The 121,896-nt window shown below is 35.0% G+C and overlaps 1 protein-coding gene and 1 pseudogene across 1 annotated transcript; one reads left to right on the forward strand and one right to left on the reverse strand.

Annotated features, from left to right (window-relative positions):
• The first annotated feature begins 7,902 nt into the window (after positions 1-7,902).
• CSNKA2IP (casein kinase 2 subunit alpha' interacting protein) lies at positions 7,903-121,595 on the forward strand. The gene is made up of 2 exons (XM_053903237.1): positions 7,903-8,247; positions 118,410-121,595. Exon 2 carries the CDS (start codon positions 118,702-118,704, stop codon positions 120,883-120,885), a length of 2,184 nt encoding a protein of 727 aa, XP_053759212.1. The 5' UTR covers positions 7,903-8,247; positions 118,410-118,701; the 3' UTR covers positions 120,886-121,595.
• LOC109255354 (60S ribosomal protein L6-like) lies at positions 75,706-76,704 on the reverse strand (annotated as a pseudogene).
• Positions 121,596-121,896: the final 301 nt, after the last annotated feature.

The following is a 121,896-nucleotide window of genomic DNA, read 5'->3' on the forward strand; positions in this document are numbered from 1 at the left end:
TGTCTTATTTATCCTAGTGTCCTTAGCACTTAGCACAGTTCATAGGACTTGGCCTATTTATTTAGTCTATTGAATATAGATGAATGGTAAGTTTTTCTTTATGAAATATCTTTAGAATATCTATATCTTTAATATATTGTTTTTATTGTTCCAATGAAGCATATCTTTTGAGTTTCCTAATACAACTCCACTCATTTCAAATTGCATTAACAGATAACAAATAAATCAACAAGTTGTTTATTGCCTACCCATATGAAAATGAAATACAAGTTACAGTATCTAAGAATTTTGTCTATTTGGGGAGATACTGAATAATGGCATTGCTTAGTAAAGATAAATTTGCTTGAAGATAACGAAGCCCTTGAAATTGAGAAGTATGAAATTTAAGCTTAAATCATTGAGGTAGGCAGTTGAATACATTTTAGGTCTTAATCAAGGGTTTAAGTGTGATAAACTCAGGATTTAGAATAAATGAGCCTCATTGCACTATAAGAAACCCTAAAAGGACGATAAGGTTGAAGACAGGGATGTCAGTTGAGAGAATATAATTCTTGTGTGAGTTGTGTGGTGGAAATGTGAATTGAGAGAGATGTGCTAGAATATATCTAGCAGGAAATATTGATAAGGATATAGGCCAAGGAGAAGTTGAATTAGAAATTTCAGGCTGGTATGACAAAAATACATTGAACACCTAAGGCATGAGGGGGAAGGGACTGGAAAATTTGATGACTGGTTTTAGGCTCATTAAATTTGAAGTGACTGTAGGGAACCAAAACATCCACATGGAAATCTCTCTCTCTCTCTCTCTCCCTCTCTCTCTCCCTCTCTCTCTCCCTCTCTCTCTCTCTCTCTCTCTCTCTCTATATATATATATATATGCATTTATACACATATACACATATATATATTTAATATATAGGTATACACATACATAATTGTATGTATACACATATACACATATATATATATTTAATACCTATCATATATCATATATAATTCTATATAATAATATATCTATATTCTATATCATATAGAATTATATATATAATTTAATATCTATATTAAATCTAAATATATTTAATACTTAGCAGTCTATTTAGAAATGTGAATGACAATGCAGAACAAAAAAATATACTTTTGAGCATAGTCAGCAGTGGAGTAGTTGAAGTTATGGTAAGATAGCATGCTGAGATGGAGGAACAGAGTCATATTGAACCCTATAAATTAGAAATGAGAGTAGGAGAAGGAGCTACCTGAGAATAGAGAGAGTCGAAGAAGAAAACAAGAACCAGCTTAAAGTAGGAGATGTAGAGAGTAAAGAGAATTTCAAGGAAGGAGATAGAGGTGTGGTGTGCAAAAGCCTATTCCTATCAGTGCGGGAGAATAGATTGTGAAATTTGGAGGGGAATTTTATGGGATAACTTTTAAACACAGACATTAAAAAAATTAAATTACATAAGCTCAATTTAAACAAAATATGTTAAGAGCAAAGTTAAGAAATGCAATTTATCACTTTCTCCTTCTTAGGTTATCTCTCTTTATAATATGTAGTTGCATGGTGGAAATACTGTGTAATTGTGTTATATTCTATTGTTCAACTGTTCCCAACTCAGCGTGCATTGATACCACATTAGTAGCTTGAAATCAGCAATGAGGGAGTATGTTAACCATGAAAATGGCAAGTGCTAAAATTTAGGCCCAGTTTATAGTCTGTTGATTCTGTAGGCAAAGGATTGGCAACTTAAGTGCCTCAAGCCATATTCAGCCCTTTGCTGGTTTTTATACATAGCTAGACTATTTGTATATAGTTGGACTAGTATACATAGTCTAAGTTTTATTGGAATACAGGCATACCCTTTTGTTTACATAGTGTCTATGACTGCGTTCCAATAGCAAATAGGAGTAATTATCATAGAGAATATAAAGCCCAAATAGTCTAAAATAGTTAGTATCTGACCCTTACAGAGAATGTTTTCTATTCCTGGTCTACTCATGAGAAAGTGATGGAGAATATCTGTATAATGCAGATTACGTTTAAAATTGTGTTGTGTGTACAGGTGTTACATTATGAAGACCACAAGAATTTGAGAAGATATCCTTCTAGTATTTGAAAATGGTTGTCTGAGTCAGCAGTGGTGCTTACACCATTGACAAATGTGTGAAGCTTGGACATGTCTCTGTTTTTTCATTTTTGTTGTGCTCAATAACATTAACCAAAATGTCAACCAACATCCACATTGGGATTGCACTCATTTGTCCATCTCAAATATAGATTGGCTGTGGATACTAGAGTTTGGCAAATATCAACAAAATCCTTCCATGAGAATCAATTGGCTAAATGGAATTTTCAATGAAGAATATTATATGTTTTATTATTATTTGTAAATTGTATCCTATGTATCTTTTATGTTAGTAAAGTTTAAAATACAGTTATGTGTATAAACATATGCCTTACTTTTCATGCAGAGAGCAGGTTGTTAAGGATTTCCCAGAACAGCACTGTATAACAGTTTGGGAAGCAATGGAGTTTTGGGGGAAGATAAAAACAGAAAGATCGTTACCTTTAATAAGTACTGAATGACATAGAGCATATTTGTCATCCAGAAAATTATGAATCACTTAAAAAAATCCTTAGTTAACTGCAAACTTTATTGCTTTTTTTTCTTTTATGCATTTAGCAAATATTTAATTGATTACCTGCTTTGTACTAAGTGTATGCTAAGTGATATACTTTCAGGAATTAAGACACAGATTGTTTTGTGGCATTTATAATCTGACGTAGAATGCAGGTGATAAAGGAGTAAATACATAAACAAGCATATAATTACAAAATTATATGAACAGACTGTAGAATTAGTGAATAATAGAGATGAGAGGAATTGACCTTGTTAAATGGGACATTCAGGAAGGTCTCTGTAGAAGTGCTATTTTGGCTGAGGCAAAGCCTGGGCTTGGAAGATTGTGCCTGGCAAGGGGAAAAGACTGTACAAATATCCTGAGGACTTAACTTAAAAAAAATTTTTATTCCCTTTCAAGAAAAAGGTAATCACTTTCAATTGCTTCATTAATTATAAAAGAAACTAAATTTTAAATAATGTTACTTGGGATATAGGCAGTTACTTTCCTCTAAAAACCTCAAAGTTAATCAGGTGTGGAAGTTAATTTCCCAAGTTTCCTTTTAAAGCTAGTGTGGAATTCTCTGTATGTTTACATATGACCTTCATTAAGGCTAAGAATTTCTTCATTTAGATTTGGCTTTATTTGATGCTAATATGTTTTGTCGGGTTGTTTCTCAATACTTCATGTCAAAGGAGGATCATTCTTTTTCTTTCTTTACTTATGAGTCCTGAATCTCTAAACGTATTTAGGCTCAGGCAGACAAGCATTCACACTCTTATCCAATTTGAATTTTTTCTAAATTCATCAAACCTCAGAGCTAATATATGATCCTTAGTTTCATGAAAACACTGGGTAAGTTCAGCATTACTGTGGAAATCTACCTTGTGAGAAAGATTAATTGCATTTTTCTCATCTTCCCTTGTTTCGCTACATGATTATTTTTTTAACAATAGGCTAAGTCAGGTATAATAAGTTCTCCAAGTGATAAAGATTAGAGCTAATATTTGTGAATATTTTAAAGTGTTGCTTGAAATATCCTCCTTACCATTACTTACTTCCTTCTCTGCCTGGCCTCATTCTCTTACATTTAAACTTCTTTGATTTTCTTTTCTTGGGCCTTGAGACTCTTCATTCCAGTGCAGGCACCCAGAAATTAGTCATTGAATGTTATCATTGGAGGATTGGAAGAAAAAAGAAAGGCAGAAAATACTTGGCTTTTAAACTCAAAGTTGACTTCCTATGCAAGAAGGAAGTATGTAGGAAGAATATTTGTTATCCAGTTCAGAAGTCCCTTCACTCCTGCCAGGAGCTCCTCTGAACTGTAGAAGAGAATAGAACAGACAAGAAAGCAAGATAGCTTAGTGCTGGGTCCAGGCTCTGCTTCTGTTCTCTATTCAGGGTTATTTTAAAACAGGGGGAGGGGGTATTGATAAGTGTGGATATCCAAAAGTAGAGGGGGGTAGTTCTGGAGTATCAGCAGGCATCACTCTTTTAATACTTCCTATATGGACAAGGGGAGTCCTGATGGCTTTTTGTGTTATCTAAGACAATAAAATCTTGATAAAGATTTAGGGAGTTTGGAACTTCAGAGGAGCATGGGAAAAGAGCTCATTTTTTTCCCCACTACCTTCAAAGAGGGTACAAGATTTGCTGACAGAAAGAACCAGCAGTCCAAAATGACTTCTGAGTTTTGGTTGTTTGATGCTACCTCGGACCATGGAGCAGTGACAGAACCTTAGAGAATGGCAGTGATAATAGGTGCAGGAACAGATGCCAGGTGAGGCAGAGGTCATCTTGGCATAAAACAATGTAGTACAGTCAACAGCTACAGGCCAGACATCCCCTTCTGGCCTCCTTCCCTTCTGTGTAAGCTGTTTAAAATTAGATGCCGGGTTGAGAAGAAAGAAGAGGGAGGGAAATTTTGAATGAACTACATTTAACCTGAAATGACCAAAAAGAGCTGGAAATGACTAAGATTTTCTATTTCCTACCATTTAGGCAGGATGGGGCTTGACATTCATTTATTCAACATACGTTTATAGAACAGTTATTATGTGCCAGCCACTGTTCTATGTACTTGAGACACTGGGGGAAGGAATTGATGCCCTCATGGAGCTTACATTCTAGCACGCGATAAGAGTGATTAGGAGACTCGTTTGGGGGTGAGTACGTTGCAGTGTTAAGGTGAAATTTGAGCGGACATGTGATAGACATTAGGAGGTTAGCAAACCTGGTATTCTGGGCCAGAGTATTCCTGAGAGAGGCAGCAACCAGGACAAAAGTCCTAGAAAAAATAAAAAGAGTTGGAGCAGTAAGAGATGGAGGTCAGAGAGGTAGTTAAGTGCAGATCACTAGGGCTTACAACTCATTTTTATAGAATTTATCTTTTACTTTGAGTAAAACAAGACTATATTAAAGTGCTGAGGAGTAAAGTGATCCTTCGCTGTTTCAAAGGATCATTCTGCCAACTGTGGTAAATATAGATGGAGGGGGCAAGGATAGTCACAATGAAGCTATTACTGTAATCCAGGCAGGGAACGATAGTGGCCATTGTGAAGATGAGCACAAGTGATTAGATTCTGAATATATTTTAAAGGTGGAGCCAACAGGATTTCCTACTGGACTGGATGAAGGATATGAGAGAAAGGGAGGAATCAAGGGAACTACAAAGTTGTCTGTCTTGAGATACTGGAAGGATGTAGTTGCAGCCTCCTCAGACGGGGTTGGATGAAAGATCAGGAGATTGATCTTTGACACATGATATATTAAGTTTGAGGTGTTTTATCAGAGCGCCAATTGGAATTTGAGTGGGCAGTTAGCTACATGAGTCTGGAAGGACCTTTTTTTTTAATTTTATTTTTTATTTTTTCAAATTTACATCCAAATTAGTTAGCCTGTAGTGCAACAATGATTTCAGGAGTAGATTCCTTAGTGCCTCTTACCCATTTAGCCCATACCCCCCTCCCACAACCCCTCCAGTAACCCTCAGTTTGTACTCCATATTTATGAGTCTGGGAAGGACCTTTGTAGAGATACTAATTAAGGAGATTTCAGCATATAATATTTAAAGTCATGAGGTTGAATTGAAGGCTTGCTCCCAGTAATATGTTGGAGTAGTCGTCTAACAGATCTACATCTTACAAATAAGAACTATGAATTCTAAACAGAACACCAAAATCAGCTACTACAAAGGCTCTGAGCAGTTAACAAACCAGATGGGTTATAAAGGAAAATTGAAACTTGTTAGAAGTAACTGGTATGGGGTGAGTTTCCTCATCTTTACAAAGGCTTTTAGCTTGAGTACCATCTTCAGTGGTTTCTGCAAGGACCGTTTTCAGTTGCAATAAGGTTAAGTTTTTCTGGCCTGAAGAATCATAAGACAAGAGTTTGGGGCAACCACAGAAGAATAAGAAGTGAATGAGGAAACAGAGCCGGAAGAGGGGATCCCTACTCCTTATGTATGAACTCTAAGATATCTCTGGCTGACACTTGAGCCATACTTGATTGAAAAAAATTTCAGCTAAAGACAAAAGAAATGAACTGATATTTGAGCTACCTCTGCTGAGACAGTTTGTAGTTTGAGTCAAATTAAATTAACTCTCTGATGAAAACATTTTTCTACTTTTTGGAGGAAAAAAATAAACAGCTTCCACGACTTGGCATTTATAATGTCCTGAATGCAATCTGAAATTATTCAACTTAAGAAAAATCAGGAAAATGTGACTATTCTAAAGAGAAATAACAACCAGTGGAAGCCAACCCTGAGATAATGCAGATGCTAGAATTAGCAGGCAAGGATTTTAAAGCAGCAATTTTAACTGCTCAGAGAGGTAAAGTAAAGATGCTTGTACTGGATGAAAGGAAAATCTTAGCAGAAAAACAAAAAAAATAAAAATAAAAAAAGAATGCACTGAAAATTCTAGAACTGAAAAATAGTGCATCTGAATTAAAGAATTCCCTGGATGGGCTTAACAGAAGAATGGAGATGACAAAAGAAAGAAAGAGTCCATGAACTTGAAGAAAGATCAGTAGAAATTATTCAATCTGAAAAAGTAGAAAATAAAGATCATAAATTTGAAGAGGGACTTAAATATCTGTGAGCAGTATCAAAAAGTCTAACACAATTGTAACTGGAGCCCAGAAGAGAGGAAAGAGAAAGGGCCAGAAAAAGTATTTGAAAAAAAAAATGGCTGAAAGTTTCTCCAATTTGGTGAAATACACAATACTTCAGATTCAAGAAGCTAAGCAATCCAGGTCAAGGTAAATATAAATCAAACTGTGATCATCATTGTCAAACTTTTGAAAACCTATCTTGAAAACAGCAGTAGAAAAATGACTCATTACCTACAGGCTAGTAATGATTTGTAAAATCACAAACTTCTAATCAGAAACCATAGACACCATAAGATGATGGAACAATGTCTTTTAAGTACTAACATAAAGTCCTGGAACTACATAGGATCACTAAGGAAGTAGACAGAGAAGAGGAACCCAGAAATTAGATGAAGTGATAAGAAAGAAGGAAAACTGAACAGTAAGTATCCTGGAAAATGTTTTGAGAAATACGCTATGGTCAACTGTGTCAAATGCTACTATTATGTCAAGGGCAGAGACCAACCATTGAATTGAACAACAAGGATGTCAGTAATAATCTTTGCAGGCGTAGTTTTGGTAGAATAGTGGGCTTTAGGCCTGATTGGAGTGGGTTGAAGAGAATGAGAGGAAAGAAATTGAAAATTACAAATAAAGGCAACTTTCAAAGAGTTTTGCTGAGTAAAAAAGAAATGGAGTAGTCGTTAATGTGGAAACTGGGGTCGAGAGAAGGTTTTGCTTTATTTCATTACATGCTAGTTAGCATAAACAAAAAAAAAGTGATAATTTGGATAAGAAGGGAAAGAATTGTGCAGTGTTATCAGGTCTGTAGAAGAAAAAAACAATACAGCCAATTGAGTTAGAATAAAAATCATGCACATGAATATATGGCTTTATTCTCTTATCTCCTCTATCTTGGACAAAGCTGGTTATTCCCAAGGCTTTACTGTTTGCAATTTAATCATTTGTCAGTGCAAATATTTGAAAAATATGTCCACTAAAATTCTATGATTTTATAGAATAGTAACTTTGATTTCTTTGTGTTTTTAATTATGGACAGTCCCAAATTATGAACAATACATGTTTTAAAAATTGCTTTTTAAGTGATGTCAACAGTCCAAAAGCATTTTTCTAATAACATTGATATTGTATGAGGTAGTTTATCCTGACCAGTCCACAAAATCCTGTAAAGTAACTGAATTGTAACACTCATTATCTGAGAAGTCTCAGCTATTCAGACTTTTATTTCTATGGAAAAATTTATTCTAATTTCTAACCCAAGATTCTGGAACACATCTTCCATTGTGAAGTGGGCTTACAGGTGGGAGTGGAAACACAGCCTCCTGGTCATACTCCCCACCCTCATCTTCCAGCAATGAGGGTAGGCCATCAAAGTTCTCATGGCACCAAGGATTGAAGCAATGGGGTAATGGAGATCCTGGACATTTATTTTCCCACCAGTGAAAATTAATGAAGACTCAGGAGTTACTACAACATTAGTGATGAGAAGGAAGTTTCAGCAGCTAGAGTGTGTTGGTGAGTTCTTGGTTACATGGCTGTTTATATGATATACATATAAGGGTGTGTTAAAGTCTTTGTGTGTGTGTGTGTGTGTATGCACACATGCATGTGTTGTTATTTCTGTGTATACTGAAGTCCTGTTGACCTGAAAACCCAACATGTAAAACGTGCCAATGAATAAACTTTTGTACCAATCTTTGATTTTATGATTAAGAGATAAATGTTCAGTAAGTAAATTAAAAGCAGATTTATTCCCATATATGTACAGAAAAGTATGTATGTATGTATGTATGTACGGGAAAACTGCATTTCCTATATATTCTGCACCTACAAGATTGTGCAATGATTATGATGTATGTGTTCAATGATGATGCTAAAGGCAGAGAAAAAATCCTGAAGGAATTCTGAATCACCCACAGTTAAATTATTTTCAGCATAGATTCAGTACTCTTTGTAAATCTTTGAACATTGACAAACCATATAATTCTTGGGTAAAAGAACTGTTATTCAGAACAGTTCCCAATTATGGGGGTGAAAACTTAAGGTTGTGTCCTTAAGTGGAGAGACACTTTATTTGAGAACTATTGAAGGTTTTTTGTTTTGTTTTTGTTTTTGTTTTTTCACTTTTCTTATTGATCTTCTCTGGGTCATCATTATAACTGTCTCCATTAGCTGTTTTATGCCTGTCTTGAAATGTAAAGCTGATAATTTTAGATATACTTTGGACTTTAAGAATTGGAGGTGCATTTGCCTATTTGTGAGGACACCAAATAACTTGAAATTTGCTGGATGGAGTGTATATACATATATATATATATATATATATATATATATATCTCAAATGCACTAGAGCACTTGAGCTCAAAAGGTTTCAAGTCATGGTAATTACGACTCACTGAGAGTAAGAATTATAGCTAAGTAATTTTCTTTTCTTGGTTCAAAAGAAATGGGTACACAGATGTATATTCTGAATACTTACAGAGTCTTAATTGCCTGTCAGGAGGTAGTATTTAGGAGCATGATTAAATGGGTTAAGACACATCTAGAAAGGAAACTTCTAAGAGAGGAGGTACTGGTTAATGCTGCTTCTGAGATTGAATTTGAGATTTATAGCATACCCCCGTTTAAAAAAGAAAAGTTACATATGGTTTATGCACACATTGTTAGAAACTGAATTGTTTACAAATGATATATTTTATGCTGATTCATTGGCATTGTTTCTAGCATAATGATTGCCGTTTCAAATCTTCCTTTTGAAAAACAGCACAGACATTTTTAAATGCCAGGATGTCTTCCTATAATCTTGTTCTTCTAAGATATCACTAGTGCGGTGATCAGGAGCTATTTGTTCAATCATGACCTGTAAGGCTTTCATAACCTCTTATAAACTTAAGTGCCAAATCACCAGGCTGGATATAATTACGTTTTAGTGATTTCTTTGAGCTTTGAAGGCTAATGGATAGCCTCAAGTATTTAAATAACTGCTTGAACTTTCTTAATTGATACAAACTGTCTGTAATAATTCCACTTTGTCTAGTATGCCACATGAGCAGCTTTATCCTAGGTTTATATACTTAATTGATAGTGTTCAATGGTACATGATATTTATATGAGCCCTTGTCTTATTGAATTGTACGTGAGATAATCATTCTAAGTTATATTTTAAAGCTATGCACCAACTTCACAAATTAATACACTGGAATCAAAGTTTGTATGCTAGATCAGCAAATTTAGTAGTTCATATCAAATTTTGTCAGTCTTTTGTAAATATACTAAGACTTATACACCCAAATGATTTTTCCTATTTTTTTTCACATTGCAAATTTTTCTGGTCGCATATTTACATTTCAGTTAAGATAAAAAATAACCATGTTAAATTTACGAAAACCACACCAAATGATCTAATATCTAATTATAATGAACAATAATTTGAAGACTTTTAATTTTCATTGAAGGGTTTTATTGATTTTCTACATTAAAAATCATCAAGATGTATATCAAGGAATAACTGGGTTCATATCTTGTCTTCCTTTAAGAAAATCATATCATAAAGTGTACAGTATATATTGACCAGAATCGGGATATAATGTAAATTGTTATAACATAAATGTGGAATGAAAAAAGGAATTATAAAAAAAAAAAACAAACATTTTTTGGAATTTCTCATTAAGAATTAACCTTAGCTGTGACTGACATGTGACACTTGGCAAACTTTGACATTTTATGAACAGCTGTTTGTTCATCTGTAAGATGGGGAAAAAAAATTATGCAGACTACCAATACTCAACACCTCTTGATATTTATGGACAGTCAATAAATGCTACCTTATCATTATCCTTCTTACTGTTATTGTCATTATCATAAGAAATGCCTTATTACTTTTTAATTTCACCTTGATTATAACAAGAAGTTATGATCCAGATTTGGCTTAAGATGACCTTAAATTATTTTCAAAAACAAAGTAAGTCCCCAAAGTATTAAGATATGATACCATTTATGTTATTTATAAGAATGTTTCAGAAAATCTAAAGGCAATTCATTTTTCTGAAAAGTAACTACTTGAGGCGAATACTACTTATTTGAAGGTATACATTTTTGTATGTTTGAAAACAATGGTGGTGTTCTATAATTAGTTATATATTGCATATTTTTATTCACTCTATTCTGCCCCTTAATAAATAGGTTATATAAAATCATATAAGTCATTAAATAGGTACTATTAAATCTAAATCACCAAACTTAGATTACTCTCAGATACTTTGCTTATGTATTATCATAGATGTGTTATTTTTGGTGTTGGTTTTGTTTGATAGTTTTTATTTAAAAAGATGTGGGGTGTGTGTGTGTTTATGTGTGTGTCTTTTTGTGGGATCATCAGCAACTAATATACCATAGTAAAAAATCTTTGGGATAAATCTTTGCTTCAGTGTTCTATAGATATATGATTTGAGGGTTTTGCATGATTACTAAGAAATCCTTTAGTATGGAGAAACTATATTATATTCAGAATTTATTTTATTAAAAAGGAAATTGAGTCATTTGCATACATCTTTCCCCATTGTTAGAAAAAAAGAGTAAGTCATGATTAAAACAAAACAAAACAAAACTGTATATAAATGACTCTGTTACATCCATTAATTCTTGGATACAGGTTGGTAATTTTGCAGGTTGATAATTTTGGTGTGTATTATTCCCAGTTTCAGGAATTGATGGATATGGGATAGCCATTTATGTGAAATTTTCTTTTCTACTGGTAGCCGTTAGCCACATGGGACTATGAACATTTGAAGTTTGGCTTGTGTGACTGAGAAATAGAATTATAAATTTTATTTAGTATTAGTTTATTTATATGTACATTTAAACAGCCACGTGTGGCTAGGGGATGCCTTATCAGACAGCACAATTCCAGATTCATGAGGAATTTTCATATATGGTTATGTTTATGCCATGGCTTGCTGCTGACAATGCCCAGAGTACAAGTGCCTTGGGGTGGCTTACCCTTAAACCAATCTTGTCATCTTAAAGACATGGCCCATGCAGAAGATTACAAAGCAAATAATGGCAGAGATGAGACTCAGATCTCCAGATATTGTGTCCCAGTCTCAGAATCCCCAACAGAACTTAATTTCTGACTTCCTTATGACAATTGATAAACTTGGTAGATGATGATAATGATTTTCAACAACCACAATAATTAAACTCTATTTCCCTTCCTGTGGTGCACTGATAAGAAATGAGAAAAAAGAGACAGAATAAAGGGGACATTTGTATAACTAGACTCTGCTTCTTATCTTTCCAGTGAGTCCGTTGACAGAAATGGCCATATTCCTAATAAGCATTATCCCTGGACTTGGTTAGAAATCATTAGTTGAATTCATTATGTGAAAGTCATTAATTTGAGTATAACATAATGCTATTTGATAAAGAATGACATCGATATATAAATCAAAGAGGGCAACTTTTCAGAATTTTCTGATAATAAAATATAGACTATTTTAATAATAGCAAATTCATGTTACAATGAAGTACACAGGGTCAGTAATTTGGGGGTCAAAAGGCCATTGCACATAAATTACTAAATAAATGTCCAAAGCCATCTAGAGACAGAGACAAGAATCTTTTTCTTCTTTTCAGTTATATACTAGCTGTTTGGTATGTTGTTCGTTTGCTAGAATAGAATATCAAACAGCTACCATCTAAGAAGCAAATAACTATAGTGTGAACTTTAAAGTTACCTTAACTGTGATGGAACACAGAAGAAATTGTCACATAGTTGTTTTCATTTTCCCAGTCTAGATTTCACAATGGATCTCTCAGGTCAATCATTCTTCTCTATTATTTTTAAGATTTATTTATAGGAGGACGCATAATACGAAATTCCAATCTCTGACATTTTAATAAGAATAATTTTGGCAGTGTTTCGCAGGATTACATTTTTAAGATTTCATGACTTGTAGGCCCAAATGCTAGAGACTTTTTGGTAGAATTTTAGTAGATATTAATAATATTTCTGCTAGAAACTCGAACTAGGCTCAAGTTCTAGTGAAAAGATATTCTTGAAATTAACAGTAGTAAACTGTTGACTGTCTGTAGGGGTCCATCTTGTGTTCAAAACTGTTTATAATATTCTGGAGGTCCATATGAAATAATTTACTCTCACCAATAAAATTTTGTTTGTGGAAAGGGCAAAGGCTCTGAGCTTAAAATGTTTATATATATTTAACTTGCCATGAAGGCATGTGCTTTTTATTTCCTTGAGACATTGTTTGAAAATTCTCTGTTTAAAGATGTTCTCCAAACTTTAGTAATAATCATAGGTTCATATTGAGCAGCTTGTCAAATCTTGGGCAGAAAACAACAGAAATACTTGCAAGAGAGATTCTGAGTTTGGAAGAACTGAGCCCCAAACTGAGTTTAAAGTTAGATAAATGTCAAATTTGTGTATCTACATGGATTTGATATACTAATTCCTTTCTTGATATGCAACTTCTTTTTATCTTTGTAGGTTACCTATGAATATCAAACTGACACCCATTTAAATTTGCTCTCTTGTATTCCACTGGAAAGATCCCTGTTTAGAACTACAGGATATAAGGGCAAGCATACACATTACTCCTAATAAATTAATAATGAAGAGAGAGCTATCATTACTACATTGTAAATTATACAGTAAGTCTTAGGTGATTTATTTAGTAGCTTAAACACCTAGGAAATTTCCCTAGTTGGCAGCAATTGGAAATGCATATTAATTGCATTCTCCATCCCACATCTGAAATAAAAGGAGAATGTCAGGAATAGATTAATTCTGGTTTCCTTTTGAATATCATATTTTAATTTCTTCTATGTTTCTTTAATCTTTTTAGCAGTGCTTAAGGATTGGAAGATGTTGATTAAAGCACTTCCTCTGATTAATTATATTTTGGCTTTCAACTGTTTTATTTTATTTTAAAATGAAGTGCACACACATTGTCTGGATTATGTGAGCATCTGCTCGTCTCTGCAAATATTTATATAAATCTTACTGCCACCCTGTTCCCTCCAAGTTCTCACTGCTTAGCTAATCCTGATTGCATCTCCTCATTAAGCCATCTTCAGGATATAGAAACATAAATAAAACAGACTAACAGCCCACATTTCAGGGATATTTGTGTGCATGGCTTACCATTTAACTCATGTTATTAAATTCTCAGAATTCATTCTGAAATTACAGGGTTTCCTTTACCTCTGCTTTCTTTATTTATACATCTGATTATTATTAACCTAAGAACTATTTTGGATATAATGACTAGGACTTTATCAAAAGGATGTACTATTTTTTAAGAAAGGTCTATGAGACTAATATGACTAAAAATTTAGAATTTAGTAGGCGGCTTAAAGATGACACATAAATGTTCAATATCTCCTGTTTTCCCCCCTTTAACTATCCTTCATATTTGTTTCTTCCTTTGTTATGTATCTGTGGGCTCAGAAAATAAAAGATAGTACCCCTCCACGGGGATGGAATGCTAGGACTTACTATAAAGATTGTCCTTCACCTGGGTTTCCTTAACTAATTATGGCTTTCATATGGGGACAGTACTTTAATCTGGGGTCTTAGCTTTATTTCATGCTTTGATACAGAGTGAGAGACATCTATTTGACTTCATTTTACAAATTGTCCTTTGACCATGTAGTTTCTGTAGAAGGAATGATTTTTTTTTGATAGTAGATTTCTAAGACTGAGAATTTCTCTTCTTGCAGCTTTATGTAATTATGTTCAAAGGGGTTTGAATTAAAATGGAACAGATGTGTCCATCTTTAATTATGGTGTAACAAATTGTGTTACTCTAAGGCTTTATTAAGCGAAACGCTCATCTTTATGTAATAATGGGTCAGACAGTTTCAAAATGATATCGGTGAACACAGTGTATTGCCTATTTCAGTTAGACTTCAAAAGGACTGTTAAAATTCAGAGGCTCTGCATGTAGAACCAGAAGAAACTATAGAAAATGTGCATTAATTTTTTTTTATTTCAAGTTAAGTGAAAACAATTGTTAGGAACATATGAATTTTAGTGTCATGTAAGTAAGACAAACAAGGTAACATTTGGCATGACAGGTATATCTAAAAGATAATGGGAATATTCAACTCTGTATTGAAAAATGCAATTTTTAGGCTTTCTGAAAACTCTTTTGTATTCTTTTGTGCAGATACTCTCTTATAAATGTGTGTCCAGGACTTTTTTTTTTGGAGGGGGGATCACTTCTAAGTCAGTACCATGAAGTCCTTTTTAGAACTAGCTGGCAGCTACTTAACCAAAAATTAGCAAGAAGAATATGGATAGCACAATTCCTGTGACATGAGTCCCATTCCAAGGTTTCCATTTCTGTCTTTAGTACCATAATCCTTTAATGCTTCAGGACATCTCCAACCCCTTATACTTTTTCCATTCCCATAACCCAATCTGTCACCAATTATTAATTTTATTTTTTATTTTCTTTCTTTACATACTCCCTCTGCTTCATTATCAACCACCACTGGAATCCAGGTTCCATTACCTCATATGCCAATTATTCCAAAAGTTTTCTAACACATTTTCTTGACCCTTCTCTCCCCTTTTCATTCTCTTCTTCAATTCATTGCCAATCTAGTATAAAATAATAATTTTATTATGATGCATTGTTTTCTAAAATATTGTGGTAGATATAAATTGTCTATTGTACAAGGCCATACTTTTAAGTCTAGTCTTCCGGATCATACATAATCTCTAATCACCTTCTTCTCACTACTCCTCAATAAAGCTGGTGATACAATCTTCCTTTCATCACATCTTTCAGTAACAAAACCCAGCCTATTCCAGGCACGGTTGTTCACTGCATACCAAAATATACACCTTTATCTTCACCTCTGCGCTCTTTCTCCAACCTACGATGCCCTGCTGGCTTCCTCATTAAACTTTCCCTTTCTTGAAAGGTCAGATTCATCATGATGTGTTTTTTTCTTTTTTGCACTTTTCCCTGTCCCTGAGTTGTCAGTTCAGTTTTGATTCATACTTTAGTTATTTTCTGAACTAGCTTTGAGTTTTCATAAATATCTTAGTCTTGTGAACCAAGGTCTAATTCACAGAGTGACTCAGTGAAAAGTATACATTGGTTGATCAATTGACATGCCTTCTTTGAGGGATTCATTGCTAAGACTGTCTTTGTGTTTACTGGGGTGGGCAGAGGGCAAAAACAGGAGATGGGTAAGAGAAAAAATTGGGAACACTAATATTTTATTTTTTACAATGTCTGTAAAATTGTTGGACTTAAGGAAACACATAGACTAAATGCAATGATGAGGGAAAAAAAGTAAACTTCACAGAGCTGTAGTAAACACCAGATGTTGAAAGAGGATCTTACCAGACTAGCCATCTTCATCTTTCATCTCTAGGAGACAAATTACAACAGAGAACCAGAGTAAACATTAAGAAACCATAGAGGACATTAAGTGAGAATGCAGAGCTATAGATTTCAAAACAGAAGACCCACCCAGAGAGCCACTCAGTTTGTCCCTTCATTATCCAAGGCTGCTGCTCTATGTCCTTCTGCCTCCATAGGGATCTGCTGGTCTCTGTCCTTCGCTTTCCCCTCCCTTCCTGCAATAGATGTGCACACTCACATTTTCAAGATCCAAGGAAGGGAACAAAGCTTGATTCTCTGATTCACCCAGAACATTGACCCAGAACCTCTTTAACTCTGTTGAATTAAAAATAAGACAAGAACTAAAACTGAGTTAATGATCTAATATTAGAAATCAAAGAAATGTTGATCCTTGGCTTCTTCTGGTTCACTCAGAGTATTTTTATGACTTGAACATATGCAGTATAGGATTTTTCTTATCCTTCAATTACCAATTTAAAGCAACATAGGTATCAGTTATATTAAAAAGTATGGAGTAAATTAAAAGTAATATACCAAAGTGAGATGCTACAAATGAATAACATCTTATGGCATGAAATAAATGGGGCAAAGCGGACAGGGCTTCAAAGATGTGGATGTCTTGTCTTTCATTTTTCTAATATCAAAATGATTACAATGCTTATAGAAAATTTGTACAGAGAGAAAAACAGAAGATAAAAAGCTTACCTTTACTCATCTACCACCAAGTGATAACATCTTACCAAGAGGTAGTTTTGTATAGATAGACATTTTTTTATTACAAAATGATACCTCATTTATGCTGTTTAAAAAAACTTTATACTTAACAATATACAGTCTTTTTTCATGTCAGAATAATATTATACTAGAGCTTTTATGCCTAATTTAAAGCAACATTGAATGTAAGGTAGCTCCCATTTGCCTTATTAGAAGGTCAATTTATTGAGTTACAAAGACATTTAAAATCATATATTTTAGCAAACACTGAGTTAATTTTAAACTGCTAATTTTTAAAAATTTCATATTTCATGAAATGCCATTAATTTTTCATCATTGGAGACTTTCTTTTGAGTCACCAGCTTTTTAGAACCCATCATCTATACTTGGTATCTGTTTATGATGCTTACTGGAAATTTTATCTCATGATATAAGTATTCATTTACATAACATTAAGATTTATAGTATTTTTGTTAATCTCCACAATATAATCATTTATCATTTCGCTTTTAAAAGTGATCTTCTTTACTACAATACCAACACTTGGAATTGTGTGGTCAGAATCCGGTAATGTGTTAATTTTCTACAATTCCATTATTTTAAATTTCAGTCTTATTAACTACCTGTCTATATCTATCTCTCTATTTATATCTATCTATCTATCTATGCATCTGTCCATCTATCATCACATATCTAAATATATACACATATAAAACTAACACTGATGAAGGCAATTTTGGGCTCATATCTTCTCCTGGGCCCTGAAATGCCATTCAAGACAAAGAAATTAAGAAAGCACCATTTGGAAATATTGATTTTAAGCTAACTCATTTTTTTTTGAGGGATCATTTTGAGGAAAAGAAATTTACCTTATATTTGAGCATGTAGGTTATGGGAAAGGGGATGGTAGGGGAAAATATAGAAAATATGTGTTTGAGGGTTTTTGTGTTTAACACTTGATAAAAACTTATGCTCTACAAGTAGACAATCAAAACTTTTTTTTTTTAAAGACATTGACTGAAGGTGATTTTATAGATTATCTGACTTAATACTTCTATTTAGTAAATAAAGAAATAGGACTAAGAGGATACATGACCTTTCGAGTTCCATAGTCATTTACAGGGAGCCTTTAAATTAGGCAGGTCTTGGGGGCTCCTGGATGGCTCAGTCAGTTCAGTGTCTGACTTTGGCTCAGGTCATGATCTCAGGGTTTGTGGGTTTGAGCCCTGCTTTGGGCTCTGTGTTAACAACTCAGAGACTGGAACCCACTTCAGATTGTGTCTCCCTCTCTCTCTGCCCCTCCCCCGCTTGCACTCTATCTCTCTCTCAAAAAGAAATAAACATTTAAAAATTTTTTTTTAAAAATTAGGCAGGTCTTCAGACAGTGTATTGCTTTTTAGTCAATACCGTATTGAAATGTAGACTTTTGTATAAAACTCAGTAAAAGGTAGCTCCTATAATCATTAATTAATATTATCATCATTTTCTAAGTCTGTATTTGGTATAGAATGGGTGATACTGATCCAACAGTGCTGGGTGATGGTGGTATAAAAGTAGAGTGGGTGAGTGTAGACCATAATTCAAGAGGTTTGGCTGTAAATAATGAGGAAGGGAGTGCCTGGGTGGCTCAGTCGGTTGAGCATCCAACTCTCTTGATTTTGGCTCAGGTCATGCATGATTTCTCAGTTTGTGAATTTGAGCCCCATGTCCTAGTCTGTGGTATGTCTTTTCACCTTCCTAACAGTCATTTGAAGAGCAGAAGGGTTTTGTTTTTGTTTTTGTTTTTTTAATTTCAGTAAAGTTCAACCTAGTTTTTTCTTTTAGAAATGGTGATTTTGATGTCCTTGTCTAAGAAATGTTGACCTAACCCAAAGTCATACATTTTATAGAAATTTTTAGAAATTTTATAGTTTATGTTTCACATTTAGGTTTATGACCCATTTTCAGGTTTTGTTTATATATAAACATGAATATAAATATGTATACAGTATAAGGAATGGATCAAATTTTTGGTCTCTGGTTGAAAAGACAGCCCTTTTCCATTGAATTGCGATTATACTTTTCTCAAAGAAGATCAGGTGTTTTTGTTTGTTTGTTTGCTTGTTTGCTTTTATTTTTTGGTAGAGATCTATTCTATTTCATTGTTCTGTGAGGCTATCTTAAAGCCAGCACTACCTTATCTTGAACACTGTATCTTTGTAAGTCTTGAGATCATGTGGTGTTAGCTCTCCAAATTAATTTTTACATTTCAAAATTGTTTTGGATGTTCTAGGTCCTTTGTATTTGTATATAGATTTTAGAATTGGCCTTTTAATTTCTATTAAAATGCCTGATGGAATTTTGATTGTGATTGCGTTGAATCTATAAATCAATTTGGGGAGAATTAGTATCTTAACAATATTCAATCTTCTGATCCATGAACAACTTTTATCTTTCCATTTCTTTAGATCTTTTAATAATTTACTCAGCAACATTTTTTGTTTTCTTTTTTTTATTTAAAAATTTTTTCTTTAACGTTTATTCATTTTTGACAGAGAGAGAGAGACATAGCGTGAGCGAGGGAGGGGCAGAGAGAGAGAGGGAGACGCAGAATCTGAAGCAGGCTCCAGGCTCTGAGCTGTCAGCACAAAGCCTGACGCTGGGCTTGAACCACAAACCGCCAAAGTCAGAGGCTTAACTGACTGAGCCCCCCAGGCGCCCCATCATTTTGCTTTTTCATTGTACATTTCACATCTTTTGTCAAATTTATACCTAAGAATTTCATTTGATAATATTGTAAATAGTTTTTTTAAATTAGTTTTCTATTATTCATTACTACTAATTAGGAGTACAATTGATTTTTATAGATTGATCTTGTATCTGGCAATTTTGAGAAGTAATTTATCATGACTAGCAGCTCTTGGTAAATTCCATCAGAATCTCTTCCAGACAACAATATCAACTGCAAATAGACAGGTTTATTTCTTTATTTACATAAAAATGCCTTTCTCAGGTGAATAATTACAGTAGCTAGAAATGTCAGTACAATGTTGAATAGATGTGGCAAGAGTGAATATGCTTGTTTTGTTACTGAACTTAAAAAGAAAGTATTTAGTTTTTGTGCAGGATTTATATTAGCTGTATTTTTTAAAAATCGGGAATAAGATGAATATTGGATTTTGTCAAAAGTTTTTACTACTACTGACATTATAATTTTTTTTAATTCTGTTAATATGGCGAATTACATTGATTTTCAAATGTTATAACAATCTGCCTTTTTAGGATTAATCCCTATTTGGTCAGATACATGAATCTTTACATATATCTATATATCTGTATCCATATGTAAGATTCTATTTTCTAAAACTTTGTTTACAATTTTTGTACCTATAATGAGGAATATTGGTCTTTATTATTCCTTCCACTTGCTTTGGGCTTTATTTGCTTTTCTTTTTCTAGTTTCTAAAGGTGGAAACTGAGGTCATTGATATGACTTTTAATATAAGCATTTAGTGCTATAAATTTCCCCATTAGTATTGCTTTCTGGTATTTTTTCAAAAAATTAATTTAAAATACTTTCTAATTTTTCTTCAAGTTTCTTCTTTGATGCATGGGTTATTTGGAAGTGTATTTTTATTTTTTAAATATGTGATGATTTCTAGAGATTGTTCTATTATTGATTACTTTACAAATTTATTTTAATGTTTATTTATTTTTGAGAGATAGAGACAGAGCATGAGTGGGGGAGGGGCAGACAGAGAGAGGGAGACACAGGATCTGAAGCAGGCTCCAGGCTCTGAGTTGTCAGCAATGAGCCCAACACAGGGCTGGAACTCACAGACCATGAGATCATGACCTGAGCCAAAGTCAGACACTTAACCAACTGAGCCACCCAGGCACTCCAGATTTTAATTCCACTGTGGTCAGAGAAGATTTTTATGGATTGAATGCTTTTGAATTTATTGAGACTTGTTTTATGACTTAAACTATGGTCTTTATTGGCAAATGGTCTGTTTGATCTTGAAAAGAATTTGGATTTTGATGTTAAATGGAGTGTTTGTATCTTTTAAGTTTGTATATTAGGTTGCTTGAACTTGTTCCACAGTTAATTGATTCTCTTTATTTTTTTAATGTTATTTTTTCCTCTGTTTTGTTTTTAATAGTTCTATTATGTCCTCTAGTTTACTAGTCTGTTTTTTTTATTGCCTATTCTACTTAATTCTATCCTGTATATTTTTCATCTCAGCAAACTACTTTTGCTGTAGTTTTTATCTCTAGAAAGTAGATATGGATCTTTTTAGATCTTTCATGTTTCTATTTAATTTTTACATATTGAACATAGTTATTAAAGCCATTTTATCATCCTTCTCTACTAATTCTAACACCTGGATTAGTTCTGGGTCAATTCATTTTATTGATTCTACTTCTCATTATGGGTTCTGCCTTCCTGCTTGTTTGCAAGCTTGGTAATCTTTGACTGAAGGCCATACATTGTGAATGTTACTTTCTGAGTGCTGGATATCTTTTGTATTTCTGTAAATATTCTTGAATTTCATTCCAGGATACAGTTAAGTTACTTTGGAACAGTTTGATGCTTTCTGGTTTTCCTTTTTATATTTGTTTGCTAGAGCTAATTTAGGGTTATTATTTTTCCTTATCATTGAGGCAAGACCTTCCTGAGTGGTCCACCTCATTATCTCTAAATGATGAGGTTTCTTAGTCTCAGTGATGTGAAAAGGACTCTTTCTGACCCTGTGTTAGTTCCAAGCATTGTTCTTGATATTTTTTTCTCCCTAGTTTTGAGTAATTTCCTCATGTGCATGCATTGATAATTTCTCTGCTGAATAGTTGAGGGGATCCTCTATAGCCATCCAGGGTTCTGTCTCAGTGAAAATTCTGTCCTCTCTGGTACTCTGTCCAGTGAACTATAAGAGCATTATTATTTCTGTACTCACCTGTCTGTCTCCTCAATTCAAGGGGTCCATTTGGGTCCTGCTGGCTTCTCCCTCCCCATATTGTGGCTTGAGAACTCTCTCAAGACAGTAAACTAAAAAAAAAAAAAATTGTAGGGCTCACCTGATTTGTTCCCTGTCTCTTCATGATCACTATAATTTTTTGACTGGTGTCCAAAGTCTTAAAAAACTGTTTTGTAGATTAAAAAATCATTTTATATGTTTTGTCTGGTTTTTTTGGTTGTTGTAGGGGAGATTGTTTTAGGTGGGGTAGTAAATCTGGTTGCTGTTACTTCATCTTGGGTAGAAGTAGAAGGTTCTTTTAGCTTGACTCATAATTTTGAAATATTTAAAAATATTGTATGTGGGCCTCCAATTGTACTGTTGCCCTGGCCTCAGCAAATATAATGGTGGATCTGGGAAAAAGAAAGGAATTAAAATAGGAAAAAAAAATGGAAAAAAGAGGAATTAAAATATTAAAACAGAAAAAAAGAGAGATAATTGATGTAATAACAAGGTCTGAAAAGGAAAGGAATTATTCCTAAAATATTTTTTTAATGTTTATTTATTTTGAGAAGGGGGAGGGGCATATAGTGATGGAGAGAGAATCCCAAGCCAGCTCCATGCTGTTAGTGCAGAGCCTGACATAGGGCTCGATTCCATGAACTGTGAGATCATGACCTGAGCAGAGATCCAGCGTCAGGCACTTAACCAACTGAGACACCCAGGCACTCCTATTCCTAAAATTTTTTTGTTTAATTAAAAAAATTTTTTTTAATGTTTATTTATTTTTGAGAGAGAGAGAGACAGAGTGTGAACAGCGGAGGGGCAGAGAGAGGGAGACACAGAATCTGAAGCAGGCTCCAGGCTCTGAGCTGTCAGCACAGAGCCCAGCGTGGGGGTCAGACTCATGAACTGCAGAATCATGACCTGTGCCGAAGTCCGCCACTCAACCGACTGATCCACACAGGCTCCCATATTCCTAAAATTTTTGTAGAAAATAAATAATCTAGGATATTTGAAGACTGTGTTTTTTAAAACATGCTGTCAGTATTTAGAAATATTGTTGTTTGTTGACATGTAAAAGGCTTACTGAACCATAGCAATAGCCTGATTCCTTTTGGAGGTCTTACAGTTTTGATGGTTCAATCCAAGTTATGTATCTTCCCATCAAGTTTTAGCAGTCTTGGTGTGGAGTAGAACATCTGGTAGACTAAATTTTCCTGTTCCTTATTTGGGGAAAAGAAAATGATGAAGCACAGATTTTGGGCTGTATATGAAAAAATTAGATGAAAATTAACGATCTTAGGAGTAAATGGGTTAAAAAGAAACTAGTATTTATTTATCATCTACTATGTTCCTTACCTACATTATGCTAATGTTCCAGATTTTCTCATTTTATCTTCATAAAAACTATATTAGATGGGCATGAGTATCTGCTAGATTAAACATAATTCCATTTTCTTTAGATGAGGAAATTGAAGCCTGTCTAAGTGTGCATAGCTAGGAAGCAACTGATCCAGGATGTGGATCCAAGTAGACTGATTTAAGAGCCCACACACTTAACCACTGACTATATTGCCAATGAGGTTAAAATGGAAATGGATTAAAATACACAGGAGAGCTGGAAGGATTGAGAGTTGTGGTAAGAAAGCAGGATATTAACATTAAAGATGTCAAACACAGAGTTACTTTGGATGGTGTTGGATCTAAGGTGGGTGGCTGGAGTAGAGTTGAAGTTAATGTAATTAGAGTTAAGGTAATTTAAGAATGTTTAGGCAGGGCTTTGGGAATTCATGTTCATGGATATTAAAATCACCCTTGATACTGGCTGAATTTAGGTAGAAAGTAAGACTAATGAAATTTTATTTTCCTATTTTGTCATACTGACTGGCTTTCTCTAGGCCTTTAGGAAAAATTCAGGAAGTTGAGAAACCCTAGCATCAGACCTTATTTAATCAATCAGGAAAGGTTCCCAGGTCCTCAACCTGCCAGCAGACAATCTAATAAATAGGAATATTTGGTTTTTTTGGTGTCCACTACTTATCATGACTTCTGAAGTTATCTGGGTCTCAGTCATGTGGCCCTTTGCCAAGGAAGGGCCTTAATGTCATTGTTTGGGACTTAATCTCTATGCTGTGGTCCTTTTGGGCTCCTTGGTCAGGTACTTCATCACTGCCAAAGAGGAATTCTAACACATACTAGGAGTAAGGTCATCTGAAGTTTCCAGCTGTAATAGGGGAATTCACCAGAATAAGTATATATTAAAGGGCCAGAACTTAAAGAATCTCTAACTTTCACGGCTGCTTATTTAATATTTGTCAGGTAATCTCATGGAATATCAGCTCTCCAATGTCATCTTAACTCATGGTATTATTTTAAGATAACATTATTTTTGCTGTTATTTTTACAACAGACTGTTTTATGAGACTTATTGTTTCTATAAATTCTCTGTGGGGATTGAAGGAAAAGGTGGTGCCAATTTCAGCCTATGAAAGGAGACCATCATGGATTCTATACTGTACTTAACAGGACTATAATGTGAAAATTAGTCCAAAAGTAACTGCGTTTTGGCAATACTTTCCTTCTTCTGATTTTGTTTAGTGTGGGTTTCCTGCTATGCAGCATTTGGTCCTCAGTGGAGGATTTTAAACTCTAGCACTTTGAGGTCCCACGGACCCACAGACCTGTTCTGGGTCATGGGTTTCCATTTGTGGCCAGTTTGATGATGAAAATGCTTCAAAGCATCTCAGCGACAAGGCAGTTTTGGCATTTTAGTGCAGGCAGTTTGTGTAATGGTTAAACCACAGATGTATGTGGGTATCACATTGTCATCATGTTCTAGAGTGAGTTGACCAAAAACCAAATGAGGCGGGGAAGACATAAAATGAAACTATAAGGCAAATTAGGAAAGAGAAATGTGTTTTGCTAAAAGAGATTTGAAGTTTTCATGTCAGCGAGTCTTAAAGTTTGGTTTATAAATGAGTCTGGAAGTTGAAAACAAAATACTTGATTTCCTCAAGCGATAATTCTATGTCCCGCAACACGTTTATATTTTAATAGAGAATGGGCACATACAGGATAATTTTAATTAGAGTGTTAAAGTGATCATTATTTTCTAGGATTAAAAAAGAGAAATAGGTAGTAGCTATATTGAAGAGGGAACATGAGGGGCTAAGTCAGAGTGAAATGTGTAATTGGAGCCAATGCAAGGAACAAGGGAATGTTTCTTAAACAGGCACAATTAATACTGTAAGTTAAAGTGTTCTTTAACAAACAAAACAAAACAAAAAACAGTTTGTGTCTCAGCCTGACCTCTTGCTATCCTCAAGAGGAGCTTTCTAATTCACGGGAGGGAATAAAAAAGGAAACCAAAGTGAAAAAATAAGAACCAAACAGTTGCTGAGTACACTGAGGCTTCATTTATGAAAGTGGTGCTCATAGTTTAGTCTTAATCGGTGATGGGACACTAGATATTTAAGACTGAGGCAGAGAAAATGCCAGGTAGGGACAGAGACAGGTAGTAAGGAAAGGATACATTAAAGGTAGTGTTTGAGCACAATGGCTTAGGACATGCTAAGCTTTATTTTTCATGTATTGTTACCCCGTAGTATTTTTAATAAAGATAAAAAAAATTCCAAAGAGAACTCCACATTTAATACTTACATTTCCTTATCAGTTATATTCTGTGTTTTTAAAACCTTAACTTTGTTGCATATAAGTGCTTTGGAGAACAGATCCCTAAGTCTGGAAAGGTCAATGCAAACCCTTCACACCAACAAAATGCACACTTTCCTTTCTAACACCCATGCATAGTTCTTTTGATGCTGTTGAATATTAAAGTAATGAATTTCAGTGTTAGCTACATTATTTGTTTTGATCTCTGGGCATGTGAACTAATGCTAATTTGCAAAGGCTGGTTGAAAAAAAACTCATTTGGATAACATTTAATAAAAACAATGCAAGTCTTTTGACTAATGGTAAGATTATAGTATTTGATTCTTCTCCCAAGTAAACAGATTTGTTTCCAGGAATTTGAATAATGGAAAAATGACCTTTAAGCCTATTTTTCAAGTGGAAGAGACTGTTCCATTGTGAAAATTAGTATACAAATATTTTGGAGAATACAAATCTCTAAGGAATTATGGGAAGCAAAAAATTATGAGATAAACCATATGGACTTAAGCTGATATTACTGACATTTTTCTCTAATGAGTAAACCAATTTTACAATATACATTTGAAAGATTTCTATTCTAATGAATGAGTTTCATTGTTAAAACTATTTCCAACTAAATTCACTCATTTCTGCTATTTTTTTTTTTTTTTTTTTTTTGGTTAATAACCATTTGTTGAGGGTCCAATAGCTGCCAAATCCTCTTCTAGGCACCAAACAGGCAGTAGTGAACAAGAAAATGTTTGCTTTTGTAGACTGATATACTTACTGAGAAAAATAGGTAATGAAAAGAAAAGTATGAATGGTATGATATCAAATCATGATAAGTTTAAAGGAGAAATTAAATAGGGACATTGGCAAAGTTGAGAGGCTACTTTAGCTAGACTGGTTGGGGAAAGACTATCTGAAAAGTTTGAACTTGAATTGGAATCTGAATGATGAAAAGGATACAGGTAAATTAAGATCTAGGGGAAGGTCTTAAAAAGAAATAATAATAATTAAAGTAACGTGAAGCGAGGAACATGCTTGGCATTTTTGTGGAGTGGAAAAAAGGCCAGTATGCTTTAACAAGAAAGAGAAAAAAAATCCAATGGTTAAAAATGATTAGGACACTTTTTGTCTCAAATAACCAGAAGTGCAAAGGTCAGGTGGTTTTCAAGATTGTTTGATCCTGTCAACCATATAGCATCTGTTGCCTATTTTATCAAGAATGGAAGTTCAAACATTTCCGTGCACCGTATCTTGGTATTGGAGTCATCAGGGAAAATCATGCAGTCAAGTACTGGACTAACTATTAGAGAAGAGACAGTGCAAGACAGTTTCTCTAGTGACATTGGTCCTCATTGGTCCCTTTTGGCAGCTGACAGAGAGTGCATACACCCTCTCGTGCTGCAGTCTGCAAGAGGCAGATACAACACTGGGTTTGTTCAGGTGCTCTATGATGCATATGATGCATATGATGCAGGTGCTTTATGATAAGCAGGACAGGGAAAGATACTCCCACACAAGGTAATAAATAAGCCCAGCAGAGACTCGATCTGAGGACTCGATCTCTTGGTGGAGAAGTATTTCAGGCCCAAGGCCCATCCTTAAGCAGCTGATGGGGTGGAAAGACTGCAAGCATGAGACTGCTTTTCCCAATAGTTCCCATCATCAAGAACCTAGTTTTTTCCTTAATTTGTTTTCCTCCCCAATATGTTTGCATTAACCTTCGATCTGTACCCCTTGAAGGCCAGTTCACTTTGTGACTAGAGGATGGATGTCAGTAGCTATCAGAGCTTCCTCATTCAAGTTCAGGGAACAAGAAAATTTCTTAGAAGAGAGGAGAGAAACTTTCTCAGAATCTCTGTCAACCTCTTCTCAAATGCTACCCAAATCTTCCAAATGATCAATCCTGAATTAATCATTGGCGAGGGGAATAGAATTGCCCTTAGGTAAATCAGACCCAGCTCTGCATATGTCTGGGAATCTGGGAAACACTGTACCCTTTACATTTCCGAGATAGGTAGCTTACATAGAAGAAAGAAGAATATGAAAAAAAAATCCAGGAGGATGGATGGGCCAAACTGTTGGTTAGGTAAACTGTAGATTATCTGATACAGGTATTATGGCTATAGTGAGCAAGGAGGATGGAAAAGAATGAGGCCAGGAATTTAAGCAGAGGGTAGATGCTGCAGAGACTTACAGGATATTGAGTTTGTATTCTATTCCAGTTAATGGGAAGGACAATTCCTAGATTTTTAAACGTGTGTGTGTGTGTGTGTGTGTGTGTGTGTGTGTGTGATATATATGATCTGATTTGTATGTTAAAATGATCATTGATAATAGGGAGTGTGACAAGTTCAGGCAATTCTTCCCACAGAAAACAATTACAGTAACTGGAAAATAATAAAAAAAAAAACAACAATAATTTGAAGATACTGGAAAATGACCAGAGGCAAGTAGAAACTTGAGAAGAGTTTACTACTGAAAGACTGCTACTGCGTCTTATAGAAAGTACAGTGTTGTGGCTTTTTAAGAAAACCTCAGCCTAAATGACTCAGTTGCAAGACAGCCAAATCACTGGATATTTAAGGGAAAATTCTAGAAGCAGAAGCACCAGAAAAGGTCTGAAATCCAAAACTCTGAGTAGAATATTTTGAAAATTCCTGGATGATCAATAAAATATGACCCCAGACAGGCTGGTGAAAAACCAGGGAGAAAAGAGATATGGGTTTGCTCTTGAATGACAAATTTGCCTCTGGTGAAATATTGTAGTTTGTTAGGCCTTTTTTTGAGTATATTTCCTAGTCCACGGAGAGCTTGGGTGGCAGAGAAAAGAAATCGTATGATTGATATGTCAGAAGACAGAATTCTGGGATGGAAAAGCAACTGGAAATTTACTAGAGGGGCCTGGAGGCAAGAAACCACCAAAAGAGTGAACCCCCAAAATCTAAGAATTGACTCAGCTAAATTTCTTGGCAGACATCTAAACTAAATAGGAACAGAGGAGAGCAACATGGAGGCTAGGCTAAAAAGCAGCAGCTGGAAGCCAAGAAAACTTGGCCAGCAGTATCATCTTCTCCACACCATGGGGAAGACAAATTTTAGTTTGGATCCAGGCAAGCTAGTGGTTTACTGGAACCAAAAGCCAATAATCCTAAGAAGAAAAGAGATTTCAGAGTCTCTACAAAATATTATCTGTTATGGACTGAATGTTCTTTCCCAAATTCATATGTTAACACCTCATCTGCCAGTGTAGCTGTATTTGGAGATAGGGTCTCTGAGGATGTAATTAAGGTTAAATGTGGTCTTAAGGGTGGGGAACTGATCCAAAAGGCTTGGTGCTCTTATAAGAGAGACTAGAGAACCAGCACACACTCTCTCTTTTTCTGTCTGCCTGTTTCTCTCTCTCTCTCGACATACACACTGAGGAAAGACCATATGATGACATCGTGAGAAGATGGCTGTCTGCAAGCCAGGAAGAGAAACCTCATCAGCTGAACCTTGATCTTGGACTTCTAGCCTCCAGACCTATGAGAACTGGAAAATAATTTTCTGTTGTTTAAGGCACCCAGTTATAGTATTTTGTTATGGCAGTTTGTTATGGCATTATCTATCATTACAAGTTTGCAAAAAAAGAAAAAAATGCTAGCCATGGAAATAAATTAGAACGTATAACTCAAATGCAGGAAAAAAAATCCATCAATACAAACTGATTGTCAGTGGGTCAGGATGTTAAATTAGCACAAACTTCAAAGTAATTGTTCTATTCTTGAATTAGAGAAAAATATGTTGTAAGATAAGAAAAGGTGTTATTACACATTGAATTATTGTTTTTTAACAGACAAATGGAAACTATAAAAGAAGCCAATGGAAAATCTGAAGCTGAAAATTACAATAACTAAAAATAAAAATTCCCTAGGTGAGCTCAAAAGCAGACCAAAATACATAAGAAAGACTCAGTTAACTTGAATATAGTTCACTAGAAACTATACGTTACAAAGGGCAGAAATAAAAATAGATCAGAGAGAAATGAACAAAGCTTCTGCAGAGAACAGTGGAGAGTGTCATGTGGTCCAACATATGTGTAATTGGAATCAACAGTCAAAAAGAAAGAGAAAGGGACAAATATTTTTAGAAATGAGTAGAATGCATCTGAAATTTGAGTACCCTAAACTGGAAAAGAAAACCTGTACCTACACACCTCATGTTTAAGATGTTGAAAATCAAAGATAAAAGAGAAAATCTTGAAGGCATCAAGAGAGAAATGGCTCATTATCCACAGTTATCTTACAATTACCAGCTGGCTTCTTATTAGAAATAATGTAAATATATATTTATAGTTTTATATCCTAATTTCTCTAAGATACCTATGACTATGTAAAGGAAATTTTTAACACTGTATTATTTGGCTTGTAACCTAGATGATGTATTTTGCATAACAATGATAGCACAAAGGATTGAGGGGTGTTAAATGAAAACTGCACTGTTGCAAATTTCCCATATATCATCAAAGAACATCAATATTTAAGTAGTTTGAAATAATTTAAAGTTTAATGTTTTAACTCCTATAGCATCCATTTAAAAATATAAAGAATTATAGCTAAAGAGATAAAAGTAAATTTAAATTAAGGAAAAAACATTAAAATGAAGAAAAGAAAGTGGGAGGGAGGAACTGAGGAAATGAGATAAACAAAAGAAGAATAGCAAAATGTCAGAAATAGATACAACCATATTGATAATTACATTCAATGTAAGTGGATTTTGATCAATAAATATTATCACACCAAATAAAGAAGGAATCCTCATAAGAGACTTAAAAACTGAGCACAAACTGAGGGTTGATGGGGGGTGGGAGGGAGGGGAGAGTGGGTGATGGGTATTGAGGAGGGCACCTTTTGGGATGAGCACTGGGTGTTGTATGGAAACCAATTTGACAATAAATTTCATATATTGAAAAAAAATAAAGAAGGAACCCTCATATTTTTATATAAGTGTGTTTGAAAATAAAATAATAGAAAAAATGTAACATGCAAAGAGTAAACATATGAAAGCTGAAGTGGCTATGTTAATAGAAGATGAAATAAACTTAACACAAAAATTATTATTAAAGACAGAGGTAGCGATTTCATAATGATAAAAGGGTCAGTAAAATCGGAAGATATAAGAATTATAAACGTGAATACATTTAATAACAGAATTCCAAAACAAAAAAAAAACTTTATAGAACTGCAAAGAATAATAGGCAAATTAACAATTACAGTTGAAGATTATACTACCACTCAGTAATTGATAGAATAAGTTGACAGGAATTCAGAACGGGTGTGAAAGAATTAAAAATACCCTCATTTAATTTGACCTGATTGATATTTATAAAATAGTCTACCCAACAACAGAAGAATATTTCTTTTCGAAATTAAATGGAACATTTAGCATGTAGACCATATTCTGGGCAATAAAATACAGTATCAATACATTTCAAAGGACATTTAAAAGTCACAGAAAGTACATTCTTTGACCATAATATAACTAAATTAGAAATCAATATTAAAGGTGTCTGGAAAATCCTCGTATATTTGGAAATTAAATAATATATCTCTAAAGAACCCATGAGTTAAAAAAGAAATAAAAGGAAATGAGAAAATATCTTGAACTGCATAAAATTTAAAATACAACATATCAGAATTTGTGGGATGCAGCTAAAGTGGTGCTTGAAGGGAAATGTTATAGTAAATGTTTTTCTTACAAAAGAAGACAGGATGAGAGTTAATTGAGTTTCCACCTTAAGAGGCTCAAAAACAGAAGAGGAAATTACATCTAATGTAAGTAAAACAAAGGAAGTAGTAAATGTAAGAGTGGAAATTACACTTAGAAATCAAAATAAAAAGTAAAATGGAAATAGAAAATAGAAATAAAATGAGTGAAATAGAGATAAAATGAATGAAATAGAGAAATGTGATGAATCCAAAAGTTAAATTTTTGAAACGAGAGAAAATTTGATATCTAGTTCAGCTAATCAAGCAAAAATTAGAAAACACAGATTGCTGATATCAAGAATAAAAAATGAGGGTGCCTGGGTGTCTCAGTCAGTTTGGCATTTGACTCTTGATCTCAGCTTAGGTCTTGATCTCAGAGTCATGAGTTCAAGCTCTGTGTTGGGCTCTGCACTGGGTGTGAAACATACTTAAAAAAAAAAAAAGATGAGACTATTATAAACAACTTAATGCAAATGAATTTCACAAATGTAATGAAATGGACAAATTCTTGAAAGACAAAAATTCCAAAAATTCCAAAAAAGATTCAAGATAAAATAGGAAACCTGAATAGCCTCATATCAATAAATATAGATCACTGAAATTTGTGATTTAAAATCTTTCCATTAAGGAATTTTAGGCCCTTATGGCTTCTCTGGCAAATTCTATCAAGTATTTAGAGACATACATAATACCAGTCTTATACAGATTCTTTTAGAAAATGACTACCTTATACGTTGCTTGCTGGAGAATGAGGAGCAAGAGTTAAAACAGGGAGACTGGTGAGAGTTTGTTTAAATAGTGCACAATTGATGATGAATTAAATTTGACTTGTAGCAGTAGCCTTGGTGAGAGTGGTTTATATTTTGTAACAGAGAGGTACAAGGTAGAACTTACTGAGTTTTGACAGATGTGGGATATGAAAGAACAATCAATGTGCCCTCTTAGTCTTTGTCCCAAGCAATTAAGTGGACGAGAGAGCTATTAACTATAATAGGGGATAGGCGAAAGAAGTGTATTTGAGGGTGAGGGTATAACAAAGAATTCTTGTTTGTATGTGTTGCATTAGAGATGCTTCTGAGTTCTCAAGTGAACAATTGATAGAACCATCTTGTGTTCAGTGGAGAGATCCTGGATGAAGGCATAGATTTGGGAATCATCAGCCTTTAGAAAATTTCGTTAAGGAACTGGATGAGATCATCTAGACAATGAGTGTAGATGGAAGTGTAGAGATTCCTATGAACAGATTGCTAAGGTTCACTAGTCTTTTAGAAGCAGATGTGAGCAAAAGAAGACAGCAAATAGTGTGACTCTATCCAGTGTTCTTCATTTATTTATATTTCTTCCCAAATTCTATTTCACACTCAAAAATTACTCTTGACAGCCATATTCACTCAAGACACCATGCCTTTTTCTTCACTTTGACTATGCAATGGCCACCCTTTGCTCTTCCTGTCTCTCTAGGCTAAAATCATTCCCATTGTGGGTCTTTATATTAGCTATTTCCTCTTCCTGGAGTATTCCTTCTACTGGTCTCCTCATGTAGTAGGTTTGATCGCATTCAGAATTTAGCCATGTTATCCTCAGAGAGGCCTCCCTGTCTTCCCTTGCTGACCAAAAAGCTACTCTATTACTCTATATCCCATTGTCTCATTTAATTTTCTTCACAACTATTTCACTATTTAAAATTTTTTATTATTGATTGGCATTTTATTTCCTTTTTTTTCTTATTTTCCTCCATTTCTAAATATTTGTGTTCTCCAGGATGTGACTTCAGCCTTCTTTTATTTTACATTGTATTTCTTCTCACTCTAGAATATATTAATTCAATAAGTTTAGGTTACTACCTGTGTTGTTGATTTCTGTATCACCAGTTTCAAGAACAGCATCTATCTGGCACATGATAGGTGCTCAGTACACATGTTTTTGAATACCTGAGTGAATATTGAGGACTTTTGATCTTAGTTACATAAAATGACTAATTTCAGTTTGACTTTGCATAGATTCTTACCTATCTTCATCTATTTTGTTTTTCCCAATGAGAAGTTTCTTCACCTTCTCCAAGACTGAGCTTTTTTGATGTTTTCTTGATCCACTATCTCACTATCTCCAGGTGCTAGCTCTTTGAATTGCATTCTCTGTTTTCATTTTCAGTCACCCTTTATGTTCATGACTTTTTTCAGCATACTGATATACTCAAAACAAAAGCAAGGACTTTACCTTGTTCTTACATTTTCTCAAGCTAACATACTTTCCCTTATTGCTTTTGTGGCTAAACTTATTGAAAGACTATCAAATATTTGACCCTAACATCAAGGTCAAGTACTGATTCTGACCTATACCAAGGTTTTTATTCTAAGTTTATCAATAATTCCTAGTCAATAAGCTCTCTCAATTCCCCATCCTCAACCAGTATACAGCACTTAATACTTTTATTTCTCCTTTCCTTTATGTAACTCTTTGTACTTTGGTTTTCATCCACATCTCTGAATTCTCTATCTCCATCTCAGTCATTGTCTTAGTTTCCTCATTTAACCTGAAAAGAAAAGATGTTCTTTAGAGATCCTTTCCTCCACCCTCTTTCCACTGGCAACCTCATTTTGTGTCATGGTTTTAATAATTAACAGTGTGCTGATGGTTATAAACCTGCAGTTTGAGTTTTTGTGGAGATCCAGATCCTTATTTGCACTGATTTTTTGGATACTTCAACCTGAAGTTCTTGCCATAACCTCAAAGTCAATATTTCTGAAATGAAACCTATCATCATTCTTCCCAAACATCTGCTTCTCACTATATACTGGTGCCCCTTTACCTAGACTTTGGAATTTTGGCATTTCCTTTGACCTCTCTCTTTCCTTCATCTTCCTATTAAATTACTTATCAAGTCCTGTTTATTCTAGCTCTGTTATATCTATAAATTTCTCTCCTGTACCTTTTCATTGCTGCTACTCTGTTCAGGCACAGCACTTCCTTTGACCTTTGAATGATCGAATCTGTATTTTGTTATCTCCAGATTGTCTCCTCTCATCCATGTTGTAGTTTGCTGATGGATTAACTTTCTTAAAACACAGATCTAATAATGTTGAAATTTCACTATTAATAGTAATATTAGCAAACACTTATTAAGTGCTTACTACTTTCTAGGCACTCCTTTAAATGCTTTTCAGTTAGCCCTTACACAAATATTGTAACACAGATACTCTTAATATCTCCACTCTTAATAATATCTTTCTTCAGAAGAGGAGACTTCATGAAGCACAGGAAAAAGTAATATGCCCATGGTCACAGAGTGTTAAAGCAGAATCCAATGGTTTTAGCTAGCACAGTATGCAATAAAACTTGAAGATTCTTCATTATCTACACAGTGACCATCTGTGAATTTGATTCAATTTAGTATTTTAATTGAAAAGAATTCACTCTTGTCTTAATATTATGAGTGATATAACATATTTAATGTGCTAATAAATTTTTTCACATACTCATAAAATACATATAAAGTTGTTAAAATAAAAAATGCCATCAATGGTACCACTTAAAATCATATTGCATGCCATACTTTAGAACATATCTATCTGTAAAGCAAAGTTGAAATCATTATGCTATTATGCAAATTTTTTGCCACTCAGATTAAAAAAATATTTTTTTATGTTTTTATTTTATTTTTGAGAGATAGAGACAGAGTGTGAGTGGGGAAGGGCAGAGAGAGAGAGAGAGACACAGAATCTGAAGCAGGCAGGGCCTGACATGGGGCTTGAACACGTGAACTGTGAGATCTTGATCTGAGCTGAAGTCAGACGCTCACCTGGACTGAGCCATCCAGGCACCCCTGCCACTCAGATTACTTAATGATGACAATTCTACTTTAAGCATATAATTTTCCCATTTCTACCCTTTATTCTTCCACAGGTAAAAATAAGTACATGAATAAATGCAATTCTTCCTCCCTATATATATCCACTACTTCTGGTTTCTTGACTTGTGTTCATGCTATTTCCTTATCTTTAATTCTCTATTAAGCGAAATTTTGAATGTTTTTTAAAGCTTATTAATATTTTTTTAGTAATCTCTACATCTAATATGGGACTCAAACTCAAGACCTCAAGATCAAGAGTTGCATGTTCTTCTGTCAAGCAGGCTCCCCTGAATGTCAAAATTTTGTCCATTCTTTCCACTTGTGAAGACTCAAATGGTTTAAATAGATTCCTGAAGCTGGATAGGATATTTCTGTATTCTAAACCAGTGATCTCCAATCAGCCTCTTCACAATGATGGAAATATACTTTCAATACAGTAACCATAACCACATATGGTTATTGAGCACTTGAAATATGGCTAGTGAGACTGAGGAATTAAGTTTTTAGTTTTATTTAATTTTAAGTAATTTAAATTTAAATTTAAAAAGCCACAGATGGCTAATGGCTTCTGTAGTAGATAGTACAGCTCTAAATTGCCAATTCAATACATTGGTATTGCTGAATGACCAACATATTTAAAAAATTTATGTTACTGTAGCATGTAACTGTATTATCTTATTGTTTATAGTTTCCTGGAAGGAAGAATCTGCATTTTATTTTTGTGTGTGTATTCTAATGCATCTAGCACATTTCTTTGTATGTAAAAGAACACAATAAATAGCTGTTATGTCACTAAATGAATGGATGACCATCTGTTAACTTTGTTTAATTGTGTTAGTATTAGTGATTATCAAAAGCTGTTTCATAATTTAAGTTTTTCAAGATAACAGAGGTAAAATAAATGCTTATAATAAACAACTGGCCTTCATCTTTGCAACTGCTTATTTGATTCTTTAATGTAAAGTGCTTTCATTTAATCAGTTCATCCTTATTTTTGCCTGACATTGCTAGAAATGAAAACATCTATTTTGTTAACAAGCTCAATTTCAAGGTCAACTAGACTGCAAAGCCCCAGATTTACTATAGCTCAGTCAACAAACCCTGGAACATGTCCGCCTAGATTCACCATGGTTCTAATCAGCCTTTTGCACATGGAAAGCTCCCCATGTGGCTCAGACCCCTGTGACACTCATCTCTTTCTAATGCAAGTGCCTGCTTCTCCCTCTGCTGGTTTCAGAATAAACGCCTTGTCAAAAAAAGAATTAGATTTTGACAGCTCTTTTCTGATGGTTAATTGAGGTGGTAGATATACTTGACATTTATCTAAGTGTAGAATAGAAGATTAAGACATATTTTCTACATACATTCTCTGCTTTAGAGGAGGTCACTTGCTGGGGTCCTTTTAATATGCCTGTGCAATTAATAGTAGTGATAATTCGACTTCATATCACAATGTCTTTAAAGTTCTTTCAAATTGACAGATAAACTTTTCTTTGTAGTGTTTGCATTATTTGGATCATCTTCAAGTTCACCGTCAGGTCTTCCCCCACCCCTTCAGTCCTGTAAATTAATAGTGATTGAAACATACAAATGATAGTGTGTAAACTCAGTTCAAAGAGAATAGGGAAAAAGGGTTAGATTTGAGATTACCTTCATTATTGTCCCTAAATTTATAAGGGCAGTCCCTGGCATTGTTAGGCTGACAGTAATAACATTTGAAAGTGTGTGTGTGTGTGTGTGTGTGTACATATTAAAAAGTTCCTCAGCATCTAGTTGTATTTGTTGTTATTGATAGAAATGTAGACTATGATTTTTTATTTTCTAGGGAGGCTTATTAATTTTTATTTTTTATTTTAGCATGCCAAGGCTATCTCATGTAGGTATCTAATATTCAGTAGTGATTCTTATTATCCAACCTAATGTTAGGTACTCAGCTATTATAGCTACTATTTAGACATTAAATTTGTAGTATTTCCTTTTAGTCTGTAAAGCATTTAAATGAAACTAAAATGTATTAGTATATTTTTAGGATATAAATTTGTGAAAGGGATTTTAAAAACATATGCTTTTGAAACTGCTACTGAAATTATTAAAAATGTTATAGGTGATGTTAATATTTATTGGGAGAAAACAGTACAAATAAATGGGAGATTAGAAAAATGTATTTAAAAAGGAAAGCAAAAATAATTTTCAACTTAAAAAATGTAAACAATTGTATTTAGATTAAACAGTAGGTTAAGGCAACTAAATTAGTAATGCTAAAAAGAAAATGTTTGCAATGTTGTAAGAGACAAAAGAACTAGCCAAAAAGAATATTCTATTATGTCAGTGATACTAGTAGCTTACAAACAGAGTCTGATAGCAAGGGCATCAAACTACATGTTAAGTCTTTCTTAAGTATTGCATTTGATTTGTATATCACTTATTAAGATCATTAGGGACAATAGCACTATTTAGAAAACTAAATAGCACTAGTAAAAATTCTAAACCCACTTTAGAAGAATATTGACTATTTCTTAATAGCATTGCTTAAAAAATAAGGCTATCAAGTTATATTTTTGTTGACGCAATGCTCATGTAAAAGGGAGCGAAGAGGTTAATACTTCTAAAATAGATTCAGAATTAAGGCAAGAAAGGAGCATAATAACTATAAGAAATAGAAGAAAAATAAATAAGAGCTATGCTACGAAAAGAAAATGAATGGTATAGACTCACTATCTAAAGTTTTTAGAAGGCAAAGAATTCACGGATTTATTTTTATTCCTCTCACATGTTGGGCTATTAAGAATTAATGTCTTCCTGGTAGTGTTTAATTTATTCCTGCCAAGGAGCTTAGATATTAGAAAGTTTGGGCTTAAAGTATCTCCTTTATAGATGTGTAAACAGGGTGTCAGTCAAAGTAGAGATTAAATAGGTTCCCCATGGAAGAAGATACTTAAAATGACAGGCTCTTGCTTGTTCAGGTGGAGACAAAAAGCCTTAAAAACAGAAAGACACCTCAGTGGTGCTGCAAGTGTGCCAAGGTAAGGCTAGGATCCAGCCACTACCAAGTTAGGGTGTGGCAGAAATGTTGTTTATCAAGGCTACCGCTCTCAAATTTCCTTGGTCAGGAAGGATGTTCCTTGAAGGAAAGGCATACCTGTTTGTAAATGAAGACGTGAGGCCTTCTGGTAAGGAAGAAGTTGACTAATATTCTAAATAATCTTATTTGGAACTCCTAGTATAGGACACCACATTGAATGGATCAGAATGGCCCTGGCCAAGATCTAGTGGTGGGGGGAAGGGGGAGGGACAAGGGGATCCCTGAAATAAAATTTTCTATAGGAAAAGAGTAGTATGAGCTGGTTCTTCAGATGGTATACGATGAACTAACATTTTTGTTGTTTTCGGAGAGGTGAGGTTTCCCTGGTTAGGATACAACATGGAGCTGGGGCAGGAAGTGTCTCACAAGCTCAGCCTAGGCTGTGTGGAACAATTGCTAGAATATGTGAGTTGTTCTTAAGAGAGGTGTATCTTCAGAGTCTGGCAGACTCTGGCAGACTCTGGCACAGAGACCCTCTGTGGCTGTATTGGCAGAGAATAAGCATCCATAAGATGAAAAAGAAAACTTGAGCAGTAGCACAATTTAAAAAATGAGTGGCCATGGCAGTAATGGAAGGATCAAATGTGATCTCCCTATAAACCTGACTGCAGTGGAGGGCTGACTTTCATTCTTTGGGTTTAGCCCTTAGCGTTCCTGGGTAAGAGTGGGTCATAGTTGGAAGAAATCAGACTTCCTTCTGATAAGGTATATAGGGACTCAAACGAGTTATAAAAGTAAAAGGAGATTCAATTATACATGGTACTCTATAACAGCTCAGATATAATGATAGAAGTAATATTATTCAATTAATTAGAAATAAAAAGATAACATGTACTAGCCAAGGATGAACTGTGAATGCCTGTTCCACCCATTCTGAGAAAAGTGGTCACAGGTCCTTTATTCTTGTCCTCTTTGTTTTTCCTTCCATCTGCTTCTTCCCCCAGTTTTCCTACCAAATGGGGACTCGGTTTGTATCCCTTTCATTCAAACATTCAGGAGAGACGATCTAAATTGTTTAGTCAGTCACTATTCAGTATTACACATTTCTACTGAATATAGTTCTTGTGCTAAGCAATATCAGAGTTAGCTTCTTACATGAAAGATGGTTGCCTTTGAGATTGGAACCGATCCTTGGTACAATCCTTTGTAGTCAGGGAAAATTGAAGGGTAACTTGATTCCCATGAATTCGCAATAGAGAAATACAGAAGGATGGTACTATTATAGCCCTACCAGATTGGGGATGGCTAGTCAGAAGCTGCCAATATATTGGGCTTCAATAAGTCTCCTAGAGACCCTGAGCACTGAGAATATTATGGCACTTCTGAATGTGTAATCAAAACATATCACTCTGGGGCGCCTGGGTGGCTCAGTCAGTTAAGCGTCCGACTTCAGCTCAGGTCATGTTCTCACGGTTTGTGAGTTTGAGCCCCGCGTTGGCCTCTGTGGTGACAGCTCAGAGCCTGGAGCCGGCTTCGGATTCTGGGTCTCCCTCTCTCTGCTCCTCCCATGCTTGTGTTCTCTCGCTCTCTTTCAAAACTAAATAAACATTTAAAAACAGTAAAAAAATATGTTACTCTGAAAAATACATTTACAAAAATATATGTCTAAAACAGTTCTCATATTTCCTATCAAGATTCTTTTTAAAAATTTATTTATTTATTTTTACTGCCCTTTCTGCCGTTGTGACTTCTATCTTGCAGAAACCTTTAGAAACTTCTTAGGCTGTTCATGGATAAAATACTCCTGAATGAGTCTGAATGCATAGTTGGTTAGGAGAGGTATTGGGCTCAGCTGTGAAGACCCAGAGATGGAAGACTCGGGAGAAACAGATCATGGATTCATCAATGTTCTGAGCATCTTCGTCCCCAAGATTAAAGCAATTCTGGCTTTTGAAGGCTCATAGCCAAGAGGTCTGATATCAGTTATTTATTTATTTTTTCACTAATAGATTCTATGGCTGATTTGGTTCATTTGTGCCCAATAAAACCTAATCTTGCATTTTTACATTATTCTTTAGCTATGTATTTCTAGTTTATATTACTGAGTTATTTGCCTGAGAGCACCGGATTAGGTCTAGAAACCAGTTTCGACTCTGACACTTCCCATTAAATAACTTAGTGCCACTGCAAGACAGCTTACCTTTGTGGACCAAAAATTAGTCTCAAGTGTTTCTTTACCCCCCTTTGCTCCTCTCAGGAGATTAAAAAGAGGGTTCCTATAAGTCTCTTTTGGGCCTATACCTTTATTCTTAGATTCAGAGGACACTTGTTTGTTTATTTATTTATTTATTTATTTGTTTATTTATTTGAGAGAAAGCGCGGGTGAAAGGGTGACAGCACATGCATAGACAGGTGGGGGAGGGGCAGAGGGAAAGAGAAAATCTTAAGCAGACTCTATGCCCAGCATGGAGACTGACATGGGGCTTGATCTCAAGACTGTTAGATCATGACCGGAGCTGAAATCAAGAGTTGGATGCCTAACTGACTGAGCCACTCCAGTGCCCCCAGAGGATACTAACTTCTAAATTTATCAAAATAGAGAGCAAAAGAGGTTATGTGTTATTGTAGAAGGAATATAGGCTTTGGAACTGGGCAGACATCATCTCTAATCTGAGATCCATCATTCCATCATTCACTATTTATGAAATGTTAGATAAATTCTTATCTTTCTGAGGTCAGAATTTTTATCTGTAAAGTGGTGATGACAATGTATACTTCAGAGTGTTGTACTAAAGGGGGTGATATAGAAAAGCTACTCAGCACAATGTTTGGTACACAGTTAATTCTCCATTATTGTTTGCTCCCTTTCCAGATGGACATTCAGGGAGCCACTTTACTGTTTACTCACCAGCATATGGCCTAACTGGTATTTCTTGTGCTTTCTTAGTCATAGGCTTTATCCTGGGAGTTATTCATCATTTTGAACAGACCATGGAAACATGTTTCTTTTCATGCTACAACTTTGTTTTTTACACTGTAGGTATTGGTGCAGAAATAGAAAAAAAAGTTCCCAAATTAGCCTTTATGTAATAGCTCATATTCATTCATTACTTGATTTTGTTCAGAAATACTTACCAAAGAGGTATTTTGTGCTCTTTTCCAGACTGGGAATACTACAATGGGTAAGATAGTTAAAATCCCATCCTTACAAAAATTACATTCTAGTAACCTGAGATGGACAACAAAACAGGAAACAAATACATAGAATAAGTAATTACAGATTGTGAAAAAAATAGTAAGATGGAAATAGTATATTTAATTAAAGTCACTGGAAATAGGGTCCATTTTTGATTGGGTGTTGAGGGAATTTTTTTCTTTTTCATTCCCTTCCTCCTCCCTCCCTCCCTTTCTTTCTTTCTTTCTTTCTTTCTTTCTTTCTTTCTTTCTTTCTTTCTTTCTTTCTGTCTTTCTTTCTTTCTGTCTTTCTTTCTTTCTTTATTTCTTTCTTCTTTCTGCCTCTCTCTCTCTCTTTCTCTCTCCATCTTTCACTGAGACCTGAAGTTTAAAAAAAAAGAATAGCTAGGTCAAGAGCCAGGGGAAGAGAATTGCAAGCCATGGGATTAGTAAGTAAAACACTCAGAGGCTGGAAATAACTTGGCAAGAATGAGGAAAGCAGAGAAAGCCTGTGTGGCTATTGCATACTGAGATGTCATAGAGGGATAGGGTGATATATTATGAGATAAAGCTAATATGACAAGAGTCATTTTTCCCCCTCAAAGAGCAATAGGAACTCCTGGAACCATTTCATACAAGGAAATGAGATGATCCAATTTACATTTTAAAAGTAAATCATTTTGTAGCCTATAGTGGGATAAGAATGGAAGCAGGGAGATCATAGTGAGACAGTAATTGTTCAGGTGGAGGAGATACTGATGACTTAACTAGGATGGAGACAATAGAAGTGGAGAGAAACGGACAGATTGAGATATATTTATTAGGTAGAATCAAAGTGACATGGTGGTAGATTGGATGAAGGCAGTGGGGAAAATGAAAGAATGGAGCCAGGCTTCTAAGGAAATAAGATGCTATGTTGATTTCTGAGATGCGAAAGATTGGGGAAGAGTTTTTGAGAAAAAGTAAAACTTCTTTTTTTTTGAGATGAGATAAATTGGAGAAGCCTAGCATAAGCCATCTGAGTTGGAGATACAAAATGGACAGTTACGTATAAGAATTTAGAATTTAGGCAGTTAGCAACAGGGGTTTGGAACTGGAGAGAGTGTTAGATGGAAATGCATATTTGGAAATAGCATAAGGTTATTTCATGCTATAACATTATCTTGGGAGAAAGTAAGCGAGAAAGAGAAAAGGTGATTCGAGGTGGTATCCCAAGGCAATCCAATAATTTCATGCTGGACACAGGAGGAATAGTTATCAAAGGAAAAAAGCAGCATTGGTGAGGCTGAAGGAAAACCCAGAATGTGTAGTGATACAGAAGCCAAGACGAGAGGGGTGTTTAAGAAAGAGTCAGTGAGAAACTATCTTCAGTGTTGTGAGCCATAATTAGAATATAATAGAGAGATTGCACTGATTTTGGGTATGTACAGGTCTTCCGTGACTTAAGAGGAAGACTATGTATCATGTTGGACAGTTAGAAATAGTATTGAAGGAGGTTGAGGGGTAATTAGAATACAAGAAACTGGAGATAGCAGTAGTGAACAACGCATTAAATAAGCTGTTAAAATTTCATTATTTTCTTATTTAAATGGTTGAAAATGGTATGGTACCTGGAAGGGAATGTGGGATCAAGAAAGTTGGTTTTTAAAATATGTATGCTACTAGAACATATTGGTGGGTTGGCTGAGAATAGTTAAAAAGGGAGAGTAATTTGTACGGCAGACAAGGGAATACAACTAATAGAGTAAAATCCTTGAGAAAATAAGAGTAGTTGGAATCTGTAGCTCAAGCTGGCTTGAGCATAGTCAGTTATTGGATGTTGCAGTGCGGGTACAATTGTAAATGGAATGGAGTCAGCGAACAAGATGTTTAATGTGGTGTAGTTTTTGGTGATGATGAAGTCCAGGGTTTGGCTGTGTGACTATGTGGCTGATATGGGGGGAAAGAAAAGGGTCAAACATGAGGAATAGACATCAGTTCTTAGGTTGGTCATCCACATGGATAATGACATCACCAATAATAAAGCCAAGCACTGAGATGGATGGAACATCTGGGATGGAAATACAGTGAAACAGAGGCTAAAATTGTCTACCAATAAATAGAGGTGAGAAGTCACTTGGAGATGAAAATGAGCAAGAAAATTGGAAACTCTATTCTTAATCTAGTAATTTCATAATTTTTTTTAAAAAAAGTCAGCATTGTAACAACTATTGTCCTTTAAATATAATTGGCTGAATACACATGCTTTTTACTAAACTTCTATTTATAGGCTAACCTGTTTGCATCCCACTGTAGGTACTGGCGGTAGCCCCCTTGACTCCCATTATCTCTTAAACCATTTTTATTTTTCATGAGAGTTCATTGAAGTTTTGTGTGTAACTCATTGTTGCTACACTTCATCTATAGGATGATATTGCTATGTAAATTTTATTTCTTTTCATTTTCTCCCACCTATAGCACAGCCTTGAGATAATCTAGAAGCCTTATTAAAATCCTCCTTTCAAGATTGGGTTAATTAACTCTTTCCTATTTATTTCAGCACAGTACTTATCCTTTTTTCTCCCCTGAAGGCAGTTGTATTATTAGACTTCCTCTTTTGCCATTCCTATTTTAGGCTCCAACAATTCCCATTATTTCTCTGCTGATTACTTTTTTTCCCCATATAAATTCCTGATTAAATCACACACACACACAAACTCACACATACTATTAGTATCTTACATGAAAGAGTGGTCTGTTTAATATCTGTTTTTAAAAATGTAACTCTTCTAGTCATTTTGGTGCTAGGCCAATTATGTTAATTAGAGTATATTGAGCAAAGTACATATTTCCAGTCTCTGCACATATATTATTCAATTTGATCAAGCTTCAATATATAAAAGCTTTTTGCAAAATGTAGTGTCAAAATGTTACAGGCTTTGGTCAGAATCTTGGCAGATTAAGTCAATTAAAAAGGTCAAAATAATGGTCCTTTATTTTACAGGAAGTGTAAATGTACAGAATTTATTATCTAATAAATGCAAGTCTGTAATTCAGTACTACGATAGAGAATATAAATGCATCCAAATCAGGAAGCGGAAAAAGTTGGTTTATTAATAGTAACCAGATATAAGATTTGCTGTTCAGTTTGTTGCTATCTTATTCATTGCCCTTTATTGTTCTGTAAAACCTTTATGTCCTCATAGAGACAAAACACATTTTCTATTTGGTCAAGTTGTCTTCATTATTAATTTTTGGTTAGCTGAATATCTGACAAATTAAGGTTGTTTTGTTTAGTGATAGAAGGAGTCTTCCATGCAGGGTATATATAAGATTATTTTCCCTTCTGCCCAATTCAATACCAAATAATAGTATTGAAGGATTCATTCATTTAACAGATATTTATTAATTATCTCTAGTGTCCCTTACGGTGTTTTAGGAGCTGAGCATACATCAGTGAAACAAATAAACAAAAAACAAACTGAAACACTCTGCCCTCATCATCTTACATTCTAGTGGGGAGTTATATAATAAAAACATCGTATAAGTGTATTAGATGGTAACTTGTGTTCCACAGAGGCGGGAAAAAAAAAGAAGGAAAGGAACAAGTGGCAATTGGCAGTACCAGGGTAAAGACACCGTTTCAAACACGGTGCTCAGGAAAGGCCTCTGGTACTAAAAAGGGAACATTTGATTAAAAACTGCATGTACATGAGAAAATGAGGGCAGTGCTTATTGGGAGGAAGGTGTGGGAACAGCAGTGTAAAGGCCTTAAGACTGGAACTTGTCAGGCTGTCTAGAGGAGCAGCTTGAAAGCTGGCATGGGTGGAGCAGAGAAGGGAAAGATGAGGGTGGAGGGAGGGACATGCCAGATCACGGGGGACTAGATCATGAGCTGGTTAGGTTATGATCTCACAGTTTGTGGGATCAAGCCAAGCATTGGGCTCTGGGCTGACAGTGTGGAGCCTGCTTGGGATTCTCTCTTTCCCTCTCTGTGATCCTCCCTGCTCAATAAATGAACATTAAATAAATAAAATGATAATAATAAATAACATAAATAATAAAATAAAATAGATAAACATTAAAAAGTAAAGGTTTATATAGCAGGTCAAATGTAAGCTAGAATAGTTTTGTTGTTGTTGTTATTAAAATTATATTTGACAAGACCATATGGTTATGTGGGAGATATCCAGGTGAAGAATGGGGAAGAAGAGTATCCTAGGCACAGGGAATAGCAGGGGCCAAGAGTCAGAGGCAAGATGTTTTTCAAGAAACTAATAAATCCGTCATCATTGGAGCATAAACAGTAAGGGGAGACTTCCATAGATCAGGTTGTAGAAGTAGAAAAGATGAAATTGTGTATAGTTCTGTAAGCCATGCTAGAGACCTACAGTTGTACCATAAGAGCCAGGAGAAGACACTGTGATGATTTACAACAAGAGTAACATGATCATATATACATTTAAAAAAAGGTTACTCTAGAATCACGTAGTGAGGGTGAGGAAGGGAACTGAGGGTGGGATCAACAAGGAGACCATTGTAGCAGTTCATTCAAGAGATGATGGTGGCTTCATGATAGTTTAAATGGAGAAAAATGAATAAAACCGAAAAATCTTTTAATATGTGTGATCAAAGGAATTTGTAGTTATTTGGATATGGGAAGAAGTGACAGAGAAAGAATAGCCAAGAACAAGTTCCAGATTGCTGGGTGGATTGCCTGAGAAGATTGGGGTGCCATTTAAAACACTAGGAAAGGAGAAGGTGGTGCAGGGCAGCCTGGAACAGTAGAAGATGTTGCTTCCCATCGTGAATTGTGAATGTGTTAATGTCAAGTAGGCAGATGGATATGTGGTTCAGAATTCAGGAGAGAATTTTGGACTGAAGATAGCTGTTGCTATACCCCAAAAATAGTAATTAAAGCCCAATGGAAGGAATAAGATAGCCCCAGGGCTAGAGTACTGAGTGAGAAGGCTTAGGATAAATCTTGAGGAATTTAATGGCAGAAAAGGAACAATAAACAATGGAAAATGAGGAATAGTCAGATAAATAGTAGAAAAAGAATAGGAGACTTACAGGGACAGAAAAATTCAGGAGAGAGAGTTCAAAAAAGAAGAATCAACCAACAGTTCAAATTCTTCCAAAAAGTTAAGCAAGGTTAGAACAAACACTATAGATTTTATTTTGGAGCAAAGAAGACATCAGTGACTTTTATGAAAGCAGTTTCAGTGGATTTGTGGATGTTGAAACCAGATTAGAATGGACCAGAAGCTAAAAATGGAATGTGGCAATGGAGAAAAGTGCAGGCAATACCTATCAGTTTGGATGGAATGCAGATAGAATATTAGCTGGATTAGTGGGTCAAAGGAAAGATGCTTTTGTTTTATCTTATACATTTTTCAAGATGGGGCAATATGAGCATTCTTAAAAGCAGATGAGATGGAGGTTAAAAACAAATGAGAGTGGAGAGACAGATTAACCATACAAGGTTCAGAGAAAGAAGAACAAACTGAAATCTAGAGAATAAATAAGAGGATTGGCCTTGAAAAGGATGAAGGGCCTTTTTTCCTTTGAATTAGGAGAAGGGGAGTATGTGTCTGTTGTACATTGGATTACATCTTTGGTGGTAAAAGTTGGAAGAAATCTCTCACATATCTGTAGAGGATATGAGAAAAGATAAAGGGTTTTATCTTCAAGCATACTGGAGAAGGTTTAAAGTCCTTAAGGGACATGGGGAAGAAAGAAATTTAAGTAAACACTATTACTAACAGTCATGGGAAATTTTGAAAGCCCAACTGAGGAATATTAAATTTTTTTCTATCAACCTGTGTAATGGATGTTTTTCCACCTAGATTATAGCATGGAGAACGTGCATAGTGGATTCATCTGGAGTTAGGTATTTGGCATTTATGTATGGATAAAGACATTTTAGGTAAGAGTATAGTGGGTAACAAGGATAAAATCAAAATAGATGAGAGGAGTATAAATATTTTGATAGACATAGATAGACAGGATAGGTAGATACAATAATAGAAAAGACAGTGGTTTGAGACTCAGCAATATTTTTTTTTTAAGTGTAATTATAGTAGCACAGTGACATATACAGAATTTTAGCAGATTGTGGTCAGACAGATTTCTGAAGTAGTTTAATGTGATTGTTTGGTTTATTCCGTGGTAATAGAAATGTGTGGTTGACATGAAATGGAGGAAAATGCTATTTCAGAAGTAATATTCAGATGTAATTTCAGATGTAATAGAATTTCAGATGTAATATTGAAAATGTGGAATTCAAAAATAGTAGTACAGTTTGGCCAGAGAGTAACAATGTTGAGCCGGGTGCCAAAGTTATTAAAACAGAAGTAAAAATGACCAAGAAATTGCTAGCTACTACAGAGGGTTGAGGATTGAAGAACTGAAATGATGTAAGCCACAAACGAGCAAGGGTAATAGTCTGAAAGTAGTATGAGGGAACGGGGAGGGAAGACACTGACACATTGACACAACTCTGTCTAATTGCATATGGTGTGTGGGACAATGTATGGTCTTTACTTGACAAAATTATGAGGGATATGGTGTTCTCAGAGAATAACAAAGTTACTGTTATTGTCCTGACATGTCAGGTCAGGAGATGTAGAGGACACTCAGTGAAAAATTTAACAATATATAGGAGATTGGTAATCAAGGAATGTGTGAGCTGAACTACTCTTGAAGTTTTTGCATGGAATAATGGTCCAATATTTTTAGGTGGGGAAGAAGTACAGAATATCATCAAGGAAAAAAATATGAGAGAGAATAAAACACTGTGGGGGGCTTCTTTTTTGGTGTTTACCAAAGAAAATAGGGACATAAGATGATTACTGCTAATCCTCTCATTTCCTTGAGGAAGGTGGGACTCTCACTCACTTTGAAATAAGACGTGGTATCAGTTGTGTTGGCTAAGGCATTATTTTTTCTTTGTAATCTTTTACTTATTTTTTAGCCCATAGTACTTAGTTTTTCAACTAATTTTGTTGAAGTATAATTTACATATCCATGAAATTCACCCTCGTTAAGTATAATTTGATGAGTTTGAAAAACGTACCCATCCATGTTACCACCACTACACTCAAGTTATTGAATATGTCCTTCACCCAGACAAGTTCTGTGTCCCTTTGCTATCAATGTACCCACTCACTCCCCTAGTTAACAACTAATCTAGATTTGTCACTATACATGACTTTTGCCTTTTTTAGAACTTCCTAAAAAAGAAATCCTGGAATATGTGCTCTGTTTGTATTCGAATTCTTTTATTCAATATAACATTTGAGATTTATCCATGTCCTTTAATGTATTGGTAGTTCATTCCTTTTTATAGATTAGTAGTACTCTTTTGTATGGATATACCAAAATCTGTTTACCTATTCACTCATGATGTAAGTTTCGGTTTTGTTCAATTTGGAGCTACCATGAATAAAGGTGCTGTAGCACATTTGAGTGTAAGTACTTGTGCGGGCATTTATTTATCTTGGGTATTGTATGTTTATCTTTATATGTATGTTTACTTTATAAGAAACACTGCCAAACTATGTTCCAAAGTGGACGTACCATTTTACATTACTACCAAAAATTTATAAAAGTTTAATTTTATCCATATCCTCAATAATATTTAGTATTTTGAAACTTTTAGCCATACTAGTAGCTGGTGGTGTTGGCTAATGATATTGAGTATCTTCTTACGTATTTACTGGCTATTCATATACCTTCTTTTATGAAAGCTCTGTTTAAGTCTTTTGCCCAGTTTTTTATTGTTTAGTTTTTATTTTTTAAATTTTTTAAAATTAAAAAAAGGTTTTTAAAACTTTTTATTTTAATTCCAGTTAGTTAACAATACAGTGTTATGTTAGTTTCACATGTATAATATAGTGATTAAAATTTAAAAATAATTTTTTTTAATGTTTATTTTTGAGAGAGAGAGACAGAACATGAGTGAGTAAGGGCAAAGAGAGGGAGACACAGAATCTGAAGCAGGCTCCAGGCTCTGAGCTTTCAACACAAAGCCTGACACGGGGCTCAAACACATGAACTGGGAGATCATGACCTGAGTGAAGTTGGGCACTTAACCGATTGAGCCATCCAGGTGCCCCCCATTTTTTTTTTATTATTGAGTTGTAATGGTTCTTTATGTGTTATGGATACAAGAGTCCTTTGCCATACATGCTTATGCTCACACACGCACATACTAAAACACACACACACACACACACACAATTTTCTCTTAGTTGTCTTTTCATTTTCTTAATGGTATCTTCTGCAGAGTAGGTTTTAAATTTTTGTAAATTCTAATTTATCAGCTTTTTATGGTTTGCCTTTTGTTTCATATCTAAGACATCTTTGCTTATCCTAATATAATGAAAAATTTCTTCTATTTTTCTTTTAAAAGTTTATAATATTAACATTTATATTTAAGTCTATTATCTATTTTAAGTTGATTTTTGAGAAGTATGTGAAATGTCAAAGTCCACCCTCCTTCCCTTTCCACCATGGATTTCTAGTTGTTTAACAACATTTGTTGAAAAATACTATCTTTCCTCATTTAATACTTTGGCATCTTTGTAAAAATTTATCTCTTCTTTTCCGTTAGTCTAGATACACTTATAGGTAATGTAAGTCTTCCAACTTTTTCTTTTTTTCTTATTTTTTTATTGTTTATTTTTGAGAGAGAGCACAAGCCAGGGAGTAGCAGAGAGAGGAGACAGAGGATATGAAGTAGGCTCTGCATTGACAGTAGAGAGTCCAATGCGGGGCTTGAACTAATGAGCCCCAAGATCATGACCTAAGCTGAAGTTGGCCGCTTAACTGACTGAGCCACCCAGCCACCCCCCAACTTTTTCTCTTTCAAAATTGTTTTAGCTATTCTAAATCTTTTACATTTCTATACTGTTAAAATCAGCTCGCCAATTTCTTTAAAAAAAAGTATATTGGAATTTTGATTGGGATTGAGTTGAATCTACAAATAAATTTGAGAATTAACACCTCAACAATACTGAATCTTCCAATCCATTAAAATGGCATGTCTCCATTTCTTTTTTTCATTTTTACTTTGCCTCATAATTTTTTTTTTTTTTTTTTTTTTTTTTTTTTTTTTTAGTTTTTAGTGTATAGGTTCTTCACTTACTTTGCTAAATTTACCCCTAAGTGTTTCATGTTTTTGTTTAGGTAGTGTTATCTTTAAAATTTCCTTTGTAATTGTTTATTGCAGTTAATTACTTTTAATTGGTGGTCATATTAAACTAATATTTTTTGAACATCTACTATATGCATTCACTCGCTTTACCTTGGGATTATCATGATGAGTAAAATCATAGGCCCTCTTGTTCTTTTCAAGTTCACAGCCTACTGAAGGAGACAGACATTGGTAAAACAGTGACACAATAAGTGTAATAAAAGAGACATGCCTAGATCTTTAGGACATATGATCAGACAATTTGACCTTGCCAAGAGGGTAATTTGACCTATAAAAGTGCAGAGGGTTGAGTTCTGAAGGATGAACAAGAACTGATGAGGTTAAGAAGGGAGTGAAGAACAGTCTAACTAGAAGAAAGAGCATGAACAAAGAGATTCTGTGGTGGGAGGAAGTATAAGTGAGGATGTGTACTGAGAGATGATTATGATAGGAGAGAGCAAGGAGAAGCATGATGTTAGATTTGGTTTGAGAGCTATCTTAGTGGCTTGATCATGATCTGGAAATCATGTTTGTCTTTTTCCTGAAAGATTTTAGGCAGGAACATAACATTATTATTATTATTATTATTATTATTATTATTATTATTACACTTTAAAAGGTCAGTGTGGCTGCCATGTGGATAATGGGTTAGAGGAGAGAAGTAGTAGAATTAGAAAAGTTAGGTGGATATTGTCAGAGATGGTGGCTTGGAATAGGGTGGTGAATTGTAAATGGAGAGAAATGAATAAATTTAGGAAATAATTCAGAGAAAACAAGTAATAAGTTAGTGATGGATTTGGATGTGGCAGGTAAAGGAGAGGGAAGGGTTAGGGATGTTATCAATGTATCAAATGCATGGCAGTGACATTTTTTTTTTTTTCAACGTTTTTTTTTTTTTTTTTTTTTTATTTTTGGGACAGAGAGAGACAGAGCATGAACGGGGGAGGGTCAGAGAGAGAGGGAGGCACAGAATCAGAAGCAGGCTCCAGGCTCTGAGCCATCAGCCCAGAGCCCGACACGGGGCTCGAACTCACGGACTGCGAGATCGCGACCTGGCTGAAGTCGGACGCTTAACCGACTGCGCCACCCAGGCGCCCCCGGCAGTGACATTTTTAAGACAAGCAAGAGGAGGCATGAAATAGATCATTGATAAGTGTGTTTGGAACTAGAAAAGAGGTCTTTGTAGTAGAGAAATATTCATTGCCTAAAGGAGTATAGTTTTGAATTGAAGTCTCACGTGAAGATAAAATTATTTAGCTAAGGATTATGGGATGAAAAGAGAGGAGGGCTACACTCAGTTCCTATTCTTCTTTCTAATGCAATATGTTTTAGCTATAAGTGTGTCAAGATAATCCTGTTCATTTTGTTCCTTTTTTTCAATCAAAATCTCTAATTTTGTCAGTTTTTCTCCTTTGATTTCTTATGTTTTGTCTTGCATTTGTAACAGTCTACTTATGACGTTATATTTGTACCATTATTAATCTTTTGTTAATTTTATCCAGTTCTACAGAATAATAAGAATAAGGATAGAAAATACTTGGCCAAAATGCTAATTCCTCATGCAATGCTACAAAATTCACATATGATGGGGGTTTGTCAAGCAAACCTCTGAGTGGGCATATTTACTTTGTAGGTGATCAATAGAAAGATAAAATGTGAATAGGCTGGGGAAGAAAAATTGAGAATGAAGTAAAAGACATGTGTCATAGTATCTATATTCATGAAATATTGAAATTGCCAGTGGATATGAGTACAGATGTTTCCTTCTTATGACAGTGTTTGACTTGTGATTTTTTGAATTTCTGCTGGTATGAAAGTGACACACATTTAGTAGAAACCACACTTTGAATTTTGCATTTGGACTTTTTCCCGGGCTGGTGATATGGGTACCCTGCTCTCTGGTGATGCTGGATGAGGCAGCGAGCTGCAGCTTTCTCAGCCATGGGATCATGAGGGTAAACAACCAATATATTTAGAACAGTTCTGTACCCAGAGCGCCATTTTGTTTTCACTCTCAGCACAGTATTCAGTCAATTCCATGAGGTAGTCAACACTTTCTGATAAAATAGTCTTTGTGTTAGTTAATTTTGGCCAACAGTAGGCTAATGTAAGTGTTCTGAGCTCCTTTAAGGTAGCTAGGCTAAACTATGATGTTTGATAGGTTCAGTGTATTAAATGCATTTTCAACTTCTGATATTTTTAATTTATGAAGGGTTTATTGGGCTATAACCTCATCATAGGTTGAGGAAGATCTATATTTTACAAAATTAGCTTTCTAATTATTTAAAATGATGGTGATGATACCTAGGTTTTTGTCGTCGTTGTTGTTGTTGTTAGTAAAGTATCACCACAACTTGAGGCATCTCAATTCCAAATAATAACCATTTCATTACTAAATATGAAAAGTAAGAAGTAGTATGATAATATATAAACTTTCCATTCCCCTTTTAGATGCCATCTATTATTTATTCATAAAGCAATCCTTAATCTGGGAGTGGAGCCAGTAAATTGATTTCATTTTCATGACTTCTAACAGTTTTTTGGATAAGAACCATTGTTATAACTTAGTAAAATTGGGTAACTGTTTCCTGACAACGTACAGGAAAAAATACAATTTCCTATAATAAAACACTGAACTTCATCCAATTCAGAGAAATATGCTGAATTCATAAACAGAAAATTAAATCCTCTAATGTAGAATGAATATAGATATTATGGCCACTGGGATTGTTCTTAAACTTGAGTTGCTATTACTTATGCAAAAGTCCAAGGAAAATGAATGGCTCATTGTTGAACCCATTGAACAAACAGCTTTGATTTCCAACAGTGATTTTAATCGGGACTAATTATATGACTTAGAATAAGGACTTAAATGGCTCATGCTCCTGTTTCATCATCAGTGAACTAGGATGAAAAGTATACTTTTTCTCTGTTCTTGAACTCTTAAAGTTGTAAAGAATAATAATGCTAGTGTACCCTACCGATATAAATGCAAAAATATAATGACATAAAAAATTATTTAAATCCAAGCATCAATTAGATAATTTTTTCCAAAATAAACTAGGTGTATACGGGAATAAACATTTTTAAATGCTATATATGCCAAAATATATGTTTCTTTTTTCCTTATGCAACACTTTCCACCTAGCTAGGCTTACTGTTAAGAATAGAGGAATGCAGCATTTTGAATATGAAGAGAAACCATAGATATCATATCCAAGGGCTAGGAGGCTTTATTTAATTATTGCAAATTGAAAGCTAATCTGATTATGAGGTCTTGAGATACTAGGAAGGACATCTTGATTTGTCTATAACTAAGAGCCTTATATATGGAGACAGATAATTCTTTATTTGGAGCTATCATTATTATTCCGTGATGGCAGGAAACATGCATTTTCTTAGTCCTTTGCACATATTAATGTTTTTTTGTTTGTTTGATTTTAAATTTTATTTTTTATTTACATCCAAATTAGCATATAGTGCAACAATGATTTCAGGAGTAGATTCCTTAATGCCCCTTAACCATTTAGCCCATCTCCCCTCCCACAACCTCTCCAGTAACATCCTGTTTGTTCTCCATATTTAAGAGTCTCTTATGTTTCGTCCCCCTCCCTGTTTTTCTATTATTTTTGCTTCCCTTCCCTTATGTTCATCTGTTCTGTGTGTTCAAGTCCTCATATGAGTGAAGTCATATGATATTTGTCTTTCTCTGACTAATTTTGCTTAGCATAATACCCCCTAGTTCCATCCATGTAGTTGCAAATAGCAAGATTTCATTCTTTTTGATTGCGGACTAATATTCCATTGTATATATATGTACCACATCTTCTTTATCCATTCATCCATCAGTGGACATTTGGGCTCTTTCCATACTTTGGCTATTGTTGATAGTGCTGCTATGAACATTGGGGTCCATGTGTCCCTTCGAACAGCATACCTCTATCCCTTGGATAAATAACTAGTAATGCAATTGCTGGGTCATAGGGTAGTTCTATTTTTAATTTTTTGAGGAACCTCCATACTGTTTTCCAGAGTGGCTGCACCAGTTTGCATTCTCACCAGCAGTGCAAAAGAGAACCTCTTTCTCCGCATCCTCGCCAACATCTGTTGTTGCCTGAGTTGTTAATGTTAGTCATTCTGACAGGTGTGAGGTGGTAACTCATTGTAATTTTGATTTGTATTTCCCTGATGATGAGTGATGTTGAGCATTTTTTCATGTGCCGGTTGGCCATCTGGATGTCTTCTTTGGAGAAGTGTCTATTCATGTCTTTTGCCCATTTCTTCACTGGATTATTTGTTTTTTTGGGTGTTGAGTTTGATAAGTTCTTTGTAGATTTTGGATACAAACCCTTTATCTGATATGTCATTTGCAAATATCTTCTCCCATTCCATCAGTTGCCTTTTAGTTTTGCTGATTGTTTCCTTCACTGTGCAGAAGCTTTTTATTTTGATGAGGTCTCAGTAGTTCATTTTTGTGTTTGTTTCCCTTGCCTCTGGAGAGGTGTTGAGTAAGAAGTTGCTGCAGCCAAGATCAAAGAGGTTTTTGCCTGCTTTCTCCTGGAGGATTTTGATGGCTTCCTTATATTTAGGTCTTTCATCCATTTTGAGTTTATTTTTGTGTATGGTATAAGAAAGTGGTCCAGGTTCATTCTTCTGAATGTCATTGTCCAGTTTTCCCAGCACCACTTGCTGAAGAGACTGCCTTTATTCCATTGGATATTCTTTCCTGTTTTGTCAAAGATTAGTTGGCCATACATTTGTGGGTCCATTTCTGGGTTCTCTATTCTGTTCCATTGATCTGAGTGTCTGTTCTTGTACCAGTACCATACTGTCTTGATGATTACAGCTTTGTAGTATAGCTTGAAGTTCGGGATTGTGATGACTCCTGCTTTGATTTTCTTTTTCAAGATTGCTTTGACTATTTGGGGTCTTTTCTGGTTCCATACAAATTTTAGGATTGTTTGTTCTAGCTCTGTGAAGAATGCTGGTGTTACTTTGATAGGGATTGCATTGAATATGTAGATTGCTTTGGGTGGTATTGACATTTTAACAATATATGTTCTTCCTATTCAGGAACATTGAATCTTTTTCCATTTTTTTGTGTCTTCTTCAACTTCTTTCATAAGCTTTCTATAGTTTTCAGGAATAGATTTTTCAGCTCTTTGGTTAGATTTATTCCTAGGTATTTTATGGGTTTTGGTGCAATTGTAAATGGGATTGATTCCTTGATTTCTCTTTCTGTTGCTTCATTGTTAGTGTATAGGAATGCAAACAATTTCTGTGCATTGATTTTATATCCTGCAACTTTGCTGAATTCATGAATCCGTTCTAGCAGTTTTTTGGTGGAATCTTTTGGGCTTTTCATACAGAGTATCATGTCATCTGCAAAGAGTGAAAGTTTGACCTCCTCCTGGCTGATTTGGATGCCTTTTATTTCTTTGTGTTGTCTGATTGCTGAGGCTAAGACTTCCAATACTTATGTTGAATAACAGTGGCAAGAGTGGACATCCCTGTTGTGTTCCTGACCTTTGTGGGGAAGCTCTCAGTTTTTCCCCATTGAGGATGATATTAGAGTTGGGTCTTTTGTATATGCCTTTTATGATCTTGAGGTATGACCCTTCTATCCCTACTTTCTTGAGGGTTTTTATCAAGGAAGGATGCTGTATTTTGTCAAATGCTTTCCCTGCATCTATTGAGAGGATCATATGGTTCTTGTCCTTTCTTTTATTGATGTGATGAATCACATCATTTTTTTTTTTTTTTGCAGATATTGAACCAGCCCTGCATCCCAGGTATAAATCCCACTTGGTCGTGGTGAGTAATTTTTTTAATGTATTGTTGGATCTGGTTGGCTAATATCTTGTTGAGGATTTTTGCATCCGTGTTCATCAGGGAAATTGGTTTTAGTGGGGTCTCTGTCAGGTTTTGGAATCAGGGTAATGCTGACTTCATGGAAAGAGTTTGGAAGTTTTCCTTCCATTTCTATTTTTTGGAACAGCTTCAAGAGCATAGGTGTTAACTCTTTCTTAAATGTTTGGTAGAATTTCCCTGGAAAACCATCTGGCCCTGGACTCTTGTTTTTTGGGAGATTTTTGATTACTAATTTGATTTCTTTACTAGTTATGGGTCTGTTCAAATGTTGTATTTCTTCCTGTTTCAGTTTTGGTAGTGTATATGTTTCTAGGAATTTGTCCATTTCTTCCAGATTGCCCATTTTATTGGCATATAATTGTTCATAATATTCTCTTATTATTGTTTTTATTTCTGCTCTGTTGGTTGTGATCTCTCCTCTTTCATTCTTGATTTTATTTATTTGGGTCCTTTCCTTTTTCTTTTTGATCAAACTGGCTAGTGGTTTATCAATTTTGTTAATTCTTTCAAAGAACCAGCTTCTGGTTTCATTAGTCTGTTCTACTGTTTTCTTGGTTTCAATAGCATTAATTTCTGCTCTAATCTTTATTATTTCCTGCCTTCTTCTGGTTTTGGGTTTTATTTGCTGTTCTTTTTCCAGCTCTTTAAGGTGTAAGTTTAGGTTGTGAGTCTGGGATCTTTCTTCCTTCTTTAGAAAGGCCTGGATTGCTATATACTCTCCTCTTATGACTGCCTTTCCTGTGTCCCAGAGGTTTCGGGTTGTGGTGTTATCATATTCATTGGCTTCCATGAACTTTTTTATTTTATTTTATTTTTTATTTTTTTTTATAAAATTTTTTTCAACATTTATTTATTATTGATAGACAGAGACAGATAGAGCATGAGCATGGGAGGGGCAGAGAGGGGGTGGGACACAGAATCTGAAGCAGGCTCCAGGCTGAGCTGTCAGCACAGAGCCCGACGCGGGACTTGAACTCACATACCGCAAGATCATGACCTGAGCCGAAGTCAGACGCTTTACTGACTGAGCCACCCAGGCACCCCGGCTCCCATGAACTTTTTAATTTCCTCTTTAAACTCTTGGTTAGCCCACTCATTCTTTAGTAGGATGTTCTTTAGTCTCCAAGTATTTGTTACCTTTCCACATTTTTTCTTGTGGTTGATTTCGAGTTTCATAGTGTTGTGGTCTGAAAATATGCATGGTATGATCTCAATCTTTTTGTACTTGTTGAGGGCTGATTTGTGTCCTAGTATGTGTCCCAGTATTCTGGAGAATGTTCCATGTGCACTGGAGAAGAATGTATATTTTGCTACTTTAGGATGAAATGTTCTGAATATATCTGTTAAGTCCGTCTGGTCTAGTGTGTCATTCAAAGCCATTGTTTCCTTGTTGATTTTTTGATTAGATGATCTATCCATTGTTGTAAGTGGGGGTTGAAGTCCCCTACTATTACGGTATTATTATCAATCAGTTTCTTTATGCTTGTGATTAATTGATTTATATATTTAGGTGCTCTCACATTTGGCACATAAATGTTTACAATTGTTAGGTCTTCGTGGTGGATAGACTCCTTAATTATGATATAATGTCCTTCTTCATTTCTTCATACAGTCTTTATTTTAAAGTCTAGATTGTCTGATATAAGTATGGCTACTCTGGCTTTCTTTTGTTGACCATTAGCATGATAGATGGTTCTCCATCCCCTTACTTTCAATCTGAAGGTGTCTTTAGGTCTAAAGTGGGTCTCTTGTAAACAGTATATAGATGGACCTTGTTTTCTTATCCATTCTGTTACCCTGTGTCTTTTGATTGAAGCATTTAGTGCATTGACGTTTAGGGTGAGTACTAAAAGATATAAATTTATTGCCATTATGTTGCTTGTAGAGTTGGAGTTTCTGGTGGTGTTCTCTGGTCCTTTCTAGTCTTTGTTGCTTTTGGTATTTATTTATTTATTTATTTGCTTTTTCATCTTTCGCCCTTAAAATTTCCTGCAGGGCTGGTTTAGTGGTCACAAACTCCTTTAATTTTTGTTTGTCTGGGAAACTTTTTATCTCTCCTTCTATTTTGAATGACAGCCTTGCAGGATAAAGAATTCTTGGCCGCATATTTTTCTGATTCAGCACACTGAATACATCCTGCCACTCCTTTCTGGCCTGCCAAGTTTCTGTGGATAGGTCTACTGCAAACCTGATCTGCCTTCCCTTGTAGGTTAAGGACTTTTTTTCCCTTGCTGCTTTCATGATTCATTCCTTGCTTGAGTATTTTGTGAATTTGACTGTGACATGCCTTGTTGATGGTTGGTTTTTGTTGAATCTAATGGGAGTCCTCTGTGCTTCCTGGATTTTGAGGTCTGTGTCTTTTCCCAGGTTAGAAAAGTTTTATGCTATGAGTTGCTCATATAACCCTTCTACCCCTATTTCTCTCTCTTCCTCCTCTGGGACCCCTATGATTCTGATGTTGTTCCTTTTTAATGAGTCACTGATGTCTCTAATTCTTAAATCATGCTCTTTTGCCTTAATCTCCCTCTTTTTTTCTGCTTCATTATTCTCCATAAGTCTGTCCTCTATTTCACTGATTCTCTGTTCTGCCTCATCCTTGCTGCCATGTCATTCATTTGAGATTGCAGCTCAGTTATAGCATTTGGTATTTCAACCTGACTAGCTTTTACATCTTTTATCTCTGCAGACAGGGATTCTAATCTATTTTTGACTCCAGCTAGTATTCTTATTATCGTGATTCTAAATTCTGGTTCAGACATCTTGCTTGTATCTGTGTTGGTTAAGTCCCTGGCTGTCATATCTTTCTGCTCTTTCTTTTGGGGTGAATTCCTTCATTTCATCATTTTGAAGGGAGAAAAGGAATTAATGAGGTAAAAAAATAAAAATTGAAAAATATTAAAATTAAAAAATTAAAAACACAAACACACACAAAATCAAATAATGCTAAATCCTAGGTGTGTTTTGGTCTGGGTGTTGAAAGGGGCTTGATAGATTAGAGAAAAAGGGGGAAAGATAAAAAAAGGGAAATTGTTTGAAAGTTTGAAAAAATGAGAACACTGAAGTAGAATAAAGTGAAATGATGGAAGTAAAATAGAATTTGAAAAAATTTACACCAAAGTAAAAAATATAGTAGAAAAAAATTAAAGAAAAATATTTTTATTAAAAATTGAAAATAAAAATGAATTTTTTTTTCTCTTTCTGTATTCAAGAAAAAGAAAAGAAAGAGAAAAAAGAAAAAAAAAGAAAGGAAATTGAATAGATGGACTAGTGAACAGACTGAAGTATGACTGATACCACTTCGTTTTCCCCTAGAAGTCAAACTATGAAGTGCTTCATAGTCCATAAACTAAGCAGGCAGAGAGACCTGTGTTCTTGAAGACTGAGGTTGGCTCAGTTGGGCGGGGCTTAGCGTAACAGCTCCTTTCTCCACTAGATGGCGCTTCTAGCCTACTGGGGTGGATTGTTCTGGTGCTTGTAGGTGTGTGCACACACACGCAGGAGCGGTAAAAATGGCGTCACCCAGCTACCAGTCTCTAGTATCAGAACTCTGCTCTCTCCGATCAGCAATCGTGCACCCTCACTTTGTCTTCGGCTTCCGTCCACTCACTGCTTTTACACTGTCTGTGACCAAGCTCTAGGCAGAACCACCCTCCTGAGTTTTATCTCACATGCGGCTTCTTTTCCTGACCCTTTATTTCTGAGGGGCTGTGGCTTTGACCCATTCTGCCCCTCTGCGGGAGGGTCTCACTGAACAATGGCCGGGTGCCGGCCACACTCAGGAATGTTCGCTGGACCGTGCTGCTTCCGACGCTTGGAGACTGTGGCTGGATGCCAGCCCACCCCAGAAAAAGTTCACGCGATCATGTAGCAGCAGCATTTCAGGGATTATGGTAAATCTCAACATACATCTGGCACCAGGCTTCACCCCCAGCGACCTTGTTCTAGCACCAGTGAATGTGGTTGTTCTCCCGGGTCCACTGGCGCCTTTGCCTTTGGGGGAGTCACACAGTGTCTACCAGGTGTCCTCCCAGCAGGGGAACCAGCTCTCCCTGTGTGGCCCAAAGACCTCCGGACTTTACTCTGCTTCTGGGGATTTGTCCTTCCCACCAGAGCACCACCAGGTATCAAGCTACGGAGTTACAGCCTTTGCGCTGCCCTTGTTTACAGTCTTAATGGAATTTAAACCCTCTCTTTTCTCTTTTCTCCTTTCTCCCCTTTTAGTTCAGTCCCTGCGACTGTTTATACTTTTCCACTTTCTCTCCAGCTCTTTCGGGGGGATGCTTTTTCTGTATCCCACACTCCCCATCTCCATCCTCTCTCTGCCCTCCCTGCCCTCTGCAGCTACTCGCTCCCCAAGTTCACCTCTAGCGCTGTGTACTTGCTGAGTTCTGTGGTTCAGGTTGTGCAGATTGTTGTGTTAATCCTCAGATCAGTTTTCTAGGTGTGCAGGATGGTTTAGTGTTGTTCTGGCTGTATTGCATGCACACGAGACACAAAAGAAACTTCCATGCTGTTCCACCATCTTGGCTCCTCCTCCTGCACACATTAATGTTTGACAGATATCTGAGGAAAAAAGGATACCAAGTAGGATGCATACGCATCCATTTATTTACATTTTTAAAAGAGAAATAGAAACTGTCCTAGGTTCTAAGGATACAAAGATGTGTCAAACACACCAAGGAGTTCAAGATCTGGGAGAGAAGAAAGACATACAAAAAAGTGTAATGAAATACTAACTTCATAAGATGTGATGTTTTTCAATAAAGTCGTTTTAGAGGGAGGCATTCTTTAAAAATAGCATAAGGACTAAAAGCATTTTTGAAATACTTCTGGAATAATTCTGTTACTTTGAATTCTGTTACACAAGACTTTACTACTTAATTCTTGAGCCAAAATGGTTGTCTTGGGTTTTTCCTTAACATTTTTAGAAGACAATGTATTGGCTTTTGACATTTGAAAAAATCACATGTATATCCTAAAAAAATATATTATCCCTAATGCATGGGATTTCCAGGAAATAGTATCCAAAGTGGGTTGAGAAAAATAGGGTAACCAAATTTACCTACCTACTCCACTCCTGCATTGAAAAATTAGACACACTAACTCAGAGTCTAATTTTTATGTCAGTCTTTCATTCATCCTTTCAATTATTCATTTGATAAATGTTTATGAAGTGCTTACTATATGTAGGGAATGCTCTGGACACTGGCCTGGCAGTGAAGAGTGAAACTTATTCTTCCTGGTAGAAAAAATAAAGTGACACATAGTCCTGAGACTTATGTGGGGCTTCATACTTCTTCATAAATTCAAGACAGTTAGGCCCAGGGTGCTAATCCAAGCTGAGTTGCCACACCAGCTACAGTCAGAAATGCTGGAAAAGTAGAGAAAGCATGGAAAATCTGTCTCTATGCTTTCCCCCTGCCTTAGTGCGTTTTTTGGCAAGGAGAATTACCAAGGTGAGTTGAGAAGGAAAATAAACTAAGGAACAGATCTTGCCTTTAGGCACAGAACTGACCCAGGCTAATGAAATGTGGCACATAAAATATGGAGAATGCACAATGGAATGAATAATTGAAAAATGAAATAAAGGGAAAAGTCTAAAACATGATCATATAATAGAAATTAAAAATGAAACATATAATAAATATAGTTCTAAGAGTAGAAAAGTAATATTTGTTTTTTGTCCTTGTATAAAATAAATGATAGAATACAAATTAGTGGTCAGATAATAAATGCTAGAGAAAGTTTGGTTGAGAAATTAATTTAAGCTGACATAATTACGTGATGCTTCATAACAGTGTTATTATCTGAACTGGGCCTAGAAAGGCAAGTAACTTCATTTAGCCTGAAACATTAAAAAAAAATTTTTTTAATGTTTATTTATTTTTGAGAGACAGACAGGGTGTGAGCGGGGGATGGGAAGAGAGAGAGGGAGACACAGAATCCAAAGCAGGCTCTAGGCCCTGATCGTCAGCACAGAGCCCAACATGATACTCTAACTCACTGACCATGAGATCATGACCTGAGCGCAGTAGTCGGAGGCTTGACTGAGCCACCCAGTTGCCCCTAAAAATTTTTTTTTTATGTTTATTTATTTTTGAGAGACAGACAGAGCAAAAGTGGGGGAGGAGCAGAGAGAGAGGGAGACACAGAATCTGAAGCAGTCTCCAGGCTCTGCCCTGCGACGCAGGGTTCGGACCCACAAACCGTGAAATCATGACTTGAGCTGAAATTGGATGCTTAACCCACTAAGCCACCCAGGCACCCCTACTTCATTTAGCATTTAACAAATATTTGCTAATAATCTGTCATTTGGCAGCAATGAGACTCTTGGACTTACTTGTAAAATAGGAAGTTGAATTGAGTGAAATTTTTCAGTCTGAACAACTCAGTGCATGCTCTTATTCTCTGTGGAAAGAAGTAAACTTTGTTAGGTGGCAGGAAAAGATGAAAATTGTGGCAGGCAGAATGATGGTTCCCAAAGATTTCTGTGTGCTAATCCCCGGAACCAATGAATGTATCACCGTACATGGCAAAAGGGACTTTGCAGTTGTGCATAAGTTAAGGACCTTGAGATGAGGTGATTGCCCTGGGTAAAGTCAAACTGATTACATGAGTCATTAAAATTGGAGATGCCACCATAGCATTGGTAGGAGATGGGGAGATATGACTATGGAAGAATGGTGAGAAAAATGTAACATTGCTGGCTTTGAAGATGACAGAAGCAGGCCATAAGCCAGCGAATAAGGGTGACCTCTAAAACCTGGAAAATGAACACAGGCCCCATGACACCTTGATTTTAGCCCCGTGAGACCTGTATTGGACTTCTAACCTATGACACTGTAAGATAAGACATTTGTATTGTTCTAAGCCGCTAAATTTGTGGTACTTTGTTGTATCAGCAATAGGAAATGAATGTAAAAGTGTTGATGTAAAAGTTATAGTAGGTCCATGATGCAGAGGGAAAACATATCAAACGTTTTTGATGAACAAAGATAAGAAATTGATAAGAAATTTGGTGGAGGTGTAGAGTGTGGATACAGAAATAACAAGATCAATCAGTACAAATGGGTTGGGTTAAATTATTGATGGCCTTGAAATTTAGGCAAAACAGTTTTATTTATTTATTTATTTATTTAGGTTTTTTTTTAATGTTTATCTTTGAGAGAAAGAGACAGACACACACACACACACACACACACACACACACACACACACTCACACACACACACGAGTTGGGGAGGGGCAGAGAGAGAAGAGACACAGAATCTGAAGCAGGCTCCAGGCTCTGAGCTGTCAGCACAGAGCCTGACGCGGGGCTCAAACTCATAGACCACGAGATCATGACCTGAGCTGAAGTTGGACGCTTAACCGACTGAGCCACCCAGGCACAAGTATACTATTTGCTTTTTAACAAATCATTAAAATATCAGTCATAAAAGTCAGATATAGAGTCTTATAAAGTAACATAGACTGTATATTTAAAAAGCTATATTTTGATTATTTCACAAGAGCTTAAATTCTTTTTATAATTTTGAAAATAAGACTGACTCCAGCAAACTGTCATTATTTAAATAAAAATATGACCATATACATACTTGAATATCAATAATAACAATGAAGTAGTAACCCCTTAGTTAATAACCCTTAGTTTATACAGTTCTTGCTGGTATGTGGGATCTTGCAGAAAGTTTCATTTCATTAAGAAAAAAATAAATATCTTCTAGAGACTAACTTTAGGAACAAAGGTACTTTTTGCAGAAAATTTTATTGAGAACAGATTTTAACATTACTGTAATGGAAATAAAACAACTGGGTAAGTTAGCCTTATAGAAGAAAGATAGGTTTATTAGAATTGTCTAACTCCTAATGAAGAGTTAATGAAATCCTCAAATCCTGCTGGCTGTATTAATGAAAAGACTCAAATGCAAAACCTCTGTGGGAAGTTGTAATCTTTGCCACGTTTAAGAAGTGGCTAACCAGTCCAACTTTACAACTGAGTGTATTTAAATAGGCTTTTCTTAAGGGAAGAAAAAAGTGTCAAACAGGAGGAAAAGGAAAAGAAGAAGGTGTGGGACAGAAGGGGAGAAGAAGGAGAAGAAAACAGGATTTCTAAGAATGTTCCTATCTAGAAAGTGTAAATTAACTTTCAAGGCTCATTTATAGTTAAGTGAGCTTTTTTTTCAAGGGTTTAGGTAATTTTGAGTCTGAGGAAAATGAGATGGAATAAACCTTGTTCTTTGCTTTGGAAAGAAAGGGAATCTGCCGTTTCACTTACTCTTTGCGCAATTCACTGTGGATGTCACACATGGTAACAGTCTACACAGATACGAAATGGGTTACATGGAAATTTAGTAAGATACTTCAAATTCATAATCCTGGAATTTACTGCTTAAAAGGCATTCACTTTAAAATTTGTTTTAATTTTGGCTTTTATATAAAATCTAAACAAAAAATTGATTTTGCATTCACCAGAACAATAAACATTTAAGAAATTTTGGCCATACCACGCGCTGGTGAGGATATGGAATAAAGGGGACCCTTGTATTTCGGTAGTGGTTGTATAAATTGATACAGCAAGTTTTCAGAATGATTTGGCAATATCTGGTTAAGTTGATCAGGATCCAGCGTTCCACTTCTAAGTGCTGTATTTACTTCAGAAAAACTGTTGCATATGTGCACAAGAAAATATGTACAAGGGCATTCAATGCGACATTGTTTATATAAAAAAATTTAAAAAAATATCCATTATTAGAAGTGGATAATTTTATATTCAGCAGTCACAATGAATAAAGAAAATAAGCGGGAAAATGTTGAGAGAAAAAGACAAACTCTTAAGAACTCATACAATACAAGGCCTGTTATTCAAAAATTTGAATATTAAGAATAATATATGTTGTACATAGACACGCACAACATATTATACGTTTGTGTGTAAAAAGTGTAAAAACATGGTTGGAAAGTATACATTTCAGTTTGTCTAGAATGTAATGGGGATGGCATGGAATAGAATGAATTAGGCTGCACACACAAGAAGAACTTGGATCAAACCTTTACTGTTTTATGTCTTTCCACAATTACCTAAAGAAAATGTGAAAACATGTTTATTAAATCTGAGAGTGGGTACAAGGTATTTGTTAGGTTACTTTTCTTTTTTTCAATTATAAACCAATTAAAAACTAAAGGATCATATTTAATTATTTCACCATATATACTAACCATCTCAGGAATAATCTGGTGGTGGTTTTAATTTGGGTGGTTTTGTATGGTTCCATTAATTCTATTTCAGCCTCAGATCATATTTTTCATTTCAGTCAGCTGGCCTATATTCTTCCTTAGATTGTGTTCTTCTAGCACAGAGGTCTTTCTAGTACTATCATGCATGTGAGGATCCATTTACAAAGCTATTTATCAAAGATTTTCAAAATGTCTATACAACTATGCTCTGCAATATTTCTATTAGTTTTTTCAAGATTAAGTTGAATGCCCCAAATATGATTCATTAAACACAAGCTATGGAAAAATAAGGTCACCATGAAAAAAATGTAACTTTATTCTAGACTGGCTAATCTGATTGATGGGGATAAATATGTGCCATTTCTGAGAAAAAGACTAGCTTGTCATTAGAGATGATCTTAATCATTGATACCAAGGGATTCTAATGGGGGTGGCATTTTTCTTTCATCTTTATCCTTGGGAGAGGAGCTTTGACCCCTTAGCTGCTACATTACCATTCTTTGCAGTAAATCATTTGCCCGTCATGGACAGCCATTTACGGAGTAATAATAATAACAGTTAACATTTAAAGAGCTTTTATTATTTGCTGTGCTGTAATCAGCACTTTACATGGATTATCTCATATCATTTTAACAACTTATGAGGAAGAAGCTATTATTATTTATCTTTTATAGATGCAGGGATTGAGACTTCCAGAGGCCAATGAAATCTCAAAAGAAAATAAAAACTCTAGGTCAATGATAGCATAATCCTAAATTAAATTATAAGCACAAAATATTTCATTCCAAGTTGGTAAACGTCTTAGCAAAGAAAGTCTATCTTTTGATTGGCAAAGAATTCTGGAGAAAAGTTGGAAATAATGCTTGTGGGTGAAAGAAAAAGAAAAGCTATGGATATGTGGTAGGGGCCAAGAAACATAAGGACACTCCCAGCAAAGGGAAGCAAATTCTTTTATTTCCTGATTATATTGGGAGATAAGTCCCATATACTTGGTGTATTTTTCTTGTTTTCTGTATAGCTTGAGGGTTCCTGTGGAAGAAATCAAATCCTAAATAACCAGAAGCAAGACAGAGCAGTATCAGAAGGAAAATGGTAGACCAGGGATAGGTTTAGTACGTTGACGGCATCTGTAAGGGACAGTCTTGATGAAGATGCACACAGATGACTGTTCAGGAAGGATGGGGGGCTGGTAGTAGATAGAAGCAGCACAGGCAAATGAGAATGCTTAGAAAGGGAGCAAAGTTAACACCAAACAACATGCTGCAAGAGTCTTTTATGCCAAGCAAGGAAAGGAAAAGGATTTTAGGTGGAGTGAACATATTTCATCAGCTAAGGTCATTTGGGAATTCTCAATATTCACATAAAGCCTGTATATTTAATACTGTATAATTGTTAGAGCAGAACAGTCTGATAGAAACTTCTCTCTGGGGCACCCAGGTTGCTCAGTCGGTTAAGTGTCTGACTCTTGGTTTTGACTTCGGTCATGATCTCACAGTTGATGGGATCAAGTCCTGTGTCGGGCTCCCTGCTGACAGCATAGAGCCTACATGGGATTCTCTTTCTCCCTCTCTCTCTGTCCTCCTCTGCTTGCTGTCTCTCTCTCAAAATAAATAAATAAACTTAAAAAAAGAAACTTCTCTCTAGCCCAGGCTAGAACAGGTTTACACAAAAAAATGATTTTTTTCTTTACACTTTAATATGTTTATACCCATCGCATCATCAACCTTCTCTCTCTTGCCCTCAACTTTCCCTCTTCCTCTCCATTAACTCTTCTTTTCCTCTTTCCCAAAACCTGAACTTACTGTCTATTAATTCTCCCATACAACTTTCTCATTCTACACTATTCTTCCCTTGCTTGAGTAAATACTTTTTTGCTCCTAATTTTACAATTGATTTTTTTAAGCTCTTTATCTGTCATTTCTTTCTTTGTTCACATTTTACCTGCATGCCTTAATGTACCTTTTTGGATCCTCACTTTGCCCTTCCTACTCTTCTCTCTGTCCGGGGAGACTGATCTACATAGACCATATATCAAGGGGTCCTCTTCCCCTCTGGTAACTTACTGCAAGTAGTCTGCTGCAAGAGATCAGACGGTGGGGAGAGACATCAGTGAGTTCAATCCCCTGCTTCCCTCCCTGCAGGATCACTTCTCCTTAGCTCTGTCCTTTGACCACAGGTCAGAGCTCCTGTCCTTGTAGCCCTCCTTAGAGGACCCTTGCTTTGGCTTCTTGGAGCCACACTTTCTTCCTCAGTTTTGGTCTAGGAATAGGAATAGCTCAGATTTTCTAGTCTGGACTCTGGCCTAGCTTTTATGACTTTTTTGTATCTGGCCCACAGCTTGGTAAATACTTCATTTATTATCCAATTATCCCAATTTGAGTGTGTCATCTGTTTCCTGTTGGGATTCTTACCAAACTAACCATTTTCAGGCACTTTTCCTTTATTTGACACCTTCCTGATTTAGTTGGTCCTAGATACCTATTTATCTATTTATCTTGTAATTACTACTCTATTTTAATCTTTATTCTCTCAGGGAGCTTGTAGAGTAACAATATTTCAGGAATGAAGCAGTCTGGTGTCATCTTGGCCATCTACTAGTCATGCGGTCATAAGCAAATCACCTATTTCCTCTGAACCTTACTTTTTTATTATTTTTTCTTTTTCTTCTAGAAAATGAGGAGAGCTATATTAGATGATCTCTAAGATTATCTCCTGAATTGATGATTCTATGATTTCATAAAATGAGCAATAAATAGTGTTTCAATCTCATTGATTGCTCAACTGTAGCCTTTGCCTTATTGTGACTTTATTTGAAGACTGTTTCTTTTTGAAAAAATCATCACTTTTTATATTACATGTAAAAATTTAAATAGAAGAAAATAAGCCTAAATAAGGTATTAAAATACCAATATAAAAGTACAAAATAAATGGCTATCACAATTGCATAGCTTTGAATTTGAAATTGAAACAGTAAAATTCTATCCAAAGCTAGAACTGGAAGAAGAAAGTTAAGTACAGGTAGTTACTTGTTTAATGAACATTGATTACATGCGCTTTGAACCTTTAGATTGAATGAATACAATCTACTTATATTTTCAGGCCTGGGATATGGGAAGAACAGATTCTTTAAATGTTGCCTACAGAAGGTTTATCTGGCAGTTGAACTTTTCCATTTTATTTGCCTCTTATCTCTTTAGATGTGAAGAGACAGTGTTTTGAAATATGTGACATTCTAAAAGGGGGAAAGAGACACTCTACATTGAATGGTCAGATCTCAAGGAATATTTTGTACATATATTAGCTGAAAGATATAAGTTTGAACAATCTTAAAATGGAACTTTTGGCCACTGTCTCACTGGACTTGATATTAAAATACCAAATGATATTAAAATACCAAATGATAATGATAATACTAATATTTTCAAATAACACTGTGCATCTTTTTTTAGCTAGAAGGTATTTTCTTCCAAAGAAGTCAAGGAAACACACCTGTGTTATTAAAGTTTTTATTTTTGATAGCCCCAGAAAAGAAAAGAAAAAACTGTACATAGTATTCAATATTTAAATTCCTACTTGAGACAGACCCATGCCGCCATGCAATTGGCCACAGAAGTCAGTTTCTGTCACGGAATTTGCCCTGTGGAGATCACCGTGCAGCTCCACTCTCATGTGGCTGACAGAGAGGCGAGGGGGAGCATTACATTGCTTTGCTTTGGCTCTGGCTTAGGAAAATTGCTCAGGCAATTGCTCTTTGTAGCATGTAATGCTGTTAGTTCCTACTCCACTGCTAATAGCCTCCTACCCCCAAGCAGACCACAAAGAGGATGGAAGAAGGAAAAACTACTACATCTACTAACCATATTGATCCACGTATCAATAGAGGGGGGTATTTTTTCAGTCCTTTCTCTTCAAAGTGTGTGCATTCAAGGATGCCAGTGTGGACCCATTTACTCAACATTGAGCCAGGTATTACCCAGCATTGTGCCAACACTCTTCTTCTAATTCAAATAGATTGTAAATTTCAGGAAGAAATAAAGTGGACATTTCAGCAAAGGTAGGAAAAGGAAGGGAGGCTCTGAATGCACATTTATGCATTTCATGTAATGTTAATTATGCTAAACATGGGAATATATATATTTTATGTTTTTAAGGATTCAAGCTAGCAAAATGAGGAGCTGACATTAAAATTTGATTAGCTTCTTGGTGGCATGTGTAGTATTCACTGTAATCTCTTCTTGGTTTTGGTGACATGGTTACTGCATCTGATTGAGGTCAGCATGTCATATCCACCCACAGTGTAGGTGGTGACACAGGTGGCCATGCAGGCTGAGAACATATACTTTTTTCTTTTTAATGGTTAAGAGGATTTTTTTCCCCACAAGCAAAGCTTATTTACTATAAAGGTGATATACTTTGGAAGAGATTCAGAGAAATACCGTGGAAGGGAATTACTTTTATATGTAATGATTAATTTTAAATACACATTAAAACATTACATTCAATAGAATAGAAAGAAAAAGCAATTTATTTACCAGTACTAAATTCACTTCTTAATGGGCATATTACTAACAGATCGGAAGAGAAAAATACGTTGCATCTAGCTAGGTAGTTTTTGCATAGGCAACAGGGTTAGAGGGATGTGAGTTTTTCCTTAAAGGAATAAAGACAGTAAATGGAGATTGCTTATTTTTACTGTTCACTGCATGTCTGACTGCTCATTTAATGGACTTGGGAATGAAATTCAGTTTTCTTGTCTACCAGACCAATTTGTTGTTGTTTTTTTCTCAGACTTGACCTTACAGAAATGGTAATCTCTCCAGATTTTGTGGCAATGGAACAAAGAAGAAGTGTAAAGACTTTTCTATTAAATCAGCTGATTAATCTCATAGTATAACAACAACAAAAAATTGAATTTGTCTTGATAATCTGAAACCAAGTCAGTGTCTGAACGGACCCTTAAAACTATTACCACAAAGAGAAGCTCCTTATTTACTTTATTTTACATGAAATAAAGCACTCTATTAATGTTCCATACAGGGAGACAGTCTAAATTTTTATTTCCCAAAATGTGTATGTTCAAGGTTGCCCATTGTAAGAGGGGTTATTGTGATCTGGGAGCTGCCTATATACTAAGCCAGACGCCCCGTTCCATGATTAAAATGTGCCAAACTATTCATCTCAAAGATTTGAGCACCTAACAAGTTAACTGGAGGACTCCTTTTTGTTTTATTGTTTTGGTGGATTCATTATCAGAAGCAGTTTTCTTTAGCAAATACATAGATTTATCATAACTTCAGACCCCTGAAAGTGATTCAGAATAAATCAGCCATAACCATTAATGCCAACTGAGACCATTGGAAAGGGGCCCTGGAATAGTGTAATTAGTTGCCATTACGTGGCTGCAAGCCTGCAATTTTCCTACTGACTCTGACCCACTGCCTTGCTTAAGTAAGTATTTGCACGCAAACTCATGATAATTGATCCCCTTCTGTGTCAAGTGTCTTCATAACTTTAAAAATTAAAGATGCAGAGTGTCTCAAGTGGTTTGGGTAGGCAATTTTATTCCAATTTTATTATCACAATGGGTCCATAATATGCATGGAGTGTCCTTTCTGATTAGCCATGCCTCAGCAGTTATCCACTCTATTTCTGTATTTGCCTGTCTTTCCCTCCCGTTCCTCCTCTTCCAACCCAGGCTTCCCCTCATTTTCTGAGAAAATAGAAGATGCTGCTTGCAGAAATTAACTAGCTATTCAAATTAGTTGCCCAGAATGAGGATTGGCTAAGGCAACAGCATGTTGTTCTCTGCTAAGTAGGTTGTCTCTGTTACATGCGAAAATGATTTCTTTCTGTCATTTCAGGAATTGGGGCAAAAAAATGTCTAGGTAGCCAGGTACAAATGAAAACTTTGCTCTAAACATTAAAATGTATTTTCTAAGTGCTCTCAACACCAAATTGCAGAAAAGTGAGTGTTTTGTGTTGGTCTCAGTCTATCAATAGTGATGCTATTGGCTAGCAATGCCTGGAGCACTCATTTGGCCCGTACAGTTTGTGGTGAGCCCCACAGATGTTTCTCTGACCGGCGCCAGTGCTGTGGCTGGACTGGCTCTTGTGATTCTCCAAACTGCGAGACGCAGCTCAGCAGCCATCGGCAGAGAACTTTGATGAAACGAGGCTTATTACTCAAAAATCCTGCAGGGTACACCATGTGCTCATGGCCACACAGCAAGGCCTCAGGTAGAGACAGGGTGCTCATTCAAGGATCTAGAATTCTGCCTTTATTGGGATCAAAGGCGGGATTCCTAGGGTTTTTTTTGGGTTTGCTGTTGGTGAATTTAAAACATAAGAGCTGGGGCGCCTGGGTGGCTCAGTCGGTTGAGCGGCCGACTTCGGCTCAGGTCATGATCTCGCGGTCTGTGAGTTCGAGCCCCGCGTCGGGCTCTGTGGTAACAGCTCAGAGCCTGGAGCCTGTTTCAATTCTGTGTCTCCCTCTCTCTGACCCTCCCCGGTTCATGCTCTGTCTCTCTCTGTGTCAAAAATAAATAAACGTTAAAAATAAATAAATAAATAAATAAAACATAAGAGCAAGAATTAAAGCATGGGAAGGGAGAAGCAGGGTCACTCTGGCAGTCAGTTATCTAGGTCACCCAAAGCTTTCTAAAAGGGGAACCTCCTAAGTGGGACTGCCTGCCTCTTTTTCTCACTGCATAGTAGCTGACAATATGTTTATTTGAGATGGATGGCTTTGAAGTCAATGCCTGGGCATCAACAGTTTAATGTCCTTACATTACAATCAAAACTAATTGTTAGGCATTTGCACTACAGTGAGGCAAATAGAAAAAACGACAACCAAAAAACCCCCCAAAAACAAAAAAAAACTAGCTTATTTAGCAGAATGTGAGTGATAAAAATTATTCCTAGGGCAAATTGTAGCACACATGTGCAAAGCTACATAGAAGTTGAATATAATTGAAGGAGCAAGTTACTTGGTTACAAGATCATTTTGTTTTGTTGCCTTTAGGTTCTTTTTTCATATTTGTATTTTTGTTCTATTTTCTAGAAAAGTCAGTGGTCTTGTCTCCAATTGTATAATGGGATGTATGTTATTCATTTTATTGGTCACTTATAACATGAAACAATAAAAATTTAAATCTTCCTTTACTACAGGAACAGTTATACAAGCATTGATAATATCCAACTTCCGTAACAAATGCATCAGGGTGATGTATTTTTAGCTGTCCTAGGGCCATTATCTGAGCCTGAATTAGGACCATTGTGTGTCACAAGAAGCCTTTTACCCAACAGTAGTTAAGAAATCCTATCTAGCCTAGGTCAATAAATCAAACTCCAAAGTCTTTAAGAGAAAGAATCCAAATTTTGTCACAAAACGACTAAAAACATATGGGTGTTCATTTTATTTCATGGGAAAATGTGGTTCACTGATCTAAAAAAAAATAAGCTCTGTAAATGGAAATCATGAAAACTGCATTTGGGCAGTAACTTTAATCAAATTTCAATGTTTAGAATATCCCGAAGATGACCCACCCCTGCATATTTCTAAAATTGGGAGGGTTTTCTTTTATATAGCAAATTATTCCTATAAATGAAAAGGGTCTGTTCCTTTGTAGCACATGTAGAAATCAATGGAGGTGTGTGAAAATCAGACCCATACTTGAGATCACCAGGAGTCTGACATTTATAAAGATCTCTAGTTACAGAAGCCCAGGCCTTCCCTTTGATTTGTTGCAGTATGAACCATTGGTCCATTCATGAAACTCTCCTGCCACTGAAGCCCTTTAAAGAACTTGTCTTTTGTGGCTATTGACAATAAATTCTCAGAAAGAAAAAAAAACCTGTTCAATAAATCTTCAGAAAGACTGTTCATGAGATTATAGATATTGTTTACTACCTCTAAACTTGTCTTTTCAGGTTCAATATAAATTGTTTCCTATAAGTTTACTCATTTTATTGTTATGCCTAGTCTCCCATCTCATTATTGAAACATGTGAAACCTAAGTATGAATTTAATTATTGGCAAATGCTGCCGTTGATTATTTCCTGGCTTTATGGACAAGAAGTCAACTTCACAATGAGTTAGCACAGTGGTGGCTTGTTGTATGAACTGTGGCGATAAACGCTTGACTTTGGTGCCTAAGATTACTCATCTATAAAATACTTTTGTTGTGTTCAGAGAGATGGAGCAAAACAAATAACAATGGAATAAAATGTTCATGTTGTCTTCAAAAATGAAGCTATTTCCCATTTTCACTGCTGATGAAGCAAGACATATTTAATGTTACAAAATTACAAATGTTTGTGGTAGAGGGGAGGGAAAAAACAAAACAAAACAACAAATAAAAAACCCCAGAAGTGTTTGTGGTATAGTATTGGAAAACAGGTTTTTGTTACCTTAAATTATCTATGGCATAATTTCACAGTTCGTGGATTTGAGTCCCTCATCCAGCTCAGAGCCTGGAGCCTGCTTCAGATTTTGTGTATCCCTCTCCCTCTGCCCCTCTGCGTCTTGCACTCTGTTTTAAAAAAATTAAACATTAAAAAAAAATTAACTACATGCTAAGTATTGCAGATGAATCTATAGAGTCTGTAATGAGATGTTTTGTGAGTATATAATACATTCCAGATTTCAAAGACTGGGTATTGTTAAAAGAAAATTTCAAATCTAGTTGACTTTTATTTAGTGATGCATGAATTGGGAAGCAGGCATTCTAGAAAACAGAGAGGAGCTTCAGAGAGTTGTACAAACTGAGAGGGTTTTATAGAGCAAAGTGAGCAGAAACAAGAAAGTTACACTGGGCATGTGCTTATATAGAGCAAAGGGAATTTTGAAGCTGGTCAGGTGATTTGTGCTGAGCGAGCCAGTGCTGATCGGTAGACGTAGGCCATCCTTTCATGAGAGAGCTGATCACAGACATTTAGTTTTAGTTTGCTGATGTGCAGCTTGGCGTGAGTACCTCCATCTTAGACCTAGTCTGGACACTTCAACAGTGTGAAAAAAGAATGAAATATTTTGTTAAATATTAATTTCATATTGGTTAAATGTTGAAATGACAATATTTTAGAAAGATTGGGTTAAATAAAATTTTAAACTCATTTTTACATGTTTCTGTTAAGCTTTTTAATGTGGTGATTATAAAATTTGAACTTACATGTATGGCTTGCACAAATTTCTATTTGACAACACTGTTAGAAGAATACCTCGAGAGAAAGGGTAGCATAATGTGTTCTGTATATAAAAAATAAACTTGAAGTAAAAAGTTTGGTATGAAAAAGAAATTAGTCATAAACAATTAGGTAAATACTCATTTTATTTTTGGATAAGTAATGGTTTTATCAGAATTAAGAAAAATGAAGAAATCATAAATAATGTATTGATCATTTTGACTATATAGAATAAATAGTCTGGATTTCTGTGTGTGTCTATTTTAAGAATCCATTGTGAATGAAATTAAAAAGTTCACTAGAGGAGTCAGTTTTTACCTTCTTTTTTTTAAATGTTTATTTTTGAGACAGAGAGAGAGCATGAACGGGGGAAGAACAGAGAGAGAGAGAGAGAGAGAGGGAGAGGGAGACACAGAATCCGAAGCAGGCTCCAGGCTTTGAGCTGTCAGCACAGAGCCCGACGTGGGGCTCGAACTCAGGGACCATGAGATCGTGACCTGAGCCGAAGTCGGATGCTTAACCGACTGAGCCACCCAGGCACCTCAGTTTTTACCTTCCTTAGGGGGGAAAGCTTCCTGCTCATTCCCTAGAATTGGATGGCATTTGGATTATCCTTCTGGACCGTTATTTTTCTCCTAGAGGAATGACTCACCTTATGTTTATGATTGGAGGAAGAATATTTGAATATTGGAGGAAGAATGTTTGCTCATCTTATGACACGGTCTTTATCTTTCTCTACTTGGAGGAGCATATTGTCTTTATTTCTGTTTTGTGGTAAGCTTTATTTAAGTATGCTTAGTACAGTTTCATCATGCAAATCTGCTTTTTCAATTGTAAATTTGTGAAATTTATATGGCTGAGAGCAGGGATGGGAATACATGGTTTTTCATTTGTCAGCCACCCATGGTAAGATGGATGAAGTAAACTGGTAATTTTCAATGGGTAGAAGTAGATATCCCTATTTTGACTTTTGGTTCAAGCTATACTTTTTTTTTTTTTTTTTTTTTTTTTGATGGATCCGTTATTTAATTAGGTTCTTTATAAGAAATTTAGAACACCAATTTGTGAGGGTAAACTCCATTCGTGAGAGCAAACACAGAGTGGAGGTAGCCCTGAGCTGAGGAACGGCTTTGATTTTTGGCAGAATTTGCAAGTCCACAGCTTTCTGATCAACCTTGCGCTGCTCTGTAATCTCGTATTTCTCTTTCTCCGTGTTGAAGATCTCACCTTCCTGGTGTCTGGGTTTACGCAGCTTTTTCTTCTTAAAGTAAGCATCAATGAGGTGTTTGGGGATTTTCACACTGCTGATAGCAATTTTGGTGGAGGTGGCAATGACAAATTTCTGGTGTGTTCTACACAGAGGAACTCGATTTTAAGGGACAGAGGTCCAGTCACAAGTAGCAAGCCACTGCTTAGTTGCTTCAGGAAAACCACTCCCTTGCCTCTGTGGCTCCCAGTGAGGATGACCAAAATGGTCCCAGGAGTGATGCTAGCTCGCAGTTTCCTCACATGCTGACTGAAAGGTTTTTTTGCCGTGGCTCAAACAGCTTCCGAGGTTCATCTTCAAACACCTTCCTAAGCATTTTGCAAAGTTTAACCACTCGGGTACCACCATTTTTGTCGCCACCAACTGGTTTTGTGACAATAGCAAGAAACTTCTCCTTCTTTTTCTTTTCAATCCTGGATTTGGCTGCTGAATACTTCCTCTTGTGCATGGCCTTTCTCGAATACATAGCTGATCGGGAATATCTGCCAATTCCTCTGACTAGGACAGGGTTTCGGCTGCAGTGGGGCTTCCCCTTCTTTGGTGTTTTAGCCTTGAGGTTACCCTTCTTAACCTTGCCACCAGCATCAGCCTTCTTGGCTTCAGGTTTCTTCTCCTTAGCATCTGGCTTCTCAGCTTTTTTGCCTGCCATTTGATTCCCTCTCGGTTCGGATGGTGAAGGATTAGGGATACTGATATCTAGTCTTGCAGAGAGGCCCCACCATAATTCCAAGCTATACTTTTTAAAAAATAAAATTTAAATTTTTAAAATTTATTTCTTATTGTAATATAATTAACATATGATTGTATAAGTTTAAGATGTAGCATATTGATTTGATAAACTTCTATATTACAATATGAATACCGTTGTAGTGTTAGCTAACACCTCCAACATGTTGAATAGTTACCACTTCCTTTTTGTGATGAGAACCTTCAAGATCTAGTCTCTTAAAAACTTTCAGGTAGGGGCGCCTGGGTGGCTCAGTCAGTTAAGCGGCCGACTTCGGCTCAGGTCATGATCTCGCGGTCCGTGAGTTCGAGACCTGCGTCGGGCTCTGTGCTGACAGCTCAGAGCCTGGAGCCTGTTTCAGATTCTGTGTCTCCCTCTCTCTGACCCTCCCCCGTTCATGCTCTGTCTCTCTCTGTCTCAAAAATAAATAAACGTTAAAAAAAAATTAAAAAAAAAAAAACTTTCAGGTATATATTTCTTAATCTAGTTCCCCTGGGGAATCCTTTGAGTAATAAAGCTGCTAGTGCATTAATCCCAATTTGCCTGTGTGACTTTAATTTACTTTGATTTAGCAAGCAGTAACTAATGATATAATGCACTGGAAAATAAACTCCTATACATGGCTCTTGTCAGATATGTTTGACCTAAACTTAATGATGAGAAAACAGCTATGTCTAGAAAGTGGGATGTTCTATAAGTTGCCTGACCTGGACTATTCAAGTAGTTAATATCACAAATGACCAAGGAAGGAGCATTTGGCTCTACTGGATTGAGGGAACTAAAGAGACATGATAGTCGAATGCTATGAACCACTGGGTTTTGAAAAGATATCTAAGGAAATGGAGACTATTTATTTGTATATGGATATTGGATAACACTATTGTTGACTTTTTTGGTGTGGCAATCATGTGGTTTCATAGGAAATAGTATTCCACTCTTTGGAAGATGCATGGTGAGGTATTTAGTGCTGAAACTTAAATGATATCTGCAACCTGTTTTGGAAGGTTTGCAAGTGTAAGTGTGTGTGTGTGTGTGTGTGTGTGTGTGTGTGTGTCTGTGTGTGTTCGTGTATGTAGATAGATCGAAATAAAACAGGTCTAGCAGTGGATATAACATTTTTCAAAATAAAAATTGATACATAAGATTTTTATGTGGATGTGGCATAGAGGGTAATAAATGCGATGAATTGATAATCCTAACCCCCTTCCCCACACAGGAGTGACAAATATTTGCAAATATATGACAAATGGTTAATAGAACTAATTTGTAAGAAAATTTTATGATCAATATGAAAAGATAGCCTCTTTAATAGAAAAATGGTTAGCATAAATAGGTTATCAACAGAGGAATAAAGACAAATGGCCAGTACCTTATGAAATATTTATCACTAATAACCAAAGTCAGGAACTTAAATATAATACCAAAGTAGAAATTTTGTCTCTCATTTAATAAAATATTTTAAGATTATAAATAATGAGATAGTCCAAGGCAACAGGTACTCTCAACTGCTGGTAAAAGTAAAATATATTGGGACACCTGGGTGGCCCAGTTGCTTAAGCATCCGACTCTTGGTTTTAGCTCAGGTCATGATTTCATAGTTTCGTGGGTTCAAGCCCCATGTCAGACTCAGCTCTGACAGCATGGAGCGTGTTTGGGATTCTCTCTTTCCTCCTCTCTCTGCCCATACCCCATTCATATTGTCTCTGTCCCTCTCAAAATAAACTTAAAAAAAAAGGTACAATATATTGAGAAAACTATTTGTAAATTTGAGTAACATAGCCTAAGAAAATCAGAAATATCCATAAAATATCTACAAAGATTTTTAAAAGCAGGATTTTTTAAATGTTTGTTTATTTTTGAGAGATGGAGAGACAGACTGTGAGCAGGGGAGGGGCAGAGAGAGAGGTAGACACAAAATCTGAAGCAGGCTTCAGACTCTGAGCTGTCAGCACAGAGCCCGACATGTGGCCTGAACTCACAAACCGTGAGATCATAACGTGAGCCAAAGTCAGACACTTAACCAATTGAGCTACCCAGATGCCCCTAAAAGCAGGATTTTTTAAAGGCAGAGTATTAAAGATTCTGTGTTTTATTTCCTCATTTTTATAATGGAAAATATTTAAAATGCCTACCTCTTGGTGAAGTTATAACTGTAAAATTAAGAGGATTAAACAAGATGATAAATGCATAGTAAATGGTACTTAGTACAGTATCCAAATAGAAATAACTAATACATACCCAATTAGGGGATTATGAAAATAAATTATGTAATTTCTATACAACTGGAAACAATGGATTTGTTAAGATTGTGTTCAAAGATTTTTAGTTGAGTTTTCAAAAGAAAAAGCATGTGTAGCCTCCAAAAAAGTATTTAGTATGATCTTAATTTTATTAAAAAGTATATAAATCCTTGAATTTATACCCATGTAAAAGCATAAAAGGCAGTATATATAACAAAATATTACTAACAGTAGTTATTTAATGCTGTTATTCATAGCATTATGAACAGTGGTGTTTTTTTTTTCTAAATTTTTCACAATCATTTCATTTACTGATGTAGACAAACCCAGCAACAGCCTTACAACATTCATCTCTGAAAATGGAATATGACTTCTATTTCCTAGTCTAGATTCAAAAGATAAAACTAATAAGAAAGATTAGCTCAAGATACCAACAAAGTAGGAGTTTAGCATCACGGGAGGTGTCTTCCTATTCTTTTGAGGTATTCTACAGAGTAAACAATTAGGATGGTGTTATATTTTCCTAGAAAAATAGTGGTGTGGTGGAATCAGATGGACTTGGGTAAAAACTGATTCTGATGTCCATCATTCATGGTATAGTTTGGGAAAATTTTAACGCCTCTGAATTTCCATTTTTCCATTTGTAAACTGAAAGCAATATTCCCTAAATAAGAGTAGTATGATCTTTAAAGGAAATAATTAAAGTGGGGAAGGAATGGAAAGGGTAGCAAGAAACCAACATGTATCCAATGTCAACTATTCCAGACTTTAAGCTATTCACTTGACATGCGTAATCTCACTTAATCTTCACAAACCAGTGAGGTGCTCTGGACATAGTTCCTTGCAAAATTCATCTGACTTCAAGAGACACACTAATGTATACAGCTTGCTTTACAAGCCCTAACTGCAGATCCTGGATGAATAATGTTTCTTTTATCTTATAGCCTGAAGTGAACCGCCTTGGCAGGTGTGATGACCTGGGAGTGTAACATTTTCCCATTAGACCTTAAGTTTCATTGAGATGCCTTAATGTGAATCTATGCCAAAATTCAGAAATACAGAAGCCAAGTTGAGCCTTGTTGCTCTTCAGAGGCTTGGATGAAATAGGGTAACAGAGGCTTGAGCCAGCCACAGAGGATTGGAACTCAGGCATTCAAGAAAATGCCACTTGCATTTGCACTTTGTTTACAGGTTTTGCATCTTTCTAGTGAATCAGATTGTTCCCTATAGATTCACAGGCTTAAGTTCAGTGCATAGCTGAGATAAGAAAACCCAGTAGCATTCTGAACCCTCAGATAAATAGATCAAGATAGCTTTACAATTAAGACAGAGAGAGATCAGTAATACACTGTTATAGCTTCGAGGGTGGATGGAAATTATTATCCTTCTTTGCAGCTCCAGACTCTTACTATTCCATATCACTAAATCATAGACATTTATCACCCTTAACACATTTACTTCTCATAGGCAGCTTCTGGGTATAGAAGGAACGATGGTGAGCTTAAGACAACATAACTGTAAATCCTAACGCATTAATTTATTTATTTTCAAGAGAAGTTCTTGGCAATTCAAATTGCTTGATTAAAAAGCTGTTATATTATCATTCAAAATAAAAGCAGATTTTTTTTGTTGGCTTAATTACCAAATTAGGTAAGATTTCTCCTTTTTAATTGCCCATGCTAATAGTCTTTAGTGTATGGGCTCATATGAAACAGTATGGCATGAAAATAATGTAGAGCACCACGAGTGTCTTTCTGAATTCTCCCTAGTTTACTACATTATTAAATATTACATAAATTATTCAATGTCCTTTATATCAAACAAATATTTTTTTTTCTTGCAAATTGGATCAAAACTGAGTGGTATTATTTAAGATTACTAGACACAGATTATACAATACCTTTTTTGTTTGTTTTTTAAACTAACAAAGACCTGCCCTTAATTTACATACTTCACTGATTGAAGCACAGGGAAAATGGGAAGACAGAAAAATAGGGATGCAATTTAGTTTATTTACACAATAAATAGCTGCATTTGTTGGTATTTAATGTTTGTTTTCTTACTGTCTCTGTGCTCTGAGATAAAGATTTGAGCATGTACTTTATTCTTGGTTATCTGGCCCCAACAGAAGGTTGCCTGGGAGCTGGAAGGGTAGGCATTTAAAAACCCAAATATTTAATTACCTCTCCTGGCCTGTTCAGAATACAATCTGTTGTGCAGAGAAATAAGAGTGCTTTTGCTTGGGCTGGTGCTTGGTTGTGTCTGAGAATGAATGTTTGACATTCCCTCCATGGGATAGAGAAAAAGTCGAGAACTTATCAGCTTTGCATTGCCTCCCATTTGTAGCCATTGTAGCCCTATTATTTTAAAAAATGGGCGGTTCCTGGGGTCCCTGGGTGGTTCAGTCAGTTAAGTGTCTGACTCTTGATTTTGGCTCAGGTCATGATCTCATGGTTGGTGAGATCAAGTCCCACATCAGGCTCTGTGCTGACACTGCAAAGCTTGCTTAGGATTCTCTCTCCCTCTCCCTCTCTGCCCACCCCCCTCCCCCCTTCATGATCTCTCTCTCTCTCTCTCTCAAAAATAAATAAAACTTTTTTTTAATGGAGAAATTCCCACATTGGACATACCAAGAACCAACTACAATAGGCAAGGGGGCACATTTTTCAGTTAGATCTGATTGTTCATTCCATTTTATATTGATCTCAAATTTGCTTCCATGTAACTGCTACACGTTGGTCCTGGTTCTTCCTGAAGCAACATACAAGAGCCCTTGTTATTTTCTATACCCTAGCTCTTGTCTACTAGACACTTTCTATGATCCACAAAGGTCCATGTTAGACCCTGTGACATTTTGACTTGTACTGAATAAAACAATCATGTATTTACCCATTTGCATTACAATAGAAGATAGGAAATTCTTTCTTAAAGGTTAAGGAATAGCTCTATTTGAGATCTGAAAGAAAATACGTGCAAAGTTTTCAAATTTACAATATTTTATCACAGCATCTTTGTGGTACCATAAAGAATTTGAGAATCAGTAAAAATATGATTATATATTTTTAAAATGTGAGAAATTGAGACTATAGTAGGTTTTGTAGATGCATTTGTGAGGAAATCTCTTGACCAAACTGAATAATAAAGCATATATTTTTTAGAGCATTAGAATTCTTATGAAATCAGAATTCATCGGTGATTCCTTTGGAATGTGTGAGAGGGTGCATGTCACTGGGATGATGAGAGGTGCTTTGATGAAAGCCAGTGGAATATTCCTAAGAATTTCATTTTAAAAGAAAGGAAAAAGACCATGGTGCAGTTAACATATTGCATGCCTGTCGGTGTCTTATTCTAAACCACTCTCCACACAAGAGTAATTTTAATAATTAGGATTGTCATTATGCTACTGCTGACAACTTCCAAATGTCTACAGGGAGCTAAAGGTCTGTGTGTGTGTGTGCGTGTGTGTGTGTGTGTGTGTGCATGTACCCGTTTGTGTATCTTTATCCTGTAGTTTTTAGCAGCATTTAGTATGGCATAAAATCATATTTCACTAGTTACACCCTGCTATAGTCAACGAGGGGAAAGTGAGGGGAAAGGAAGGGAGAATTCTAAGATTAGTGTTATTTGAAATTAGGCATTTGGTTCATTATTATGGTTTCTTTGTGCTTTAAAATTTCTTCTCTTGAATATGAAGAAGACTTAATGACAAAGAGAACTTTTATAAATCTCTTTAGTAAAACAAACACCAACAAGAAGTTTTTTGCTTTAAGTGCTAAGTCTTTGATGTTCCTTTTAGAGCAGTTGAAAGGATGTTCTGAGGTCCAGAAGGCTCTATAGGCAGTATGCAGAATGAAGGCAAAGGAGAAAAATCATGCATTATCTCTTACACTCACACCTCACCAGAATCACTTGGGAAGATATTGAAAAATACTGATCATGCCCAGGACCCTCTCAGAAAATTTCTATTTTAGTCTGAGATGGGGCTTGGGTACTGGTATTTTTTAATATCTCCCTAGGTGATGCTAATGTGTAGCTAGGGAATGGAACAACTAGTCTATTTTAGAACATCATAAACATAAAAATTTTTACCTGCAAAGTTCACACTTGAATTAGGCACTTTCATGAAGATACATCTCACTGTCTCTAACTAGTTGTGATGCTTTATTTATATCCAAGAAATATGGTTGTTGGTTAATAAATGACTAACTTAATACTGTACCCATTTATCTTATGTCTGGCTATCACTTATGAGTAAGACTGAATGGCTAATCTGCCTTTCCTATGCTACAGCTCTGCCATTCCTGCATCGAAGGTGGGCATTTTTAATTGTCCTCACTCGCCCTTTAGCCTACATAAAGCATCATAATCTTTCTCCATGTTGCATTTAAGGCAGCCATGACTGATAAGTCAAAGTTATTATGTAGTATTATCTATATACCACTTCTGCACTAAAGTTAGAGCACCAAGCATTTCTTTGGAAAGATATTTGAAATGAGATTTATAAAAGTTAAGTGTTCACTGATTGCAGTATGTATAATAATAAGCTATATTTTTGTTATTTGTTATGAACAAATGGGGATAAACAGTCATAAAATTCTACAGCCAAGGGTAGCTCAGTCGACTGAGCGTCAAACTTCCACTCAGGTCATGATCTCACAGATTGTGGGTTCGAGCCCTGCATTGGGCTCTGTGCTGACAGCTCAGAGCCTGGAGCCTGCTTCAGATTCTCTGTCTTCGTCTCCTTCTCTGTCCCTCCCCTGCTTGTGCTCTTTCTCTCAAAAATAAATAAGTAAACATTAAAAAAATTCTACAGTAAAAAATGTTTAATCATGAGTAGATTCTTTCATGAGGGTGACATAAGGGAATTTAGAGGGAGAGTCAAGTGCAAAATTCTGGAGAAACAAAATTGGATATTTAAGTTGCATTTGGTGCCCAACTAAGGGCTACGTATAGAAATGTATATACTTGGGTTATGACATGTTGATGACAGATAGGAAAGGGTGAGTTAACAAGAATACAAAATGACTTGGTAGGCATCAGTGAAACAAATGTTTGGTCCAATCTGAAATGGTCTCTTGTTTATTTGTATAGGATCCATCTTATAATAATAGGAACTGGGGAAAGCACTAAAGTCATAAGCAAAACATCTGACACTAAGTTAAAATATTTTAAATAAAAATTGTTATTGGGGCGTCTGGGTGGCTCAGTCGGTTAAGTGTCCAACTTCAGCTCAGGTCTTGATCTCACGGGTTTGTGAGTTCGAGCCCCGTCTGGGGCTCTGTGCTGACAGCTCAGAGCCTGGAGCCTGCTTCAGATTCTGTGTCTCCCTCTCTCTCTGCCCCTTCCCTGCTTGTGCTCTGTCTCAAAAATAAATAAACACTAAAAAAAATTTTTTTAACTGTTATTAAAACTAAAATTTAAACATTAGGGAATATATTTAAAGAAAGTATATGTAGGGGACATTTGTGCAGGGTACATGTAGAACTTATTCATCATATCCTTTTTTACTCCTCTTATCTTGGAAGAGAGATGTTTTAGCTCCTTTTTAAATTTCTTTCTGAGGATTGGATCCACCTGGTTTGTATACTTTACTTCTCCATAACTTATATCCTTAATAAGTGAGAAAACCCCCTTTTTATGATTGTACTCAAAGTCATTGTGTCCATATCCTGGTTTCTTCTTTCAACCTTGAAGATACCATGTATGTAGGGAGCCTCACTGTAAGTTTGTCTAATATTATCAGCCCACAAGGCAGCACGGCCTCCATATATAGCAACACTGTTTTGCTACAATTAAAGCTTCTCTTGAATTAATGTGACTTTATTTTATATTTTCAGTACTTTAAAATTATTTTTATTTTACAGAAACACAGCACTTTTCCTCCTGTCGAGAAACAACTCCACCAGCATATATGACCCCCAAAAGCCATCTGGATTTGCCCCTATCAATGTTGTGAGCTTGCTTATAAGGACAACTTTTAATAGAAACTATCTTAGGGGCGCCTGGGTGGCTTGGTCGGTTAAGCGTCCGACTTAGGCTCAGGTCACGATCTTACGGTCCGTGAGTTCGAGCCCCGCGTCAGGCTCTGTGCTGACAGCTTAGAGCCTGGAGCCTGTTTCAGATTCTGTGTCTCCCTCTCTCTCTGCCCCTCCCCTGTTCATGCTCTGTCTCTCTCTGTCTCAAAAATAAACGTTAAAAAAAATTAAAAAAAAAAAAAGAAACTATCTTAGAAACAAATTTACTCCAAGGATCTGTATATTTTTCTTAGAAAAAAATTTAATAATTATTTCAACAAAATTTAAAGCATAGACGTAATAGCATAGCAGTAGCAAGAATTCATGAGCTATTTAATTCCTTAATTAGAAAATTGGTCTGTCTTTTGCTGTATCTGACAATATGTGTGTCTCTTAGTATTTCTTAGAGTTTTTTGTTAATATTTCTCTGTATGTTTGAGTACGTGTCTTTGTATGTCTGTTTATTTTGTTTCTACATGGCTCTCCCTAGGTGAGCTTGTGAAATATTTATAAGGAACTTTATGTCATCTATGTGTGTCTGCACATTTGACTACCTGGGTAGTCTACAATGGGCAGAGCACTCGTTTTTCTCTTTATCCTCCTGTATGTTCATCTGTTTAACTTTTCCTTTATTTCACTTTCCTCATTTCATTCTTTTCCCCCTCCTTTTTTACTTATTGTGTGTCTTTATTTGTCTAATTGAATAGCTTTAAATTTTTGTTCTTAGACCTAAATGTGAGTGTTTTGGGTGGTTATATCTATCTACAAACAAACAAACAAACAAGCAAACAAACAAACACAGAGCCAGTTCTCTGTTCCTCTCCTACAACACAATGTCAATTTAGTTAGTTGCCTTTTTCTTTTATGGCTTTAATGAGGTGTTTTTGTTGTTGTTGTTGTTTTGTTTTTTACTGAGAGAGAAAAATAAAGATTTTTCCACATCCATGACCTAATAGCCATCCTACAAAAACAAAACAAAATAAAACAAATCAAACCGAAACCAAAACATGAATACAGCCCTGGAATGAAACATCTAAAAATAGTATTAGCTTAACAACTATATCAGTAAGAACAAAGTAAGTATCTTTCCAGAAAAAGCAATTGTTACTCTGATGTGGAAAAATTTTAGATTAATTTTTTTTTACATATCTAAGACACAACAAATATTTGGTCTACTGTTGCTCCTTTATTTTCTTCTTCTCCCATTGTTGTTGAATGAATGCAGGCAGGAAAGGCATCTTGGCAGGCTAGCAGCCCCTGGACGGTCTTATAAGACACACATTAGAAAAGTTAGCATTTCTGACCTATGTTCCTTTCAAATTCAAAATCTTCCCCAACTTATGATGGCATTATGTCCCAATAAACCCATTGTACGGTGAAAATATTGTAAGTTGAAAATGTATTTAATAAACCTAACCTATTGAACATCTTAGTCTAGCCTGCTTTGAAGGTGCTCAGAACAATTATATTAGCCTTCACTTGGGCAAAACCATTAACACAAAGCCTATTTTATAATAAAATGTTGAATATTTCATGTAACTTATTGAATACTGTCCAGAGAGTGAAAAACAGAATGGTTGTCTGGGTGCAGAGTGGTTTTAAGTGTATCAGTTGTTCTCCCTTGCGATGGAGTGGCTGACTGGGAGCTGTGGGGCACCCAGATCATGGTGAGGAGTATCTTACTGCGTATCACTAGCCTGGGAAAACACCGAAATTCAAAATCTGAAGTATTTTCAGTATTCTATTGTATGCATATCATTTTTGCGCCATTGCAAAGTCCAAAGTTGTAAGTTGAACCATTTTAAGCCACGGATAATCTGTGCAAGCTTTGACAAACAACTTTTATTAGGCCTTTTTCTTTATAAGTAGCATTTATAATGACATAGCCATTTGAAAGTAAATTCGAAAACAGCAAAACAATAAAAAATAATATAACTCGAGTTTCATCTATCTTTGAACCACTTGGACAGAAATGTACATTTTTGGATTTAGTTATGAATAGTAGAACCAGATAATCAGTTTAGACAGTAAACTCCACGAGGGCAGGGGACCTTGTCTGTCTGGTTTACCGCTTACTATTTGTGTCTAGCACTTATTGCCTCATACTCAAGTAGATACTTAGTAATTAGTGGTTGGACAAATTCAAACATTTAAAAAGCAATTTTCTGTTTAATCATCAAGATCTCAACCACAGAAGAGTCTTAGAAATTGGATAATTAACCTCAAGTCTAATCCTTGTGGTCTAAAATAATTGTGGGTAAGATCTTAGTTTTCTATTTTGGGGTCTTATATAGTTTATTACAAATGATATGGGATAAGAAGAGGCACATATAATTATGTTCTCACTTTTACTGACAGAATAGTCTGATTAATTTGAAAAAGTCTCAGATAATATGGAAAACAAAATGCTTTATCAAATTACAAGAAGCCCTGGTGAGTGGCGGTTCCTTGTCTCACCTCCTTTAGTTTCTCCTTTATAGAAATAAATTCTATTGCCTTTAAAAAACATTGATTTATTTCTTATATTTTCCTTTTAAGATCAAATTTTCCCTCTTGATTTCTTTTGTGCTAGAAATTAGGATGAGATTTCACCCTAACATTTTACTTTTCTGAAAAAATAGCCATTAAACAAGAAAATATTTATTGTGAACTAATCTATTTAACTTCTCATTCTTCCAACATGTGAAGAGTCTCGATGAGTATCTGGGATCTTCTCTAACATTGAATACATGTAGGGGTTTCAACTCACAGGTTTTAAAAATCCCAGCGATTAGTGTTTTTTTGGTGTTTTTTTTTTTTAATGTGTTCTGTTTAGATTTCTGGTTTTGTGCCACAAGCTGAACAATTTTAACAAAACAGTTGATGGATTAATAGATTGATGAACACCTTCATTAATTTATTTTTTTCGTTCATTGTCCCTATGCAGTACATACTGTAATGTTCACAGAAAATATAAGCATAAAAACAACGATTGATGTTTGTATGGGCAGGATATAGAAAGTGCCTCTCTATGTTAAGGATCAGGAGAAACAGAGACTGACAGGTACCCTTTTGTCTACTCCCTGTTGTTTTGGCCTCTTACAAGTTGTAACATAGGGATATTTAGGTTTCAGGAAATTAGAAGATTCTTTCATCTCATGGCACAGACTAGAAGTTATGTGGCAGATCAGGAAACTATGTTCAGCAGCAAGGAGTAGATGAAATGGGCCTCAGCAGCAGAATGGGCCCTTACAGCACAGGAGAATCTCATTTTATAGGTAAGGCTCTGAGGCACCTACGCTATGAAGAAAACCTGGCCAGTGTCTGTGCTCTCCTGTACCTGCTACTCTTTGTTGGCTGTCCCCTAAAGACATTATATTTTACATGTCACTCTTAGAAAAGAGGCAGTTTACTTGCATAGAGGGTGAATGTTTTCCCCAGAATGTAGAAAGGTAGTGTCACTATTAACCTCTTACTGGGATATTTCTCTCAAGTGAGTTTTAACCTTACCAGCATCTTGGTCAAACTGTAGTAGATTGTTTTACAATTTTCTCTCCTTTTTTTTTTTTTTTTTCCTGTTAATCTTGCTTCCTTCCTATCTTTGTCCCTCACTCTTCCTCTTGGAGAACTTTAAACTGCTCTATTATCTGACTAGTCATGGTGATATACTTGTAGATTGTAATAGGTAACAGTGCTGGGAAGGCTGTCTTGTCTTCAGAAATCATAGTGCAAAAGGGGTGCCTAAGCACGCGTAGGAGAGGTGTGTTATTCTAGAGTATTTATGTTTTCTCAGTTTTGTGAGAAACTGCTCTTGAAGCTAGTAATAAAATACTTTTGTATTTCCACTTGACCCCTTATATTCTGGACATGTTAAATGAGAAAATTTTGTTGGAATAATCTACCTTTGAGGAGATGAGGCCGCAAAAGGAGGAGCCCAGATTTCACCATTGAGAGAGACTCTAGAACTGGGAAGAAAAAAACATGGGGGAGAAAAACTCTATAGGTGTTGATGTTAATTTTCAGTGTGGGAAATAAGGAAGAGGGTTTTGTTTTGTTTTGTTTTTGTTTTTTGTTTTTTGTTTTTTATAGGGACTGCACTGAACTGATAGATCAATTGGAGGGAATTGCCAATTAAAAATAACAGATATGGAATCTTTCAATCCATGAACATAAAACGTGTCTTGATTTATTTTGGTCTTTAATTTTCCAACGTTTTGTACTTCTCAGTGTACAATTCTTAACCATTTCCTGTTGATCTCTACATGTTTTATTTTTTTTGATGCTATTGCCAATGGGATTGTTTCTTAATTTCATTTTCTGATGTTCATTGCTAGAATATAGAAACACATTTGATTTTTATGTTGATCTTTTTTCCTGTGCACTCACTAAACTTAGTAGTTCTGGTAGTTTGTTGTTAATCCCTTGGGATTTCTTATTTATTTATTTAGTTTTTAATATTTATATTTTTTTGAGAGAGAGAGACATGGAGTGTAATCAGGGAAGGAGCAGAGAGAGAGAGGGAGACACAGAATCCAAAGCAAGCTCCAGGCTCTGAGCTGTCAGCACAGAGCCTGATGAGGGCCTCGAATTCACGAACCCTGAGATCATGACCGGAGCTGAAGTCAGACGTTTAACATACTGAGCCACCTTGGGATTTCTATATACAGGATTATACCTTTGGTGAATAAAGACAGTTTTTCCTTTTCCCTTGCAATATGGATGCTATTTAGTTCTTTGTTTATTTACAACATGGACAGTGTTGGAGACGATTTATTTTTGTGGATTCTTACTTTTTCTGTCATAATAAAGTATTAAATTAATTCTGGGAGGGACTTGCTATTTGTCAAAATTTGAAGTGGGGGTTGGACTCAAAATTCAGTTAGGTAAGCAAACCACTTATGTTACACATAAACTTACCAGGAATTTTCAATTCCCTGCGGAACATCTCATGATCTTTTTAAGGGTTCTCTTTGTCATTGGTTTTTATTTTCCACCCCCACTAAATTCTTGGTTTTTCTACTATCTTGGAATTTTTACTTTATGGTTTATATTCTGTCTATCCACTGTTCCTTTGGTCAAATTAACTATAAAATGAATCTTCGCATGTAAGAGAACTTTATTTATTGTAAAAAATTTTATTCTTTCTCAGGGAAAATTATGATACACATAATTCTCAAGTGAAAAACAAATAAGGAAACTTAAAATCATATACTAGAATGTTTGTTGTTGACATCCTTTTGACTATTTAATATAGGGGACTTCTTATTGCCTTTGTTAAGATACATGGGCCTGGCTACTGTCACCACTGTGATGGTCCCTCTCTCATTTCAACTCTGTTGTATTCACTTAACTCTTCCTTTAAATTCTTACTCGTCTGTTATGCAGAGAATTTCAGCTCTTACTTATCCCTACTTTCAAACCTCGTTCCAGGCCTAACTTTTCCTATGGAATGGCTATTATATTTAGTTAAATGAATGTCTGTTTGCTGAGTTCATAATTCTTGAAAGAAGGTTGTACTCTGAAATATTTTTTTTTCTATCTTAAATTGCCATAACATTTTGGACTGAGTTCATGTGGCAAATTCCATAGGAATAGACTTGGTGAGCTTTCTGTAGAGTGTTGATGAACCGGAGTCAAAAGCTGCTGTAATGGAGGTGTCTTCACTGTGTGGTATAGTATGATCTCGTACAAAGTTACTATTTTACTCCTCCTAAAGGTGTCTGAGGGCAACTCAAAAGGGGCATTGTACTTGAGGGATACAGTTTTAAAAAAGGACTAAAACTTTCAACTTTAACTAGTGATAAGTGTTTTAAAGAATAAAAATATAATGTTGTATTAGAACATCTGTGGAAGAACTTTATTATTTATTTCATATCATTGTCCCAAAGTATGCAAATTTCTGTCATTGGCTTTTACATGGGTAGATGCCTACATCTTTAAAAGTCACTCATCAAGTGTTGATATCTATATTTTAACTCTTATTAGTTAAGGAACATGCAATTATTGGACCAGGTCTTCCTGGATTTAGTGTATCAAGAAGTGATACCTTCATGAATTACTTATTTCCAGCCACAATCTTTAACAAAAATTTTTTTTTTCTGCATGTGAAAATCCTATAACATAAACCTAAAGACGTGTAACTGTGTAACTTTTATGGAACAGTTTATGTAAGTTTCTTATATGCTCTTATATAAGAGATGGAGAATTGAAAATGTTTCCAGCTTAAGGAATGAATCTAAAGAGGCAGACATAAATGAAGATGGTTGAGTTTCAAATGCATGTTATAGTTTTAATTTCTTTTTAGAATCAATCTAAAACTACAGCAGAAACTTTTTATGAAGATCTGTATACACAGAGATGCATCGTTAACATTTCACTTCAGAGATGTTACTCTAGTAACAGAATTATTCACCTGAATAGTTTTAAGTAGTATGTAATTAACTGACAAAAATTAGATAGTACATAAACATAATAAAAAAGTCACATTTTCTGGAGACTAGCAATAACTGTATTAAAACATACATGACAGGGGTGTCTCTGTCTCCCTAGCTCTCTGCCCCTCCCCCGCTAACACTATCTCTGTCTCTGTCAAAATAAATAAATAAATAAAACTTAAAAAAACATATGTGATAATGCTGATTTACTTTTAAAAATACTTTGCAAATGCCATTTAAATCAAATGTAACTAACTCTCCGTGGCATTTAATATTCCAACTAATCTCTGCTTCTCTCTCTTTTTTTGCATCAAGATGGATTAAAGGTAAACCAAGAAACGCTCTTCTTTCTTTCCAAATGTTAAGATGGTACCAAATCTAAATAAGCAATAAACATAAATAGATATAATTCATGTGTTATACTTCGAACTTTTAAATTTTTATTTTTGGAGTTAGATTTGTCCATTTATATCACTGCTAATCATATCCTAAATAACTGAAACTGACTGTATTCCATGGACTCAGTTTTCTCATTCTTTGTATAGTAATATACAAATTTGACGGCAGAAAATATATTCTTTCCACAATAATGCTACCTATGTTGAGTGTTCTAGATGACAGACATAAAGTTACTTCATTGCTACAAAATGCTGGTAATACTAGTACCAATAATAGTACTAACAGTAAAAGCAGTAGTAGTAATGTAATGTAATAAGCATTTGTATAACACTCTCAGTTGTATAATACATTGACATATTCTTTTGGAAATTTAATATTCAAATCATTATTATTATTTTCATTTGACAGAGGATTGTTTAGAGATGCAAAGAGTTTGCTTTTCCACCAAGATTACTTGGTAGAACTCCAGCCAAAGTTTCCAACTTTGAGACTTGCATTCCCCTTGTTACGCTACGTGTTATAGGGTAGTAGGCAAGTTTAACAGTCTTGATTTTACCCCATAAAGAAGCTGAAATCTTGAGAAGTAAGTGATGCATTCATTAAATATTCATTTATTCTGCACAAATACCGTGCGGGCAACTTGCTAGTTGCAAAGGGACCAGGAATATATGAACTGACGTTTCAAAACAGACATTCTAAAATATTTTCACATAACAGACACCTATTTTGAAGGTAAAGTAGTCCTTTCCTAAAAAACAAACAAAACACAAAAGGATTTCTAAGATGTTTCTTGATATTTTACAGAACTAAGAAAATAATGAATATTTAAAAACTTGCTTATGCCTTGTTTGAATTAAGATCACCATATATTTGTTAGATATCATAAATGTACTAAATGTTGCCCTAGTGAGCAGAGTTAAAATAACTTTCTAAGTGTATATGTCAAGTGTCTGTGTAAGTACTAGGAAGAATGAATACTCCATAGTCTTGCTACTTAATTTGTGGTCCATGGACAACAGCATCAACAGTAAATGAGGGCTACATAAAAATGCAGATTCTCAGACCCTACTCCAGACTTAGTGAGTCAGAATTTGTATTGTAGTGAGACCCCAATGTCATTATTATGTTCACTATATACTAGTCCATATAGGTAAGGAGGATCAAGGATTTATTGGAAATAGCATGGTATAAAACCACACTGAAAATTTTAAAAGGCAGGTTTTGAAGGCTGCATATGCAAGTAAAATGCTATGTGATGTATAGCAAAGAATGCAATTAGATGAGACTTAGCAACCTCACCTCTAAGACAAGATGATTAGACTAGATGTTCCTAGCTTATTTACATTTCTCTATCTGCATTTATTTTTCTAAGTTAATTGGTACATAATAATTGACTAACAACATCTTCAGAGAAGCATATAGTACTCCCCCTTATCTGTGGGGAATACCTTTCAAGACCGCCACTGGATGCCTGAAACCACAGATAGTACCAAACCCTATATATACATATACATATATATATATATATATATATATATATATATATATGTATATATATATATACATGTATACATATATATATACATGTATATATATATATTTATCTACACACATACACACGTATATGTATATATGTATGTGTGTGTATATATAATATACACACACATACATATATACATATAAATATACATACACATACATACATACAATGATTTTTCCTATATATACATACCTATGATAAAGCTTAATTTATAACTTAGTCACAATAAGAGTTTAAAAATAATAGCTAATAATACAATAGAATAATTATAATAATATACTGTAATAAAAGTTATATAAATGTCGTCTCTCCCTCAAAATGTCTTATTGTGTTGTACTTACTCTCCTTTTTGTGGTGATATGAGACGATAAAATGCCTACTCAATGAAATGGAGTGAGGTGAATGATATTAACACCGGTGTTGTAACATAACATTAGGCTACTGTTGACCTTCTAAGGATATGACAGAAGGAGGATCATCTGCTTCTAGATGATGGTTGACCGAAGGTAACTGAAATTGTGGAAAGCAAAACTACAAATAAGAAAATGGGAGGACTGCTGTAATATTTGTGTGTATCTAAGCAATTTATAAAATAATTAGCTCTTCTGAAGTCGGAACTGTGGGACAGCTTACTTCCCCTTAGGTCAGTACCCCTGTTAAGGGTTTGCAGATACTGGCCCTGAATTTTAGATTTAGAGTTCCATTGGTTACACATTTCTTTTAACAATCTCAGGAGGCTCATGCTTTATTTGCATTCTTTGTTTCCATGGGCCGATGGTTAAAAACCAATACCAGAGCTGACTTTGCTTATTGTCATGTCTCTTAGCTTTGGCCTTTTTATACAGTGAGCCTGGACAATGAGACAGGGAGATATACCTCTCAGCTCTGCCCTTGAAGGGGAGTCTTCATATTGATGTTATTTACTTTCTTAGGCAGGCAGTGCCCTGCAGGACATGTTTGAGGAATCCAATAGGAAGTAGCTGGGAAATGCCAGGTGAGGGTTCCTTTCTCTACTTTACTGACTTTTCCCTTTCCTAATCTTATTTCCTGCTGTGCTTTTTATTACTATGACTTGGCTTACACTAACTTTAATCTAGGGCGGATAATTCATCATTTGCAAACCTCCAAATTATCTGATATTCAGTCTAGCTGAATATCTGGCTCTCTGAACAAGACGATTCTGTCTTTCCCTTTTGGTTTCAGATGGAATAGCTGGGCTAAAGCTTATCGTTTTCTAGTAGGTCTTTACTGAAGGTTTTTCAATTCACCAAATTCTATAGAACTTGACAATCTTTTAATTAATCCTCTAAACTCTTGCCTTTGTAGGTGCATTTTCTAAAAATTTTCAGGTGGCAGTTTGACGTCTTGATATTCTATTTTACATGCCAGGCTAATTTTGCAATGAAGGATTAGGGGGACTCTTTATTGCTCAGCAAGGAATGCTCTAACTAGTGTTAACTCTTCCTGTAAGAGAAATTTGAGAGGATATTGCATCTACAAACAAGAGAGGGCTGCCATATACATGTATACAAAAAATCTCTCATATAACAAGAGTGTGCTCCTAAAAATTAAGTAAAAAAAAAAAAAAAAAAAAGGAAATTCCTGAAGAGTCACATTCAGTAGAAAGCCAAAAAAATCTATTAGTTATCAGGAAGAGAACTTGATAAATTTGAGAAAATATACCAGCATACAGAGGAGAGACAAAGATATAGAAAATGAGAATAGGCAAGAGACACAAATACAGAGCCTCCAGTATTAGGACCAATACTGGCTAGTAAGAATTTCAGAAGGAGAGAATAAAGCCATTGAGGAAACTGATTATAAGAGAAATATTCCAAGTTTTAGAAGAGCCAATCTAATGGAAAGGATCAAATTAAATAGCAATGATTCGAAAGTACGTGGGAAAAAAACCTCACCCACATACACATCATACTCCTACCCCCGATACACACACCTTACCTATATAACAGTGACATTCAGACTTCCAAGAAATTCAAGAAAGCATTTAAACTTTTGGAAGTTTAAATGATTTCCGAAAAAAATATCTTTATTTCTAAATAGAGGAGTGACTTTATTTAGAAGTCTGTTTGGACCTCATTTCAGCAATATTGAATAAGACATAATAAAGCTAAGATTCCAACATTTTAGAAAAATTATTTGGAGATGCACTCTACCAAAAAATGTTGAGAAAAATAAATGATTGGGCTTAAGGAATTAGTGGAAGTTATTCAGGAATATGATTCATAACATTCCAAGATAACAGCAAATTCAGCAAATGTATAATGAATTGGTCCAACTCATAATATGAAGTTAGAAGTTTTTGAGTAAAGTTAGGACACTTTAAACCAATTTTCAGGATATATTCTAGAAATTCTTGATGGATTGTAGGTGTGTATCTTCTAATAAGAAAAATGAAAATTAATTGGCATTCTGGGAAATAAAAAGCTCTAGAAAACATTCCCAAAGCAAAATAAACAAGTATGTGGCATGCTTTTAGAAAAATAAAGCAATTATGTATTGATTAGATGATTCAGGAGAGACAATACATGCTATAATTCATGTAACATATCTTTATAGTTTTAATAGATAACGGTTCTAATTTGTTCTCCATGATGTGGTGTTGTATTTTCCTCTAAAAACATGCTATTTTATAGGATATTTTAATTGTAACATTTATCTTACAGTTTCTCTAAAATTTTTGTATTTTATTAAAAATAGATTATGCTTTTACACAATTGAGATGCCTTCTAATTTTTAATGATATACTTTATCTTGTTTTTGCCAAAAAACAAAACTATGCTCATTTACAAAACATATGCCTTAAAGAAATTACACACTAGTGACCCCAACCACTTAATATTTTTTCAATTTTCAAATTTAGAAGAAGGCTTTAGGAAAGGATTTTTATTACCAAGAAAAATATTTACCTAAGGTTTAGTAATTTATCTAATTTCATATGTCAGTTGATTTCTGTTTAACTCAAATTAATTAAATTACATATAGAATACATATAGGAGGAAATAGAAAATATGAAACCTATCTATCATCTCTATGAAATTTAATAGATAAAGAACTGAATAAAAATTTTCACAATACCTACAAACTCATTTGGGTCAATAACCAGTAAAGTAAAACAAACTATCTTGAAATCTTACTAATAAAAGTAATTATGATTTAATTTTTAATTAAATTTAATTTTTTCTTTGTAGTACAGCTTAATCTATCAGAAGGAAAGCTGAATTCTCCAAGCTAAAGTTAGGGCAGGTAAAGACAAGGAGATAGCATTAGCTGAAGGAAAAACAATCCTAAATTCTCAAATTTCTATCAAGCATCTTCTCTTAATCATTCTCTTTCTTGACAAAAGAGCAGTCAGGGTTGTTGTGAAAAAACAAAACAAAACAACAGTTGTAAGGTAAAAGCAGGTGGCAGGTGATGGATCCCTCCCCAGAGTTATTTTTACAATTCCTACAAAGCAGAGATTCAGGGAGAGGGGCCCTTGTGCAAAGTTGGGTCTGGCAACGCACAGAAATTTAGATAACAATCACTTTGAACACGGATACCAGGTCGTGAAATTAGGGGAAGACCAAAAACTGCTAAGATATTTATGGATTTCTGTATCGCCAAAGAAACTCCAAGGCTGATGGTAGTCTCAAAAGTTCAATCCTCAAGGCAAATTCTATGTTAACAAATTCCACCTAAGAGGAAAAGGGCTGTTAGAGCTCTTGAGTCTCATCTTAGATGTGGCCGTAGAAAAGATCAAGGCCCATAGAGGTTAATGGGGAGGAGGGTTCAGAAAGCAGAATTCTAAGCAGGTTCTTTTGTTTGCCTATAGCATCCATTCTGCTTCACTTCCTACTTCTTAATGAATATTGTTGAACATTCCCAATATTGTGAGGTATCCATCCCTGTTCTTTCCAGCCGAGTGCTACAAACTTTTTTCTCAACTTCAGGAGCTAGAAGTTGAATATGTAATTCTATTTTGATAATCCCAGTTTTCTTGCCAGAAATTCACTTAGGAATGGACAAGTGATTTGATTCTGGCTGGTGAGATGAGATGTGAAGTTCACTGGTGTGCTTTTGGAGGGACTTAAAGTTTCCTAAGAAAGCGACAGAGGAGAAAAACTCTCTTGACTGTCTCTGACTGTTTTCATGTGTGCCAAGATGAGATGCTAAGAATATCTACTATAAAATCATCCGGCCACTAAACTGAGAATAAGCCAAAAACAGCGAGAAAGCAGAGCCAGTTCATAGGTTTACGGAGAAATGGATGCTATCCTCACTCAGAATCCATTACCCCTCTGGATTTAATGCTCTGTGAAATATTCCATCATTTGTTAATGAGGCAAGTGGGATTTTCTGTTGCTTGTAGCTTTAAGAAATATCCTAACTGAGCATTCTCAAACACATACAGTATTATATAGACATGGCTCAAATTTCATTGTCATATGGCAAAGGTTCAAAGTAATTTATTGTGGATATTCTCTTGCCCAAATTGCTAAATGAAAAAAATCTGGTTCGTAAAGATTGTAGGTCAAAATCAGGAGAACATCTTCAAACTTATAATATGGAAGATTTTTTAAGATAAATTTTTAGTATCCATATTATGTATACCTCAAGGAAAGGGTGAAGAGAAAGAGAGAAGGAGGGAGAATCAAAAGAAGGAAATTAAAGAGAAAAGAAGAAAGACAATCATGTTTACAGCACAATGTTCCTTAAAATCTGAATCACTTTACCCAAAAAGAGCAAGGTGGAACATGTTATATTTAAACCTTGTAAACACTTTATCACTTTATATAATATGCATTACCAGATGCCAAATATCTTGTGAATTTTAAGTGGTAACATTTGCGAGAATGAAAGGTTAATCGGTTATTCTGCACTGAAATACTAGATTAAATGGAATTTAAAAAGTCAAGATCATTAAGGGAGATTACAAAATAGAGAGGGCGAGTGACGTACCACCAGGATCATTTAAGGATTCAGAGAGGCTGATATGACTGGAAAAAGGTTATAAATGAGCCCACCCCCCCCCACCCCCCTTAAAAAACCTCCTTTGATTCTAAAAGGCAATTCTGGCCACATTTCGTTGTCGAACTGATGGTTGAGTTATATCATGGTAACAGGATGGCTTTTTCATTAAACATAATCCTTTCATGAAATTTAAACAAAATCTAAATTTAATTATAAAATACAAAAATGTACAAACTTTTCAAGGAAAGAAATACTACATAAGTTCACAATTAAAATAATTAAAGCAACATTGGGCTGTTTGAAGCTGATGAACTATATCTACTGCAAATGCTATCTGATCATTCAGGAAGAAGGAAAATCCTCTATGGTGGTGACAGCACATGGGATTTTGATGTGTCAGTTTGCCGGGTAGTTACATACTACATTGCAGCAGCAAGAAAACAAACAAACTAGAGTTCATGGTATTCTGCTGTTATACGGAATATCTTGACTTCATAAAATGGTCAGTATTTAAAATCTGGGAGCAAATCTGTTTGTAATTGTGTGTGTGTGTGCAGAATTTTTAATAGAAAAGCATGAGCAACACTGTCTCCCAGGCAAAGTTCTTACTGTTTATGATCAGGAAAAATTTACTTCAGGTTGGAATGAAGTCCAATATGCTTGAAAGTAAAACTAAGTAGTCTTTATTTATTTGAAATTTGCCGCTTGATTCAATAAATGTACTATTAATTAGATCCAAAAATGATTGGTGCCTTTATATCATCAAGCTATAACTATTCTCTTTCAAAATTGTAAGTAAAGGCCAAGTTTAGTTTTTTCATACTAGTTTAATTTTCCATTTTTCTATATGGTGTCTAAGTAATATAATGCTAATGGTACCAGTCTCTGCCTGCTATCTGTCTATCGCTTCTAAGATCACAGCCTGCTTTGAGGGTACCTGAGAATTTATCTTATTGGAGGGCCATTAACAGAACAAATTCAAATCCCATTAATGGTCTTGCTCAATTAGTGGCAGATGTTTCAGAATTCATGGCATTCTGCCCTCAGTTAAATGGAAGCTACTATATTTCAAGTTCAACTGGAGTTTACCAGGAACTAGAAAATTGTGCAATACCTTCATTATGGGCCAAGAAGGAGTTCTTCAATCATAATATTATTATAAAATTTTTCTTAAACACCATCAATGTTATTTCGTATTGTATATAGGCTATATATTGTATTAGAAAACATGATAAGTTTGTGATTTTTTCTAAGTCAAAAAAATTGCCAATATCAGAAATGCTACAATGTTTTAAGAATCTTAACATAAAAACAAAATCAAGTTCAATTACTGTTATAAAGGATTGACTTATTACTCATGTATCTCAGACCAGTGTTAAAAATGGGGTACCATCATTATTTGCTTCTTTAATATCAATTTTAATAACATTGAGAAGTTATTAAGTTCTTATTATTTTCTAGGTCCTGAACTAAATATGTTACATTTTATTTATCATTGTAATAAAAGCAACTTCCCTGTTAATCTTTCTTAGATTACAAAGATGGTTTCTGGAAAGAAATTTATAAAGGCTAAGAAAATTATTCAAAACACTCAATGAATGGCAGAAACTATTTCAAACCCAGACCCATTTTCCAAATTCATGTTCTTACTGATTCCGGCATAGCATTTCTCTCTCTACTTCACAGCTAGATCATTCAGCAACAACTTTCTAAAGTAATTTCTACTCTAAATCTTTAAACTGCTTTCAGATGATCACAAAGATGTATTTATCATCAACTTCTCTGAAACTTTTACCAGCTTCCGGCTAGCTACTGGTTTACATAAAATGATTGTTTGTACATCCACATTCCTTTGTATTGCCCCCAAGCTTCTGTCTTACCATGCCCATACCCCTGATATCTTCCTCCATCTGCCTCAATTACTTCACATTCCCTAAGCATATTCATGCTTTCCCCATGCTCTGCCTCCCTCTCCAGCATTCTGGTCATTGAAATTGTGTTCCCTTAAGGGCCTTGTACAAATATGGCATCATCCCATGAAAAAAAAAATTTTTTTAGTTTATTTATTTAGTTTTGAGAGAGAGAGAGAGAGAGAGATGAGAGATTGTGTGCATGTGTGTGCATGAGAAGGGGAGGGGCAGAGAGAGAGAGGGAGGGAGAGAATTCCAAACAGGCTCCATACTGCACTGTCTGTGCAGAGCCAGAGGAGGGGCTTGATCTCACAACTGCAAGATGGTGACCTGAGCTGAGATCAAGAATTGAATGCTTAACTGACTGAGCCACCCAGGGTCCCCTCCGTGAAATCTTTTCTAATAGCCATCCATTCTATCTTTCAACCTCCTCCAGTGCCTAAGTATCTTACATGTCCCAGTTGTCTTTGACTTTCTATCCACTGCCCTTTGAAACCACTGTTACTGTATACCTGTTGAATAATGTCTTATCAATAAGTTGAATGCAGACACTTTGGAACAGTGCTCCATATGTTTCTATGCTGATTTATTTTTTATAGAACTTTTTTTTGAGGCCTACAGTATAAAGTTAGAGTTAAATAAAAAAAAATAATTTGATATACACATTGCTCTGTAATAGTTTTTATATTATAACAGGTCAATTTCATTTTAGTTTAGTTGCTTTTACAAATCAGAATTAGCCACTACCAATAACTGCATGTGCACCAGGATTCAGTGCTTTAAAAATTTTTTGCTTTGGGATGGGGAGAAAAAGTTCTAAACCAAAAGCTGACCTCCAGTTTACATTTGCTAACGTGGCCTTATGATTTGTCTTCCAAACTGGGACAGTTTGGGGAGATAATGAGATAACTATTATTTAGGACAGTCTTGGGAAATCCTGGTTTCATTAAGTAGCTAGATGATCTTAGGAAAGCCACTTAATATATTTGGATTCAGTTTCCTCATCTGTGGATGACAAGTTTGAACTAAACATTTGAGATTTCTTTTATCTCTAAAATTTATGAAAGCTGTAAAATGTGTATTATGCTATAGAATCTATAGCAGCATTGCAAATCTGTTATATTATTAATACTTTACCATGTGTTTTGCATTTTGGATTTGAAATTCAGCAAAATGTGAATACAGGAAATGATAGGGAAAGAACCCTTCTGATAAAAAGGTCAAATTTAGAAAATTATTAGTTAGAGTTAAGGATGATATGCTTTTCAGATTAACTCAAAAAGAGTTCAGTATCAATAAAGAAAGAATAGTAACACAAAATAGCCTGTTATAGATTGATACAGATATTAAGCATAATCTTCAGGTTTCAAAGAGGAGTTGTATGGGAGAAGATTTTGAAATGTCTATAACTCTGGTAGATAAGACATAGGAACTGCTACAGAAATATGTGTGTAGGCCGTGGGCATGACAAAAGGGTATACGTCTGTTTGCATTAAATATTTTAGATCTTTGGGACACCTGGGTGGCTCAGTCCAGTAAGCATCAGACTCCTGATTTTGGCTCAGGTCATGATCTCATGCTTCATTGGGTGAGACCAAACCATGCCTCTGCGCTGACTGCATGGAGCCTGCCTGGGACTCTCTCTCTACCCCTCGCTTTGCCCCTCCCCTGCTTGTGTGTGTGTGTGTGTGTGTGTGTGTGTGTGCACGCGCGCGCGCACGCACACACTCTCAAAATAAATAAAGTAAAAAATAAATATTTTAGATATTTCCGGGTAAGCAATTCCAAGGGTTCTAGTAAAATATATTTTTAAAATGTGTTTGATCCAATTTAAATATTAGTATTGATTTAATTTTTATTTTTGTTTTGTTTTCATGTAGAGACTATGTCTTTCATGTCGAAAGTGACCTTAGAGGTGTGTGGTCTGTTTTTATATTGTAAACTCTAACGTCTAGAAGTTGCCTGCTTTTCTGAAGTCACCTAGAGATTATCTCCGTATCTTTATGTAGCATTTTTATATAGTCATCCTGTTACCTCATCGCAAATGCCAGGAAATAGCCTGACCAGATGCAGATAAAAATATTACATTCTGTTTTAATGCCACTATTTGAATTTCAAAAAAGAGGAAATGATCCTTAATTGTAGATTCAGTTGTTATTTGCAGGTGCAAAAGGGAACTTTGGCTGTTTCATTTAATAACTTGTTCCAAGAGTTCAAAGGTGAATTAAGAGGATAGTACAATTTAATAAATGTCCAATTTAACTAGGTGTTGCCTGGAGAAGTTTATGAGCCCTTCAGGGAAAGAACAGTACATTCTATTAGCAAAAATAACATGTATTAACTAATCACACAGCATCAGAAAGATGTAAACCCATTTTTCTTTTTTAAAGTATCCCTGCTTAATTTTTTATCTATTGCCAAGAAACTGATTAAAGTTTGTTGTTATTCATGGTTTGGGTTTGGAAGACTTAGGTGTGTCTGAAACTTGCCTAGTCCACATTTCCACTTAAATAATTTAACTTCTGCAGAGTGGGATATTTTATTACTGTGGGAAGAAATATAAAGAAACTTACGGATTAAATGGAATATGTTTCTTGGTTTCCTACATTAACTGATTTTGAGGTTATTTCTTCCTTCAGCTGTTGTACCAGGAAGAAAAAAAGCAGTAAAAAAGTTATATGGTGTATTTCCATGATTAATTATCAGCTGGGTCAAATCCTTAAACAGTAGAAGTGTTTCTTGTCAAATTCTTCAGTTTCAATAGTGTGATATTTTGCTGAACATTGCTATACATTTTAAAAGTCTGATATAAATTGGAAGGCAATCTTTAGATGGAGAACACAGTTTTTCTCTTTAGTTAAGAAGAATGGTCTTATCCTTAGTGTGAAGTTTTCATGCTACATCTACATAAAATAGTTTTGATTTTGTTATAGCTTCCTCCTTTCTCATTTATTGTGAACTGATTGTGTATAAGTGGACTTTATATTTTTATCCAAATGCATGCTTCAAGTACACTGATCAGAGTGAAATGCTGGGATGTAGCTATGTTTTTACAGGCGTTTTCTACAACCCGAGTTTAGCTACTTGTTTATCATCTTTATAAAATGTAGTGAGCTCAGTTTTAAAAAGACCATCTTACTTAAAAGCCAAAAACAAGGGTTAGGCAAACCTTTTTTTTTTTTTAATAGTTTGTGAGTTTTTAAAAAATTCCATAGTTCTTGGGAAGATTTAAAAATAAAATAGCTAGACAGTAAAGCTAACACCAGAATCGGACGGCTGAAACCCATATATCTCTTGTACACTTGGCATGCTATATTCGGATATACAAATTTCCTATATATAGGATACACACATTGCACACACCCATACACACAAATCAGGTCCTGTTAATTTGCATTTGGCCTCTGAGATCTTTATTGGGTATTCATACATATATCTCAAAACACTGCATTTCATTTCCTTATAATTATAGAGCTAATGGAAACATCATGGGTTCCCATAGGCAAGAACACTCAAATACAAATCAACTGTAATGGGTATGGGAGAGGTATCTACATAATTTAAGTTTCCACCATAAAATGAGACAGTGGTAATTATTTTGTAATAATAAAATGACAATTTATTAATCATATATGCTTTCCTAGACATTCTACCAGACATTTTAACTACATCTTCTCATTTATTCCTCACAGCAAATATGAAATAACCACTACTATTTTTATTTTACAGATGAGAAAACTAAGGTTTCTAGAATTTAGTTAGATAATTTATCCAAGATCATAGAGCTATAAAACAACATAGTTGGAGCTATAATTTTAATATACTTGACCTAGACTTAAAAAAATTTTTATTGAAGTATAATTGACACAAAATATTATATTAGTTTTAGGTGTACATCATATTTATACAACAATTCTATACATTATTCAGTCTTCACCGTGGTAGGTGTAGTCACCATCTATCACCATATGTTATTACGATATTATTGACCTTATTCCCTATGTTGTACTTTTCATCTCTGTGGCTTATTTATTTTATAATTGAAAGTTAGTACCTCAACCCCTTCACCTATTCTGCCTATTTCTCTGGCCACCTCCCCTCTGGCAACCACCAGTTTGTTCTCTGGATTTAAGAGTGTTTGGTTTCTGTTTTGTTTTTAGATTCCACATATCAGTGAAATCATATAGTATTTGTATGTGACAACATGGATGGACCTAGATTATGCTAAGTGACCAAGATTTTCTTTAAACTGTCTTATCACAAATATGAAAATTATTGGAGCACCTGGGTGGCTTAGTCGGTTAAGCGTCCAGCTCTTGATTTTGGCTCAGCTCATGATCTCATGATTTGTGAGTTCAAGCCCTGTATTGTGCCATCAGCACAGGGTTTGTAAACATACTGTTTATGTTAAATGTCGGGTGTTTGGCACTACTGTGGAATATAAACGTCTGGATTTTGCCTCAAATGCTTAAAATTGTCGACCTAGCAACTTTTGCTTGGGATTCTCTCTCCCTTTCTCTCTGCCCCTCCAACCGCTCATGGCATGAGCACACAGGTGCATGCACTCTCTCTCAAAATAAACAAACATTAAAAAAGGAAAAATATGAAAATTATTTAACCATGTTGCATATTTTTTCCTGATTACAATGAGTTCTTAAAAAGTCTTGTTATATTTCTTAATACACTGAAACCTGGATTCAATCAGTAATCATATGTTATGATTAATTAATTAAAAATTGAGATGTTTTCACTGTAATTTTTTATACTATAAACAAACTTTTTTCTACCTAATTGCTTTCATAATACATCTTTCAACTTGCGTAAAACGAGAACTACATATATATGTTTGCTTTTTCAAAAAATAATTCTAATATACAAATTCCAGACTCAGGTAAATCCATCCTAAAGAAGTTGTGAAAATAATATAGTGCATTATTTTTCAGATTTAATGATTTTAATGATTGTTGCCTCATACACATTCAATACTCTGGCTAGCTGTATAAGTTAAAAAATATTCTATTCAGTACAAGTGGGTTTGTAAACATATTGTTTATGTTAAATCTCTGGTGTTTGGCACTGCTGTTCAATATAAAATCTGGATTTTACCTCAAATGTTTAAAATTGTTGACATAGCAATTTTTGATAGTATTATAAGTGAGGAAGCATATAAAAACAATGAGCTTGATAGGAAATAGAAGAAGGGTTTAGGAGTAGGAGTTGTGCAAATTGAGAAAAGAGGTACATAGATGCGGGTCAGAGAGAAAAGGTCAGGAAGATGAAGAGAAAAGCCTTGGAAGGTATGTAGAGCATGACTAAAAACAGATGCTGGCAGCAGTCGAGGGAGAGGCAGAGAGGAGATCATGATTCTGAAGGTTATTTATCTTTTAAAGATAGAGAAACAGAAATCAAATGTCCTTCTATATCCAGAGAGAACCTGAAAGAATGTTTCTTATCCACCTTTGAAGAGAAAAATCATGAAGTCAAACCTAGTGTGTGTGGCCCACAGGGCCAGGCCACTGTTCTTCATAAAAAAGGAGTTACTATCAATACCTACTGAAAAGGGTTGTTAAAGAGGAGTAAAAGAGTTCATGCATACAGCAAGAAATGGGGAAATGCTGTCTATTATTAATTTCACCACAATAGTTTCTATATGACTTCATTTGCCACTCTCCAGTTTTCAATGAATAGAAATATTTGGGAAGTAGAGGGATAGAAAATAGTAACAGAGTAATGGAATCATCTTGATTTATTTGTGATATCAAAGGTCTAAATAGAAATTTTCATTTTTTTGTTCATACTTTTGATGTTCTGTTTAAAAAAAAAAAAAAAATATATATATATATATATATATATATATATAAAACAAAATTCCTTTTGTAGTATATTATAGATAATGCTTCAAAGAGACAATATTGCAGGATAGACTCATAGGAAGAATTTTAAAATTTGTACATCTTAAAACAAGATATTAACTAAGTAAATGAACAAACCAAAAGTTGATTTATATTTGTTTATAATAAGCTTATCTGAAGAAATTCTGAACAAAGAGTAGCACTGGAGCTCAGATGAAAATCTTTTCATCATAAAATCAAGGGCATAGAAGAATTAGATTCATCTTTTACATGGAAGCCTTTTTAAAAAATGATCTAAACTAGTGAAAATTTAGGTGAAGACATTAATAGCAGCTTATTTCAAAAGTCCTCTATGCTTATGAAAATAAGGAAAAGGTTATGCAGTGCTTATATGCAGTAAATTTCAGAAATGTTACCTCCCATCATGACAATATTTTGGTTTGTTGTCATGATGAGAAAACTAATTTCTTGAACTTGGAAAAGATTAATATTGCTAGCTATTTGACAAATATGATATTTTAAAATATCCTATTTCATTCTTATCTTAAAATGGTTAGCAGTAGGCTATTGTCAAATACATGAACATATAGAAATGTTATGTATATGCATTAACTAGTTTAATGCATTTGGAACAAAATCTGCATTACTGAAATCTAATCATTTTAGATTCAGACAGCAAGGGGTGTTCTGTTAAGTGAAAAACACAAATCAAGCAATATGAAGGCAATGTGTAACCTACCAAATTATCCATTGGAGGCTATGTTCTTGGTTTTGTATAAGCAAAATATCTTGAATTAGACATGCAGTGTAATCAACAGGTCTCTTAATGTGTCATGGTTTTCCATAAGGTCCTTCTCTTTGTTTGCACAGCTGCTTTCTAGAGACCTGTATATCACATTTCCCTTATATTATTGTCACTGCTATTTTAAACCTAGTGACTATTTCCAAGAAGAAAGTTGCTGGTACAAATGTTTGATCTTATGAAAACTCGATCCATTGTTTCGTTATCATTGATAGTTTTAATTTTTCTGTAGTCAAGATATTTGGATTGTCCAATATACTGTTAAAGTGTGACTTCATTAAAAAAGAAGAGATGTTTGTGTAAATTTAGCCCAGAGAGTATAGCATAGCATAGTCCAGCATCTAGTTCCATTCAATCATTTGTTAGAAATATTGTTACAGGGCAATTGACTTACAGGTGATTTATTGGCTTTGAAGAGATATCTTAAACCTCAATCTCAAAGGCTATGTTGATTTTAAAATAAAACTGATAGGCCAATAATGTTGTGACCTTGATACCAAATTACACAACTGACTTTTAAAGTATATACACTTCTGATAAAACACGCTGACGTCAATAAACTTTGTATTAGCAACAAGAAGCCAATTAGCAAGACACTGTGCTACGTGGTTCCTACCTAGGGGGTCTACAGTCTGATTATTCACGTTCATCTTAATGGTCTCACTTCTCTAGTTGATTGTTTCCTCTACTCAACAGTTACCTCCAGGATAAGATCTGTAGTTTTTAGGACTACATACAGAGCCCTTCTTCGTCTGCTTCCATCCTCATCTTTCCAAGATTCATCACTTGCCCTCTTCCAGTAACCCGTGTTACTGCCATAGTGAATTTCTCATTGTCCCTGAATGTTTTAGTTTCTTTCATACTTTTGTGCCTTTTCTTAAGATGCTTTTCCCCTGATTTTCAATGGTGAAATGATTATTCAAAAATCCAGTTCATTTCTCTCTTCTTCTTTGAAGCTTTACTGGACTTCTCATCTGGACAGAGAAGTTCACACATTTCATAAAACCATGACTATGAAAGTGTAAAACATTCTTGATTTGACAATACACACATCCACATACACACACACACAGGCTTTTGTTACTTGAAGGTAACATGGAAAGAACCTCAAAACTTTTAAATTGTGCCTTTATGTTGAACAGCTTGATGATTATTATAATTAATCAATTTGACATTATAAGACATCACTTTCTTTGGCATCTTGTGGATTTGTTGTACATACTAACTTGTTGGAGCTCTTGTTTAAATTCTCACATACGTCACAAGTAAAGACTCCTAAAAATATAAATCTTGAATGAAATGATCATATTGGGTGGATCAGAGCCTATCTCCCAGGTATGATTAATTTTTTAAGGCAAACTATGTAGGGGAAGTATTTGCAATATTTGTGACAAAAGGTAGACATAATATATAAACAACCCTTACATTCAATAACAAACATATGAACACACTTATTGAACCATGGGTAAATAAAAGGACCAAGGACTTAACAAATAGAGAAATATAGGTAGTCAAAATTTAGCTGATATTTAAAATATGGATATTTAAATAAGTGGTCATGGGGTAGAGGCCAGCAAAGAGAAAAATGTCTGAAATATTCTAGATCCAGAATTTGCAAAGTAAGTAAATGTCACTTATCTCTTACTGATGGGAATGTATTTTTGTTTTTACTTTTTACAAATTCACTGGAGGAAAATTTATCAAAATATTTTAAAGTCTTAACATATAAAATTTTATCATTAAAAAAGTAATCTAAAAGAAGCAGAGATGTACAAAAATATTGGCTGGAATAATGATCTTCAAAGCCTTGCTTTTAAATAGTAGAAATACAATGATGCACTTTTGGACATCAGTTAAAATTATATTTGAGAAGAATAGTTAAATATATACAAATATCTGTGGTATTTCACTAACCAAACAAAAAAGAAAATAAATACCTTATATTTGTGTAAAAATGAAGATACATAGAAACATTGGAATGATATACACACAATAACTCTGGATGGTGGGATTATGGATGATTTTTGTTTTCTTGATCATATTCTTTTCTAAGTTTTCTATAATAAATATGTATTACCTTTATCCTCAGAATATTTAAATAGTTTTCCTGAAATTGAAACCAAAAAAAAAAATCACAAGCATAAGAATTAATGGATTTTTACAAAGCATAGTATCTAAAACATATCTAGACTGGGCTGACTCAACTTTGCATACCAAGCCCATAATTCTTGAAGTTTTCCAGAACATGACGACAGAGAGGATAGACAATGTTGAATACAGCTGCATGGTGATGGATAGATTTCTGTAGAACTCATGGTAGAGTGGCTTACTGTCCACTCCACTAACAGTTCCATGTATTTAGGTGACAGCTTTTTAAAAAAAATGTATTTATTTAAATTCAAGTCAGTTAACATACAGCGTAGTATTGGTTTCAGGAGTAGAACCCAGTGATTCATCACTTATGTATAATGCTCATCCTAAAAAGTACCTTGATTTCAGGTAAAACATGGGAGAATTTTCTCAAAGCTCTTACTTTGAATAGAGAGTTGTAGAGCTCTTTGTGGAAATGGTAGCCCAGGAATTATATTTATTTTTCTGTGCATTAGAACATAGTCTTTCAGTATTACTTCTCCTCACAGGGAATGTAAATAGTATAGAGCCTACAAGATTGTCTAGCATGAAAGTAGCTCAAGTTTCTTTTCTAAGAATCATTGAAACAGTCGTATTTTTAGTTTTCATGAAACTTCTCTTGGGGGAGAGACTTGTTTACAATCAGGAATATGTCTAGATGACTGTGCATGTATATGCAGGTATAACAGGGTTCAGAGAACATAGCCCTGGAGTATGAATCTGAGAGATTTCTTGTGGGTTTATATTTGGAAAAAGATGAGAACAGAATGTCTGAGCTCAAAGTAGAAATGTCAGGTACTAATGTCAAATACACATGTCAGGCTAGAGATAAGCCTTGGATTACAGAGATTTCTTCTGAAGTCTTCTGTATACCTGAACCAGTGCATCTTATGCAGAGGGCTCCCAAAAGAGGATTATCCTCTTTGAGCGATCAATCTTTGACTCTAGTGCTGAAGACTTGACTTCCAAGAAATTCTCTAAATTCAAATCTTCTGAGTTATAAAAATGATATAGGCCTAAGGATATTTTAGATGTTGAGAGTTTGGCAGACAGGAGACACCAAACAATTAAACAGATGAAAACAAATAATGCTAGGTTACTCTAGAGTAAAATTTAAAAAAAATAAACAATTATTGCATGCTTTATTAACTCAATTTGAAATTGCTGGAATATTAATCTATATGTACACCAAGAATACTATTTATAAATGCCAAACCAATCTTTACCAATTTTTAAGGCATCTATGCATTTATTTTTTTATTGTATGGGTTTTCTGGAGGCCTTTTTGATTTTTTTTAAACTTGGAGCATACACATATTTCTATTTTGATGGTTTATTGAGAACACAAAGCATTTACCTCATTGAATTGTCTTTGTTCAGAGGTCTTACATTTGAGATATTAAATGAGGTTGGTTTGCCGTACTCTTTTTGTTTCATATACTTTTCTTTGCCTATCAATTTGCAATAATTTTGCTCCTAAATTCTCAGCTGAAGATGGGATTCCTGAGATTAGAAGTAGTGGTATTCCATTATATGAGGCTACTGTAAATTGTTGATTAATTCACCTGCTGAAGGACATTGGATAATTTTCAGTTTTGGACTTTTAAAAATTTTTTTTTTCAACATTTTTTATTTTTATTTTTGGGACAGAGAGAGACAGAGCATGAACGGGGGAGGGGCAGAGAGAGAGGGAGACACAGAATCGGAAACAGGCTCCAGGCTCCGAGCCATCAGCCCAGAGCCCGACGCGGGGCTCGAACTCACGGACCGCGAGATCGTGACCTGGCTGAACTCGGACGCTTAACCGACTGCGCCACCCAGGCGCCCCAGTTTTGGACTTTTAAACTAAAGCTCAGTGAACATATTTCTACAGGTCTTTTTATGGATGTGTACTTTCTTTTCTCTTGGATAAATACTAGGAGTGGAATGGCTGGATGGTATGATACATGCAATACTTAGCTTTCTAAGAAATGGTTAAGCTATTTTCTAAACTTCTTGGGCTGTTTTATGTATATATGTATGTATGTGTGTATGTATGTATTTACTTATTTATTTATTTAATGTTTATTTATTTTTGAGAGAGTGGACACAAGCTGGAGAGGGGCAGAGAGAGGGGGAGACAGAGAATCTAGGATGTCAGCACAGAGCCTGATGCAGGGCTCGAACCCATGAATGGTGAGATCATGACCTGAGCTGAAGTCAAACACTTAACCGACTGAGCCACCCAGGTACCTCTTGGCCTATTTTAAATTCCCACCAGCAGTGTATCAGAGTTCCATTTCTTCCATATTCTTGTCAACACTTAGTAGTGAACTTAAAAAAAATTAGCAGCTCTAATAGGTATTTAATTGTATCTCATGTGGTTTAAATTTGCATTTCCTAATGACTAATGATGTTGAGTATCTTTTCATGTGTTTATTTCCCATTCACATATCATCTTTGGAGAGCTGTCCAAATATCTTGCCCATTTTTTTTTTATTGGATCACTTGCTTTCTTTTTGTGTTTTGAGATTTCTCTGTATACTCTTGATAACATGTGCTTTGTCAGATATTTTTGCACATGTTTCCCTGCATTTTTAGCTTACCTGTTCATTTTCCCAAAGGGGCCTTATGAAGAGCAGAAGTTTTTAATTTTTGGTGGAGTTCAATTTATTCATTTGTTCTTTTATTCATTGTTTTTGGTGTCACATCTAAAAATCTGTACCCAATTCAAAGTCACAAAGGTTTTCTCCTATCTTTTCTTCTAGAATGTTTGTAAATTGAGGTTTTATGTTAGATCTGTAATCCCATTATGAATTTATTTTCATGTATAATTTGAGGTATGGGTCGAATTTCATATATATATATATATATATATATGTGTGTGTGTGTATGTGTGTGTGTATATATATACACACACACATACACACATTTTGCAGATATAAATCCAATGATTACAGCATCATTTGGAAGGATACTTTTCCACTGAATTGCTTTTACACCTTCTAAAAAAATCATCTATCCATATATATGTGGGTGTATTTCTGAACTTCCTATTCATGTTCCATTGATCTGGTCTACCTTTATGCCCATAGAGACCATTTTGACTGTTGTTGCTTTTTTAAAAAAATTTTTAAATTTATTTTTGAGGAAGAGGGAGAGAGAGAGAGAGAAACAGAGTGTGAGTGGGGGAGGGGCAGACAGTGAAGGGGACACAGAATCCGAAGCAGGGTCCAGGCTCTGAGCTGTCAGCACAGAGCCCAATGTGGGGCTCAAACCCACAAACCGTGAGATCATGACCTGAGTGGAAGCCAGATACCCCACTGACTGAGCCACCCAGGCGCCCCAACTGTTGTTGCTTTTGAATAAGTTTTGAAGTCAGGTAATGTTGGCCTTCCAATTTTCTTCTTTTTCAAAGCTGTTTTGTCTATTCTAGCTGTTTTGCATTCTAACTCTTCACTCAGATTTTCCTAATGTTAACATCTTACATCACCATTGCACATTTATCAAAACAAAGACATTAACATTTGTACAATATTATTAATTGAACTATAGATTTTAATAGAATTTCACCATTTTTTCCATTAATGTCTTTTTACTGATCCAGGATCCAATCCAAGATACCACATTGCATTTAGTTATTATGTTTAGATTTTTTTCTAGTATGTGATAATTTCTCTATCTTACCCCCCTTTTTTTTCATGACTTTGACAGTTTTAAGGAGTATTGGTGAAATATCTTATAGAATTTTTCTTAATTTGGGCTTGTTTGATGTTTTCTTGTGATAAGATTGGGACCATGGATTTGGGGAAAGTGGATTATCTTTTTTATGTTGTTGGATTTGACTTGGTAAAAGTTTGGGATTTATGCATTTATCTCAATAACATACTAACATACGTATACAGTGTTTTGGTTTTTTTTTTTTTTTTTTTTTTTTTAGTCTAGTAATGCTTTTGTTTGGTTTTGGTGTCAGGGTAGTACTTGACTCATAGGATGATTTATGAAGAAAATTTTCCGTTTTAATTTTCTAGAAGAGTATGTACAGAATTGGAATTATTTCTTCCTTAAATGTTTGTTACAGTGCACCAATGAAGCCATCAGAGTCTGAAGTTTTCTTTGTGGGAAGGCTTTAAACTGAAATTCAATGTCTTTAATAAATATAGGGATCCTTAGTTTTAGAATTTATTTTTGAGTGAGTGTTGGCAGTTTGTGTCTTTCAAGAGTATGTTTCTTTCATCTGACTTGTCTAATATATTGGCATAATATTCATAGTATTACATTATTATTCTTTTCAATATTGTACAGTTGGTAGTAATATCACCTCTCATTCCTGGTATTTGTAACTTATTTCTCTCTCCTTTTTCCTTCCTGACATGTCTGACTAAATGTTTTCAGTTTTATTGAAATCAACCAGCTTTTGGTACCCTTGATTTTCTGGTTTCTATATTATTAATTTATCTTCTAATATTTTTTTTCTACTTAATTTTGGCTTAATATTCTTTTTTTCTCTTTGCTTAACAAGCAAGCTAATGTCCTTGGTTTGAAAACTTTCTTCTTTTCTAATATGGTTATTTAATGCTACAGATATATCCCCCTCATAAGTTCTGCTTTAGCAGCATCCTACACATTTTTATATAGCCTATTTTTATTTTAATTTATTGCAAAATAATTCTTAACTTCCTTTTTGAATTCTTTATCCCATGGGTTATTTAGAAATATATTCTTTTATACTAAATGTCTGGTTATTTTTTCATATATTTTTTGTTATTGATTATAATTACGTTCATTGCCAAATTCAAGAACATATTATGTATGATTAAACCCATTTGAATTTATTGAAATTTGTTGTATGGTCTACAAAGTTTTGGTGCATATTCCATGTGCACTTGAGAAGAATGTTTTGGAGTGAAATGTTCTATGAATATCAATTAGGTCTAGTTAATTGATAGTGTCTTTTCAAATCTTGAAATACAAAATCTTACTGATTTTCTGCTTGTTTCTATCCATTAATGAAAAGGTTACTGAAATTTCCAATGGTAATTTTTCTATTTATTCGAAACATGTTTTGAAAAAGGAAGTAGAATGAAGGAGCACGGAGCATCTGTGCATTGGAAAAAGAATTGAAAGATACAAAAGAAGCAGATGCAGTAAACTGTTGGCTTTCTTTGATTACTAGGCATTTGTATTTCTTCTCTATAAAATTTTCAAGTAATTGCTCATTTTTGCAATGGGATATTTGTATTTTTATTGAATTATTAGAACAAATTATATATAAAGTGTCTATGGTCATCATATATCCTGTTAAGTGTTGACATTTAGAAAAATTCTTGATTCATATATACAGATTTAGTAAACTGATTTCATTGAACTTTCTGAATTTTAATATATTATCGATTCAGTCAGGTTTTCTTTATTCTAAATAGAATTTTTAATCATATAATATACATAGATAATATAATTTTCACCTTTTCAATAGTTAGATTTTTTCCTATTTTTTTTTCTTTATTACATTGGCTAGATCTTCCCAAATAATGTTAAAGTGTAATAGTGACTTCATGATTAATATGCTTGTCTATTATCAGCCTATAGTGGGACTAGCTCATAGTTCAATATCAACTGAATGATTTAATTGTGCTTTCAGATTGAAGTTTGTCTTCATTAAATAACTAGTTTTTTCTTAATAGCTTTACTGGGTTTTATGAGGAGGGGAGGTTGGATTTTATAAAGTGACTTTTTGAGCATCTATTAGTATTTATTTTGAATTATGAACATGATGAATTATAATGTTTACTAATAAATCATTACATTGTATGAATAAGATCCAGTTGGTGATAGTTTATTGTTACTTTATTGTAATGTTAAATTAAATTTTTTATTCTATTTAGGAATTTTGCAAATTAGTGACATTTTATTTTTCTCTTTGAAATTTTTTGTCACAGTTTAATATTAGAATTATGTACAGCAGTTTCACAGAACAAACTTAGACTATTTCAGTATTTATTATATTCTGAAAAGGGTTATATAACACTATGTGAATCATTTCACTGAAAGTTTGAAAGAACCCAACTGTAAAGACAATTTGGGCACAAAGACTATTTGTGGGTTAATTTTTTCTTAAGTGGTATTCATTTTCTTCCATAGTTACAGAAAAACACATTCTTTAAAATGAGAGTGCCATTTGCTGTGTTAGTGCTGTGAAGTGGAAAACATTCAGAAATGCTATTTTTCTCTGGTTTTTGTCTCAAATAGATTTTTGTTAGTTCCATTTGTTTTGAATTTCTTTATTCCTCTACATATGATAGCAGGATTTCCACATCACATTCTTCTACTTCTTTTTTTTTTTCAAGTTCTCATTACATCTGGGTGCCAGATCTTGGTTCATCCTTTAATGTTTCACCTTTCAGTGCAATTTTGTTTCAGATGTGTCTTTTCAAATTAGCATCAACTTATGTATTTTTTAACTTTTTATTGAAGTTAAGAAACATACAAAAATACACATAGTGTAAGTGTTAGAGCTCAATTATCACAAAATGAGTTCACCCATACAACCATCATCCAGGTCAAGAAACAGAATATTACCACCACCCTAGAAGTTTTGTTCTCTCCTAATCTGTACCTCTCCAAATGTATTAGCTTGGCTTTTAAGATCATAGTTAGTATGACCTTATTTTTTACTTTCATATGTAAAATTTTAAGGTATTTTTTGTGCATATTATTCTTTTCATTCAACATTTTGTAAGTGAAATTCATCCATGTAGTTGCATGGTGCTAGACTTTCTGCTAATTTTCATTGTTGTTTGGTATTTCATTGAATGAATATATCATATCTTATTTATATATTCTGCTACTGATTGACAGTTAATTCTAGTTTTGAGCTACTATGAATAATGTTCACTGAACATCCTATGGCATGTATTTTGGTGCAAATATTCACTCATGATATGCTTATTGGATTATACCTAGGTATGAAATATAATTGTGTGTGTGTGTGTGTGTGTGTGTGTGTGTATAAATACTAATTAATCTACATAGTTACAAATTCTTGACTTTGTCTGTTTTTATTTCATTTTATTTTACTTTAGTCCTAGTCTGATAATGTGTTGTAGTACCTCTCTGTGTTTTAAGTATGCACTTCACTGGTCTCCAATGAGGCTGAGCTTTAGCACTAGCGTTTGGATATCCTCATTTGTGAAGTGGTTGGCCATGTTTTTGACATGATTCAAACTGTATTTTTTTCTTAGCAACATGCAGAGGTTATCGTGTATGTAATATTCTATGATAATATCCATATCCTTATTTTTCAGATATTATGTATCGTAAATATTTTTCACATTCTTTGATTTGCGTTTACTCTTTCTAAATATGGTGTATTTTGATAATTGGGAGCTCTTAGTTTTAATTTATCAATTTTTAATAGTTACTGCTTTTTGTGTTCTGTTTAAGAAATCTTTGCATACCTCAAGGTCATGAAGTTGTTCTGTATTAAGAATTAGAAGCATGTTAGGGTGCCAAACAGCACACAGTGGAATGTACCATTTTCGCTGTCTTTAAAAAACTGGGTGTCAAATCACACCACACAAAATCCAGCAACCACAAATAACTTCAATTCAATGCTTATTACTCCTACAGATATAAGCAAAGCAAAGGAAATCCTCAGATGAGCAAGAGCTGTATTTCAATACCAAAAACTTCCTCTTGAGTGTCCGGAAGAAGAGATGGAAGAGAGTGAGTGAGGTCATGGAAGAAAGATATATAGAAGTTAATTTAGTAATAAATTTGTCTACACAAGATATGCCTATTGTATAAACTGAAATAGTGGCTTTGGATAGGAAAAGGTAAATTAAGATGTGAAAGAGGTAAGATCAGCCAATATTAGTATGTAAATTGTTCTGGAATGTGAAGCTGTCCAGGATAATTTCAAGGATTCTGAATTAGAAAACTAGTCTTTAGACACTGAGATAGAAGACATAGAAAAAGATTTCTCCAGAAGAAGAAGTAACTTTATTGAGTTTTATGTGTTTTGTGTTTGAACTGTCTTTGGGAATTTGGGGTAGAGAAGTCTGATTATTAGTTGAAAATATAGTTTTGAAGCTAAAGAGGAAACCAGCACTAGAGACAAAAGATTAGGAAGTCAATGGCATGTAAATAACATTGTTGGTACTTGGAGAATTCCACAAGGAATGACTCATGACTTGAAAACAAGTGAATTATGATATCAACAAGACATATTTTAAAATAGATGTACATAAGATTAGAGTACATAAGATAAGAGTATATTAAAATAGATGTACATAAAATTAAGTGAAAAGACACCTTGATGTAGGGGAAAACCTTCTAGCAGTAATAGAATTGATAGTTAATTAATTGGATAAGGTGGCATATATGAAGAATAAATTTGTCCATCAGAAATTGGGTTGGTAAGTCATGGAAGCATAAGAAAGGATCATGAAACCAAAGTTGAACAGTTCCCATCTTCAAGGGCCTTAGGGCTAATGACTTTATTGGATGATCCTAAGGTCTGTTGCAATCACTGTCAGTTTTTTGTCATATCATGTGTCTTAGCCTTAAAACCTGAAGAACAAACCCTTGGCCATGAAAATGCACTAAAATAGTGTCATGTTCTATTATGTGTCATCTTTTAAAAAGCAACACATCTATCTTTTCTGAGCTTGCATCACTTTCGGCTAGCTATATATTTCTGTTTTTTTGTGAAGTTTCTATAGTTCATTTTTAAATAAAAACAACTAGTGTGATTGCATAGGAATAAAACAAAAAGGGAAGAGACCTGGTGATGAAACACTGAGCACTATATTGAGGTGAGAGGAAAAGAAAATAATTTAGTGAAGGCCTGGAGAGAAATGAGAGAATGAATGGAGATCACCAGAGTAAAAAAAATAATAAACATGAACAAAGACATTCGTTTTAAAAGGTAGTAGTCAATGGTTTCAAAAGATACATTGGTGAAAAATAAGAACATTATGAAAGGTATGCAGTAAACTTTCAACTAGAATTATGGACTTTTGGAAATAAGCTAAAAGGTGATAACAACAGGTAATTGAATCTAAATTGAAAACCAACATTTCAGCACTTCAATTTCACTTTTCTCTAAGATTTTCTTATTTCATGCAACAAACTTATCATAGATTTTTTTTTTTTTTACTTAAGCCATCAATAAAAGAGTACCAGAAATGGCTATTACCTTTTATTTGAGCATCAGTTATATCCTGGACAATGCTATTCATTTTGTATCTTATTTAGTCTTTAGCTCAGTAAATTAAATATCACATTTATTTTATGGATATACGAATGGGGTTTAGAAAGTTTAATTCAAAAGTTACACATAGAGTAGCTGACTTGGATTTAACATAAAGCCCAAGCTCTAGTCACTACAACAAATTGTTTGAGAAAACTAATATCCCTATCAGGATCTCTTCTTAACTCTCTTCACTATTTTATTAACAGGCATTATTTCCTCAAAAGAGAGAGAGAGAGAGAGAAAGCTCTAGGGAATGAAAGAGAAGATAGAGGAGAATCTCAAATGGTGATAATTTTTTCAACCTCATCTATACCTCAATTTTGAGACACTCTGTAATATTTGAGAATTAACAGAGAGGAAACAAGATAGAAGTAGGAAAATACCAAAGACTATTTATTTAAAAATATTCTTTGTCCATGGAATCCAGCTAAAAGACTCAGTTACTAAAATATCCCACAAGCCAGCTGCTTTCAAAAAGACCTCTACCACTAGCACAAGATGGAGCCTTTGGCATATTATGATCAACAATTTGTGCCATTAGAATACTCTTACCAACCAGCCACAACCAATTCATTGACACATCAATACACAGGTGAAAAACTAAATCAACCCAATAAGCTGCCTGTAGTCAGAGTGCAATCCCATAGTAATCACCTTGCAGCACCTCCAGTTAACTCTAAGAAGTTGGTGCAGAGCTGCTCAGTATTGCCCTCTGCCAAGTCTCAGGACACAATTTCACAGGGTTTCTATAACAAGGCTCCAAAAGCACCATTATCCCAATCCAAACGTCAGGACACACCTGCACTAGACCCCCACCAGAGAACTTCACTGTGGCCTAATCAGAGAGCCTTGAGCTCACCTTTGATCCACCATAAATCCCAGGCAACACCTTCACTTGATCTTAATAAGACATCTTCATCACTGGAGTCCAGTCAAACAAACTTGAGCTCACGATTACCCCTCCCCAAACCTCAGACTACATCTTCCCGAGACTTTTGCTGGACATCACCTTCACAGAAGTCTAATCAAAGAGTCTCAAGTTCATCATTATTTCCCCCCAAACATCAAGAAACACCTTCCCTAGATGTCCTCTGGAAATCGTCTTCTTTGGGACCTAATCAAAGAGTGCTTGGCGCAGCATTACCACAGTCCAAGCCTCAGAAAACATCTTCATTGGATGGCCTTTGGACATCTTTATTAGAGCACAATCGAAGATCTTTGAGCTCACCATCACTCAACTCTACATCTCAAATACATGACTTGCTTCAGTCATCATGTTCATTGGAATCCAATCAAATGGCTCTGAGCTCACCATTATCTGACTCCAGACCTCAGACAACAGCTGCATTGAGCTCTAATTCCATTGTTCTGAGCTTACCATTGTCCCATTCAAAACCAAGGAAATCACCTTTAGCACATTCTGTCCACCAGACTAAGAGTTTGCCATTGTTCCCACCTAAATCTCAGACAGTGCTTACACTTAATCGGGACTTCAGGACCCTCAGCTCACCGGTTTGTCACTCCAAGTTTCAGAATACCTCTTCACCAAATGACAAATACAGGGCCACAGATTTATCTTCACCCCAGTATAAACCAAATGTCTCAGGTCAATCATTATCAAGCTCTAAACAATTTATCAGGAGCATAGCTGCTTCAACATTGGGCTCCCGATTCCAGAATAAAGGCAGCTTTGATCTTTGTGCAAAGACAGCATCAAATAAAGAAATTTCATGGAGTTTAGATTATATTCATCCCTGCATTGTTAAAGGTGGAAGTGTCCCTGATGATGTTGTAAATAAAATTGTCAATTCTCTCTCCAAGACCAGAATCCAGAGGGATCTCTGTAGGCAGATTCTCTTTCGAAGAATGAGGGGAAGGCCAAATCCTCATCCTGGTCCCCGACTTTCATCAAATTATATGGTATGTTTAGCTTGTGCTTCCTGCATAAAATCTCAATGTAACCATCTTACGGGAAGGAAAGATCCTCATGGCGCAACGCTATTTGTCATCCCAACACCTGAGCTCAGTTCTGAGAGGGGAATAGAAGTGAAATTAGTTTTTCTCCTCTCCATACCAGAGACTTCTCCCTCATCTGGTCTTCCATCCTCGGTGAAAGAAAATCAGCCTGATGAAATCCCTGAAGACAAATCTGAAGGAATGGAAAAGATACAAATTCTCTCTACATCTGAACCTGATATCACCCAGGAGCTAAATAGGAAGAACAAAGGGCTGACGGCAGCCTCCGAAGACAGAGTTGTAAGCCAACAACCCCAGGCTATTGACTGGCTACTTTATGTGAAGAAAAGTAATAATTTTGAGCCGCAGTCCCTGCCTACATCCTCTTCATCCTCCTCCTCCTCTTCATCATCTTCCTCCTCCTCTTCCTCTTCAACTGTGCCCTCTTTACCCCCTCCTTCCAAAGAGTCTACCACATCTACTCTCTCAGGTTGTGTGTTCACTAAGGTGCTTAGTTACCACCGATTGCCTCCAGGGGTCTCCTGGCTTGAGTTTATATGTAGTAAAAATCATCAGCCACTTACTGGGAAACCACAGCAAAACCAATCACCATCTCCCAGAACAAGGCCTATGTGGAATAGCACCACAGTAAAAGGGCCAAAGGGACCAAAGATGCTGTTCAAATTTTTTCAGACAAAGTTTCAAAATGAGAGAAATATTGATTAAATTAACTTTTGTTTCTTTGAAAGCAATTGACCTCTTAGTTCTTTGAAACTAGAGATTGATTTCTTATCATGCTTATTAAAATTCTTAGTAATAATTAAGTGTGATTGTATATTTTAGCTGATGAAGCACCTAGTTAAGGGGAACTAATACTCTTAAGTCTATTTTCTAGTTAAATAATAGACTGTAATCTCCTAGGAGACAAAACTGAATCCCAGGTTTTTAACCAAATGCCCGGCTTATAGTAGCCACTGTATAATCATTGTTACACGAATTAATCATAATTGGCTATAAACCAGAAAGACCTCATTTGTCTTGCCCTGAACAGTATCTAGCTTATTCTCCTTCCTCATAGAATATGCTAATGACAGTATCCGTGAGCCAATTCATGCTAATCTGTTTCCCTATCTCTAAAGAAAATTCAGATCATGTTCAATAGATAAGAATGTATATGGAGAGGAATGTTTTCTCTAGTTATGATAATCTCTTTCTAGTTATGTGTTCCTAGGGAAAATTCTTCTATGCTAAGATCCTACACTCTGAAATCCAGCGATCTGTTCAACCTTAGTTAACAAATCTCAGGAGAGAATAACTAACTGGTTCAAACAACTTTACCTATTGTCTGGGCCAATATTTAAATTATAGGTTCTAAAGCCTGTTCATCACTTCTATCTATACATCCAAAATGGGTTAATAAAAATGTTTTAAAAATGGTTTTGTGCCACTGGGTCTACTGGTAGTGGGGAGAAAAGGGAGGTGTCTTAACCTACTCACCTTAAGTGATCATCTCAATCCCCAGGGTCTAAATTTAGTATCATTTGCATGCACTAATGACTCACAATGCTGATCCACAAACATCTTTCTGACTGTATACTGGAAATTTCCAATTGGAACTTTGCACAGGCATCCCAAACTCAACATGACCCACCAGAATTTATTATCTTTACATTTACAGTTCGGGTCATTACATTTATAATCCTTTGCCCCCAGTGTTCCTATTTCAATGGGATAAAC

Source organism: Panthera pardus, unplaced genomic scaffold (genome assembly GCF_024362965.1).
Source record: "Panthera pardus isolate Hobbes unplaced genomic scaffold, ASM2436296v1 HiC_scaffold_16, whole genome shotgun sequence".
NCBI lineage: Eukaryota > Metazoa > Chordata > Mammalia > Carnivora > Felidae > Panthera > Panthera pardus.

Coding starts and splice junctions, on each gene's coding strand:
- CSNKA2IP (XM_053903237.1), top strand. CDS start 118,702: ATGGAGCCTTTGGCATATTATGATCAACAATTTGTGCCATTAGAATAC.